The following is a 144179-nucleotide window of genomic DNA, read 5'->3' as shown; positions in this document are numbered from 1 at the left end:
GTGATAAAAAATTGACAAAAATGCGACAAAAAATGACCAAAAAGTTACAAAAATGAGTTGAATCCCCGACATAAAAATGATGGAAAAAAAAATCTGATGACGTGAGGAAAAAGATCCTCTCGGTTCAGGCGGGAGTTAAGAGGTTCAACAGCGCGACTTAAGCTATAATGTGATACAAAAAGAATTGAAAAAAATAAAACTTTACAACACCATCCACAGCCAAGCGATGAATCGATTAATCGTAAAAATGATCGATAGACTAATTACAAAATAATCGTTAGTCGCCGCCCTAGTAGCAACACTGCAAAAGGTCAAGCCACAGTGACCACTCGCGCAGCCTCTCTCTGTGGGAACATTAGGGGTCGTTCTGAGGGGAAACTGTGCTGACGCGGAGCTGGAACCGGGCCTTGCTGTGTGATGATATTCATAGAGGGCGTCCCGTCGGACCACTGTCCCTGTTTTGGCAGATTACCTTCGTCGCAAAGACAAGCCACGAGAGAGTGTCTGACTTACAGGCAAGTACAGGGTCATGTGTTTGGCCCAAGGACACAACAACAACAGCAACAGCAGCAGGCGGTCATCGACACTACAACTCTCAGGGGTGAACTTTGGAGACATTATTTGTGGATACTATTTCTATTATTGTGAAGTAAAGAAGCAGCAAACACTAAAAGGATTGAAACCACAGCCTTTATGTGGCCTCTGCTCAGTCAAAAGTTAATTCACTTTTCTGTGATTTGTAATTTCCAGCAGATCTGGTCTTCATCCGGCAATTAAAGATGAACTCGAGCCACAAAGTGCAGTCTTTTCGGGGCAAATGAAGTGCAACGTAACAAGACGCTCCAAAGTTCACATTCAAACGGTTCAGCGCAGGCCGAGATCAGATTTCTCAAGTCTCAATATCGTTTTTTCCAATCTATATTAGCAATTTACAGGGGCGGACTGGCCATGTGTCCGTTCTGGAAGAGCACAGAGGGGCCACTGGCTCTGGGGCCACCGGTCCCGCCTCAACCGAGCTTTACCCAAATGAAAAAAACAACAAAAATACGACAAAAATATGACAAAAATATGACAAAAATGACGTGACGGAAAGTTTCCATCACTTTTGTAGGTCTTTTCAAATGAGGCGTCACATTGTTGATCTCCAGTCGAGAAGCTTTTAGATTTGCCAGTATAAAAAAACATGAATCTAAAAGGAATTCCGTGGAGGATGGTGCACCACAAGGTTCAATTTTGGGACCATTATTATTTATTATTTATATTAATGATTTTGCTTCTGTTTCTACGACCGCCTTTCCCGTTCTTTTTGCTGATGATGCCGATCAAACAAATAATAATAAAAAGCCGAACTGGGGAAAATGCACTCGTTATTGTTAGGGCGGGGGGTAAGAGGTTAACCTCTTAACTCCCACCTGAACGGATCCCATTTTCTCCAGTTTGGCTTTACCCTAATCTAAAAGATTCTTGGGAAAAAAGCACAAAAAAATGTGACAAAAATTCAACAAAAATGTGACAAAAATTCAACAAAAAGTGACAAAAAGCTCAACCAAAATGTGACAAAAAAGAAAAAAAAGAAAACATACATATTGTTAGGGCGGGGGGTAAGAGGTTAAAATATGTATTTGTGGAAGTCACAATTACGCTAATTTGGGCCAGGCTGGTCAGAGCCCAGGGCTGTTTTTCAGTCCCAGTCCCGCCCCTGGCAATTTATAAATGACTTTGATCATCGAGAGTTTATGTTTGTGCAGCTATGGCTCCGCAAAAGCATTTCAAACATAAACCCTGTGTAGGAAAAAGCCACTGCCATGTCAGACAAACTTTAGGCCTTACCTGTGCTACTCTAAAAGCTAACATGGCTGAACAACAGTGACTCCTGCCAACACCTCGACACTTAATGGCTACTATATATGAACTTTCTATCCCACACCCTACTGCATACTCTGCAAACAGAACACTGTATATAAATGATGCCAGGCAGGTTGTAGCTAAAACTGCAGTCTCAAATATACACCTTACATCAAAAATCCATGATCTCTACCAACGTTTATGAAATCTTTATCAAGTGTTAGCTATGATTTTAAGTGGTCAAGCTTGAAATCACCTGCTAAGAGAGTCAGAGAATCATATGTTGCCCTATTTGTGCACAAATACACTTGTCCCGTGCCAAAGCGAGCAGTTTGTAACATTTCCCCCTCCTCACATCTCAGCGGCGGACACCTCGCCTCCCCGCAGGAGCTCCTAATCCCGCGCACATATGGACAGTAAATAATAAATGACACATTTGTGAAGTACACCTCGTTCTCTCGTGCCCCGGCGCCCATCACCGCATCGCTGCCTCTGCTCCTCGCCCTCACCCCCATCACCTCACTGCACCTACACCGCACTCGCCGTCCCTTACGTAATCAAAGCTGCAGCTCTTGTCCCGCAGCTGAATATCCCCACCCCAGGACCGCTGCACTCACCCCTCTCTCTGCGTCTCCGGGTCTGCTTCGGGCTGGGACGGCGATGGAGCTGAGAGGCGGCAGTCGCTACGGTAACCCTCGTCTGGCTGCTGGGATACAGGCGCCGGGCAACAGCATCAGCAACAGCCAGAGACACGGCCCGCATGACATCACCCGGGAGGCAGCGGATTGGTCGGAAGGGGAGCCGGCATGCGGGGCGGGCGGCCAATCGGAGGGCAGCAGGGAGGTATCGGGGGCGGGACCGGGGGTTCTTTGTGTGATGCAGCAGGGCGGGGGGCTCGTCTGGGGCAGAATGACACTGCTCAGGAGTGGTTAGCGGTGGTTAAGGAGTACAAGGGAAAATGTTTGGGACTTTATTCCTGTTGATTAAAGATCATTTCATTTATTCCATGCTAAAACAATTAAGTTCCTTCTGGTTTACGGGACAGCACAATATGAAGACATAGAAATGCAATACTGCCAATATGATATTATTATGATATTTCGCCAAACCATTTCAACACAGAACACTCCACTATATAAAAAAGTGATCAGTCTTTTCTAAAAATTGTGTCAAAACAATATTGCGTCACCTATTATCAGGGGCGTAGCACCAAATTCTGGGCCCTAGGTACAAGCTATCTTTTTGGACCCCCCTCATATTTCTTGTTTTTTAACCACATAACAGTGGTTTGACAGTGCAGTTGATTTATTTTCTATTATAACTTTATTATAAACAGCAACCTAAAAATCTAGATTAGTCCTGGATACTTCATTGTTTTGTTTTTGTTTGTTGTGCACTTGATGTTTGACTTGAAGTTTCATGTGGATTGGCTTCAGTTACAGAAATTGAATAACCTTCAATCCCGGTAGTGATATAGATATTTAAATTGGGGTTGGAATATTCTACATACATAATGATTATTATCAGACCACATTAAACAGGACCTCTGCACCAGGGACAGAGGATATTTGTGCTGGGAAGAACAAATGTGTGACTTTAAAGTAGGCATTAAAATGCTATTTTTGCAAAAAAGAAATATTATACTATATGTTGTCTCATGAACAAAAAAGCTCAAGGGCTTCAGCCTCATTTAGTCTCGCACCATATTTGAAGCCGCTGAACCATTTGGCACATTTTTAAATTCATCCATCATTATTGTTTGTGCAAAATTCTGTCGAGCAACCGTTGTATTTCAGCCCGGTTGTTCAATTCTTATAGTATCAATTATGAGGAAATTGCTTTTTTTTGTTCGTTTTGTCAGACACTAAGGTTAGGGATGTTAAAGATCTTTTACCTTTACATGTTTCAGCCGCCATCTGCAGCCTCTGCATATAAAAAATTATGAGGAAACTTAGAAAGTACAATACAGAACGCTTTTTGCAGCACTTTTCAGGGCCCCCACCCTGCACTGGGCCCTGGGTACCCTTTACCCCCCCAGTCTGACGCCCCTGCCTATTATTGCAACACTTTGGCAACACATTGGACAACCATTGAGAGAAATGAAAGTCACACCAAGTCCAACCCTTTGACGCGATAATGACTTTCTATTTACAATAATCAATCTGTATCTACGAGGCATGTTGTTTTTAAGTTAGGCTTTAAGATCAAGCATTAATCATTATGTTATCCAGTCCGAGAACCCATTTTACAGTATAAACATTCAGCATTTACAGTGTTAAAGAGAGGGGGAGGTCAGGAGGTAAAACCTGAGAATGGGTGTCACTTCCACAGCCGCACCCGTCAGACTTTAGCATTGCCACGGTGCGATAACGGCCTAAAGTTGACGAATCAGTGCTTTAAAGAACACTTCTGCCTTTTCAATCTACAACAAAACTGATATAGAATAGTTCTGGAAGGGGTTGGCGGTTGACATTTTCCAAAACATTTTGAAACGTGCGCTGCTATAATGCAGGGGCGGACTGGCCATGTGTCCGTTCTGGAAGAGCACAGAGGTGCCACTGGCTCGAGGGCCACCGGTCCCGCCTCAACCGAGCTTTACCCAAATCTAAAAGCTAAAAAGAAAAGCATCAATAATAGCGAGAAAAAGAGGATGGAAACATGAGTAAAAACACGGACGAAAAAACACGACAAAAAATGATAGAAAAAATTATTAAAAATTCAACAAAGATGTGACAAAAATGTGACAAAAATTCAACAAAAATGTGACAAAAATTCAACAAAAATGTCACAAAAATTCAACAAAAATGTGACAACAATTCAACAAAAATGTGACAAAAATGTGACAAAAATTCAACAAAAATGTGACAAAAATTCAACAAAAAAATACAAAATTCAACAAAAAGTGACAAAAAGCTCAACCAAAAAGTGACAAAAATTCAACAAAAATGTGACAAAAATTCAACAAAAATGTGACAAAAATTCAACAAAAAAATACAAAAAATCAACAAAAAGTGACAAAAATGTCACAAAAACTAAAAAAAAAAGTCACAAAAATGTCACAAAAATGTGACAAAAATTCAACAAAAAAAATAAAAATAAAATAAAAAAATTCAACAAAAAGTGACAAAAAGCTCAACCAAAAATTCAACAAAAATGTGACAAAAATTCAACAAAAAAATACTAAAAATCAACAAAAAGTGACAAAAATTCAACAAAAATGTCACAAAAACTCAAAAAAAAATGTCACAAAAATGTGACAAAAATGTGACAAAAATGTGACAAAAATTCAACAAAAAAATAAAAAAATAAAAAAAAAAATTCAACAAAAAGTGACAAAAAGCTCAACCAAAAATTCAACAAAAATGTGACAAAAATTCAACTAAAATTCAACAAAAATGTGACAAAAAATAAAAATAAAAATAAAAACATACAAAAGGTGACACAACACAGCAACAGCGCGAGGAAAAAGGTCAGTTTTGTGGGTCTTAGCTTTCAAATGAGGTGTCACACAGCCAAAAGAGGACAGAATGCATTTGGTTTAGGCGGCTGGTAAGAGCTTAAAATATGTATTTGTGGAAGTGTCACGATTCCGCTAATTTGGGCCAGGCTGGTCAGAGTCCAGGGCAGTTTTTCAGTCCCAGTCCGCCCCTGCTATAATGTGTGTTTTATCAGTTTTATCTGCATAAAGATGACGCAATTCCAGTTCACACCCAGTTTTGTCTTAGCTGGTCTGCATCATACAACAAGCTAATGATATCGATGTAATTCACTTGTAAGATCTAAAAACAAGTCAATGTCTGGGATGCATAAACGGTGACATTGTTAACATGGCACAAAGCCTGACACTGTGGGCAGAGGGGTTTCTGTCTTGACTCTTTGTGGGATGTGCAGTGGCAGAGTGGGTTTTCAGCCTCACCTCTCAGCAGGAGGGACATTAGGTCTGTTCCCTTCTGCACATGAGCAGCACGCGCACGCCTTCCCCCTGTTATAATGTGGGCTCTCTCACACAGCAGGGGGAATCACGGGGACTCTCAATAATTTAAAACCCATGCAGTGACTCTAAAGGAGCGGGGGTCTTTGTGATGAAGAACTCCAAAGAGCGGAACTGTCTGATCGTGCGGTGAACAGAAGAACTGCTGCAGCTTTGAAACCACACACAGAATCACTGTAAAATTTCCTTTTTTCCCCCCAAACCTCAGCACAAATCTGGATAAAAGCTCAGTGTTTAACATTTTATTACTTGCTTTATGTCTTTGATCCACTCACGACTGTATAAATCATTGAGCGCCATGTTGGTTGGCGGACCCGGATCTGCAAAAGGGTGTCACGCAAACTCATTTTAAAATCTTTGCATCCTCAGTTCAGTCGCATCAAAGAGTAGAAGGTACATGAACGTCAAGGATCTGTATTTGCAGCCTTTTGAAACTCTACTACACCCTGCGCCAGTTTGTTTTCAGAGTCAGGAGCTATAAATGACTGACTTTTTTCATTTAAAATGTGTGCAGACCATGTGTTGTGAATATATTGTACTAACTATACAGTACTCACAAGTGGCCAGTGCTGTGATAGGCATGTATCTAATATATTTCATCAAAGCAGTGGGAAGATATTTTAGTAAGGGGATGCTGAGGGACAAAATGTATCCCAAAAACACTTTTTCTGTGCATATTTCCAATTTATTAATATTGCCCACAGTTCGCAAACTTTCCACCAGGAGGAGCTGTAGCACAATCAGCACCCTGGGTTCCCAAAGCCTTTGTATTTCATTATTTTAGCCAAATTTGACCCGTAACTTGAAGCTCCTCTTTGTTTTCAGGTCCAGACGCCTTCACCAAACTTGTTGTGAGTCTAAACTTCGTGTCTACTTGTGTTCTAGTATCACTTTTAGGTTTGTTTGTCAGACACTAAGGTTAGAGATGCTAAAGATCTTTACATGTTTCAGCGCCATCTGCAGGCCGTCATCAGAAGTATCACCGGCGTGCGGCGACGTGTCACTTATCACTTAAAATCATCCAAACTTCTATTGAGCGTCTGAAAGAGCCTCAGCTCATGTAAATTCACTGCCAGAGGATCAGCTCTGAGCTTTGTTCATGTGGAGCAGCTCCATGAATTCGAGGACCTTGATTAAATATGATCATAATGAATATTATTAATGCAAAGTCGACTAAATTAGTCTTAATTTTAGTCGACTAAAACTAGGCTAAAATTGAAACTTTTTTTTTTCTAAAACTAAATTAAAATATGTTGTCAAAATTAACACTGCCTCCAATGATTACGCCCCCTGTCGCCCTGAATCCACCGGGCGGCAGGGGGCGTGGCCAGTCTGTCGGACCTGTTGGGACCGTCAGACTGGTCACGCCTCGGAAGTAAGAACGGCTGATTAGTGACACGTCGCCGCACGCCGGTGATACTTCTGATGACGGCCTGCAGATGGCGCTGAAACATGTAAAGGTAAAAGATCTTCAACATCTCTAACCTTAGTGTCTGACAAAACGAACCTAAAAAGTGAGACTTGTTGTGAGTCTGTTTGTGTCTCTTATTTCATTCCCAAAGAGTTTCAATCAATAGAGCACAAGAGCTAGAAACGTGCCCTCTGTTGGTGTTGTGTATAACTACATTTGCATGGGTGTTTTAGACACACAATATCTAAAGTTATACTACAAGAATAGGTGTTTAAAGCGTAAAGGCCAGAATAAAGCAGGACCTTTTCACATTGTACAGCATTAGCACCAGAAACGGCACTCTCTTTTTTAAAAGCTCCACTGGAATACATTAAAGATATTCTCTTTAACAGATGTGATTTTTTTGTTTTCTTCCCTCATCTTTAATTCATTCGATTCCCCCGCGCTCGCCCTCTCCAGAGCAGCTCCTCTGCGTTTCCCCCAAATTCTTCCATCATTCTCCTCTCACAGTCTGTTTGATGCACCGTCTCTCCCCTGATCGTGCAAAGGTATTCACACGTCTATAATAAAACCTCTCATGCGCCCTACATTATCGCCAAAACCCCAACCAAAAGTCCACGCTTCCCTGGGTCATTCTGCATTTGCTTTCCTGTCAATCACAAAGAGACTTGTTCAAAACTGTGGAATTTACTGTCAAAATGTTGATCCCTTGACCTAGAATATGGGTAATATCTCTGTGGATAAAGATTCTTAATCAATCAATCATCTTCTGGGCAGGGCGGGATTGTTTTAGCGGACACCTCTCGACTCCACAGTCTTCCTCAGCAACTACTTTTGGATGCACCGATCTAGGAGTCGCTTAAAATGATAGGTGTCAGATCAGGCTGCCTTTTGGAATTCCTGGGATCTCCGGCTGAACGTCCCTCCTCCACAGCCCTCTCTCCTCCCCGTGTGCGGTGATCTCATTTCCAGGATGCGTGCTGCGTTCACTGTCGCTACATCGCTTCCCGTCAGTGATGCGGACGGTCTGGATGAGACAAAGGGGTGGGTGGGTTAAAGGGGGGGGGGGGGGGGTAGAGACACACCCCGACGCGACCTCTTGCGGTGACATCATGGGACGTGCGTGGGAGCTCAGAGCAGCAGCGTGGATGGGCGGAATACAAGCACTGACCACTTTCTTGGGAGATTTAAACACAAAAGGAAACCCCGCGGCGTCTCTTCCCAGGCCTACACCGCTCATCATTATCAGTGCTGCACAATAACCTCTGCTCCGACTGCTGCTACTTCAACGACTGCAACTGTTCCTCCCACAGTCTCTTCTCAAATAATTCAAATTTATCGTAGAAATGCCAACAAGAGTGCCGAATAAAGCGGCCAGCGTGCCCTTGAGTCTCCGTCCTGTGTGTGACCTGCTCCGTGGCTGATTGTACAATGATAAATGCCCGTCTCACATCGCTCGTATTGGTTTGTGGGAGGGGTGATTGAAACTGGGGGGGCTCATGCATCATTGGGCGCAGACAGGCACAGAATGAACCGTGCCACGGCCGCTGCATGCGCAATTAACGGACTGTTAAACGAGGCTGTTGTTCGAGGTGGATCGTGCAAAAGTAAAACTGCAGTCTTGAAAAGGAGGCTTGGGATTTGGCCTGAGCGAGTGTTTTCGTTCGATCACGGATTGACGCGGTTAAAGTCGTGTTCTCGTGACATCGGTTCAGCTTTGTTGTCAATTCAACCACATGTAAAGGACACACAGGGACGTTATTTGTATTACACTCTCTTATCGTTGGTGAAAAACACAACAGCAAACAAAACTACTTTGAAAAACATATAGGCCTACACATAGAAGGAGGGAAACGGAGAGTTCATGTCACACCCCCCTCTGTGGCTGAGTTTATACCTCCGAGTGTGTGTGTGTGCATGGGCGGAGTTTTCTGGAAAGCACCTGCAACAGATCTGCAATCAAGCTGATTCAAAGACCATGCTCTCCAACAAGACCCTGCCAGCAATTTGCAATCTTCTTGGAGATGGCAGTAAAACAGTTAAGAGCTTTTGCGTTATTTAGTAGATACTAAGTTGTTTTATAGAATTTAAAAGCATGATCAGTGTCTTCTGATTCAGCATGAGTTTCCCTCTGGCCATACTTAATGACTCGCACTCCAGCCCAGTAAGTGGCGGTAATGCCCCGACGCTGGTGGCCAACTGCCAATAAATCTAACAGAAGAAGAAGAAGACGACCCTGCCAGATTGTTCCGTCCTGTGAGATGGTGATTTTTGATCGGCTACTTTAAGATTATCTGAATACTTACCTGTTTGAGATACTTACCTTCGTTTCTTGTTTTTTTTAGTTCACCACCTGCTCCGCTCCGAAGACTGCAGACAAGCTTTAAATAAATCGGTTGCATTTTTCGTTTTGTTGTGTCTATTTTTTCTCCATTTTGAGCCATAACAGTTCAGCTTCCGGGCAGCTGAGAAGAGTGTGGATGCAGCCGTGATCAGTGGAGCTCCACTTCTCCACAGGATGTGACGTCACCTCCACAGAACAACGCCAGCACAAACTAATCCAAACTAACCCTACTCCGAACCTTAAAGGAGCAGGCCACCATTTTCAGATCGAGACTCCGCAGTCTTTTTCCTGATGGCAGCACTGATGAAGCTGTGAGATGAGTGAGTGGGACAATCTCTCTGAGAAACCATGTCTGCAGCATCTTAAAGTCCCAATTCGTTAAAGGAACAGGCCACTGTTTTTACATACTGAGATATGTTCTTACCTGAGCTTTGACGAGTTCTTTAGGACCTGTCTGATCTTCACCCGTGCCTTCAGTCACGTAAACACAGCACAGACGGCGTTAGCATTTAGCCTCTCCCTCTCTCCTCTATAGCTCCAAAACAGGTCAAGATAGAAGCTACCAAGCTCTTCCACGTTTTCCCTATTTAAATATGGTTACGTGAAGTGTTCCACTACAAAGTATAATTACACAAAATTAAACAATGTGGATTTTCTAAGCGGATAAAAGGGGGACTATGTTGTAAGGCGTAATAATACCAGGAGTAGTTCGAAATCCGCGCAGTAATCTTCACTTTACTGTGCGGGTGCCAAATTCACTTCCCGTAACCATATTTAAATAGGGAAAACGTGGAAGAGCTTGGTAGCTTCTATCTTGACCTGTTTTGGAGCTATAGAGGAGAGAGGGAGAGGCTAAATGCTAACGCCGTCTGCGCTGTGTTTACGTGACTGAAGGGACGGGGGAAGATAAGACAGGTCCTAAAGAACTATGGGCAGAGCTAAAAACGGTGGCCTATTCCTTTAAATGTTGCATGTTGTTACATGGTTTATTGATAATAATTTGGTGGGTGTGGCGGTGAACAAAAACAGCCATGTGGAAGCTCCATAGCGAGGGAGTGGAACTGAAACATTGGTGTGTGTTTTGTTTGTCTGAATGATGAATGAGAGCTTGAGTGTGGGAGTGCGGGACAGCGGATGCAAATGAGCCCATGGTTACACTCCGGTGTGATGTGTTCATTAACATGCTCTGTCCAAAACATTTCTCTGTCTCTCCGAGCTCTGTTACTCTAGCCTCACGAGAACTGCCACCTGCAGTCGCCTATGTGGCAGTTGTCATGAGGTTATGCACAGCTGTCAAGTCTCCCATTTTGGACGGGGATTTCACCTCTCTTTGAGCAGGGGGGATCCACATGCTGTTAGGTCCCTTTTCGCGGCATCAGTGATATCAAAGCATGGATGGCCCTTCACTTTTTATGCCTAAATCAGGACAAACCTGAAGTCATGGTTTTTGACCCGAGTGGCCCTAATTGCACCCCTCCTGACCTTGGCTTTTTGTCGGATTTTATCAAGCCGGTTGTTTCCAATTTGGGTGTAAGAGTCGATCCTGAACTCAAATTTGAGAAACAAATCAACGCAGTCGTTAAGTCCAGTTTTTTCCACTTAAGAAAACTGTCGCAATTGAAGTCCATTTTATCAAGATTATAGATGATTACGCCTTACAATATAGTCCCCCCTTTTATCCGCTTAGAAAATCCACATTGTTTAATTTTGTGTAATTATACTTTGTAGTGGAACACTTCACGTAACCATATTTAAATAGGGAAAACGTGGAAGAGCTTGGTAGCTTCTATCTTGACCTGTTTTGGAGCTATAGAGGAGAGAGGGAGAGGCTAAATGCTAACGCCGTCTGCGCTGTGTTTACGTGACTGAAGGCACGGGGGAAGATCAGACAGGTCCTAAAGAACTCGTCAAAGCTCAGGTAAGAACATATCTCAGTGTGTAAAAACGGTGGCCTATTCCTTTAAAGTGCTTTATAAATAAAGTTGGTATGGTAGGTTGGGATGGTGGACATTTTCCTTACTTTCAAATCCAAACCTTGGATGAGCAGAGCTGACCTTGACTTATCCCGGTTGCCCACACTGCAGTACATTTCTCCACAAACACCGAGCATTTAGCGCTTCCAAGAGGACGCGCCCTCCTCAGCAGCGCCTCGTGGCTTATAAAAACATAAACAGTAGCTGCTCTCTCTCTCTCTTATACAGTCTGACATCACCACCACTGCCCCCCTAGAATGAGATCACTGCTTTTTAAACCAGGCTTGCTCACTCACAAACCAGTGCATCAGAATGCGCGGAGCGGCTGCAGCGCTAAAGTGGATTCGATTAGCAGCGAACGCTCCGGGAGCTGATGGGATCGACTCTGACACTGATATGGACGGAGGGCTGGTGTCAGGAGAGAGCAAAGTAAATGCAGTCAGTGTGAGTGAGATTTACGACGAGGTTGGGGCTATAGCATGGACGCTCGATGGTATAGATGTAGCAGTCGGACAATTGAAGATTGAGGTTGGACTTGCAGCTATGTAGGTCAAAGTATTCCAACACATCATGCAACCTCCAAACAGCAAAGCCCCCGGAGTTCAGGAATCTAACCTGGGATAAGGCCCTATTACTGCAAAAGGAGAGCGCTACCCATCAAGGCCGTGGGAACCCAGGGTGCTGAGGGCGCTGTAGCACCCCCTGGTGGATAGTTTGTGGACTGCAGGCAATATTAACCCCTTAACTCCCACCTGAACCGAGCACATTTTCTCCAGCTTTACCCCAAGTCCAAAAGCCTCTGGAAAAAAGGTGTGAAAATAGCAACAAAACTGAGACGAAAACAAGGATGAAAATGTGACAAAAGTGAGAAAACAATGACGAAAAAGTGACAAAAAATGTACTAAAAAATGACAAAAATTTGACAAAAAAGTGAGAAAAATTTGAAGAAAAATGGAGAAAAAATGGACGAAAAAGTGATAAGAATTTGACAAAAAAATGCGAATAATTTGACGAAAAAGTGACAAAAAAGTCACGAAAATTTGACCAAAATGAGACGACTGCCCAACAAAAAAAGTGATTAAAAAAAATCTGACGTGAGGAAAAAGATCAATTTAGTTTTGTAGGTCTTTCAAATGAGGCGTTACACTGGCCTACAGGATTTGGGTAAAGCTGAACTGGAGAAAATGCTCTCGGTTCAGGCGGGAGTTAAGAGGTTAATAAATAGGATTCATGCACAGAAAAAGTATTTTGGGGGTAAATTTTGTCCCTCAGCGCCCCCTAACTAAAACATCTTCCCACGGCTCAGAGGGAGAAAAATGTATTCTTTAACTATTACACAAAATACATGGAGGCCAGTTTTCTGCAGCTGCAAAGATTCAATTACTTAAATATTTAGACATGTTGGAAAGACTTGCATCCACATTTGCATTAATGGACACAAGGACGAGCAACATTATTAATGCTAAATGAAGCCAGATGAGTCAACAAGATCCAAATGAGCTATTAACCCTCCATTAGCTGCACATTAGTGAGAGTGCTGCCAAAAGCAATTACCTGTGTGTTCAGGAAGCTGGAGATGACACGGACACAAGTTGTCCTGAGCATAAAAAAAAAAAAATGCTCTCATAGTATCAAAGCAGCTTGATATTATTATATTTGTTAGCATCATGTTGCTATAGCTAATTGGTTTTAGCCATTTGCTGGGTGACATGCCCCTGTTGTCAGCAGAGGGCGACAGACAACAAATCCAATGGTTTAAATGGAAAGTGTAATGTTGCATGTCAGTGAAAACTTGTACATTTTAACCTCTTACCACCTGCCTAAACCAAATGCTTTCTGTCCTCTTTGGCCATTATTTAGGCCTGTGTAACAAAGCTAACAAAGCTAAGACCCACAAAACTGATCTTTTTCCTCGCGTTGTTGCTGTGTTGTGTCACCTTTTGTATGTTTTTTTTTTCTTTCTTTTTTTCATTTTAGTCACATTTTGTTGAATTTTTGTCATTTTTTTGTCATTTTTTTGTTGAGTTTTTGTCACATTTTTGTTGATTTTTTGTCACATTTCTGTTGAATTTTTGTTGAATTTTTGTTGAATTTTTGTCACATTTTTGTTGAATATTTGTCACGTTTTTGTCACATTTTTGTTGATTTTTTGTCACTTTTTTGTTGATTTTTTTGTCACTTTTTGTTGAATTTTTGTCATTTTTTTGTCATTTTTTTGTTGAGTTTTTGTCACATTTTTGTTGAGTTTTTGTCACATTTTTGTTGAGCTTTAGTCACATTTTTGTTGAATTTTTTCACATTTTTGTTGATTTTTGTCATTTTTTTGTCATTTTTTTGTCATTTTTTTGTCATTTTTTTGTTGAGTTTTTGTCACATTTTTGTTGAATTTTTGTCACATTTTTGTTGATTTTTTGTTAAATTTTTGTCACGTTTTTGTCACATTTTTGTCACTTTTTTGTTGATTTTTTGTCATTTTTTCGTTGAAATTTTGTCACATTTTTTGTTGCCTTTACATCCTTGTTTTCTTCTCATTTTTTGTGCCTATTTTGGTGCTTTTTTCCCAAGAAGCTTTTTGATTCGGGTAAAGCCAAACTGGAGAAAATGGGATCCGTTCAGGTGGGAGTTAAGAGGTTAAACCCTGCACTCACATTATCAAACGTCTTGCAAGCAAAGGCGTATTGACTGTTTCGTGCATAAACCACCATCTCCCAAACGCTAAATTAGTTTCTTCTTTCTCATTGTTTTGTATGTGTCTCTGTGGCCTTGTCGTCGCATTTGAAATATACTCTTGATTTTGTCATTTTACTTTATTTTTATGCGAACTATGAGCCCCACAGAAAGGCCCCAACAAAGCCAGTCCTGCACATACTCTCTCTTTATGTGTCTGCTTTTCGATTTGACTTTGAACCACAACAATCTGGCGTGTAATTGTTTATGCGTTTACGATCCCTGCGTGGATTTGTTTTTCGTGTCCTGAAGTTTCCCTGTAAAATCCAGGCAGCAGCGTGTGGCACCTCTTGCACTCGTTTTGACGCGAAATTAGCTGAAAGTGAGCAGAATTTCCATCAGCTTTTCTTTATGCCCAGGAGAACCCCCATAAACACTAAACGCTCCTGTGTGCGTCAGTGGCTACAATCAGGTATTATTACACGTAAAACCACCACTAATAAAGCTGGAGTTGTTATGGATTGCTACAATTTTGAAGTAACAATCAACAGCTGTGGGTCCGATTCAGTGGAAAGTCGTGGTTTAGTGCTTGTGCTTAGTCCTTTAATAATGTGGATCCCTGCTTACCTCCAATAAACTATGTGGGAGTCTCAAGAATAAACCTGAACCGTTCACATGTCCTGCATCTCCCTTCGCTGTTCCTGAGGGATAAACCAACCAAACTGTTATACATTTTTTCAGAAAATGCAAATTACACACATATTTTCTATAATTGTAAAACAATACAACCTTACTGGAAAGAAGTATTTCAAATTGTTGAAGCGATACTGAGAAAGAAATTTGACTTTGTCATGGTTCTGTCAATTTGTGTTCTGTCCCCTGTTTTGGTTTGGTTCTGTGTCTAGTCTTTTATTTTGTGCTGTCTATTCTGTCCTTTTGGTTTTGCTTTGCTTCCCTTGTGTTGATCGCCTGCCCCGCCCTAATGTGTGTCACCTGTTCCCTGTTCCTTCTGTATTTAGACCCCTGTGTTTTCCCTTGTCCTTGTCGGTTCATTGTATTTCTGTTGGTGCGTCGTGTGTGTGTCCTGTTCTGTGTTCCTGTGCCTGCTAGTGAGATTTGCATTTTTTGTCAGTTCTTGGACTTGCCATTAAATTTCCTTTCAACTTGTTTTGGCTGTTTTGCATTTGGGTCAAATCCCCACCTCATACTTGACAGACTTAAAATCAAAAATATGATATTAGGAAAAACCCCAATTAATATAAACTCAGATGAAAAATATATCTTTCAAATTCTTAGAATCACAGCTCTAAAGATCATAACAAAGGAGTGAAAAAAAAAAATCCACTGGATAATACAAAATGGATTGTTATACAAGAAGTAAAACTGAATGAGAAGATAACTCACAAAATAAGGAACATGGGCCATGAGTTTGAAAAAAAAATGGTTTATAAAAGAAATGGAAAGTACATAAAGACTGTGGATTGGCATTGATTGTGCAGCGGTTGTTAAGGCCTCGTGGAAGACCCAGGACACGCTGGTGGGACGTTGTCTCTGAGCTGGCCTGTGTCGCCTCGGGGTCCCCCCAGAACAGCTGGAGGAGGTGTGTGTGGATCGGGAAGTTTGGGCATCTCTGCTGAGACTGCTGCCCCCGCGACCCGACCCCGGATAAAGCGGAAGAAAATGGATGGATGGATGGATGTTAAGGCCATTTATATTGTATATATCATGTACATTCTGCAAAAACGGCAACTGTAAACAACGGTACACAAGACAAACTAAACTCTCCCCTAATAGTTATATATTTTATTGCTGTTTTTTGTTATTGTTTTTTGTTGTTGTGTTTTTTCTGTTTTTTTTTTGTCTGTTTGTTTCTGTTACATTTGTGTGTATGTTTTTGTATATTAGTTATGGTATATGGTTTATATTTCTTTTAGGAAAAAAACAAAAAATTGTTATATATTTAATATGACTGATGTATGTATGTGTGATGAGAAACACTGCATCCTCACGTTGCAGCGCCCTCTTGTGCTCAGTCTCCGCCTCTACAGTGCCATCCGCTGTAGACTCCCAAAAAATGATAACAGTTTCCAGATGAACCAGTGTGACCTGGTGTTCATCTTCCTCTGAGCGGGGTCATCACATGGGGGTGAAAGTGGCGGCGGGGACGGGGCAGAGCGACAGTTATGGGTCTCCTGTGTGTCTGATGGGTGTGTGATGTAAGGTCAGTCTCCTAAAAGACAGTGTGGGTTTATGGGGCTGAGTGGAAAAAAATCATAAACATTCGTCAGCTCCACGAGTCACCGCTGCACCGGAACAGATCCAAGCATTTGTGTCGATATGACTCATTTCCTGGTCCGGATGAGGCTGAAAATGCTTTTGTCGCCATGTGTGCAGGACTTGAGTGAGTGCTGTGTCACCATCTGATGTCAGGGAGCTGAATGAGCGACGCCCCCCGCTGGTCGTGTAAGAGAACAGCAGCAGCCCTGTGGAAACATGGGTGTATTCGGATCATTGCCCTTTTAAATCCTCCGCCTGAACCGAGCTCATTGTCTCCGGTTTAGCTCCTTGAAAACGGCAGCGCAACAAAAAACGGACCAAAATCCATTAAAGAGCGAGTGGCAAAAGAGCGGCAAAATGTGACGAGAGCGCCACGATAAAAGTGCGGCAAAAAAGTGACAAAAACAAATCAAAGACAAGGCAAAATGGTGACGAAAACAGCATAAAAAAGCAACAAAAGAGCAACAAGGATCGGGTAAATTAGATGAAAAAGAACATGAAAAAAGTGACGATGACATGGCAACAACGCGAGGGAAAAGATCCGTTATGATCAGTTTGGTAGGTCTTAGCTTTCAAATGAGGCATTGACCTATGCTAAGCTCCAGTCAAAAAGATTTGTGTAGGCGCTGAACTGGAGGAAATGCACTCAGTTAAGGCGGGTGGTAAAAAGGTTGAACTCATGACTTGAGCTTCTTTTACGTAACAAAAATGGCGGGAGTTCATCCTGGAGAGTTTGCCATGATGATATTTTTGATTCCTCTCTACGATTTGATAAAAACACAGAGCAAATTGTCAAACGTGGACAGCAGCGAGTTCACCTGATGAGGAAACTGAACTCTTTTAATGTATCAGCAAATATTTTAAGTAACTTTAATCATTCTTTTATTGAAAGTGTCTTAACCTTTTCTTTTATTTGCTGGTTTGACGCTGGTCTATGAAAAATCAGAACAGTCTGAACCACATTGTCAAAGTGTTTAGTTATGAAGACCTCGCCTCACTCTGTAAGAAAAGAGTCGTCCAAAAGACTCGATCGATTTTGGGTCAACAAAACCATGTCTTTCGGTCGCACTTTACTCTGATGCCTCCGGGGGGCGATATGTCGTCCACCAACAGAAAAGAAACCGCTATTCAAAGTCCTTCATTCCGACTGCTGTCAGAAATTTAAATGACAACATCTAAGAAGGCAGTGTTTATCTTGTTCTTTTTTTCCGGTCCCCTTGTGTCCTGATGCACTTACAGTTCATGACGTCTGCATATGGTCGTATGTGTCTCCATTTACTGTTTTTTATGACCAGAGAGCAGTGAACAGAACTGCCCATTGGGATGAATAAAGTTGTTTTGATTTGATTTGATTGATTTATTTCAACATTATAAACAACAAATGATTAAACTTTTCCTCTTTTTGCATATATTACATACACCGTTCTCTGCCATCTTAAGGTTAGGTGTAGAGTTATTTTACTTCCTTCAATTATGCACATCCATTTTGACAGGAAAGCTTACGCTCCATATGCCAGTGGGATACCTCATTTGAAAGACAAGACCTTCTAGTTTCCAAAATTATTTGTAAGATCTATGTGAGTGAAACACTGCTTACATTATGTTTGCCGTCCCTAATCAAAACCCGAACCCTTGACCCTAACCCTAACCCTAACCCTAGCCCTAACCCTAACCCTAAGCCAAACCCGACTAAAACATCACTCATTTCAACCTCATCTGTAATAATCCTAACCCAACCACTTGCTCTCAACCTAATATTAGTGGCCTATGCCTGAGGACATGTCTGTCTCATTATACTACTGCCACACGTCTTTGTCAGGGGTATGCGCCTTATACAATTGGAACCAATCTCACATAATGCAGTGGAACGGGAGACTGCAGATGACGTACGTGGGCCAGTGCACACCTTTGTCTCTCCTTAACTGTTCAATTCACTAAGGAATGAACAAGGAGGTCATCGGGATATTCCTCAAACCTAACCCTAACCCTAACCCTCAAACCTAACCCTAACCCTAACCCTAACCCTAGTATCAGGTTATGTTCAGAACAAAAACATACTGCATATAAAATGTAGTTCACCAAATGTATTTAAACCTTCAAACAAACTTTCAAAATCTACAGATCGTAAACCAGCATGGATGAAGAAAACGTTCTCACAGGAGGAAACTCTGGCTCAGATTCTTTGGATGATTGTTTGTTATTTGCTGTGTGGACTTCACGTGTTCTCCTCGTGAGTGGATTTCTTCCAGCTGGTCCAGTTTCACAGATCTGGCTGGTCAGGTGCAGCGCTGTGGTCGCCGACTGGAGCTCTCTGATCTTCTCCAAACGATTCCCCTCATGAAACACCTGCACATAAGAGTCAGAATCATGATAACCCCCCCATTGATTAGACCTTGACCTTGCATCCCTGAGGACTAAAGGAATGATTACAAAAGGCCAGAGCACTTTCAGACTGACTTTCCCACAGCCTGTGCGCGCTGGCTCGGCGCTGGCGGACACGCTCGCTGCAGATTGCACCATCAGCATCAGAGCTTCATATGGAGTCCATACAGAGAATCTCCATAAATCACTGCATTCTTTATCCGACCTCGATATAAAACAGACCACATCCTTCAAACACACGGCCTTTCCAAGTCTGAAGAAGCGCATCGAATCAAATGCATTTCCACCATTCAACGACCAGCTTTGGAAAACGCATCGCCGACCACCAGGAAGTGATGCACACATGAACAAGACATGGATACACACAAGCTTTGGCTTTTTACCTTTAGTTTGATTGTCATGGTTCATTAGCAATTATCTGACTAAATGAAGTTCTTAGTCTATTTTTTGAACTGGATAATTGGCCTACACGTTAAAAAGCGTTACACCATGGTCTGGGTGAATACTGGATTCTGATTGGCTGGTGCATTATTTTGGTATAACCGCACACGTAGTCCGGTAGTTAAATCACTGGGATATCACTCCGCTGTGGCGTCGCCATAGCAACGCATGACACAGCTGAGTCAGATAAAGGCGTAATTAGTGACTGACAGGAACGTATGAGATGGATTTTGTGTTAATTTCAAAGTTTTTGGCCAAAACAAAACGTTTGCTAAATGTTTGTAGAGGAGAGTGAGCAGCTAGGTTAGCTACTGTTAATAACATATGAGCTTTACATTTCTATTGGAAACGGTTAAGGCTATTCATCATTTTCAGGCGTACATAAAATGATCCTGCATTGAAGCATCTTTGTCTGGATTAGTAAAGTCAAACATAAAAGTTTGAGTTGGGGGGGCCCAGGTGTGAGCGACTCCACCGCAGCTGTTTCCATAAACAGTTGAGCTGGTTGAGCTAGCTAGCTAGCTTCAGGTTAAACAGCGTAAAAGGTAAATAACTCCTGCCCACGAGTGCCGCATATCGGTGTTTCCTTCCAGGGAAAAGTGTTTCCGGGTTAGTCCTGTTGTGTTGTGATTCTGTGCTGATGTTGTGTCGTTGAGCCTGACTGAGATCCTCGTAATAGCTGCGGAGAATGACTCGCTCTGAGACCAGCCTTCAGTGACCGGCTAATAACCCACACAAAATAGTCCCGTAGTCTGGCAGATTTAGTGACTTTAGTCAATGAAACAAACATTTATTATAAATGTTAGGTTTGTGGGACCCTGGTATAAGCGGATTAAACAACGAGGAGCCGCGTTAGACGTTATAATGCAGGAGGAACAACACTGTGTCGGGCGTTAGAACCGTCTAATGCGGCTCCTCGTTGTTTAATCATTACTGATATTTTCCATTTATGTTTAGTAGAACCACACAGTTTTCCTCCCACAGAGTCAGCGCGGCCTCTTGTTATCGCTGCCTGGGCCGGACGGGGGTCACAGGAGCTCAAGGTCGACCCGGGACAAAGACACACGAGGAGACGAGGAGGACAATGGACCACGCGCCGTTCCCACAGTCCACTTCCTTTAAAGTCGCCGTGGCAACCTGTGTCAGAGTGAACCGGCCCGGACAGATCCCGGTTTGTTCGAGGTCAGGACTAAAGGTATTTACAGTGGTTGTCAGTGTTGGAAGTTTCTTTATATGTTCTTCAATCGACACACTTCAATTCAGTGAAACACAATCAGGACCTGGAGGAACCCGCGGTGCATTCCTGATTAAGAGCAAACATAACCTGTGCTGTTGGTCTTGGCTCAAAATGAAGTGTATATATTTTTCACACAAAGAGTTAATTAATGGAAACTTGATTATATCCAGACCCCGCGCTCACATTGAGGTTTCTGTGAAGGTGGCGCATGCACGGGAGCTCGGAAAAACCTCGGAAGGTGCCCAAATTCCCAGCATTCCCTGTTGGCCCACCGCGGAGCACAGCAACATTTGAGGGAAAGTGAGACGAAAGAAATAGAGGTCTTTGGTTTGCTCCACGACTAATCAAAGCACAAAGAACTTGTTGGTCCAGTAAATTTGGGACATTCTTTGGTGGTTCATTGTCCAACTTTAGAATCGGTTTGGTTAAGGCTGCTACATATACACGGACAGGGGCGGACTGGCCATGTGTCCATTCTGGAAGAGCACAGAGGGGCCACCGGTCCCGTCTCAACCGAGCTTTACCCAAATCTAAAAGCTAAAAAGAAAAGCATCAAAATAGCGAGAAAAAGAGGATGAAAACAAAACTAAAATGTGCTGGAAAAGCAACACAAAATGTGATGAAAAGGCAACAAAAACGTGAGAAAACACAAACAAAAAATGATAGAAACAATAATGAAAAAAATATGACAAAAATGACGTGACAAAAAGTTTCCATCACTTTTGTAGGCCTTAGCTTTCAAATGAGGCATTACATTGATGCTCTCCAGTCGAGAAGCTTTAAGATTTGGGTAAAGCCCAGTATTAAAAAAACACAAATCTAAAAGGAATCCCGTGGAGTATGGTGCACCACAAGTGTAGCAGAACGAGGTTTTTAACCTTAGCTTTAAGACACACTGATAAGTTCCATTGGAAAAAGGGCACAAGTGTTCCATTGGTTAAGTAGGATTTATTTGCTACAAAATGTTTTTCTTTCATTTCATAAGTATGCTGCTTTAAAACCTTTAGCACAGATGTTTAGTCCATGAGATACAGAAGTCACATTTAGGGTAAGAGTCCTCCAACAAGTCCCCGCCGACCGCTGGACAGACCCAACTCACACACGGACATGTAGAGGGAAGACAAGACAGCGATGGGTAGCGCTGGTGCTACTGCCTGCGCCGGTTAGCGCAACCTTTCGTGCGCTGCACCAGGGAACGCGCTCATCAACAGGACCATCGAGGAACCGCACACCCAATCTACTGCCATGCTACAGCGCTGCGCCATGACGCGCTCCCGTGAGGGGACCCACAGCAACACTGTCGGACAGAGCACACCAGCACCAGCACCGGGTAACACAGGCAGCAGGAGATACTGATACAGACTGAACAAGCTGGTCAGGAGGGCCAGCTCCGTCCTGGGCTGCCCCCTGGACTCTGTGGAGGAGGTGAGGGACAGGAGGGTGTTAGCCAAGCTCACCTCCATCATGGACAACACCTCCCACCCACTGCACGGGACTGTAGAAGAGCTGAGCAGCTCTCTCAGTGGCAGACTGAGACACCCTCAGTGCAGGACGGAGCGCTACCGCAAAGCCTTCATCCCCACTGCTGTCAGACTGTACAATAAGACTGTGAAGTAACGCTGACTGTAACAAGTGAATTTCTCCTTTGTGAGATCAATAAAGGTTTATCTTATCTTATCTTATACACAAGGTCAGAGGGCAAGCAACACTAACCCGGGGCCTTTTATAGTGCACCCCTAGTGGCGCGCGCAGGAACACCACTACCACAAATTACTCACATCACCACACACGGTTCAATTTTGGGACCATTATTATTTATTATTTATTATTTATATTAATGATTTTGCTTCTGTTTCTACGACCACCTTTCCCGTTCTTTTTGCTGATGAAAATAAAAAAATAAATAAAAATAAAAAGTCGAACTGGGGAAAATACACTTGGTTAGGGCGGGTGGTTAGAAGTTAAAATATGTATTTGTGGAAGTGCACATTTACGCTAACTTGTGCCAGGCTGGTCAGAGTCCAGGGCTGTTTTTCAGTTCCAGTCCGCCCCTCTATACGGATCACTTACAATCTCAGAGCTGTTCTGTCCAATAAAGCCCACAAGAATGAAGCGTTTCGACTGTTGGTGACTCTGCGAGCTTTCTCATATTTTCCTCACCCTTACATTTCCACAGTGGACAGTAAAAATACCTTTTTAAAATCCCGTTACAGTGATTGATGTGTTGAGGCAGCCCTGATGGCTCACTGCAGACTCTTTAACACCAAGCACCTAAGCGGTGTCTTCGTGGCTCTCTGAAGCCCGCTGTGCGAGTGGAAACTGCACATGCCTTTCCCCTGCTCCGCTCTCGCTGCAGGGGGTTAACAGTAGCTGCAAATGGAGGGTGAATTTTCTCCAACGAGCCTCGACAATCGCCATCATTCAAGAGAGGAGAGACTCGATACGACCTCTGCAGAATGCGCAGCCCCGACCACCGCGGAGGTCAAAGGCCGTGGCGGGACGACCTGGAACCCGTGTTTGTTTATATTTACCGTGTGGATTTGCCTCTGTGGGTTGTGTTCACTTGTTGCTGTCATTAGGATTTCAGGTCACAGCAGGAAAATGATATCACTATTTTGCGATTTCCTTAATGTCCACTGCTGGCCCTACAAAATGCTAAGGTTTTTGAACTGGTACTGCACCAAAAACAAAACAAATATTGATAGTGTTTACAACAGGGAGGCCATTTTCAGTTTACTCCATTTCTTAGTCCAGGTTCAGGTCTTGGTTTAAGCTGGGTTTGACTTGGACCAGGTGTATCCCTGGTTTAGTGTAAGTAGACAGAGCAATGACCCATTCTGTTGTACGAATGTATAATGACTAATGACACACTCACTCATGCACTCACTCACACTCACATTGAGCTAAATCCTCAAGCGTTTTTCCTACATCTGTAACATCAAATCACAGTATTTCCTCAGTGTTTTGTTGGTTCAAGCACTGACAAGTTGGTCGACTATTAAAACGATTTATCAGTAGTCATTTGTGGCAACCCTGCAAGTCCTGGCTGGGACCCACCATTGATAGTCCCCATACATATAAAGGGTGACCAGATGTCCTGCTTTACCCGGGACATTCCCAGTTTTGAGTCCTTTGTCCCACGTCCCAATAGATTTCTCCAAAACCACTGATTTGTCCCAGTTTTACTCCGTCCCAAATGGAGATTTATATTTACCTGAGGTTCGAGAGCCGGACCACACCTCCTATACGCCTCTTCCGGCCGCCGGCCTATTTAAGCCCCCCGTCTACTAACCTCGTCCTCTTGTTCGGAGTTTCCGGCCCCACCTTCCCTCCCTTTTAATAATATTTTTCTGCTTTTCCTACAGGTAGGGGACGAGAGCCCGTGAGCTTCCCTATCTGAAGCCCCAAAACGCCAACGCAACGTTCTAAAATAAACATTTTTTTCATGCATCATACCTGTGGTTGTGGTCCTTGTGAGCGAATTGTCCCTGTCCAATATAGTCCCCAAAATAAGACACATCACTTGTAAATGAATGTTTTCCCCCATGTGAATATGAATAATCAAATACAAACCAATAAAAAAATCTCAATTCTAGCATCTCCTCAATTGGTGCATGTCATGAGATTTTAACAGTTTCACCGTTCAACATGGGGAAAAACAGTCAAGATTTGCATCTCCAGCCCAAATTGTGTCCCAGTTTTTAAGTTGGAAAATCTGGCCACCCTATCAGATCTTTGAAATATATCTAGGACCCTGAATGTGACTGCCACCCACTGAGATCTGCTTTGTTCAACAGCACATGCACCACCTGTGTGGGTCTCTAATTATAGAAGGCCCTGGTTTAAAATACACTTTTGTTGTGTTAGCGGGATGGGGTGGGAGTCATTTATCAAGCAGGTGGGGGGAAAACACCAGGACGAGTCAAAAGCGCTGTCTTTAAAGTCAGGGTTTAGGAGGAAGCGAGTCTGGGAAGTCCCGCTGCGTCGCTAATCTTCTTGGTCTTCTTTGTGAACCTGTTGATGTCATGAGGCGATGGTAAGTTTACAAGGCTGAATAATGCATTTAGCTTACAAAGAAGTGGTGTCCAATAAAGCAAACTGTAAACTTTTAAGGAACTTGTTGTATTACAGCTACTTTCTCATGCTTTTCTGGCATCTTGACCGACCTCGATGCCTTCCATTCTATTCAGTTTGAGCTCATTATCCTTAAGGGCTCCAGATAAAACAAGCCTCTCACTTTATCCATCATCATCGGGCCTCAGCGAAGTAAATGACCCTTGTTTCTGTTTGTGGAGCAGCGCTCGGACTCGGTAGCTCTTTTTTTTTTTTACCAAACGCTGATGGAGCGCGTGAGGAATGCGGCGAATCTTCGAGATCATAGAGCCAACCTTTAAAGCCGTGATGAATGAGGGTGCATTCTGGGAGGTGTGAGGCGATCAAAGGCGTGGCGGGGTCTGGCGCGGGTTTACAAGCGTGCCGGACAGACGACTGGCCCGTGGTCGTGTGCGGCGGAAAGGGAGCTCAGCGGTAGGAACCCATAAGGAGGACTTTTTGGAGAAAACTATGAATGTAAGGACTGAATACAGCAAGAACACTGCATAAAGTATTTAACTAGATCAGTATAAACATCTCAATTTGAGCATAATAATCACATTTTTTGTTGTTTTGACTAGTTAAGAAGTTGTTGGGCATTCGTCCTAGATTATTTCACTTGTTCTGAGATGTTTCTGACTCGTTTCAATACATTTCGTGCTTATTTCAGGTCATTTTCTTTGCCAATGTGGTGAGAAAATAGGTCTTATCTCATTGGCAATTTTACTACTAAGCGAGATTTACCCTAGAACTGGTCTGAAATGTCCTCAAACAAGCAAAGTAAACTTGGTCCGATCAGGAAAAGTGTCTAAATGAGTGAAAACCGCTCAAAACAAAGATACATTTCCTCAATTCAAGTCATTTAAGCCAATGCTTGATATTCACTTTTTGTAGTGAACTAGGACTACACTGCAAAAAGTCATTAACTAGATCAGTATAAACATCTCAATTTGAGCAAAATAATCCAAATTTTAGTTGTTTTGACGAGTTAAGAAGTTCTTGGGCATTTGTCCTGGATTATTTCACTTGTTCTGAGATGTTTCTGACTCGTTTCGATACATTTCGTTCTTATTTCAGGTCATTTTCTTTGCCAATGGGGAAAGAAAATTGGTCTTATCTCATTGGCAGTTTTACTTTCTTATTTCAAGCGAGATTTACCCTAGAACTGGTCTGAAATGTCCTCAAACAAGCAAAGTAAACTTGGTCCGATCAGGAAAAGTGTCTAAACAAGATACATTTCCTCAATTCAAGTCATTTAAGCCAATGCTTGATATTCGCTTTTTGTAGTGAACTAGGACTAAGCCTCTGACCCAAAGGAAACCAAGCCCAAACCAGAACAAAGTCAGGACATAGGATCGAAACAAAGTCTACATATGTTACGAAGAGGACTCCATGAAGTTCAAACCAGGATCACCACTTTTCTACTACACTCACATGTTGCTCACGTGACCAGGCAGAACTAATGCAGAGTGCGCCTCTCCGTCCAAAGCGGACGCCTCCGAAAGGTTTGTGTTACCTTCCTCATGGATCAAGGCTCGCCCCGTCCTCGTAAATTTTACTTGGTGTCGTAAACCTTTTCAAAAACACCGGGAACAGAAATATATGTGAATTATTTAGGGGATTTGTGCTTGGACAGTGCTCGGACCTTTGAACTCGTGGAGATGAAGAGCCTCCTGATTTCTTGGTAACGACACACAGAGCTGGACAGACTTGAAAAGAATCAGAGCGGGACTTGTCTATAATTCTGCGTAAGCCCAGACATGAAGTGATATCATGTATTCAAAGGAAGCCAAGTCTGAAAAATGGTTTGATCTGTATGATGTTTGCTGTATTAATGGAACGCTTATATAAAGGGGCATGGATTTGAAATGTGTCCACCAGATACAGTACTTGGATCACAGTTCTTTACGAGCTTTGACTGAATAATACTGTATCTAAACAATTATGCAAAACCTTTCATATATGTTTATAGCTTGACCATTGTACTGCCGGAAGTAGACAAAGAATAATTAAATGAGCCTAATAAGAGAGGCAAAGAAGCAAAACTATTCTAGTGTTTCTGAGTCAAAATGAATGCTCATGTTTTCATTCACAACTTTGTTCTTCGCTAACAACATATGACAAACCACTATAGGCTTTGTTTGTTTGACCTATTGCCACATGTTGTATTGACACTTCCAGTGTGAATGCACCATTAAAGGGATGTTTCAGGATTTTTGACACAGGGCCTCATTTCCTAGTTAGAGTGTTGCTGGTACCTGGAGATATTTTTTTTTGCAATTCATGCAGTTCTTATGTTTGAAGAGTTTCGTGGTGCTAGGCTAATGCAAGGCTAGTGCATGTCTATGGTATCAGCTAGCCTGCATTAAAAACAGTGTGACCCGCTCCACAGAGCACCTGAGGCAAATCACTTATAACGCCAGACTAACGATATAAATGTCTAAAATCATTTTAACCATTTTGCATTTAAAATACCTTATATCTGAGCAGCATCAGCTTCGTGGTTGTATAAGCTACGCAGCGGCGGAGTGATCTGCTAGAAAATAGTCCCTCAAAATGCGATCATTCATGTGATGCAGGTCAGTTATATTCCAAACATGATTCTATGGACACAGACATTTATATGGTCAGTCTGGTGTTATAAGTGATTTGCCTCAGGTGCTCTGTGGAGCGGGTCACACTGTTTTTAATGCAGGCTAGCTGATACCATAGAAATGCACTAGCCTAGCACTAGCCTAGCACCACGAAACTCTTCAAACATAAGGACTGCATGAATTGCAACAAAAAATATCTCCAGAAATCAGCAACACTCTGGATAACTAGGAAATGAGGCCTTATGACAAAAATCCTGAATTATCCCTTTAACATTAAAACTACTTAAAGGGACTATAAAAGCATAAATGAAGCTCATAAGTCTAAAATTGAAGATTCTTTTACATACCTCGTGAAGAAGCTCAAATGCCACCAGCGCTACTCAGATCACAGTTTGGGAACCACTTATTTATTCAAGGGGGGGGCAGCACATATTGAGTCCTTCAAAGTCCACATGTTAAATTTGCGAGAGAGTTTTCATCATTAGTCCCAGTGTGGGTTGATTGACAGAACCGGCAACAGGTTTGTTTAAAAGACAAAGGGCATTCGCAATAATTCTGAAAAGCATGTGACAGAAATGAACTCAAAGTAACAATTATATCAATACATGTTACGTCTACTCTTTGACTGCAGCTTCGATTGTCCAGGAGCCTGACTTTTACTGATCTGAGGTGCAGGGTTGTAATGTTCGTTGGGTTTGGGCAGTCCTTACTCAAAAGCTCAACTGACCAAACGTTTTTCTGAAAAGAAAGGCATAGTCTCCAAGAAGTCAAACAGTATCTATCTACAAAAAGTGAATATCAAGCATTGGCTTAAATGTCTTGAATTGAGGAAATGTTTCTTGTTTAAAGCAGTTTTATCTCATTTAGACTTTTTTCCTGATCTGACCAAGTTTATTTTGCTCTTTTGAGGACGTTTGTGACGAGTTCTAAGGTAAATCTCACTTGAAATAAGAAAGTAAAACTGCCAATGAGATGAGACCAATGTTCTTACCTCATTGGCAAAGAAAGTTACTTGAAATAAGGACAAAATGAGTTGAAACGAGTGCGAAACGTCTCAAAACAAGTGAAATAATCTGGGTCAGGAGCCCACCTACATCTTTCATTGTCAAAACATCTCAAATTCGGATTATTATGCTCAAATTGAGACTTTTATACTAATCTACTTCATTACTTTTTGCAGTGTAGTGATCTAACACACAGTAAAGTCCAAAATGCTTTTATTCAAACAAAAACTGTACTTTTTAAAATCTCTTTTACTTATTGAAGGTGCTAAGAATCCCTGAAATCTTCGCGATTTTGAAGACAGTCTCCTCCTCTTCTCAACCTGTTTATCTTGTGCAGGTCCCAGCTGGTGTTTCCCTGAGTGCAGGAAGGATGGAGCTGCACACTCTTCCTCCACGCGCCTCTAAATCACACGCTCAGACCTACGGGGGGCAGAGAGGGACATAAAACACACCCGACGTCCGACACGCATGAAAGAGTGAGCATGGGGAGGCTGTCAGCTGGGAGTCCACATACAAAACAGCACAAGCAAGGAGGACAGATGAATGCCCCGAACTAATGCTGAAAGGCTTCGGCTCGGGCACGTGCAGGAGGTGGGTAGAGGTGTGTTAATCCTTTCCAAAAGTTGCATCATTTCCTGTGTTTAAATGTATTCAACGTTTGAAAAGTTGGACCAAAATTAATAGGCTTGTTGCACAATGTGGCTACGCTAGTTCCTCTGAGCTGAAGCTGTGGGCGCTAGTACTTCCTGTTCGTATTCATTTCCATTAAGATTAGCTTAGACCAGTGAGTTCCTGGTAGAAATATTTCCATAGAGGAGACGTTTATGTTTGTAAGGATCAGTGAGTTTGTCTTGAAGATAAAGGCTAATTTAAACTCTTAACTCCCGCCTAAACCGAGAGGATCTTTTTTTCCTCACGTCATCAGATTTTTTTTCTCCATCATTTTTGTCACTTTTTTGTCATTTTTTGGTCACTTTTTTTTTTTTTTTTCGTCAATTTTTTATCACATTTTTGTAATTTTTTTGTCACATTTTTGCCATTTTTTTGTCAAATTTTTATCACATTTTTATCACATTTTTGTCATTTTTCGTCAATTTCTTGTGACATTTTTGTGACATTTTTGTGACATTTTTGCCACTTTTTCATCAATTTTTTGTCCCTTTTTTGTCAATTTTGTATCACATTTTTGTCACATTTTATCACATTTTTGTAATTTTTTGGTCATTATTTTGTCACATTTTTGTAATTTTCTTGTCACATTTTTGCCATTTTTTTGTCACATTTTTATCACATTTTTGTCACATTTTATCACATATTTTTGTAATTTTTTGGTCATTATTTTGTCACATTTTTGTCATTTTTTGGTCATTATTTTGTCACATTTTTGTCATTTTTTGGTCATTATTTTGTCACATTTTTGTCATTTTTCGTCAATTTTTGTCAATTTCTTGTGACATTTTTGTGACATTTTTGCCACTTTCCCATCATTGTTTTCGTCGAGAAAATGTGCTCGGTTCAGGTGGGAGTTAAGCGGTTAATGCATTACACAACTTGAAATAGTGCCTTTATATATATTTTTATAGCATGTTAGCCTTTAGCTTCAAGACAAACTATCAATCCTTCATGATCACAGGCGTCTCTGATCTGAACTTCATGATTTGAACACAGTAAATGATCATCTACCGGGAACTCACCGCCCACAACATAATCTTCAGAAAATATGATTATTATTCCAGGAAAAGAAAACAGACAGGAAGTCCAGGCGCTCACACCTTCAGGTCAGAGGAGCTAGCATAGCCACAACGTGCAACAAGCCAATTGCGCTTTTTCTGCTCTGAAATATTTCACTTTGCTGTTTACGTGGGCTAATTCTTTATCTTTTACCCCGTCCAGACAACTCGGTTTAAAATGTTTGAACTGTAAAACCTCCTCCAGCCCTGACACATCAGCTCTGTTATGATAAACATTCCCATCTGTTTCTATTAAAAGGCCTGGAGTGTTGTTGGCGAGGGCTGGAGGAGGCCGTCTGGTTCGAATCACGTCAGAAAACACACGGCTACCACTTCACTGGACTCCACTGTTCTTATCATGTCTGCCCCGAGCGACTGTTTTCCCTCCTGATCATTCCACATTACCTCCTTTCAACGAGCCGCTAAACACTAAAGAACAGATATGGAGCCAGTAATTAGGCTGGGGAAACTCTCGACAGTGGATGGTCACGGCACTGGTGTAGGTAAATAATCATGAAAAATGTATTTTGTGGGCATATTTTTCACTTAAGTACATTTTTGAGTGATACAGTTGCAACTGAACTTACCGTAAATGCTCTAATATAGGCCCGGGCCTTTATTTACTCAAGGGCATCCAGGACCAGGCCTTTATTGGAACCAGGCCACAATTAGAGACAGGCCTTTATTTCTATTTGAGCAAAACGGACGACCAGGAAAACGAAGAAAAACGAGCTTTGTGTCCATTTGCACCTAAAATATTAGGTTCATTTATTAATTAACATTTCAAACCCTCTCCCAGAGGCTGGAACATTGACGCCTTTTCTTTTGTCGGGACAACAGGAAGTGTTTCGTTGCTGTTAGCGGAGCTTTGACATCAGTGTCACTGCAGGTTTCTGTTTCGTTTTTACCGCGGACCGGATTATTTGTTGTTCTCTTGTGTAAAAGGCGAGTTTAGACGGAGCGTTTGTGTTTGTGATCAATCATGAGACTGACCCGAGAGAAGACGAGACGCTCGCGCTGATGGGAGGAGTTATTTTGAGACCACTCCGCAGCGTCCCCCCTCGGCCCGGGTTCCCGTTTGTTACTTCCTGCACGTGAGTTTTCATTTACACCAGTATGAGACAAATTCCTAACATGGGAAATATTTCTACCGCTATAGTTTCTAATAAAAGCCCCGGCCTGTTTTAGAGACCGGCTTTAATTTGCCTCCGCCAGCCGCAAACCTGGCCGCTAATGGAATACAGGCCAGTATTAGAGAATTTACGGTATATAATCCAATCAGAACATATGCTGCAACTGGGATTGTCGCGAAAATTTAACGAATTGTCCCTAATTCATCTGGCAGTGTCACTGTGTATAACGACTTGTATATGTAAGGATTAAACAACTCGGAGCCGCGCATTCGACGGTTATAATGCACGACGCGGAGTCAAGAACACCACGACGCGCAGCGGAGTGGTGTTACTCCGCGAAGTGCATTATAACCGTCGAATGCACGGCTCCGAGTTGTTTAATCCGCTTATACCATGGTCCCACAAACGTAACATTTATAATAAGTATAAGTTTCATTTACTAAACTCACTAATTATGCCAGACCACCGGGACTATTTTATGTGGATTATTAGCCGGTCACTGAAGGCTCATCTCAGAGCGAGTCATTCTCCGCAGCTTTTAAGAGGATCTCAGTCAGGCGCAACCAAACAACATAAGCACACGCTGCATCGCCAGAATCACAACGCAACAGGACTAACCGGGCACTTTTCCGTGGAAGTAAACACCGATATGCGGCACTCGTGGGCAGGAGTTATTTCACTTTTACGCTGTTTAACCTGAAGCTAGCTAGCTAGCTCAACCAGCTCAACTGTTTATGGAAACAGCTGCGGTGGAGTCGCTCACACCTGGGCCCCCCCAACTGAAACTTTTATGTTTGACTTTACTAATCCAGACAAATATGTTTAAATGCTGGATTATTTTATGTACGCCTGAAAATCATGAATAGTGCCTTAACCGTTTTCAATAGAAATGTAAAGCTCATATTTTATTAACAGTAGCTAACCTAGCTGCTCACTCTCCTCTACTTCACATTTATCAAACATTTTGTTTTGGCCAAAAACGTTGAAAACAAAATCCATCTCACACGTTCCTGTCAGTCACTAATTACGTGTTTATCTGATTCAGCTGTGTCATGCGTTGCTATGGCGATGACCACAGCGGAGTGATATCCCAGTGATTTAACTACCGGACTACGTGTGCGGTTATACCAAAATAATGCACCAGCCAATCAGAATCCAGTATTCACCCAGACCATGGTATAAAACTTCTTAACATAATGCGACAAAGATAAAAGCACACCCTTCTTCATAGCTCCATCCATCCATCCATCCATCCATCCATCCATCCATCCATCCATATATCCATCCATCCATATCCATATATCTATCCATATCCATCCATCCATCCATCCATCCATCCATCCATCCATCCATCCATCCATCCATCCATCCATCCATCCATCCATCCATCCATCCATCCATCCATCCATCCATCCATCCATACATACATACATACATACATACATACATATACTCTGAACCAGGAGAAGCTTGGAGTAGAGTGTCTTCTCTCGAGAAACCTGTAAGACGTATTATGTCAGCATCTCTGCTGAGACCGCTGCCTCAGGATGGATGGATCTTTCCTCCATCAACAATCCAGTATCTCATTGCTGCAACTGAGAGTAACACACAAGTTTCCAGCACATTTCCATTTGTCACTCGTAGACATCCGCATGGAGTATTAATGTGTGGTACATCAAGGGAATGAAATCTTACCAAAAACTTTGCAAATACAGTGAGGCAGAATCTGATTTAGCGCTGTATTAGATGACCTCTGCACGGGATACGGTGCTATAAATTCAAAGGTGCAAACACTACAGAGAAAAGTCACCTCTGAACAATATTTCACTTGGATTTGTTACTTTAGAGCTGCATTGAGCTGGTTCCAGATTGGTTTGCAGCGGCTGTGAAATGGATCGAGCGCTCGGCCCTGGGGGATTACAGACACTGAAGACCAAAGTGTGGGATGAGGCGCACCTTTGTCGAGCGAAGATGAATGGCCTCAGTCAAACAGAGCACATATTGGACTTTGAGCTCCGCTGATGCATTGCTGCTACTGTAAGAGGCCCTCTCGTTCGGGACCACCAGGGCGAGGTTCTGTGAGGAGGAGCGCGGATTTCAAAGGGAAATGACAAAAGACACTGAGGTGGTGTAAGGATTCATCGCAGGTTTACTTTGACGATAAATGCAAAGCTTTTTAGAGATAGTCTTCCAAACTGACTGCTGAGTCTTAGCATGACATCTCTCACTAGAGGCGCAGTTTCAAGTTTGCACACACGCTATGTCCTGTGTTTTCTCAATCACTATACCCCGCCATCTCTGTATCTCATCATGTCGACGATGTGATAAAGACTATCTCCCCAGACGCTGAAAGAGAAAGGCTTTGAAGTCCAGTAAGAGTCCTTTAATATCTTACTGAAGCATCCATCATGACCACGTTGTGCCTCTGAAATCGATCGTTTGTTGTCCACAAGAGACATCGTTTTAATACAGTGGCATTCCTGACATCATGTGGTGTGTCTTATGGCTATGGAAGAACAAATGGTCTCCAAACAGGTTAAGGCGTGCGGTTATCAAATCCATACCGTGGTCGTAGAGGTTAATATCGCCAACACATGTTTAGGGATTTTGTAAAATCACGTTTTTCCATCGGGCACAGATTAAGATCAAGAAGATAATGATGTCTCTTCTACATACAGTATAAGGTCTCCATTGGAGATTACCGTAAATGCTCTAATACTGGCCTGTATTCCATTAGCGGCCGGGTCTCTGACAGAGGCCGGGTTCGCGGCTGGCGGAGGTAAATTAAAGCCGGTCTCTAAAACAGGCCGGGGCTTTTATTAGAAACTATAGCGGTAGAAATATTCCCCATGTTATGAATTTGTCTCATACTAGAGTAAATGAAAACTCACGTGCAGGAAGGAAACAAACGGGAACCCGGGCCGATGGGGACGCTGTGGAGGAGCTGATCCGAGCGTAACTTTGACACAGATTTAGCCACTTTTCAAACCTCCTGTGACTATATTTGCAAACAGGGGGAGAGTTGTGTGACCCTCCAGGGTTTTAATAAAGTCTCCATCCCGTCTTCAAAGCACGTCCAGCTGCTCCGTGTGCAGGTCAGTCTCACGCCTCAAAATAACTCCTCCCATCAGCGCGAGCGTCTCGTCTTCTCTCGGGTCAGTCTCATGATCGATCACAAACACAAACGCTCCGTCTAAACTCGCCTTTTACACAAGAGAACAACAAATAATCCGGTCCACAGTAAAAACGAAACAGAAACCTGCAGTGACATTGATGTCAAAGCTCCGCTAAAAGCAACGAAACACTTCCTGTTGTCCCGACAAAATAAAAGGCGTCAATGTTCCAGCCGCTGGGAGAGGGTTTGAAATGTTAATTAATAAATGAACCTAATATTTTAGGTCCAAATGGACACAAATCTCGTTTTTCTTCATTTTCCTGGTCGTCCGTTTTGCTCAAATAGAAATAAAGGCCTGTCTCTAATTGTGGCCTGGTTTCAATAAAGGCCTGGTCCTTGATGCCCTTGAGTAAATAAAGGCCCCGGCCTCTATTAGAGCATTTACGGTATGTATTTAGTATTTATTTATTTTCAGGATTGAGGTGGGTTCACTTTGTTGGAGGATAGAATAGAATCATTAATACATGCACTTTTTTTTACTCCACAGAGTAAGGAAATCCAAGGAAAAAGGCTAACTCCATCTAAACAAACCAAAATGTTTCCATTGACTAAAAAGCCTTTGTGGAGTTTATGGATCCGTTTTTGAACGCTCTTACCAGTTGTTTTGCTTCTCTCTATAATACTAGAGAAAAAGAAAAAACCTACAATTTGGTTTTCCTGACAATGGTTCAGCCCAGGACAATTCAGAAAAGAGGAGTTCTGGGTGAACCCTACACCCCAGACAGTTTGTTCAAGCAGCATCGACCAATATACCACAACTAAAAGAAGAAAAAACTGTTGAATTTCATCAATTTCCTCACTGTGTGCCTTGAGAAAATCTTTTTGGCCACAACTTATGACCTTTTTTTTATTTTTTATTTCCTCTACATTTTATTTGATCTAAAATTGCTGGTCCCAAAGCTATGAAGTCCATAATGCAGTGTGCTGGAATGGCAAAGAGACACACATGTGGAGATGAGAGGCCTGAGGGAGCTTTTCCTTATGGAGTGTTTAGGCCCAGCACCTGTAACTGATTGTGGACCACATGTGTTAGACGTCTGGACTTCATTTGGGCAGGATTCTTCTGGACCCTTTCGGCTTTTCATGAACTAACGCAACACTCTGGGTCACACGTGAGCAAAAGAAATGATTTTAAAACATGCACAATATGAACAACCTTGTAGACTTGATTTTTTGACATATTTTAGCAACAGTGGTGTACGTTTATGGACGGTGTCGCAACAGCTTCGACATGTTTCCCTGACAGTGACCGTAACTAAAGTGACCAACCAGTAAAATGGCTGTTTTGGTGCCGTTCTTCAAGCTGTCAATGCGGCACGAAGAGGAAGTGTTGAATGATTATATTGCTCTGCGGGGAGTCGGCTCGAGGCTGTGGGGTTTTATTGAGCAGAACTCTGGGGTAAGCCTTGGTCAATGTTTGTTTTAGCTACTTGATATCGCTGCAATCATCCAACGCTTGCAAACATATGAGGACTTTTTAATGTCTCTGGCGGGAAATTGACCCTATCTTTAATGACACAGGAGATAGAGTTGCACTGCATTTCTTCATTTATTGGAGATTTGGAAATAATTTTATGACTGCAGTTGATGCTAAAGGTTGAATCATCCAGATTTACGACCATAGGCGATGGTGTGTTTGGGTCCTGACCCCCCTCTATGCCTTAGCAGAAGGGCCGGATTTACCCCTGGTCTAAGAACCTTTGGCCCTCAGGATGTTTTTCTATGATATTATGACTCAAATGCAACAACTAACGATTATTTTGGTAATCGATTAATCTACCGATCATTTTTACGATTAATCGATTAATCACTTGGCTGTGAAAGGTGCATGGAAATCGTATTTTTACAATTTTTTTATCACATAAAGCTAAAGTGGCGCCGCTTGAGGACATGTTGATGGAGTAAACATAAAGTAAATGTTTGTAGGAGGCTCTTTGTGCTAATTCTGCTTTGTGATTGGACGAGACATAGACAGATGTTTATGAAATGTATAATGTACAAAACACTGCAGACCCTAACTTAAAAAACAAAGTAGGTTTTCATCCAAAATACATAATTGTCATGTCATTTTTGCTCTATTTTAGTCTGTGTTTGCTAGAAAACGATTAATCGATTACTGAAATAGTTGACAACTATTTCAGTAATCGATTAGTTGTCGATTAATCGATTAATTGTTTCAGCCCTACTGTGAATGCTCAGGTTCATGACAGAACCTGAATGATACTTTTTTCGACACCTATACAAAAACATCTGTCGTTTAGAAACAGAAAACGGAACAATTATGTTTTAAATTTACAATATCGGGTTCATCTCCAATGGCAAGAAATGTGTGAAAAATGGGGAATAATTTTGGGAAAGAATGTGGCTCAAAATAAGTAAAAATTGTGTGAAGAAATGGGACAAAAATACATGGGGAATACATTGGGGAAATATAGAAAATATTGCAATTAAAAATGGGGAAAACCACCTTTAATGCTGTCCCTTGACCAACATCAAAACAGTAAGAATAAATTTGCTGAGACTGGCTTGTAGAGTAGCTTGTGCTAAGTAGCGAACGCAGTCAAAAAAAGCAAAATAAAGTCCGAGGCACTCGAGTCATGTAGCAAAAATAAAAGTCCTTTATTGAATATGGACCAGCCTACGCGTTTCGACCACACAGGTCTTCGTCAGGGCATGTAAAATTGATCACAGGTGTGGAGATTTTAAACAGTGATCATGTGACCGATCATCTTTTTTAGTTTATTGCCACCACGGGGGTCCATTTCAACAGTTTCGATGACCATCACTTTAAGGTTGTTTAAGCTCGAGTGGCCAGCTTTGCGATGGGGTAGTCCATATTTTGAGCTCTAACCGCATACTTGTGTTCAGCAAATCTTTTTTTGAGTTTTCTCTTTTTGCGTCCAATGTAAAAACAACCACAATCGCAGTCAATCCTGTATACTACGTAGGTGGAGTTGCAGTTGGCAAAGGAACGACAAAGGAAGGTGTTTTCGTGTTTAAGTTTTAGCTTTGTTGATGTGGGAGCAGTGGGAGCATGCCCCACACCTGAAGGTACCGATCAAGCCAGTCTCAGCAAATGTATTCTTATAAAGCTCAGCCCAGTCTTCGAAGAGCACCGGTCTACCTTCTCACTTTCCCAGACCATTGATGCACTCGCCTTCTTCTATTTTCAACATCAAAACAGTATTTTGTTCCCCCCGGTAACTACATTTAGATACCAGTAGAACCTAAACTTTTTTCCCGATACGGACTATGGCCCCCCTAATCGTGCACATACAACCATAGCATTTGTAGAAAATGGTGCTTTACATCTGTGCTAAAATTGGCAGGTCCGGCCCTTGGTCTTTTTGCAATGATGAAAATCGGCCTCCACCAAGCAAACTTGCCTCCCCCTGCCTTAGACCATGTGCACACGACAGGCGCACAGTGGGGACCTCCTGCAGCGGGTCCCAGAGCAGCAGGACTCCTCTCGTCCTCTCAGCGGGAGCAGCTCTACGGGGCCGGGGATCATGCACGTTCTAATAGCCGGACTGTCCCACACACTTGACTGAATGGAGGTGCTTAGCGTTCACATAAAGTTCCAAAGTTAAAGTTTAGCCAGTGTTGTCTGAGGGTGATCTATGTTTGCTTTTCTTCTCCAAACAGCAGGACCTTCGCGGGACATTTAACAGTGGAGAAGTGATCGGGTTGGGCCCCTCCGTTTTGTTTGCACAGCGACCCGAGGCTGAGGCAGCACCGGAGCCTCATTTTCCCATGGAACACGAAGCTTTTCATTGGCTTTAATGAGTTTTACCGCTCAGTTTAGCTGCACACAAAACATTACGCGGGAACGTAAAAAGAAAATGGGTCCTGTCTGAATCAATACATTTATTTTACACGAATGGCTGACGCTGCATCCAGTTATCTTCTTCAGGGACAAAATTCACAGGATTCTTGCAATTCAGTGCAATATTTTTTAACAAAAGATACAGGAACCCTTGGAGGTGAGTACTTGGACAGAGGGACTTATTTTAGATGACACACCTATTGTTCCAAAAAAAAATCATTTGGGGCAGTAAGGTTTTTATGTTAAATGTATTAAAGTGATAGTCTGTAAAATAGCAAAATGTGGAGAGAGAGAGAAATCTCAAATGTAGACAATCAAAGCCCCCCTCCCCCGCTTCCCCTCCTGATTTGACCTGAAAGCTAATCCTCGTTTGCGAAATGATGAGACAGAGAGACAGAAATTTCAGTAAAACAAACTATGTAGCTCCCTCCCCCTCCTCAGCTGATTGGACCTGACTGGCCGGTTTATGAAAAGCTCGTCTCAGTTTGGCCAACTGAATCCCATCAGTTGGCCAAACTGATGGGATTCAGATGAGTTGCTGAGATCGTTATAAAGGGAGAGATTTTGGAGGGACAAAATAATGCTTTAAAGCAGGGGTGCCCAAAGTGGGGCCCACGGGCCGACACAATTCTGTTGGCCCGCCAGAGAGTGACGGACTTTTGCACTAACTCTCTTCCATTCATTCTCAATGGTAAATATGGGTGCAGTACACTTTTTAACCACTGGCGTCAAATTGGGGGCGCTGTTTCACTCCTTTCGCAAAGTTAAGGAAACACTTTTGTGGTGTCTTGGTATTTATCAATCACAGAGCGTTGTAGCATCAACTTTCACCGTTTTCCAACTTTCATTGCAAAGGTTGTTACGTCAACAACAGAATATGTTAAAAATTGACTTATAAAAGAATTGATGCTGAACTGACACTTTCAAAATAATCTAATGTGGCATTTTCTTTCAGGTAACAAATTAATAAGGCAAAGTTGCTGTAGGTGCTGTAGATACAGGTGTTTTTTTTGCACTAAATTGCTACAATGGTTGATTTTCTTTTACTAAAATTAGGCTTTTGCCATAGTTACCATTTGTTTTAATATAGCATGTTATTTGCAAAGATATAATCAAATGCAAATGTGGGCTATCGAAAACATTAAAAGTAAATAAAATAAAGTAACTTTACAATTTGCAGTTATGTGTGTTTTTCGTGCTTGACATCGCCGTGTTTGGCCCACGAATCACAGGCACTTTTTCATTTTGGCCTCGGAGACAAGTTTGGGCCCCCCTGATTTAAAGAGACTCGATGCAAGTTGGTCATTTTATACTCACTGCTGCCACCTCAGGTCTTAGGCATAACTGCAGCTTCTATATCAAGCTCGTGCATGACGGCACAGATTTTAGAGGCAGTTGTGGTGAATAGGTCGGGGTTCATTCTGCATTAGGACATGGCTGGAACATGTAGGGGGAGGAAAATACTTAATTTTAACATTTTTAAACTCTGCATAGTCCCTTTAATATCACTAAAGCAACATCAAATTTCAGGCCCAGGCGGTCAATTATATAAAATAAATTAACCTCTTAACCCCCACTTTAATCAAGCACATTTGCTTCAATTTGCTTTTACCCAAATCTAAAAAAGCGTTCAGCCTATAGGCCTCATTTGAAAGCTAAGACCTACAAACCTGTGCTCAGATTTTTCATGTTGTTGCCAAGTTTTTTTGTGTACGTTTTTGTTGCTTTTTCATCCTTCAAAAAAATGTCAGATTTGGGTGATGCCGAACTGGAGACAATGTGCGTAAAGGTGGAGAGGTTAAAATGGTCAAACATTTCATCTTACAGTCTATCACTTTATTGAAAAAAATAGTGTTGTATTTTCCACCCAGAACTGAAGAATTGCTGAGGAATTGTGGCAAAATAATCTAAACTAATCCACAGAGGGTGTAGTAAATCTAGAACAAAGTGAAAACAACATCAATCAACATATATTAAAGGCGAGACGCTGCAGGTGAATTGGGAAAAAAATGTATATTTACAGATATCAATTTGAAACTGTTGCTGTGGATCACTGGCATAAATGTGAGGAAAAAAATACATGGCAAGTTTTCTGTCATTTTATCTTTTCATATAAGAACAAGGTGTTTTATACCTAAAAATGCCCCAAATTGCCCATCTTTTCGGCGACGAAATCTGAATAATGGATAGAGCTACATTCAAATGTATGGTTTCATTTTATTGATAAATGAGTTGCCACGACTTTTTCAGAGGGGATTTAGGATTTCTTGTTTAGTTACTTATTTTTTGACATTCAAAACTCAATAAATGGGGCTTAAGGGATTAAATAATAAAAAATCCCTCTGAAAAAAGTCTTTAGGTCCGACTGACGTGGACATAGTGTCGCTACAATGTCAGAAAAATGTGTTTTGAGAAAAAGGCACTTGAAATTGCATTCTCCCATATAAGTCTATGGGGGAACATTGAATCAGCGCAATATTTAAACATGTCATTGTGAAGATTAGGTATATTTTTCATTTCCGGGTGAAAGCTTGTATGTTCAGAGACCAATTTGGCCCAAAACCTGAAAAAATTTAGTTTTGCTTGTAGTGTCTCCCCTTAATGAATCAACAATTCAAGACACCTTTACACACATCTCTCGTCTTAATGAATCTGTTCCTCAATGACATCTTTATGAGGTACTAAACTCCAAGTCTTCCCTCTGACAACAGTATTCCATTCATTAAATCACACATTCTTCCCGAAACGACCATAGCAACCCCGTCCCACCACTCGGGACCTGTCTCTCTGTTATGTCTGGGCCCTGTGTCTTTATAACTGTGTGTGTGATGCTACAGCTGGGCCTGATTTCAACCCAGAGCCCTCCGCCCAAACTCCGAAGGGCCTCACTGACGGAGTGTAGCTGCTCCGATCGGACCGTCTGTCACTGAATCCAAACAGGTCCTGATCCGAGTCTCCTGCTGCTGGGAATAGCGGGACGGGCCCGGTGGGACACGCGGGAGGACAACTGACGAGTGGACAGGAGACATGCAGGAATGCCTGAATAAGATAACCACAGCAGTATTGACCTTGGGAGGCTGATCATCCAGAGACTTTTGTTGGACTTTTGCTTTTGTCTTCTTCCATTTCCTCTAAAGCTGTGTTAGCTGTAATTAGAGCCTTAGAGTTAGAGTCTTGGATGCAGCCCCCGAATCATTTCTAGCTCTCACAATACCTCCAGATTGTTACTGACCTCTTCCCTACCTGAAACAAGCACATTTTCTCGTGTTTGGCATAAAAGCAAGGCGAGACACGGCAGGTGAAAGTATTGATTTTTCACGCAGAGATTTTTTATCTATTTTCCTCCCTTTACATCTTAGTTTTCACGTCAGATATAAAAATGACAAAACTCACCCGCATGATGTTTATTTTATGATGTTTTGTCTGCGAGGTGGGGGCGACCCGGAAGTAGCTGCTGCGCCGCGTAGAAAGGCCGTCTTTCCCGCGGGTTTTCATTCATAAATATTGACAGATTTTACATCCACGTGTCCTGCTAAGGTTTTTTTCAGAGGGATTTTTTAATATCTAATTCCTAGCCTGATTTATTCAGCTTTGAAACCAAAAAAAAAACAGGCGGAATTTGAGTTTTTACAGATTTTTTCACTGATGATTAGTTTATTGAAAAACTAAACAAAATATCCAAAATCCCCTCTGAAAAAATCTTAGTTACTAATATGTCAATAAAATAAAACCATAACATTTAATCTGGATCAATTCATTATTTTGATTTCGTTGATTTTGGCCATTTTAATGCTCAAATTGCCTTATTTTTATGTGAAAACATAAAATGACAGAAAAAATGCAATACATTTTTTTCTCATATTTATATCTGTGATGTTCAGGAAAAGTTTCAAATTGATATCTCTACATTGATTTTTTTCCCTATTCACCTGCAGTGTCTCGCCTTAAAAGCGCCAAAATAGCGATGAAAGTGCAACAAGAAAGGGACTCAAAAAAGCCACAAAAGGGCAACAAAAGAGTAATAAAAGTGACAAAAATGTGATGAAAAAGAAGGCGAAAAAAGTGAGGACAACATGGCAACAAAGCGAGGAAAAAGATCTAAGCAACACTGCAGGTGTCGTAGCACGTTGCGGTTTTTTACTCATTAATTGTCCGTGAGAGTAAATACTACGCTGACAGAAAAGACAAAGGGACAGAGGGATATTGTTCATCCAGTTACACAATGGAGATCATTTTTTTCACTCAAACTTGGCTGTAAATACTGTTTAAGTGGCTCTAGCCCACAGTTAGCTTTCCTGTCAGCTTCTTCTTTGTGATTCCATTAGTCTGTATTGGTGACTCCGACCCGGTGACAGCAAAGTTGCAATTGTGGTTTTCTGGTTAGAGTTATAAAGACGCCCCCAATCATCACATTGACACTTGTATTACCCCCAGAGGGACTACGGAAAGGATTTATTAAGGTAAAACTTAGTACTGCTCGCTGGTGGGACTATGTCTCCGAGCTGGCCTGGTGTCGCCTCCGGGTCCCCCCAGAACAGCTGGAGGAGGTGTGTGTGGATCGGGGAGTCTGGGCATCTCTGCTGAGACTGCTGCCCCCGCGACCCGACCCTGGATAAAGCGGAAGAAAATGGATGGATGGATGATCAAAATCAGTAACTTGTGCAAAAGTGGATGAGCAGAAGAGTCATTTACACATTCCTTCATCATGCAGCTTTCATTTTCATTAGATTTGGGACTTTAAAACTGTAGGCAAATCAGTATAAACATCTCAATTTGAGCATAATAATCCACATTTTAGTTGTTTTGACTAGTTAAGAAGTTCTTGGGCATTTGTCCTAGATTATTTCACTTGTTCTGAGATGTTTCTGACTCGTTTCGATACATTTCGTCCTTATTTCAGGTCATTTTCTTTGCCAATGGGGAAAGAAAATTGGTCTTATCTCATTGGCAATTTTACTTTCTTATTTCAAGCGAGATTTACCCTAGAACTGGTCTGAAATGTCCTCAAACAAGCAAAGTAAACTTGGTCCGATCAGGAAAAGTGTCTAAATGAGTGAAAACCGCTCAAAACAAGATACATTTCCTCAATTCAAGTCATTTAAGCCAATGCTTGATATTCACTTTTTGTAGTGTATGTGCCACATGCTCACACAGGCTATTTTTTGTCGCTATTAATCACTTGTCTTGATAAATGACCCCACGGGTGTACAATATAGGCCTATGTGGACAAAATAAATGTACTCTACTGTTAGAAAATCAAGTGATTATCCAAGTTTCAAGAACATTTTCCAAGGTGCAGTTCACAAACATAAAAAAGCGCGCATGAACAGACAGATAAGCACCAGGACCTGCAACAAAGCAGTCTCTGAGTTGGAGACAAGTGTTTCCGGTCGGTGGCCTCAGTGACTTCTGCAGGTCCCTCTTCAGACTCCTCTTGTGCCCCACTGTACGGTTCGGGATCACAGACAACAGCACGTCTTCGCCTCTGACTCCACTCGGTCTGAAGTGACCGGATTTGACCGCAGTGAATTCATAATGGCCGCTCTCAGATTGGGTTCCTGAACAAACTCCGAGACTGTGCGGTTGTGAGCAACTCATTTACGGAGACTAAGGTCGGATAAACAGGCGAGCTGGATTCTCTTCCTGTCCCAACAGAGGGGCATTGACCACCTGCTGTCATGGGGCATTATGAGCAGAGATGGGCGAGATTCATAATAAACACACTTCACGGCCGGCTTATCGCTAAGTCTTTATTAAACATGCTCAGAACACAATTAACTCAACTGTGAGGTTAATGCCCAAAACCCAACAAATACATTAAGACCCGCCTCCTCCCTCCCACTGATCTGAATTTATCTACCTGATTGTGAATGTCCTGTGTTGCAATAAAGCACATGCACCAAAGACAAACAGGTTCTAACTCCTGGGGCCACAGTAAGCATACACTATAAACTACTCTCCTGTGGCCTTGGCGTGGGTCCAGTCACTCCCGGCCCCAAGAGCTTCTGCTGCTCATGAAAAAAGGGAGTCCCCGTGAAGCAAATGAAGTTATAAAGCAGCCCTAAGGTCACGCTGAAGGAATGTTTTACCATAACAGCGGCTCTGTGCTGGGAGGTGCTGACTCAGAGTGCGTATATCTGCAGACCGGCCATGCATAGAGATGAAATCAGAGAGCTAAAGCTATATTTCAAAAAGGTACACAGCTGACCATGTTCAGAAGCAGTGAGGCGTTCGGTGGTGATGTAATGGCATGGCGTAAGATCGCTGTTTGAAGATAAAAGTGATTGGTCTGACTCAGGTCAAGGCTGGACGTCCCACACACACACATGTCCCGGGATAAGGAGCTGCTGGCAGTTGCAAAAAGAAATTCCAAGAAAGAGAGATTCGCGCTGGGCATTCTGACTCGAGCCCAAGTATGCATTTGTCAAACTCTTGTCTCGGTGTTTATTTGAAAGGGGCTTTCTTATAAGCAGGAGTATGTTGAAGTATAACCTTCGGAGCAGATGGGGCAGTGGAAGTGAGGGCCGTGGACTGAATGAATAATATAAGAGTGCAGAGTGTAAAGATTTACAGACTATACTGACAGTAGTATGAGGGACGTTGAGTATGATACTGCTTGGTTTTCAGCCAAGCATATACTGTATGTTGAACCTGGTTGCATCTATGAAGGCAGTGGTAAAGTGTCATTGTGATGAAAGGTTGGTTAAGGTTGTCATTGAGACGCTTATTTTTCTCATGGGCTCAACATTTGGCAATTCCATGGGAAGCCTGGGGATCCCAGAGCATTGTCTGGGCAGAAGGTCAGGTCAAGTAAGTAAGTTACTTTGTAAGCAAGCAAGCAAGAAGTAAGTATATTTGGAAACAGGGCAAACAACAAATGTTGTGTGACCCTCCAGGGTTTTAATAAAGTCACCATCGCATCTTCAAAGCACGTCCAGCTGCTCCGTGTGCAGGTCAGTCCCACGCCTCAAAATAACTCCTCCCATCAGCGCGAGCGTCTCGTCTTCTCTCGGGTCAGTCTCATGATCGATCACAAACACAAACGCTCCGTCTAAACTCGCCTTTTACACAAGATAAAAACAAATAATCCGGTCAGGGTAAAAACGAAACAGAAACCTGCAGTGACATTGATGTCAAAGCTCCGCTAACAGCAACGAAACACTTCCTGTTGTCCCGACAAAATAAAAGGCGTCAATGTTCCAGCCGCTGGGAGAGGGTTTGAAATGTTAATCAATAAATGAACCTAATATTTTAGGTGCAAATGGACACAAATCTCGTTTTTCTTCATTTTCCTGGTCGTCCGTTTTGCTCAAATTGAAATAAAGGCCTGTCTCCATTGTGGCCTGGTTCCAATAAAGGCCTGGTCCTAGATGCCCTTGAGTAAATAAAGGCCCCGGCCTATATTAGAGCATTTACGGTAAGTAAGTAAGTAAGTAAGTAAGTAAGTAAGTAAGTAAGTAAGTGCTTTATTTGTCATTGTACAATTGCGTTCAGGTGTTGGGTTAGTCCTGAGCTGCTGTGACTGAGCGCGCCGCCTTTGTGGGCCAACCTGACCAGCCTGTTTTTGGAGGTGGGGGAGTCCAGAGTACATGGCGGAAACCTGGCTGGCCGCCTTCAACGCTCCTCTGAAACGGTGGGTTTGCCCCTGTTTCAGAGCGTGGTGTCCTGCACTGGTCAGCTCCTCCACCATCTCCTCTTCCTCGTGCGCAGCTCCCTCCACTCCCTCCACTCCACCACAGTCTTTCACCATCTGTGAGTCTTGCCCGGATACCTCCTCGTTTGTCCATGTTTTGTTTCCTGTAGTGCCTCTTGTGACGCCTCCACTGTACTGAAGGTGTGCGGGGCTCTCGGTGCCTCTTCGGTGTTTCAGAAGAAGAAATGTGTTGGTCTCAAATGTCAACTGTCTTTAACATGAGCAGGGGGGTTTCTAGGAAAAAAAAAGGTTGGATAAAGAGATTTCTAGTAAACCAACCATCCTACCTAATAAGGTCAAGACATATTTTCCATTACCCCTAAGTCACATGTACTGTAACATAAGCAAGTGACTATAAAACCCTGTTGTCCTGGTTGTGGGCACCACTCACTCAGTGCTGTTCATGTTTTCCTTCCCATGAAACCCTGCTCTCTGGCTGCTGTGTGCTGCAGGCCAGTGGGCGTACAGCTGAGCTCCTCTTTATGAATGCCCCGCTTTGTCCTGGGACGTGTGGGCAGCGCACCTCTGCTCTTACCGTTTAGGTGGAGGCGAGAAAGAGGAAAAAATATAAGGTTCTCTTCAGGACTGGAGCACCGAGGCCAAGGCAAAACACCTTTAATGGGAAATTCCAAAGCAGGCTAAAATTGGCACTTTTTAAGCTCCCGGGATGAGCTCATTTTCTCATATAAATTGATATTCGAGGGAGAGAATGGGCCTCTGGTTTGGAGGGTTGGAGGAGAGTTAGCAGGAAGGAAGCGTGGCGAGGAGGAGGGGGGCAAGTGCTTAGAGCGACTTTGTTTGTGGAGAGTTTGGAACTTATTGAAAGTTCCAAAGACTCAGCATCAGATCTCTCCCCACTTCAGGGTGTATGTTTCTATCTCACAAGAGCAACTAAACTGTAGTAAATTGCACAGACCAGCAAGAGCGGACTGGCCATACGTCCATTCAGGAAGAGCACAGAAGGGCCACTGGCTCTAGGGCCACCGGTCCCGCCTTAACCGAGCTTCCAAATCTAAAAGCATCAAAATAGCGACAAAAAAGAGGATGAAAACAAAACAAAAATGTGCCGGAAAAGCCACAAAAAAAGTGACAAAAAATGTGATGAAAAGTCAACAAAAACACGACAACAAAGCAACGAAAAGGCCACAAAAACGTGACAAAACCATAACAAAAAAATGTGACAAAAAATGTGACAAAAAAGTGACAAAAACACAACAAAAGGTAATGAAGAAACAACAAAACTATGACAAAAAATGTGGCGACTTGACAAACTTTGTAGGTCTTAGCTTTCAAATGAGGTGTTACATTGTTGCTCTCCAGCCGAGAAGCTTTTAGATTTGGGTAAAGCCGAACTGGAGAAAATGCGCTTCAGAAGACCAGGGATGTCGAACTCATTTGTGTCCGGGGGGCCGAAATCCAGCTTCCTTTGCGGGTTGTGGGCCACATATAACGTGATAAATATGCGCCCACATGTTTATAATGTAAACAAGAGAGAAATATTTTCCAGTACATTAATTATATGAGCTGTGATTTTAAAATAGTGCTGAAAATAGAAGTGTAATGATAATGGTTCACACTTGTATTGCACTTTACAAGCCACTTACCACTTGGCTATAATGTGTTGTTTATATCCTGATTTCTTATTATGTCAGTGCCCTCTGCTGGACATGTGTGGAATTATTTCTTTTTTTCTCTCCATTTAAACCGCCCCCTAGTGGCTGGAATGAGCAGTCTGGTTATTTCCTTCAAAATTCATAACTCCGCACAGGACTCATGCTCAAGAGTTTATGCTCTACAAGTCGGGGGCCTGATTAAATCACCTCGCAGGCCGGATTTGGTCCGCAGGCCGCCTGCAGAAGACTGAGAAACAGCGCCATCTTCTGCCGAATCAAAAGGCAAAGCACGACTAATTCCAGGTGAGAGAAGTTACAAAGAGCGATACGGGATTTGAGAGTCTTCCATATTTGACAAATTTGCATCGGTCATTCAATCAGTAACAAACCTTTTGCACAATAATTAGCTGACTTGAAAGGATAGGCCACCATTTTTACATACTGAGATATGTTCTTACCTGAGCTGTGACGAGTTCTTTAGGACCTGTCTGATCTTCACCCGAGCCTTCAGTCACGTTAACACAGCGCAGACGGCGTTAGCATTTAGCCTCTCCCTCTCTCCTCTATAGCTCCAAAACAGGTCACGATAGAAGCTACCAAGCTCTTCCACGTTGTCCCTATTTAAATAGAATAATTACACAAAATTAAACAATGTTGATTTTCTAAGGGGATAAAAGGGGGAACTATATTGTAAGGCGTAATAATACCAGGAGTAGTTTGGCGCCCGCACAGTAAAGTGAAGATTACTGCGCGGATTTCAAACTACTCCTGGTATTATTACGCCTTACAATATAGTCCCCCCTTTTATCCGCTTAGAAAATCCACATTGTGTAATTTTGTGTAATTATACTTTGTAGTGGAACACTTCACGTAACCATATATAAATAGGGAAAACGTGGAAGAGCTTGGTAGCTTCTATCTTGACCTGTTTTGGAGCTATAGAGGAGAGAGGGAGAGGCTAAATGCTAACGCCGTCTGCGCTGTGTTTACGTGACTGAAGGCACGGGGGAAGATCAGACAGGTCCTAAAGAACTCGTCAAAGCTCAGGTAAGAACATATCTCAGTATGGAAAAATGGTGGCCTATTCCTTTAAGGCCATCAGAGTAAAGATACAAGCTGTTTATTTCTACCAATAAACATGTGGCTATTAATTGCAGCTTACACTTGTACAGTTTTCAACTCTGTGCTACCAATTTCTCAAAGCATCACCACTACATTAAAACATACGGCACAGCATTGTTTAAAATGTCCCTCCTCATTGGAGACGTGATAAAGCATGTTGGTGCGGCCAAATTCAGAATCCCCAAGAGCTTCCAGAGCCGTGTTCTGTCAATCACCACACTGACCACAAACCCGCACTGTTAGACTTGTCGAATCAGAAGTGGGATCAGACCTCTGTCTTCACCTCCTCTCCGCGTACATTTCAATCACCCACGTCTGTATTTAAACTGCAGTATCTCTTTCAGCTAAACCTTCCATCAGGGCCAACTTTTTACGTCTCACTTCTGACCTGATCACTCCACGTCAGTCGGGACAATGAGCTTCTTTAAGGAAAATCCAAGTCGAGGAGAAATAGAGGCACAGATTGTGGTGTTTGCTTTGGGTGAAATTTCCCACTTCTGTAGCTTTAGCCTTTACCTGCAGACTTTCGGGTGGTGCCGTGGTGGACCGTGGTCGACTCCACTGAGAAACACACACGTTTTCTCCACACGCCACAAAGAAGGGCTTTCTGCGACCGGTCCTTTTGCTTTCTTTAACTAAACTCTCATTAAGCGTGGCTTCGGGGGAGAACAGAGCAGTGCTGAGGGCCGGCTCTGAATGCACACAAGCGACAGATTCAGAATATTCAGGATAATATTTGTGTTAGCAATAATGGGGATTGGAAAGACTCCGGCCTGAGCACATGCCGTCATTGTGTCCCTGGACAAGACACTTAATCCTCTCTGCCCACTCCAGTCACAGCGATAATGGCGAGCTGCGCTAAACACAAGCTTGACAAGCCTCTCAAAGAGTGGCACTTTTAAATTTCAAGCCCAAAAAGACCCTCACGTTCTGTGTGCATGTGCAGCTGGACGGGGCCTTGTATGGAGGGTGAAGGCGGTGAGGGTGGTTCAAGAGCCGTTCACCCATATATTTGGATTAAACATATTTGGACTGTGTAATAAGAGGAGATTAATTGTCTGAGAATGTGGACAGGAGAGAGTCTGCGGAGCCAAAACTTAAGGGGGTTTAGTCTGAGTGATGGCTCTATTTAAAAACCCGTGTGTCCGATGCTTGTGTGACTGAAATGTTGCTCTTAACTCCCACCTGAACCGAGAACGCTTTCTTCAGTTTGGCAAAACTCAAACAAAAGCTTCTGGAAAAAAGCGACAAAATAGCGACGAAAACAAGGATGAAAACGCAACAAAAAAGCCATAAAAGAGCGACAAAAAAGTGACAAATGTTTTATGAACTGTTTGTTTGAAATTCATTTGTGAACCTTGGACAAAGTGACCGGGATTGAACTGGAAGTTTACTTTGCATGAATGTGACTGAGGAGCCTTTTAAACGCCAAACTAAACCCAAAGCAATCTTAAAGGGGGGGTATTATGCTAAATGGACTTTTTCAAGCTTTCCATCACGTTATTATGTCATTCCCTCATTAAAAACATGCCTGAAGTGTTGCCTTGGCACATTCACGTGTTTTTGAGTAATCTAAAAAAACTCTGATGGCGGCCATTTTAGGGATAGGTTTGCCTGAGTCCTCCTAGGAACGCCCCCACCTCCTGGAGACGCCTCCGAGCTTTCGTCACCAGCCGAGTAACCGACCACTGCTCCTCAGCAGAACCCCCTCCCCACTGATGCCACAGACAGCGTGTGGAGGGGGCGTGTCTAAAGGCTCAGAGGTTCTTAAAGAGACAGAGGCCTATTTCAAGACATTCACTACAGCCATTTTGAGAGAGACATTTTATACAAGGCAGTTATTCTAATTTACTGCATTTACAGACCAACATAATGGAAATATAATGGAAAAATAATGGAACTTATTTGTCTTCTTGTTCCATTGAATGTACCTGTGTGACCTTAAAAATTGTGAATGTGGACGGTCAGAGGCGTAGCCAGCAGGGCCCCCCAAAGGGTGAACAGATTTGACAGAAACGAACAAGAGAATGAAGACACTGCAGAAACAGTGACAAGATGCAACGACAATTGGCCGTCGCATATATTCCCTGAAAGGGCCCCATGAGCCAAACTCCCCCCTCCCCCACCTGCTTCTCAGAGGAGAAAGAAAGAGAGAGACAGTGCAAACGTAGACATATGCATCTCCTCCAACAAGATGAAGAGAAGTTATGCCTTGGCAGCAAAAAACGAAAGGAAATTAGGAGAAAGAAGAGGAAGAAGAGCGAGACAACAGTTACGTTGCTGTAGTATGTCTCTTTTAGTAGCCAGAGGGCCCCCTACGGACCTGCATGGGGCCCCCTTGCTACGCCACTGTGGACGGTTTGATTCTATGCCTATCCAGCTAAAGTGAAAACCCTCCCCCTTCCACTTATAGAAGCATTTTCTCTTCACAATCAGAACATACTTTAGTTCAAGGCCCATTGTTACACAGGCATCCTCAAACATGCCAAGCTCTCGACAGTTTTTATCTGGTAAAAGCAGCAAAGTAAGGTTGGCGGCCCCTGCACTATTTGTTTGGTGCATCGTGAAAGCACATTAACCTATATTTGCTGATACTGTCTGTTTCTTATTAGCGCACATGTATTCACTTTATTGACATTGGTGCAGTGATAACTCCAGGACCCTTAAATCCGCCCGTCTTCAGTTTCTACATTCCGCTTATTTGTCTTTGCTTTTTACTGCTCCTGTTCAGCAGCAGCTCCCTGTTTCCCTCCATATTCTTCTGATTATCCACTTCAGCCCCGTGTTTTTGCTGCAGGGAACCTCAAAACATATGACTTTCATTGGGATTAGGGCTCAGCTACCTGACCCTGGAGCTACTGTTTTCAGGAGAATATCATACACGAGGATTTGAGCGTTTTATTACTTTTTATATAAGAGCTGTAATAATGTTTATATTGTATGTGTTAAGTTCATGGTAGAGAAAGTGGAATAAGAGGAGGAAGATATGATGATTCAAGTGGACACATAAGTGCTATATACAGGATGAGTAAAGACAGCTCTTGTAAGGGATCTTGTATGTTGCTTGGAGCGCTTTCTACTGGCAGCAGGAGGAATGACAACTGATAAAAACAAGATACAAGATGCTAACGGTGTGCTAACAAATCACTGGTGGAGGGAAAAGGATAGTTTGACTGCAGAACAAAATAAACAGGATGACTTAAACCTGTGTGAATGAATCAGAACACTACACCAGGTATGTTTTTGATTAAGAACAACACCTTAACCTCAGCGTTACCCAAATCTAAAAGGTTACAGCCTACAGGCCAATGTAGCGCCTCATTTGAAAGCTAAGACCTAGGAAAAATGATTTGAACTGATCTTTTTTCCTGCGTTGTTGCTGCATTGTCACAACCTATTTTGAAATTTCTTTTCACTGCTTTTTTGTTGCTCTTTTGTGGAGTTTTTGTCACTTTTTTATCACATTTTTGTCACTTTTCTGTTGCTCTTTTGAGATGTTTTCTTCCTCCCTTTAGTCTCACTTTTTTGTCTCTCTCTTCTCCATTTTCATCCTCGTTCTCGGCTCATTTTTCAATATTTCAATATTTTGCCTTTTTTTATCAAGAAGTTTTTAGATTTGGGTAAAGCCAAACTGGAGAAAATGTGTTTGGTTCAGGTGAGCTTTAAGGGGAGACACTACTCACTACTAAAACTCATTTTTTTTTCAGTTTTCAGGTTTTGGGCCAAATTGGTCTCTGAACATATGAGCTTTCACCCGGAAACAGAAAATATACCTAATCTTCACAATAACATGTTTAAATATTGCGCTGATTCAATGTTCCCCCATAGACTTATATGGGAGAATGCAATTTCAAGGGCCTTTTTCTCCAAACACATTTCTCTGTCATTGTGGCGACACTATGTCCACGTCAGTCGGACCTAAAGACTTCACATTTTACAGCCTTGGACTGAACAATATTTAGAAGATTTTTTCAGAGGAATTTTTTATTATCTAATCCCTTAAGCCCCATTTATTGAGTTTTGAATGTCAAAAAATAAGGCGAAAATTACATTTTTACAATTTTTTTCCACTAAAAAACTGCTTATTTTAAAACTAAACAAGAAATCCAAAATCCCCTGTGAAAAAGTCTTGGTAAATCATTTATCAATAAAATGAAACCATACATTTGAATGTAGCTCTATCCATTATTCAGAAATTTGGGGCATTTTTAGGCATAAAACACCTTGTTCTTATATGAAAAGATAAAATGACAGAAAACTTGCAATGTATTTTTTTCTCACATTTATGTCAGTGATCGACAGCAAATCGACATCTGTAAATATACATTTTTTCCCTATTCACCTGCAGTGTCTCGCCTTAAGAAAATATTTTCCCTTAATAGTTTGTGCCTCTACTACATTAATACTACTACTAGTACTACTACAATAATACTACTACATTAAAGATAAAGATCATTACAAAAGAGATAATATTATATTTTAACTTCTCGTCCATCTCGTCCTAACTGGTGGTCCTGACCTTTTGAACTGTGAACCCGGCTTCACGCAGGGGTCACGCTGAGGTCATCGGTCGCTTCTGCTGAACAGATGTAAAGTCACGGACGTAAAGTTGATCGCGCGCTCGTTCGAAGTGCGTGGAGTCGGGAGGGAAGCCGGGATCAGGATAACAGCTCAAAGGCGCTTCCTCATTCTGAGCCTATCACTTCCCATCAGCGCAGACTGATCGATGCAGATAGGAACCGTCTCACGCTCTTCCTTTTGATTAGGGACTGGGACAATAACAGGAAGCAGCAACTTTGTTTCTCCTGCGAGGTCTCATTGTTACTATATGCCAATAAAACTCAGGCCATAAACTGAGAGAGGAAGTAATAATAAAATGTGTGAAGATAATGTGTAGATATGGGTTGAAATGTCCTTGATTTCACACAACATCTTGCTGTGGTTTGTCCAGTTGTGATGTGTTTTTCGACGACTTTGGTGTGCCCAGTCATTGTTGGGAAATGTGTCTTGGATTCACCCGTGCTGCTCGGATCCACAAGAAACAGCGGCTTGGAAGATTAATGAGGCAATATTACTGGAGCGATGTCACACTGTGCTGAAGTCTGGGTAGTTCGTTCTATTGGTGGAGCCAGATCAGATTACAGTCTTCAAGTTCAAGTAGTAAGTTCATGACAAAGCTACTAATGACTGGGGAAGAAATTGTAGTGTTTCTTTATGGGAGATGGCCTGAACTGAAGAGGGCCTTTCCTACCCAAAACAGCAGCTCTCCGACTTTCCTTTGGTCCATTTGTGTTCGCACTGCTGTAGACGTTTGTGGAAGTATGTGTGACTGTAAAGGAGCCAATAGTAAAGCTGATGTAAAGCTGTCAGGCTGAATCAAGAAAGGTCCTGGGTTCCGTTCCTGGATCATATGGGGCCTTTGCTGCGTGGGGAATGCACGATCGCACCCGCATTTGGGTAGTTTACCGCCAAAACATGCACACTGTGGATCAGGATTAGGGTTAGTGTTTGGGAAGGGTCGTTAGGATTAGGGTTGGTGTTTGGGAAGGGTCGTTAGGATTAGGGTTGGTGTTTGGGAAGGGTTGTTAGGATTAGGGTTGGTGTTTGGGAAGGGATGTTTGGATTAGGGTTAGTGTTTGGGAAGGGTTGTTAGGATTAGGGTTAGTGTTTGGGAAGGGTCGTTAGGATTAGGGTTAGTGTTTGTGAAGGGTTGTTAGGATTAGGGTTAATGTTTGGGAAGGGTTGTTAGGATTAGGGTTAATGTTTGGGAAGGGTTGTTAGGATTAGGGTTAGTGTTTGTGAAGGGTTGTTAGGATTAGGGTTAGTGTTTGTGAAGGGTTGTTAGGATTAGGGTTAGTGTTTGTGAAGGGTTGTTAGGATTAGGGTTAGTGTTTGTGAAGGGTTGTTAGGATTAGGGTTAATGTTTGGGAAGGGTTATTAGGATTAGGGTTAATGTTTGGGAAGGGTTGTTAGGATTAGGGTTAATGTTTGGGAAGGGTTGTTAGGATTAGGGTTAATGTTTGGGAAGGGTCGTCAGGATTAGGGTTAATGTTTGGGAAGGGTTGTTTGGATCAGGGTTAGTGTTTGGGAAGGGATGTTAGGATTAGGGTTAATGTTTGGGAATGGTCGTCAGGATTAGGGTTAATGTTTGGGAAGGGTCGTCAGGATTAGGGTTAATGTTTGGGAAGGGTCGTCAGGATTAGGGTTAGTGTTTGGGAAGGGTCGTCAGGATTAGGGTTAGTGTTTGGGAAGGGATGTTAGGATTAGGGTTAATGTTTGGGAATGGTCGTCAGGATTAGGGTTAATGTTTGGGAAGGGTCGTCAAGATTAGGGTTAGTGTTTGGGAAGGGTTGGTAGGATTAGGGTTAGTGTTTAGAAAGGGTTGCTTTGGATTAGGGTTAGTGTTTGGGAAGGGCCTCTAGTATTAAAGATAGTGTTTTGCTAGAATCATTAGGATAAGGGTTAGGTTAGGGTCATTAGAAAACACTAACCCTAATCCTGACGACCCTTCCCAAACACTAACCCTAATCCTAACAACCCTTCCCAAACACTAACCCCAATCCTAACATCCCTTCCCAAACATTAACCCTAATCCTAACAACCCTTCCCAAACACAAACCCTGATCCAAACAACCCTTCCCAAACACTAACCCTAATCCTAACATCCCTTCTCAAACACTAACCCTAATCCTAACATCTCTTCCCAAACACTAACCCTAATCCTAGCGACCCTTCTCAAACACTAACCCTAATCCTAACAACCCTTCCCAAACACTAACCCTAATCCTAACATCCCTTCCCAAACACTAACCCTAATCCAAGGACAGGTTTGTGTCATATTAAAAATGATTGTCAGAATCTCTTTCCAAAGGAGCATCTAAAGCACAATGAATTATATACTGTATGTACCAGTTCATTGTCAGTTTATTGTTTTAACACCATGATTACATTCACCCAGGCAGACTCTTCCTTTGTACAAAGTTGCAGATGCTTCTTTAAAGCCGCACAAGCCTCTTTCTTCACGTCTGACGATGCTGCATGGTGTGAATATTGTCCTCTCTTTTTGCCGTCGTCATGCCCCGCTCAGCTGGGACCTCCTGTGTGGCCCGTTTGAAGGCGCGCCGCCCGTAAACAAAAGAGCGAGGGAGCAGCAGCAGGATGTTTATGCGCTGCTCCAATGAATTACAGACCGCACACACATACGAAAGCGTGCAACAGTAGACCTGACCGAGATCCTGTAAATCCAGCACCGACGCTCAGAGTCCAATGAACGTGCCAAGTCGAATTTCATCAACAGCGCTTTTATTACGTGAAGAGGGCTTAACAAGTTGGGGTTTAATTTTAGAGCGCAGTCTTACAGAGCAGTAAAGTCTGATTTTCACACACTACCTGCCACGGAGAGAGGCCAGATGGGCACAGAAGTACTGTATGAAGACAGAAAGAGATCATCTGTAGCATCTTAGACCTGGAAATCAATGACGTAATGAAGTGAAATCATAAGTAAATGAGTAGATTCCCTTCCAGACAAGAGGAGAAAATTTTTTGCTATATTTGGGCTCGCAAGAAAAATGCTTATAAAGATTGTGAGGGTTTGTCCCATTATGTATTTTGGTTACTTTGCTCTGTTTGCTCATTTGCAATATACACCAGCCAACAATAACCCTCAGATTCATGTATAAGTTAATAATTATATCACATTGTCCATTTAAAACTTTGTTTATTCATTTACTCAGACGTTTACCTGTACCACCTGGTGAGAAAGGAAGGGGCGTGGTCTTTGTCGGCCATTTTAAAATCTTAGGCTGGACCATGTGACAGGGGGAAACCGGTTTAACTTTGCTTTGTGTATGATTTTTGATTTGTATTTTGTCTTTGCTTTTGTTTTATGTTAATTTACCTGCTGAACTTGCATGTGGAACTTACGCATTGAGCTAATGGTCCTTTCCCATTAGGGGGAAGTATAAAACCTGACTGCTTCTAGTCGCTGGGGGCCATTTTGTGTGTGACATCTGTGTGTCAGAGAAGTTCCTTTTGTCTTGCAAAATAAATGCTTGGTAAGATCTACTTGTTGTCAGTCTGCCTGCCCATTTCGACCCCTCGTGGCCAGCTTCCTCACAAAGATGCATATAATGTTTTTAGGATGTGCTCTTGTTTAAATACGATACTATAGCAACCAAACCTGCAGAAAACAAGCACATATTTAACTGTGAGGGAAACTCTAATTTGAAAAGCTAAGAATCTTCAGAGTTCAGTCTCTGAGCTGTTGACTATTGGAGACTGCACAAGCAATATAGGATGACTGAGGACAGGTGTTGGGATTGTCCAGGGGCGGACTGGGACTGAAAAACAGCCCTGGCCCAAATTAGCGTAAATGTGACACTTACCACCCGCCTTAACGGAGCACATTTTCTCCAGTTTGGCTTTACCCAAATCTAAAAGCTTCTTGACTGGAGAGCAACAGTGTAGCACCTCATTTGAAAGCTGAGACCTACAAAAGTGATTGTAGCTTTTTGTCAAGTCGCCGCATTTTTTGGGATATTTTTGTTGTTTTTTCATTACTTTTTTGTGGCTTTTTGTTGTGTTTTTGTTCCATTTTTTCTATAATTTTTTGTTGTGTTTTTGTCATGCTTTTGTGGCCTTTCTGTTGCTTTTTTTCGTTGCTTTGTTGTCGTGTTTTTGTTGACTTTTCATCACATTTTTTGTTGCTTTTCCGGCACATTTTTGTTCACATTTTTCATCACATTTTTTTCTCGCTATTTTGATGCTTTTCTTTTTAGCTTTTAGATTTGGGTAAAGCTCGGTTATGGCCAGTCCGCCCCCGGGACTGTCCACGTTGGAGAGACTCTCTTTACCAAAGTGTGGTGATAATTCTGCATTCGGATTTAATATAATCATCTTAAAACAAACAAAAAAAGCTGACAGTTTCAATGGAGAATGTTTTTTTTTTTGTATTTGTGAATTGAATGCATCCTTCGTTTTCGTTTTCATCAACCTCTTAACCCCCTCTTTAACCAGGCACATTATCTCCGACTCAGATTTACCCAAATGTAAAAGCTTCTCGACTGGAGCTACAAAACTGATCGCACATTTACTGTCACATTGTCGCCGCATTTTTGTCAAATTTTTGTCATGTTTTTGTCAAGTTTTTGTTTCTTTTTAATTGTGTTACTGTTGCTTTTCCGGCTCGTTTTTGTAGATTTTTTGTTGCGGTTTTGTCTCTTCTTTGTCGTGTTTTCGTTGTATTATCATCGTTTGTTTTCGTCACTGTTTGTTCAAGAAGCTTTTAGATTTGGGTGAAGCTGAACTGGAGAAAATGTGCTGGGTTCAGGTGGGGGCAGGGGTGGACTGGCCATATGTCCATTCTGGAAGAAGGGCCACTGGCTCTAGGGCCACCGGTCTGGCACCTTACCCTTACCCTTACCTCCGGGCGTGACCGAGCTTTACCCAAATCTAAAAGCTTAAAAGAAAAGCATCCAAAAAATGCGCTGGAAAAGCAACAAAAAAGAGACAAAAAGACAACAAAATGTGACGAAAACGTGACGACAAAGCAATGACAAAAGCAATGAAAAAATAATAACATGAAAAAAAAAAAGAAAAAAAAACAAGAGACGAAAACACAACGAAAAAGACACAAAAAAGCAGCAAAAAGCAACAAAATCATGACAAAAATGCAGCGACAACGTGACCAAAAGTTACCATCACTTGTCTAGATCTGAGCTTTCAAATGAGGCGTTACAGTGTTGCTCTCCAGTTGATTTGGGTAAAGCCGAACTGAAGAAAATGCTCTCGGTTAAGGCGGGGGGTCAGAGGTTCACATATGTATTTGTGGAAGTGTCGCATCTACGCTGATTTGGGCCAGGCTGACCAGAGTCCAGGGCTGTTTTTCAGTCCCAGTCCAGCCCCTGGGTGGGGGTCAAGAGATGAATCTACCAGATCCAGAAGATGCACTCGTTTTTTAAAATACATTTTTGCCTAAAGCCCTCGCTGTTCCCGTTTCCCATCATTACAATTGTGATCAATAAAACAACACGTTTACCTCATACCTGGGAACACACATATTTGCAAATAAAATGCACATAATCTCTTCTCTTTTTGAGGTGAAGATAGTGAAAGTATTTGCTGTTTGAAAGCTATAAGTTGATGAGATTGGTAAACTGTGTGGGTTCACACTGGTCACAGCCGTGTGCGCTTTAAGAAGCTGGATCTTTCAGCGTGAATGAAAACAACACATTACACATTTATGAGCCTGCTGCTAATCTCTGCCATGTGTTGGATGAAATTGCTGCATCCTGCGGTGGCTGCCCCGGTGCTGCTCTCCCATGGGAAAGCAAGCGCCTCGCAACTGTGTAGCTTTTTTATCAACAAGGTGCATTTTGGGAACCGCAGCGGCCGGTTTGAACGCCCCTGAAAGCACTCGGGGAAAACATTGGTCCTGACTTGGAACAACAACTGGATTTGGCATAACTTCATCTGACATTTTTACAGTCAACTTTGTGTGGAAAACCCAGCGATTATTGTGAACAATGGGCCTTTATTGGATCCTGCTGACGCGGGTCAAATATTTGTACTGCAGATCTGGGTCAAAAAAGTGTAAAAGATTTGAAATGACATTATTATGATTTGAGGATAATATAAAACCGATGTGAGGATTTGAAGAAGTTGAGAGAGCCATCAAAGTCACTCATGTCCTTCTTATGGTTCTATTACGTACTTAAAGGGATATTTCAGGATTTTTGACATAAGGCCTCATCTCCTAGTTATCCAGAGTGTTGTTGATTTCTGGAAATTTTAAATTTTTTAATTCATGCAGTCCTTAAATTTCAAGAGTTTAGTGATGCTAGGCTAGTGTTGGCTAGCACATGTCTATGGTAACTAGTAGCCTGCATTAAAAACCTCTTCAAAATCATCGGATAGTCCTCCAAACGTTGCCATGTCTGATTTGTAGAAAGCTCCTTTGTGAATTCTATGTGCAGTAATGTCAGCTGCAGGTAAACAAACTATAGATCCGGTAACCGAGCAGATCACTCCGCCGCTGCGTAACTTGCAACCAGGAAGCTGATGCTGCTCAAATATAAGTTCTTTTAAATGCAAAATGGTTTGTATTTAAAAAAAAAAAAAAGCAGTCAACACAGACATTTATATGGGTAGTTTGGTGTTATAAGTGATTTGCCTCAGGTGCACTGTGCTTGGAACAGACTGGAAAACATGAAAAATGATGATAGTAACAAATAATAGTAAAGAAACAATAATAATAGAGGTGAAGGTAAACTGAATGGGGTAATGAACATGAGGAAGGGTAAACATTCAAGATTGAAATCATGTAAACCATTTAGATTTGGAGGAAGAAAGGGAAGAAAACAAACAGGAAACTACAATATTAAGTTCTGACCACCCCCACCTGCATCTCTGCCCTTGTGTGGTGCATTAAAAACTTTGTGATATGTGGTGCAGTTAAAAACCCACAGGGTAGTACATGATGCAAGTGAGGGAGCCTTATCCCAAAGCTCCTTAATGTTTTTTAAGGAGCTTTGGGATAAGCTCCTTATTATTACTTTTATTATTATTATATTATTATTATATTGAACAGACTGTTTTTAATGCAGGCTACTAACTACCATAGACATGCACTAGCCTAGCACTAGCCTAGCACCACTAAACTCTTCAAATATAAGGACTGCATGAATAAAACATAAAAAAAATCTCCAGAAATCAGCAACACTCTGGATTACTAGGAAATGAGACCCTATGTCAATAATCCTGAAGTATCCCTTTAAAGTGCATATGACACATTTGACACAAGTTTTGCTAAAACATAGTAAACACAATTATATTGAAGATTTTGCTTCATATTCTACCCAGTTTTCTTTAATTTAACATTTTTGTGATGTTTATAGTTTCACTGGGTCATGGCAGGAAGTGCTCTGGAACTTTACCTTCATCTATGTCACTTCCTGTCAGGAGCTTTAAAAAAAAAACCTTTCTGCCCAACATTTCTTCTGATGTTATTCATCTAAATAAGTCATATTTTCAAAAGCATTAAAACCTGTCATATGCACTTTGAGCCTTTAGCTTTTTGGAGTAAATTCTAAATAACATGTGCATCTACAAATGACGTTTTTAAATAAAATACATGTTTCCAGTCGTCACGTGTTCAGCTAAATTGAACAGTTTTCAGCCTGGAATTGAACTTTTTCTCCTTTTTCGAATCTTCAGGAAAAATGATATCACATTTATATGACTTTCCTTCCTGCATCAGCTACACAAAACACTTTACATCAAGGAACCGCGCACCCATTCACTCTCTCAAACAAAAGTGTCTGACACCAAGGACACAACGGCTCCGCACCACTGTCCCCGAATCGCTTTCTCATGAAATGTTCTGTTTCCCACAGTCAGAGCCGCAAACCGTCAGACTACAGTTACATAAAACAACCATAAAACACAGGTCAATAGTCCATGACCTTTTGTAGATGCTCCTCCTCACAGTGACCTCACTTTACAGCAAAAAGTTTCTCATCGCTATCAAACTCAACATTACATTTTCCATAGCATGCTTTTAGGATTATTAATAGGCTTTTAGGTGAAGGTTACAACATATTAAGCCTATAATTCATTCCACAAACCGCAGCACGATGCCAAAGAGGGATTTGTTCGAGCTCCTCTAATCTCTGTGTTGTGTCGTCCATAGGTAAGTGAATAGCGCCTTCTAATGTAAACAGCCTCTGACAATGATCTAGCGTTGGACAGCGTGCACAGCCTCCACAGGGAGCGGGGAGTATGTGTGTAGTGACGGCTACTGCGTTCATACGAGCATCAGAGCCAACCTAAACAAGCTCAGCCAGACAGCCTGATTTGTCTTTGAATCACAGCGGCAGATCATAATCTTTAAAGAGAGCGGGGCTAACATTAAGGAAACCCACGGGACATATAGTGAAGAAGCAAGTGATGGGATTCGTGGACCAGAGGAGTTAGGATCTGTTCCTTTCAGAGACTTGTTGTTGTTGGTCGCAAAGCCTGTCTGCTACTTCATGTCAGAACTTGTCATAATAATCCAAAGTGCAGAAGCTTTTTCAATTCTTTTCATATTTTCAGAGAAGCAAAACAAAGGGTTGTTTGCGTCAGTTGTGTCAGATCTTGCTTCTGATCAGACTTACAGCAATAAACCTTCTGACAAGAGAACTTAAAGAGGGGGTATTCTGCTTTTTTCAACCACATAGCACCAGTCTATATCACACTACAATGATGACAAACCTTCTGTTGGTCTGTAAATGCAGTAAATTAGAATAACTGCCTTGTACAAAATGTCTCTCTCAAAATGGCTGTAGTGAATGTCTTGAAATTGGCCTCTGTCTCTTTAAGAACCTCTGAGCCTTTCCGACACGCCCCCTCCACACGCTGTCTGTGGCATCAGTGGGGAGGGGGTTCTGCTGAGGAGCAGTGGTTGGTTACTCGGCTGGTGACGAAAGCTCGGAGGCGTCTCCAGGAGGTGGGGGCGTTCCTAGGAGGACTCAGGCAAACCTATCCCTAAAATGGCAGAGTTTTTACAGATTACTCAAAAATACGTGAATGTGCCAAGGCAGCACTTCAGGCATGTTTTTAATGAGGGAATGACAGAATAACATGATGGAAAGCTTGAAAAAGTCCATTTTGCATAATACCCCCCCTTTAAAGCAAGCATCTTTCGGATTTACGCTGATTGAAAACTGAATTTCCTTTTACTTCAATGGGAGATCTGTCAAATTGCACAAATGAGATAAAGTAACAGATCTTGTTCATGTTGTCATTGCTATTGCTGCTCAATATAAATAGAGGAAAACTAAGGTAGACGAGATGTGGATCAGCTCGTCTGAGAGGTCCCCCCTCCCAGCCCGACAGACTCAAAACCTCAGGCAGCTCACAGCATAGGATGCAAACCAGGGGCGGACTGGCCATATGTCCATTCTGGAAGAGACCACTGGCCACTGGTCTGGCCTCTCAATTTTCTCCTTAATCTCTAATTTTACGCCTTAACCGAGCTTTGCCCAAATCTAAAAGCTCAAAAGGAAAGCGCCAAAACAGAAAAACGAAAACGAGGATGAACACGGGACAACAATATGCCGTAAAAGCAACAAAAAATGTGACAAAAATGTGACAAAAACGTGACAAAAACATGACCAAAAAACAACAACAACAAAAAAAGACAAAAACACAGCAACAAAGCAATGAAAAAAGCAACAAAAAAGTGATGAAACACAACGACAAAGCCACAGAAGCAATCAAAAAACAACAAAATCATGACAATAAGTTGCAATCACTCTTGTAGGTCTCAGCTTTCAAATGAGGCGTTACACTGTTGCTCTTCAGTTCAGGAGCTTTTAGATTTGGGTAAAGTCGATATGTATTTGTGCTGTGCGCATTTACGCTAATTTGGGCCACACTGGTCAGAGTCCAGGGCCGTTTTTAAGTCCCAGTCCGCCCCTGATGCAAACAAACAAAGTCAACCAGTAAGGCAGCTGGTGGGGGCTTGTTGTTGGGGCTACTGCCCTCTCTGAACTGGCCCACTCCACACCCTGGCTTTTTAACGCACCGCACTATAGAGGGCATAAAAATCAAGTGATATGTTCTTACCTGAGCTTAGACGAGCTGATGACGTACCTGTCTGGTCTTTGTGCGTGCGCTCAGTCACGCAAAACAACCAAAGATGTTGTGAGCATTTGGCCTCTCCCAGCATGTTCCTATAGCTCCAAACGGGGGTGAAGTTAGAAGCGACCGAGCTCTTCCACGGGCACAAAGACCAGACAGGTACGGATCAACTCGTCTAAGCTCAGGTAGGAACATATCTCGGCAAACTATTCCTTTAACCTCTTCATGAGTAGACCACAATTTCTCCAATTTGGCATCACCTAAATCTAAAAGCAGACAAAAAAATGTGATGAAAAAGTGACGAAAAAGCTACAACTATGCCACAAAAAAGTGACAAATAAGCGATGAAAAAGTGACAAAAAAGCATAAAACCAACAAAAAAAGTGGCTAAAACGCAACATTAGCAACAAAAAAGAAACACAAATTCATAAATAAAGTGAGCAACAAGCAACAGAAGAGCTACGAAAAAGCCACAAATGCAAAAAAAAACCTTTTTGCGGGGAGAAAAACTTGACCTCTGTGTGACCCAATGGCTGTTATGAGTGGTTTGCATTGAAATGGCGCCTTTATTTTTGATCCCAGTGGCCTCTACGAAGCTCAAGGATAAATTTTTTTTGCATGTTTTCTGGTAGTAGGGTCCGTCAGCAGAGAAAACCTTCCAAACAGTTGATCCTGGAGCGTCCTAGAGGCCACTCTGAGCGCCATGGTAACCACCCACACAGCCGCCGGATCACTGAAAGGTCAAATCAACTTCTCTTTTTACATACAAAGTTGCAAAATGCACCTTTAATCTGAAAACAAATTGGGGAAAGCTTTGAGTCACAATCACAGAAAACCGGCCAAATGATTTAGTGTTCTTGTGTTCATTACTGTTTTATTCCTGTTTCCTTGTTTGTGAAATCAAAACAATATCAGGGGGGAAAAAAAGTGTTGGTCTTTACGGATTCGATCAATTTGGACTATTCAGATCAGATTCAGCCACTTGCAGATCTCCTAAGTGGGAGGCCAGCTTTATGAGGCCTCACGTGGACATACAGTGAAGGAGCGACTCTTCCTGCACTCGATAAGGGGTGAGATTGACGGGGCGGTATCTCTCCTCCAGGACACCGCTTCGTTCCACATGGGATTTACAGTGCCTCTTCATCTGCCTCCTTCCCGTCATTATCTGCTTCCAATTTTAGCATTCAGGCCCCGATGATAAAAATAGAACTTGGCGAGTTACTGCTGCTATAAAACAATTGTGTTTGGGAGAGCTACTTTAGGACTGCCTGGTAGGAGTTGTTGTTATTGGACTGGATTTACGTCTTGATAGATGTTCCAGCTTTGGAGAAATTGACGACATCAGCAACAGGATTACTGAAATATGCATGAATGAAAGAACTCCTTTTAAAGGAATAGGCCACCGTTTTTACACACTGAGATATGTTCTTACCTGAGCTTTTAGGACCTGTCTGATCTTCCCCCGTGCCTTCAGTCACGTAAACACAGCGCAGACGGCGTTAGCATTTAGCCTCTCCCTCTCTCCTCTATAGCTCCAAAACAGGTCAAGATAGAAGCTACCAAGCTCTTCCACGTTTTCCCTATTTAAATATGGTTACGTGAAGTGTTCCACTACAAAGTATAATTACACAAAATTAAACAATGTGGATTTTCTAAGCGGATAAAAGGGGGGACTATATTGTAAGGCGTAATAATACCAGGAGTAGTTTGGCATCCGCACAGTAAAGTGAAGATTACTGCGCGGATTTCGAACTACTCCTGGTATTATGTCTGTCAAATATGAAATTACAAAACAGTTAAAATAGAATATATGAATGTGACACATTTCATATAATCATGCAACCTTATAGGACACATATAACACACGGTGACTATGCTCACATGTACTGAGCTCATTGACCTTTTACTTTCAGTGTGGTTTACTCTTAGTATTTCTAATATTAAAAGGAAACGCGTTCCAATCGTTTGCTGATCTGTACAGAACAGTTCTTTTCATTGAGTTACTTTTGGGTCTGGGAACAACCAGAGAGTTTGTCGTCACTTGGCGAGTTACATATCTGTGACCAAACCCGCTGAATAAGAGTTTGTTGAACAAAAAACTGGGCAACTTTGTGCATGAACATGAGGAGACTGGCCTGCAGTTTGGTCTCCTGTGCATCTCACGGACATTAGTGTGGAAAGGACAGTGAAGCACAACTCGAGCTGCTCTGTTCTGAAGATCCTAGCATTGGACCAGACTATAGGGCAGTAATGTAGGTGAGGCAATGCTTTGGACAACAGTTTTCAGAACAGGAGTTGGGCAGTAAGCAGAACATTTCTAAACTACATTGTAAGGCGTAATAACACCTTAAAGGAGCACTTCCAATAGTAACATCTTCACTTTATCTTCACTTTAAATAGGGAGAAAGTGGATTCTTCTAACTTCACCCCTGTTTGGCCCCATAGCGGAGAGAAGAGGCTAAATGCAAAACAACATCTCTGGTCTTTTTGCGTGACTGAGCACACACACAAAGACCAAACAGGTACGCATCAACTCGTCTAAGCTCAGGTAAGAACATATCTCTGTGTGGAATAACGGTGGCCTGTTCCTCAAGGGCGTGATACTGTTACTCTGGATGAACAAAGGAACATTCAAAGTCTTTGCAGCGGTGCGAACTCTTTAAGGGAGTACGTCCTCCAAAGTGTCCTTCTCTCTGGTGCGTGTCCTCCCGCCGTGCCACTGTGGAATGACCAGCTCAGCAACCCTCCCTCGGTGCTACATTTAATGAGAAGAGCTCCGTCACAGACTCTCTACCTCCCGACAGTGAGTTTTACCAGGCCCCAAATCACACACACAGTGAGCTCATCCCTATTCTGTATTCACACGCCTATTTATGTTATGTTTAGCTGCTTTACCTTTCAGTAACTCAAAACTTTCTATTTTTGTATGTATTGTAACAAAAGGCCATTATGCACACACACAAACAGGATGAGCCTGGACACTTACTGCATGATGTTAAACAGACACTAACCCAGCGCCTCTAATGGGACAGCGGAGCACATAAATCAGCGTCCCCTCTGTGCCAGCAGCAGTTATTAGAGGTCACATTATGGGGTGTTTGCTCGGGACTGGCATGTTTGTCTTGCCTTTATGCGCCTTGGCTTATACAGTAACTAGGCCTCAATGGGAACAAGCAGACAGCTGAAAGAGCCGAACAATCCGCCAGGCTATTATTGTTAGTTAATGACTTCTTCACCGTGTCTATAGGCAAAACCCTTTACCTATAAATACCGTAAATTCTCTAATACTGGCCTGTATTCCATTAGCGCCCGGGTCTCTAACAGAGGCCAGGTCTCTAACAGTGGCCGGGTTCGAGGCTGGAGGAGGCAAATTAAAGCCGGTCTCTAAAACAGGCCGGGGCTTTTATTAGAATCGATAGTGGTAGAAATATTCCCCATGTTAGGAATTTGTCTCATACTGGTGTAAATGAAAACTCACGTGCAGGAAGTAACAAACGGGAACCCGGGCCGAGGGGGACGCTGCGGAGGAGCTGATCCGAGCGTAACTTTGACACTGATTTAGCCACTTCTCAAACCTCCTGTGACGATATTTGGAAACAGGGGGAGAGTTGTGTAAAGCTCCAGGGTTTTAATAAAGTCTCCATCGCGTCTTCAAAGCACGTCCAGCTGCTCCGTGTGCAGGTCAGTCCCACGCCTCAAAATAACTCCTCCCATCAGCGCGAGCGTCTCGTCTTCTCTCGGGTCAGTCTCATGATCGATCACAAACACAAACGCTCCGTCTAAACTCGCCTTTTACACAAGATAACAACAAATAATCCGGTCCGCGGTAAAAACGAAACAGAAACCTGCAGTGACATTGATGTCAAAGCTCCGCTAACAGCAACGAAACACTTCCTGTTGTCCCGACAAAATAAAAGGCGTCAATGTTCCAGCCGCTGGGAGAGGGTTTGAAATGTTCATTAATAAATGAACCTAATGTTTTAGGTGCAAATGGACACAAGTCTAGTTTTTCTTCATTTTCCTGGTCGTCTGTTTTGCTCAAATAGAAATAAAGGCCTGTCTCTAATTGTGGCCTGGTTCCAATAAAGGCCTGGTCCTGATGGCCTTGAGTAAATAAAGGCCCCGGCCTCTATTAGAGCATTTACGGTATGTTACGCGTCTTGTATATGTGTGTATATGTGTATCAATACAAAATGACGAGAAATGTAGAAACGAAGCCATCATTACTGTGTTTTTGAGCACAGTTTTCTGTTTGTTTCCGTTGCCTTTTAACACTGGTTTGGCAACGTTCTATTTACTATTTATAAATGTGACCTTACGCATGAAGCAAAGGGTGGGACACAGGGCATTTCATTCACTGCGCAGCTTCGTCAATACATATTTTGGAAAACTTTTGCTCCACTGCCTTTGGTTATGACCGTGGGAAACACAGCACTCGCTCCCTTAAACAGCGTAAAAGCGCTTAATGCATAGAAAATGAAGGCCTATTTTCCACATCTGAAAGTGTAAGTGCATCCATTTTGGCAAGCCTTATTGGGTTTTTTTTTCGAAAAAGGAAGCAATTTCGTGAAAGAATTTGGCCCGAAAAGAAGCAGGGTGTGACTCTGTCTATGTGAAACCGTCCAGATGAATTGCTTCCTCGACAGCATGTGTGCCAAAGCTAGAAAAGTCCCATCCTTTCTCACCACCCTTTAGCAATCCTTTACAATAACCTTAAGTCATATTCTGGTGATAATCTGGTTTCTGTCCATGTCTCACGGATTACCAGGATGTCCATTCATTGTTAGGCCAGTCTTTCTGACGCAAAAGTCTGTCCCCGTATCTTTAAAAAGTCCAAGGTTAAAGCTCCATCCGTCCAAGCGTTTAGCAAAACTGTCAACCTTTACAAAGCGCAGTGGGCCCCATATCTTTAGACAGGGGTCACTACTCCCAGAAGAATGTGCTACTATGTTCTGTTGAGTCCAGCCAATACAGTTCAGTTTTGGTATGCTGAAAGGTATTGCTCAAGAAAGAAGGAAAGTGACGTTATTCCCCTAAACACATACACAAATATATAGTCTTTCTTCCTTCTGATGAAAACAGAACAATCTATTTAGAGAATTCCCCGGACGGTGTTGCAGTGAATAGACCCTTGTTGCGTTCTCATCATCTAAACTATTAATTATTCTGTCAGGACTGGCTTAACCTTACCCTCAAGACCCGGGCCACGATAGCATTCAAGTTGGAGATACCGGCGAGAAGGAGATATGACAGGATACTTCGATGTGTTTACATGACGTCAGGGGAAAAAAACGGAAAAGGTTCACCACCCGGCGCTCGACCCGGACGTCCGACAGTAACTGAAGACGCGACGAGGAAATAACCGAGGAGAGAAACAGGGGGTTATTGTGAGAGCGCGGCACGTTTAGGGCTGACTGGTTTGCTACTAGAAGGAGACATTTTAACACCAATAGGTTTACGTTTATGATCTTAAAAAGGTCATAGATAAACATTGGTGTGGGCGACATTCTCCACAGCTACTAGTCTATCCAAATGTTGGTCCGGGACAGTTTTCTCATAATAGTGTGAAAGAATGGCACCATTAATCTCCAGTTCAGTTTCACCCAAATCTAAAAGCTTCTGAACTGGAGCTTAAATAGCAATATATGTTCTCTGCACTGCAAAAAGTGGATTCTAAGCACGTAAAAAATGTCTTACTTTAAGAAATAAGTTCTTATTTTTTCCTAAAAAAAACCATGATATTTTTTCTTGTAACAAGAAAGAAAAACTTTTTGAATCTTCTTCAGCTTTAGACAAAGAATAATTCTTAAAATAATTCTTATTTTAAGAATTATTTTTTCTTATTTTAAGAAAAAATGTGATCACAACAAGTCTTGCCTCTGTCTTAACTCCTGCCTGAACCGAGAGGATCTTTTTCCTCACGTCATCAGATTTTTTTTCCATCATTTTTTTGTTAGGTATTCAACTAATTTTTTGTAATTTTTTCCAACTTTTTATCACATTTTTTTCTTTTTTTTCATTTTTTCATCAATTTTTAGTCATTTTTTAAAATCTTTTTTGTCACATTTTGTCATTGTTTTCGTCTCAGTTTTGTTGCTATTTTCACAGCTCTTTTCAAGAAGCTTTTGGACTGGGGTAAAGCCAAACTGGAGAAAATGTGCTCGGTTCAGGTGGGAGTTTAGGGGTTAAGAACTGATTCTCACAGAGAGAAAATACATTCCAGTCTTTAAAGTGGGCGGCTCGGTGGCACAGTGGTTAGAGCCTCGGCTTCACAGCTCGAAGGTCCTGGGTTCGATTCCCACCAGGACGGGGCCTTTCTGTGTGGAGCATGTTCTCCCCGTGTCTGTGTACGTTTCCCCTACCACTAAAAACATGTACAATAGGTGAATCCTCCAGCAGGTGATTCTGACCATCAGCCTGGCTCCACATCATGGAGACGGGTCCCCGGGCGCGGGCAATATTGTCCTTAAATATTAGTATTTATTAAGAAAATTTTGCTCAAAAATGTGTGTAATTTAGAACATTTTACTTTAATCAAGCAACATTTATGTGAAATATCCCACAATGTTTCACTAAATAAGAATGTTTTCCTTAAATTATTCCATTTTCTGAGGACATTTTGCCTAATTCTAACTATTTATTTGCTTAAATTTAGTGTTTCTTTCTTGTTTTATGATCAGAAAAATATTCTAGAAATAAGAATTCTTAGCAAGAAAAAAATGCTGACCCCATTGGCAGAATTTTTTCCTTAAAACAAGACAAAATGTCTAATTCAAGATTGTTTTCCTTGTTTTTAGTCGGGCACTTTTTGCAGTGTTGGACCAAAGATGGAGAGGTTGAGGTGGCTGATGATTCTGCTGCGACAGGAGGAATGTTGCCGGACACACCTAAGGATGAAGGAGGGGAGCGAGAGTTTGTTTTCATGAGTAACTTAAGAGGCAAAAGTGGCAGAACGCTGTTGGCCGAGGAGGCGACCGGAGGCGGGAAAGTCCTCTGCGATGATTTATGCTTGTGTTTCATTTGCTCACGGGGGTTCCGACGGTCAGTTTGTTTTGCTGACCCCGGTTGTTGGTGGGTGAGCGGCTTTGCGCTTCTCTGGATGTGTCCTTGGGGAGGCGTTCTGGACAGGTCCCGCTGGGTGCTGACCTACCGGACAGGACGGAGGGGTTTGTTTAGACTGGTCGGCGCGTGGCCTTACACACAAGTGAGGCTTTCTGGGTCATCTTTTCTTAACTGTTCAAGTAAAGTGTTTGCCAGATTGTGGGTGCCATGAACTTATTAAAGACTCATTGAATGTTACTGTTTGTCAGTGTTGGGATGTTGGTTTAGGAACACCAGATCCATGGATGGTAAACACATCAAGTCCTTGAATGGGGCACTAAAACTGTCGATCGTTAATTATAGGTAAATGGCCTTCCCTGAAAAGTCAAAAGTCATGGAAAATGAGTGCTTGCAAGAACCGTAAACAAGTTGTTTATTTAAAGGTCCACAGGAAGAAGGTGCACAGATGGTTTATTTGTCAGAACAACAGTGGCACGAACATGCTCGTCTCGCAAAGCCTTAATGAGCTCCACTAACGGCACTAAAAGCTTTATGCTAATACTCTACTCTTGGGTACTTCTATTGATGCTGGGTCAAACATTAAAACTCCCCTCTCCGCTCTCTCCTCCCAGTGCGCTTCATTTCGCAGGAATCTCTGGCTCTTTCATCGGCCTGTGCGGTTGCTCTATGAGGTCGCCTAGAAAAAATGCAAGTGGACAGCGTTTTCTCTCCGCTTTTCCCCCTGCGGTTTCGGGATTAATTGCGCCTTCCTTAAAAAAAGAGCCAAGGTTCGGAGCGGCTTCGGGGGTCAATCTCCCCTTTCTTGTGCGGAGCGTTTCACTGGACTCTTGACCAAAGCCCTTTCGGGAAGATTAACATTCCTCCGGGCCGTATCTCTGCCATTATAAATAGCCGGGATTAGCTCGTACACAACTAAACAAACAAGGCTTTCTGTTGCAGCGACATGTGCGGAACTGGACACCATTTCTCTAAAACTGTTTGTCTTTGTCCAAAAGCTGAAATTTATCCTTCCCATTGTCCCCGATTGTACCCCCAGCTCCTCCCTCCGCTTCCTCCGCGGGCTTTATCTCCACTCGGGGGGGCCACGCTCACGTCTTGTCCCGCCTTTGACCGGTTTCCGATGCTTTTCCGGCAGCAATGTTGACATTCTCGGAGGCTCGGCCCTCGTTTCACACTTGTGCGGGTCAGAGTGTGCTGTTTGCTTTGACTATTATGGGAGACCCCAGTTGTTGTTTGGCACTTTTGGAGGGACTGTCAAAGTGCCCCTCGGCGCGGCATGCTCCACTGAAGCTCAAAGGCCGGTCCCGGGGGAGGGGGCGCCAAGTGGGATTCTGTCAGTTTCAGTCAAGCCTCACACTGGGCAGAAGTGGTATGAAATAAAAGAATAGAAACTGCAGTGAGTGATGTTGGAGGGGGAGATTGGTTGCAGCAGGTCAGCTTTAATTGCCACATATTATTATATGTTATACACAGTCTCTGGAGACTTTTAGAAGAGGACTTTTCTGTTCCCTTATTAACATTTAAACTTCAACTTTTGTGTGCTTTTATTATTGTCAGTTTTTACTTGTAGCACTTTGAGATTTCCATGTAAAGTGCTTTACAAATTAAAGGTATTATTATTATTATATATATATATATTATAACACATACATTGCCGTATATGCAGGGGCTGGACTGGGACTGAAAAACAGCCCTGGACTCAGGTCAGCCTGGCCCAAATTAGCGTAAATGTGACACTTCCACAAATACATACGTTCTCTGACCCCCCGCCTTAACCAAGAGCATTTTCTCCAGTCTGGCTTTACTCAAATCTAAAAGCTTCTTGACTGGAGAGCAACACTGTAACGCCTCATTTGAAAGCTCGAATCTAGAAAAGTGATGGTAACTTTTTGTCACGTTGTCGCTGCATTTTTGTCATGTTTTTGTTGCTTTTTCATTACTTTTTTGTCACTTTTTCGTTGTGTTTTTGTTGTGTTTTTGTCACTTTTTTGTTGTGTTTTTGTCTCTTGTTTTTCGTTTTTTTTTTTAATGTAATTGTTTCTTTTTCATCGCTTTCTTCATTGCTTTTTTGTTGTGTTTTTGTCACTTTTTTGTCGCTTTTTTGTTGCTTTTCCAGCACATTTTTGTTTTTGGATGCTTTTCTTTTAAGCTTTTAGATTTGGGTAAGGCTCGGTCACGCCCGGGGGTAAAGTGAGAGGCCAGACCGGTGGCCCTTCTGTGCTCTTCCAGAATACAGGACATATGGCCAGTCCGCCCCTGCGTAAATGGGCACAAAGTATTTACTCTGCATAAACTGGACAGGTGGATCGCTTGCCTTGTGGATAGAATATGGAATTTATAAAATATGTTTACAAACTTGTTATTACTGTATGTTTAACATCTTAGCCCCACCGTGGCTTTACCCGAATCTAAAAGCAAATAGCGATGATAACAAGGATGTTCATTGACAAAAAAAGCAATAAAAAAACGACCAAAACGCTTAAAAAATGTGACAAAAATGTGTGGAAAAAAGTGACGAAAATGCAACTGAAAAATCACCCAAAAAAAGACACAAAACACAAAAACATCACAAAAAAGAGACAAAAACACGACAAAAACGCTTCGAAAATTTTGACAAAAAAAGTGACCGAAATAATGATTGAAAAACCAACACAAAATGTACAATTTTTTTTTACAAAAACATGACAAAAAGTGCTGAAAATGTGGCAAAATAGAGATGTATAGAAAAAGCAATGACATTTTTTTGTTGTTGACAAAAACACAACAAAAAAGTGACAATTTTTTTTACAAACATGCATCAAAAAGTAATGAAAAGTGACAAATGAATAATCAACAAACACCGACAAAAAATGACAACAAAGAGACAAAAATACTTAAAAAATGTGATTAAAAAAGTTATGTTCACTTTTGTAGGCCTTAGCTTTCAAATGAGGCATTGCACTGTTGCTTTTAGATTTGAGTAAAGCCGAACTGTAGCAAATATGCTCGGTTCAGGCGGGGGAATGAGGTTAAGTATAGTGTTTGGGTTTATTAGTCTAATGCTTTTCTTGGACATTTTTTATAATCTTGATTCTTATGTCCTCTCTTGTTGTTGCAGTATCCTGACTGTTGTTTTTTTGGATCCAGCAGTGAAAATAAAGCTTTAAACTGTCTGAGTCATAATGTTAAACACTGCTCCTATTGTGGAACACTTCATATTCACAATACTGACTAGACTTATTCATGTCACCACTTCCATGCACAGCAAACACTGCTCAGTCAAAAGCCGACTCCAGTCTCTTACACTTTAAGGAGCGGATGAATTTCCAGACTTTGCAAACACAGCAGGAGCCAGGGCTTCTGAAACATATCTCCCGCTTTTACAGCCGCTCAGGCCTAATCTGTCTGCAGTCTGTTTGGTGCTGCTGCCACTAGTCACTAGTCGAGGCTAAAATGGAAGTCCATTAATGACGGAAACCAGAACTTTTGCACATTTAGTTTTTGTTTTAGGCTGACCTCAGAGATTTTGTTCAATATAGTGGCTTCTTCTATAGAAATTGCAGATATCGATATTGTGCAGCCCTATTCAAAAATGATATTCTTTTATTAGGAGTTGATTTAAAACTATGCTTGGAGCGGGTTTATTGGAAGGAAATTCAAGCAATAAGGGAATGACTGTAGAGACATTCCTGGTGGTGAATAGTTTACTCACATGGCATCAGTTGTCTTTGGCATCCCAAAAAAGGAGGAATAATTTTGTCAGTCATCCCGGAAATTCCAAAAAACAACAAGGCCCTGCTCAGAGGAGCAGCAGGTGCCAGTGGAAGCCCCAGGAAATACCAGATCTGTCTTTAATACAGCTAAATGTGACTCTCATATTCCTCTGAACGCGGGATCGATTCATTGGCATTTCCTCTCTGAAAGTTAAAACAGACAACATTAAGTATTTACAACAAGAGATTAATTGTTTTAAAGTGTGGATGTTAGACTGATTGTGTGGTTGAGGCACATGAATGGCTGGATACAACATGGAAATGACCCTTCTTTTGCTATAACCTAGCACAGGATCACAATATCTTTAGAGCATTGTCCCTGAGCAAAGAAATTAGCAATGTAAATGGTAAATGGTCTCAACTTATAAAGCGCTTTTCCACCTACATTAGGCACTCAAAGCGCTTTACAGCAAGGATCCACTCACCCATTCATACTCTCATTCATACACCAATGTACGCAGACACTGGGGGCAATGTGGGTGAAGTGTCTTGCCCAAGGACACAACGACAATGTGCACTTTCAGGAGGTGGGATTCGAACCCCTGACCTTCCGATCATGAGACGACCCACTCTGCCATCTGTGCCACTGTCGCCCCAATGTCCTAATAAGTATGAGCTCAGACCTATTTATCACAACTGCCTCTAAAATCCTGCACTGTCACTGAAAAAGTTCGGGTCCGAAGTGCCGTCATGCACGAGCTTCATATAGAACCTGCAGTCAGGGGTATTATGCAAAATGGACGTTTTCAAGCTTTACATCATGTTGTTATGTCATTCCCTCATCAAAAACATGCCTGAAGTGTTGCCTTGGCACATTCACGTATTTTTGAGTAATCTGTATAAACTGTGATGGCGGCCATTATAGGGATAGGTTTGCCTGAGTCCTCCTAGGAACGCCCCCACCTCCTGGAGACGCCTCCGAGCTTTCGTCACCAGCCGAGTAACCAACCACTGCTCCTCAGCAGAACCCCCTCCCCACTGATGCCACAGACAGCGTGTGGAGGGGGCGTGTCGGAAAGGCTCAGAGGTTCTTAAAGAGACAGAGGCCTATTTCAAGACATTCACTACAGCCATTTTGAGAGAGACATTTTATACAAGGCAGTTATTTTAATTTACTACATTTACAGACCAACAGAAGGTTTGGTCATCATTGTAGTGTGATTGAAAAAAGCATAATACCCCCTCTTTAAAATAAGATAATGAAACAAAATGTAAACTAAGGAAGAAGCCTCACAATTCTTCACTTTAGACGACCGACTGGATGTGCTCAGATTACACTGTTTTACTCACTTGAATTGTGAACACTATACAGATTGTTGCCTCTGCATAAAACAAGTTTCTTTGAACCTAAAATCACCTCCCCTCACATTTCATCAATCAATCAAAAAATACTGTTTTTTGTCCCCCAGGGGCAGTTTAAAAGGCACACAGAGTAATAGTACACACCAAAGGACAAGGAAAATAAATAAACATGTAAATGACCCTGCTGTGGTCACTGAAGGTCACTCACTGGTGCTAATACATTTCATCAAATATAAAAACTCTAATAAAGTGTAATGTTGTGCATCTTCAATAATACAATTGTAATCTAAGTCTTTGTGGATTGGTGGATGTGAATTTATGGGACACAGAAGCCAGTAGTGAATCCATTAGTGGGTGCTTTGCTTTAGCCAGAATGTACCAATTGTTTACTGCCTGTGCTAGCTGTAAAGGGTTCGGGTTTCGAAAGTCAACATTTTTAAAAGCTTTACTTTTGTACTCGCAGTTCACACACGCCAACATGTTTATAACCAAAATATATAGTTGGCAAATAGCTATATAAGCTTGAGTTAATAAAAATAGGCTATAAAAACAAAAATAATGAGGTAGAACGCCATCAAATTCTTCTTAAATTTCAGGGGGACCCAGAATGAGCGTTGTTAATTCTTTGGAAGTGTGTCACAAACCAAGAAACCTAATAAAGAGCCATTACTCCACTTCCATTTTACCCCCGTAATGTGAACCCTCAAACACCAAGCACTGGCACGCTCGTGTTTATTTCACCGAGATAATGTCCCGTTTGCTATCACATGTGCAAATAAATACCACCAGCTCCGGTTTGTCCCAGAGAATCCAGGCGGGACTCTAGAGACCCCATTTCTAAACCATTATGGTCATTAAGCTGAGTTCTTATCATGGCGGATGTTTGCGTAAGTCGTGGGGCAGAGGAAGACGATGGCACCGTCACGGATTCAAACAGGCTTCAATGAATGAAAGGAGAAAATTGCGATGGACCAAACGAGCAAAGCACAAAAGTAGCACTTATTATGTAACAATGTAATTCAAAATGCCCATGTAATGCTGTGTTATGGACGCCATTATGATCAAAAAAAGATCAGCCATCCATCCATCCATCCATCCATCATCCATCCATCATCCATCTATCCATCATCCATCATCCATCCATCCATCCATCATCCATCAATCCATCCATCCATCAATATATCCATCCATCCATCATCCATCATCCATCCATCCATCCATCCATCATCCATCCATCCATCCAACCATCAATATATTCATCCATCTATCCATCATCCATCCATCCATCATCCATCCATCCATCCATCCATCCATCCATCCATCCATCCATCCATCCATCCATCCATCCATCCATCCATCCATCCATCCATCCATCCATCATCCATCCATCTATCAATATATCCATCCATCCATCCATCAATATATTCATCCATCTATCCATCATCCATCATCCATCCATCCATCATCCATCCATCCATTCATCCATCCATCCATCCATCCATCCATCCATCCATCCATCCATCCATCCATCCATCCATCCATCCATCCATCCATCCATTCATCCATATATCCATCCATCCATCCATCCATTTTCTTCCACTTTATCCAGGGCCGGGTCGTGGAGGCAGCAGTCTGAGCAGAGATGCCCAGGCTTCCCGATCTACGCAGACCTCCTCCAAGTGACACCAGGCCACAGAGACGTAGTCACTCCACCGTGTCCTGGGTCTTCCACGAGGCCTCCTCCCAATAGGACATGCCTGGAACACTTCCCAAGGGAGGAGACCAGGAGGCATCCGGAACTGAGCTCCTCACCTGATCTCGAAGGGTGCGCCCAGCCACCCTGCGAAAGAAGCTCATTTCGGCCGCTTGTATCCGCGATCTTGTCCTTTCGGTCATTACCCAGATCTCATGACCATAGGTGAGGGCGGGAACGTAGATCGATCGGTAAATCGAGAGCTTTGCCCCGACTCAGCTCCCTCTTCACCACGACAGACCGATACAGCGATACAGTCCGTCTATCGATCTCACCCTCCATCCGTCCCTCACTCGTGAACAAGACCCCGAGATACTAGAACTCCTCCACTTGTGGCAAGGAAAAATAGAACGCTGATGTATTTAATTTTTATGGTTACTAATTATTCCTCTCTGTGTCCTTTTTAGAAATACAATATATCACAAATCTTATTAAGAAATTGCAATGACAATCACTATTAACGATTTTCAGTCATTCGGAATCTCCTTAAACAGGAAGAGAAACGTTGAGTTCTTATGTTTTGTTTCAAGAAGCGAAACTGTAGAATCCACCTCCTGGGAGTGAAACATTGGCTTCTTGTTTAAAGGTAATAACGTAAATTCCAGTTGCTCCAGAACATAAATTGCAAACATATTATTTTCCAGAATATTTTTGGGGGTGAACTTGGTCGAGGTGAGATGGAGATTTCAGCACATGGGACCGTTTAAAAATGACCTGATGGAGTTGTAGCTGACGTTGTGCCATAATGTTCCCACATGAGAGAGGCTAGACGGGCATTATATGGGAATCCATGCTGAGAAAATGGAGAGGAGACACTTGGTGCAGTGAAAGCAACATGAGTAAGAAGGTCTTGTAAAAAGACTTCACATTTGACAAACCCCTTAACATTACGTATCCTCAGTATTGTCAATGTCTGATTTCCTTGGTAGATAAAACTTTTTCAGAACTTCAGAACATCTTCCACGTTGTCAATCTGACTAATACAGTCAAATGTAACAGAAGGTGTACTTACTGTGCAGGGTGTCCCAGACCTTTCATGAAATGGTCTATACAGAAGTAATCCTCTCTGAGTTGTTAACCGCTGTTTTCTGCTGCCAGTTCCACCCCGAGTAGATTTTCCAGGCAACGCTTTTAATGCAGATAAACACCTGGTTTACAGATGGCCTGGCACTCACACTTCTAAAACAGTCCACTTTCCACAGCCTAAAGTCCCGATCTCACCGGCCTGGAGACTTGTTGGAGACTAGTTGGAGACTGGAGCCACCGCTGATCACGGAGAAGTCTCTGAGACGTCCCCTGGAGACCGGCATTAGTCTCGGTGAAAACAGGTTCGATTCCAGCTGCCTTGAAAAGGTCTTCATGTGGTCTTCGCATGGTCCCCGAGAGGTCTAGCAGTTGTGTCGCCAATACTATTCATGATCCTCAACCTGTCAGATGTTTCTGTAACATCTCCACAATGTCTCTGGGATCTGTCGGTTACCAAGGAGAGCTCAGAGACTCCACATGGCTCTCTGAGATCTCTTCACATGGTTGGGGACAACAAATTGTGTTCGCAATGTTGCCACAGCAGCTTGAGACCATGTAGACTTCTCGTAGGGCTTTTCCACCAAGGTGCTGGTTCTGGGCTGGTTCAGAGCTGGTTCTGGTGCCGGGTTGGTTCCATACTGACTTGGTTTTCCACCAAAATGAGAGCTGTGCCTATTGTCATGGCAACGCTTTGGGAAGTCAACATCAAAAATGGGTAGTAGCATCTTCCTGCAGCCACTTCTGGTTATACAATACAGAAAAATAAGTGTAGGTTTCAGTCACAGCAGCCGTGAACATTTTGATTTCTTCTTTCTAACTCTTGTTTTAGCTAAAGGGCATAAAGCAAAGCAACAGTTTCCTCCACAGAGACTGTTTTGGCTTCTCCAGGAAGTTCTAAGCACAAACGAACTAATATTGATTGTTTGTTGGAGGAGAGAGCCACGCCCCCAGCCGCTGACATCACTGGTGCTCGTTTCTTGGTCAAGCTTTTAATTGGTTCCCAACCGGCACCAGATTTTGGAACCAAGAGCCAGCGTTTTTTTCAGTGGAAAACGAAAGAACCGGTTCTGAAACTGGAACTGGCCCAGAACCGGCACCGGCACCAGCCTGGTGGAAAAGGGCTATCGGAGACCATGCAGAGACCATGTGGAGACTCCACTGAGATCGAACCTCTTCGTTTTCACCAAGACTACCTGGAGACTCGCCTCACTGCCAGTCTCTAACTAGTCTCCAGGCCGGTGAGATAAGCCCTTTGAATGCAATCAGCCCGAGTTGCAGAGATGGCCTTTTACAGAGCCCATCATGCAGCGACTTTAGGCCTTAGGCGAGGTTCACTTGCACAATGCCAGATACATTTCTATCAAGCTGCATCAACATTGCAGTCCAGCAGCTCAGGTACGTTACTTGGCTCTGCGCTCACTTTGCATTCCTACTCTTTATCTCTTGTGGTTTATTTTTCCTGTATCCTCTTTCCCCCTGAATAGAATCCACACTTTTGGCAGAGCGAGTATTTTGATATGGCCTCCACAAACATCCTCTATGTCAAAATCCAGGCAGCGAACTTGCATTTTGTGCATAGTTTTTTTTTTTTGCTTCATTATGAAAACCAGGGGCTGGACTGGGACTGAAAAAGGGCCCTGGACTCGGACCGGCCTGGCCCAAATGAGCGTAAATGCAGCACTTCCACAAAGACATATGTGAAGCTCTTACCTCCCGTCTGAACCGAGTGCATTTCCTCCAGTTCGGTTTTACCCAAATCTATAAGCTTCTGCCTCATTTGAAAGCTAAGACCACCAAAAGTGATTGTACCCTTTTGTTACATTGTTGCAGCATGTTTTCGTTGTGTTTTCGTCAGTTTTTCGTCAGTTTTTTCATTGCTTATTTTGTTGCTTTGTTGTCATGTTTCGTCATGTCTTTGTCACTTTTTTGTCACTTTTTTGTTGCTTTTCTGGCTCACTCGTTGCTATTTTGATGCTTTGCTTTTAAACTCTTAGATTTGGGTAAAGCTCGGTTAAGGCGGGGGTTGAAGAGGTTAAGGAGAAAATTTAGACTGGTGGCCCAAGAGCCAGTGGCCCTTCTGTGATCTTCCAGAATCAGGGGCCAGAATGTCCATTCTGGAAGAGCACAGAAGGGCCACTGGCTCTAGGGCCACCGGTCTGGCCCCTCACTTTACCTTACCCAAGCTTTACCCAAATCTAAAAGCTTAAAAGAAAAGCATCCAAAAACAAAAATGTGCTGGAAAAGCGACAAAAAAAGTGACAAAAACACAACAAAACGTGACAAAAACGTGACGACAAAGCGATGAAAAAAACGATGAAAAAACAACAATAACATGAAAGAAAAACCCCCGAAAAACAAGAGACGAAAACACAACAAAAAAGTGACGAAAAAGCAAAAAAACATGACAAAAATGCACCGACAACGTGACAAAAAGTTACCATCACTTTTCTAGATTTGAGCTTTCAAATGAGGGGTTACAGTGTCGCTCTCCAGTCAAGAAGCTTTTAGATTTGGGTAAAGCCGAACTGGAGAAAATGCTCTCGGTTAAGGCGGGGGGTAAGAGGTTAACATATGTATTTGTGGAAGTGTCACATTTACGCTGATTTGGGCCAGGCTGACCAGAGTCCAGGGCTGGTTTTCAGTCCCAGTCCAGCCCCTGATGAAAACTGTCACATTTCATCTTTTCCACTCTCCTTGTTTCACATATTTCTCACACGGAACTCCCCGCTTTTACTGCCCCTTCACTTTTATCCACTCTGGACTCTGCCATTCCCAAAAATGACTCTGGCAGTTCAACAATAGCGTACAGTGCCAACCATCTTTCATTTGAATGGGGCTGAAATTAGCTGTGACGCACACACACACACACACTCTCTCACGCACACTTTACGCACAGAGAAGAGGAGGGGAGGGGGCGCGCGCGGGGGCCCCGTTTTGGGCACGGGCTTCTCCTCACTCTGTCAGAAAACTTTCCTGCTCGCGCTCCACTCCAGCAGCAACCCTCGCGGCGCGCACACCAGCCTGCCATCGCTTCCTCCGCACTTTTACGCGTGACATGCTCTGGACTGGAAGCAACCGGGAGCTCGTGCCATGGTCTACATCAAGTCTGTAGCTTCTCTGGAGTAAACTTGCTTTGGGAGCGCGGTTGTTTTTTGGACCGAGTGATGTGTTAATTTAACAAGGGGGAGCTTTTTTACGCGAGGATGGAGGCGCTGCGTTACCTGCTGGCTCTCACGCTCGCGCGGCACTGCTGCGCTCTGGGCTACGCGGACACCGGGGTTCAGAGCTATCAGACGGGACAGCGCGCGTCGAGCCGCCACAGGTAACCACTCACTCACTCACCCACGCATATACGCACGAGGACTGCGCGCACGATCCCATAGAGCGCACGTGCGGCTTGTTTACGCAGCGGTGTTTGAAGTTTGAACTGTTATATGGCGTGGTAAAAGTACACGAAACGGGGGTGAACGCGGCTTTAACTCAGCTGACCCCTGCTTGTCAAAAGAGGGTCCGCTGGTGCATCTGCGGGTCATTGCTGAGAAATGTCAAGCAGCGAATGGTTCCACACATCAGCAGACCAGCATAAATTGTCAGAGTCGTCATGTAAATGTCCCACAAGTCATTGCATGGTGTTCAATTATGAGTGACACCTGTGCTTTTCAAGATGTGGTGCAGGTCTGTGCTCTACCTCTGCACTTTTAGTCTAGTCTAGTCAAAGTTAGAGTCAGTTCTTCATGTCCAGGGGCTGGACTGGGACTGAAAAACAGCCCCGGACTCTGACCAGCCTGGCCCAAATTAGCGTAATTGTGACACTTCCACAAATACATATTTTAACCTCTTACCACCCGCCTACACCAAATGCATTCTGTCCTCATTTGAAAGCTAAGACCCACAAAACTGACCCTTTTCCTCGCTTTGTTGCTGTGTTGTGTCACCTTTTGTATTTTTTTCTTTTTTTTTTCTCCCATTTTTCTCCCATTTTGGTTGAGCTTTTTGTCACTTTTTTGTTGAATTTTTGTCACTTTTGTTGAGTTTTTGTCACATTTTGTTGAATTTTTGTCACTTTTTGGTTGAATTTTTGTCACTTTTTGGTGCTTTTTTCCCAAGAATCTTTTTGCCCGCCTTAACAATACCGAGTGCATTTTCCCCAGTTCGACTTTTTATTTATTTTATTTTTTGGATTGGAATTATCAGCAAAAAGAACTGGAAAGGTGGTCATAGAAACAGAAGCAAAATCATTCATATAAATAATAAATAATAATGGTCCCAAAAGTGAACCTTGTGGCGCACCATACTCCATGGAATTCCCTTTAGATTCACGTTTTTCATACTGGGCTTTACCCAAATCGAAAAGCTTCTCGACTGGAGAGCAAAGGAAAGCCAAGACCTACAAAGTGATGGTAACTTTTTGTCACGTCATTTTTGTCTTTTTTTTTTTTTTTTCATAATTTTTTCTAGCATTTGTTTGTGTTTTTTTTCACGTTTTGGTAGTTTTTTCATCACATTTTTCGTCACTTTTTGTTGTTTTTCCAGCACATTTTTGTTTTGTTTTCATCCTCTTTTTCTCGCTATTTTTTATGCTTTTCTTTTCAGCTTTTAGATTTGGGTAAAGCTCAGCTGAGGCGGGACCGGTGGCCCTAGAGCCGGTGGCCCTTCTGTGCTCTTCCAGAACGGACACGTGGCCAGTCCGCCCCTGGTTCTTCACATCAGTTCATTCATGTTTTCATCATGATTTAACCTCGACCTGTTTCAGATCTGATTGTCGTTCACCGGATCATCTTAAAACTTCCCGCCTTCAACCGAGCCCATTCTCTCCAGTTCAGCTTTACCCAAATGTAAACGTTTCTGGAGTTTACAGCCTTTAGAACTGATCGCAACTTTTTTAATGTGCTTTTTTTGTAGTTTTTATCATGTTTTGATCACTTTTTCATCACATTTTGTCGCACTTTCGTGGCTTTCTTCATAACTCTTTAGTCGCACTTTTTCGCTGTTTAGATTTGGGTATTGCCAATTAAGTCAGGCCACTTTGTTCTTCATTCTAGAGGCGGTTAAGACTCTTTTGTGGCTTGTTTTGTCCTTTAACTATAATTCACTTTGTGGGAAAACGACTAAGAGACAGACGTTGGTGTGAATGTACAGCCTCTCACTCTGGCCTCTGGGTCTCTGCTGCTCACTGACTGATCTCCATGGAGAAGGATGTGGTGTTTACGTTCACTCCTGCGCCTCGCTGTTGTTCTACAGGGGATAATGTGCAATAGCCGATGTCAGTTCATAAATGGCCTCGGCATTTTCAGCAACAAACTTTCACCAAACACAAAAATCCTGCCTGTTCAATGACATATCGGTGTTTCCCGAACTCAGATGACACGCTTGTCTCAATCTATTTTGTAAAGTTCTGCTTCAAACCTGGCCTGCTGAGTACTGATTGTGTTTAACCTCTTAACTCCCGCCTGAACCGAGAGCGTTTTCTCCAGTTCAGCTTTAGCCAAATATTGTAGGCCAGTGTAACGCCTCATTTGAAAGCTAAGATCTACAAAACTCATCTAACTGGTTCTTTTTCCTCACGGTATTCAACTCATTTTGTAACTTTTTTTTTTTTTTTTTTTTATCAATTTTTTGTCTTTTTTTGGGTCATTTTTGGTCACATTTTTTGTAATTTTTGTCACATTTTTTGTCATTTTTTTGACATTTTTTTGTAATTTTTGGGAGGTTTTTTTTGTAATTTTTTGTCACATTTTTGTCACATTTTTTGTCATTTTTTGTCACATTTTTTGTCATTTTTTGTCACATTTTTGTCACATTTTTTGTCATTTTTTGTCACATTTTTTGTCATTTTTTGTCACATTTTTTGTCATTTTTTTGTAAGTTTTGTTTTTGTTGTTATTTTTTGTCACATTTTTGTCATTTTTCCGTCACTTTTTTGTCAAAGTTTTCTCACTTTTTTGTCACATCTTCATCATTGTTTTCGTCTCAGTTCTGTCGCTATTTTCAAAGCTTTTTTTCATCCTTGATGTTGTTCCCAGATGAAAAGCGCACCTGAACGTGAGAAATACGGTATCTTGCCCAAAGGGTTTGTTGGTGATCACTCTCCAAGGTCACCCCGCTCTAGGTCTAGCCCCCTGACTGGTCTAGGGATCCAGGAAGCACATGTTGGACTCTCTTTTCTCGAAGACCTCAAAACACTTTGCTGCACCTGCTGATATCAAGAGGAGGTGCTTTGAACCTCTTCACCCCGCCTTAAATCGAGCCCATTTTCTCCAGTTCAGCTTCACCCAAATCTAAAAGCTTCTTGACTGGAGCTTACAGCCTGTATGCCTCGTTTGAAAGCAAAGACCTACAGAACTGACCTACGATTTTTCATTGCGCTATTGCCACTTTTTGTCATTTTTTGTAATGCTTTTTTTGTCCGTTTTTTGTTGCTTTTTCATCACTTTTTTGGTGGCCGTTTTGTTGCTTTTTCCTAACTTTTTATCTTCTGTTTTGCTGTGATTCTGCCACTTTTTTGTTGCTTTTTTGTCGCCTGTTTTGCTGCATTTTTGTCCCTTTTTTACCTTTTGTTGTTGCCTGTTTTGTAGCCTTTTTGTCGCCCGTTTAAGAGCATTTTCATCCCTTTTTTCCACCTGTTTTCCTGCATATTATGTTTCTTTTTTCATCACTTTTTGTTGCCTTTTCTGCCTCATTTTCGTCTTGTTTTTGTCGCTGTATTGACACTTTTTTCAAGAAGCTTTTAGATTTTGGGTAAAGTTGAACTGGAGAAAATGTACTTGGTTTAAGGCGGGGGGGGGGGGGGGGGGGGGGGGGGGGGGGGGTGCTCAAACTGCCTCCACTACAGATCAACTCTTAAAGGGAGACACTACAGGCAAAAGTCATTTTTTTTCAGTTTTCAGGTTTTGGGCCATTTGGTCTCTGAACATATAAGCTTTCACCCGGAAACAGAAAATATACCGAATCTTCACAAAAACATGTTTAAATATTGCGCTGATTCAATGTTCCCCCATAGACTTATATGGGAGAATGTATTTTCAAGGGCCTTTTTCTCAAAACACATTTTTCTGTCATTGTGGCGACACTATGTCCACGTCAGTCGGACCTAAAGACTTCAAATTTTCCAGCCTTGGACTGAACAATATTTGGAAGATTTTTTCAGAGGGATTTTTTATTATTTAATCCCTTAAGCCTCATTTATTGAGTTTTGAATGTCAAAAAATAATACATTTTTACACTAAAAAACAGCTTATTTTAAAACTAAACAAGAAATCCAAAACCCCCTGTAAAAAAGTCTTGGCAGCTCATTCATCAATAAAATGAAACCATACATTTGAATGTAGCTCTATCCATTATTCAGATTTTGTCGCCGAAAAGACTAGAAATTTGGGGCATTTTTAGGCACAAAACACCTTGTTCTTATATGAAAAGATAAAATGACAGAAAACTTGCCATGTATTTTTTTCTCACATTTATGCCAGTGATCGACAGCAACAGTTTCAAATTGATATCTGTAAATATACATTTTTTTCCCTATTCACCTGCAGTGTCTCGCCTTAAAAGTAGTTCACACTCTTTGGCGGTGGAAGATGACTCCAGGAATTGTATGTTTTATTCTAAGCCATGCTATCTGTCCAAAAAAAAATCTCCAATGTCCAATTGTTTTGAAATAGTCTGAGTACAGTAAAAATAGAAGCCGTTTAAATATATGAAACAGATGCTGCTCGGCGTGAATCACTGACTTATCATTTTGTGTGTAGCGGTAATAGATGCTAACAGCGGCTAATGTTCTGTAGAAGTCGACAGAGTGCAGGAAATGATGCGTTCTTGTGAATAACCGGTGAGTGTGGGATGACTCAGGGGCCCCGGTTCTAGAGAGAAGGCTTTTGGGGGATTACACATATTTACTGTTTTAGGGCCCCGACTGAAGAGCGCTGTGGCGGCTATAGCGGCTCCCCCATCTGCTTTTAAGTAACCTACAAACCCATCACTGGAAAACACGCCATGTGCAATAAGTTTGTTCAATATCACGAGACCCGAAAGACCTGGGATATTTCACGGTAGGAGTTCAGTTTGGCACTTGAAACAATACAAAAAAAGCAACTCTCCGACCATACGATTCAATACGGGGAGAATGCGATGTTTCCTGGTGAGGATTAATTGAAGGAAAATATATTATGACCATTGTGCAGCATAGTCCCTTTCAACTTCGTGACTAAGCCAGGAAGTCGTTCAGATCAGAGAAGCCGCTCGTGAACCGAAAGCACAACGGCTAATATTGAGTTTGAACCGCCACATGTATGTTTTCATTGTGGTTCTGTTGCCCCTCACTGTGTTATTAGCGTGTAATTGAGTTGCAGCCTCGGGGCCCACTTTAGAAGAACCCCCAACCACCGCGCACACAGGCTCTCAACGCAAATCCACCACACAACAGTGAACAGAAAGTACTCGCGGTTCAAACTATATCGCACAGAGCTGTATGTTTTTGAAATAGGCTTTAGTTATCGAAAACTTACAGACAAAGTAGGAACATGTTTTTAGTTAGCAGTTTCAAAGCTCCTTTCTCTAACTGTTCTTCCTGTAGAGTAGTGGTAAATTAATTAAAGCAGAACTGTAACTTATACCCCTAGAGGCCATAAGCGTCACTGCAGGTGTCGTAGCATGTTGCTAATCAAATACTATGCTGACAGAAAAGACAAAGGGAGAGAGGGATGTTGCCAAAACTCATTGACACAATAGAGATTTTTTTTTTTTACTCCAACTTGGCTGTAAACATTTATATCATTTATATTGTTTATATCAGGGGTGTCCAAACTTTTTTCATGGGGGGCCACATATTGGAGCGTACACGGGGTAAAGGGCCATGGGTCGGTGGTTATTTCTGCAAAACCTTTGAGTAGCAGAGGTTTAAATTGTGCCTCATGCCTTTATTTATGCTTAAAACCTAAACGCCAGCTCTGTCTCACAATAAAATGCTAGTTGTTAGGTTAGAATTGTGTAGAATTATTACATATTAAATAAAAAGGACCATCTCTAATAATGTGAACCGATTCAGCAAGCAGCCCGAGGGTCACCAAAAATTGGTCTGAGGGCCACATTTGGCCCGCGGGCCGCACTTTGGACACCCCTGGTTTATATCATGCACATTCTGCAAAAACGGCAAATGTAAACAACTGTATATAAGACAAACTAAACTCTCCCCTCCTCGTTATATATTTTATTATAGTTTTTTTTGTTTTCTCATTTTAGTACGTTTGTCTGTTTGTCTCTTTTACATTTGTGTGTATGTTTTTGTATATTTACGGTATATGGTTTATATTTCTTTTGAAAAAAAATTAAACATAAGGTAATAAATAAATAAAAACTTGGCCGTAAACAATGCTAAAGTTAGCTTTGTCCATTAGCCTGTTAGCTTCTTCTGCATGAGTCAATTAGTGTGTATTGACCCTCCGACCCAGAGGCAGGGAAGTTGCAATTGTGGTTTTCTGGCCAGACACACCAGGGGGAGATGAAAGACCCCCCAATCATCTCATCAACACTTGTATTACCCCCAGAGGGACGACGAAAGGGATTTATTAAGGTAAACAAGTTACTTTGTTACCTCAATGCAACAAAAACAAAGACCAAATATAAAGCTGTGGTCACAGTATGCACTTATTGTCATCTTTATAGAGATGTGGGGCCAGGGACGGGAGAGAGTTCAGCTACCTGACAGCTTGGTGAGTTAAACTGCCCTGTGGTCGGGTGGACTTGACCTATAGACTCTCTTCCTGAAGGCAGTGCACTGAAGCGACTGACGAGTGTGTCGGGAAAGTTCTTTGCATTTACTCCCTGATTATGAAACACTTTTTTTTCCAATCTGAAAGATGTAAAAGACATACATTTCAAGCAATTCATGAAAGATCGGAATATGTGCTGAAGGTTTTGGGTGAGCAAGAAAGAAATACTGTAACTTCCTTTGCCGCTGTCTGATAACGCAGCTCGAGAAAATTGCTACAAGAGCTTTCAGTTTTCAGGCCATTGGAAACATTAAAAGCTCCAAAACAGTGAATCTTAATCATTGCATGTTTATACCTAACCTTTGTAGTTGTGTGGAATGGAACAGGTGCAAACTAATGATAATTGAAGCTAAAGTTGCAAACAAACATTTGATCCTCGACCTTTAAATGCTTACTAATGAAAAGCTGCCATTGCCCCAGACGCAGCTTATCTCCTGGTATGTATGAACGTGCGCGGCTGCATGTGTTTAGCCTCTTTTGCAAGTGGAAGTCATAGGCACATGTACATTGGGAAAAGCTGGCGGAGAGCGGACCTGAAGCCACTGCAACATGCTCTTCCATCATCGTTCCTCCCACATCACAGCCCTGTCTGCTGCTGCCGGGCGGGACAGGGCCGAGATATATGAATGGATCAGTCCGCGAGGCAGACAGTTGGCTACTGTGAGGAGAAACGTGTGGGAGTCGGTGTGTGGAGGGGAGGATGAGGGATGGACCGGAGGAAATTTGAAAGTGCAAACAGCAGAAGTCAGGGAGAGCTGGAAGTGTTTGAGTAAGATTAGATTGAGCACGGCCGATGCTCAGGTTGTGACCGAGGCATTTCACACAATCATCGGGGTTGGAGCTTTTCCAGTCGGTCACATTTGTTTTATGATTTGTATGGAGTATTCACACTCTTCAGTAATTCATTTTCTCGTAGGAGAGGTGTGGTTTACGATTGTCCATAGTCGTCTATTGGGCGCTACCAGGGGCGGACTGGGACTGAAAAACGGCCCTGGACTCTGACCAGCCTGGCCCAAATTAGCGTAAATGTGACACTTACCACCCGCCCAAACCAAATGCATTCTGTCCTCTTTGGCCATTATATAGGCCTGTGTAACACCTCATTTGAAAGCTAAGACCCACAAAACTGATCTTTTCCCTCCGCATTGTTGCTGTGTTGTGTCATCTTTTGTATGTTTTTTTTTTCCACATTTTTGTTGAGTTTTTGTGACATTTTTGTTGAGTTTTTGTCACATTTTTTTGTTTTGTTTTTGTCACATTTTTGTTGAATTTTTGTCACATTCTTGTTGCGTTTACATTCTTGTTTTGTGGCTGTTTTGGTGCTTTTTTCCCCAAGAAGCTTTTTGATTAGGGTAAAGCCAAATTGGAGAAAATGGGATCCGTTCAGGTGGGAGTTGAGAGGTTAACCGAGAGCATTTTCTCCAGTTCGGCTTTACCCAAATCTAAAAGCTTCTCGACTGGAGAGCAACAATGTAACGTCTCATTTGAAAGCTAAGACCTAAGAGTGATTGTAACTTTTTGTCAAGTCGCCACAATTTTTAGCCTCTTTTTTTTTTTTTTTTCATTACTTTTTTGTGGCTTTTTGTTGTGTTTTTGTCACGTTTTTTCTATCATTTTTTGTTACGTTTTTGTGGCCTTTTCGTTGCTTTGTTGTCGTGTTTTTGTCGACTTTTCATCACATTTTTCATCGCTTTTTGTGTTGCTTTTCCGGCATATTTTTGTTTTCTTTTCATCCTCTTTTTGTCGCTAATTTGATGCTTTTCTTTTTAGCTTTTAGATTTGGGTAAAGCTCGGTTAAGGCGGGACTGGTGGCCCTAGAGCCAGTGGCCCCTCTGTGCTCTTCCAGAATGGACATATGGCCAGTCCGCCCCTGGGCGCTACAAATGTCTATCATATGTGTCTGCATGGAGCCACAGCCAATCAGATCACGTATGACGAACCCGCCGTAAACCTTCGAGCTAAACTGCTTAGAACACGGTCTAAAGCTTGATCGAAAGATGGCGTCGCGTCTGCTGCTGTCATGTTGGATCCGTAAATAATCTTTTTCTGTTATTATTCATAAACAAACTACAAGCTTCTGTATGTCGAATAGTGCGTCATTGTCTTGCCGTCCCTCCTCGTTCTGTGATTGGTTCCCAAATCAATGCAAAGATTTCAGCCACGGTCCCCAGGCTGCTGTGCAGTTCCAAATGACTCGAGCGCACACATGGGTATTCCCGGGTGTATCTTTTACACCAGGGGTCCTCAGACTTTTTTCTCTGGGGGCCACATTATTGTTCCTGACTGTGATGGGGGGCCAGACCGGGTTGGCTATAACATAGAATTGTATGACTCAGACCAAAATGCCTCAGTGTGAAGTAGAGACGACTCGCCTGCACAGTCACGACTACATCCACAAGATCAACACTTGATTCAGGCTCATATTTGTTTCAATGTAGTGGTTTGCAAAAATAAAACATCTTATGTAATGTGACCAAAGTAGTAACTTCTTACACTTGTATTGTGCTTTACAAGCCTGTGTCACAAGTTTCTCAAAGTACTGTCGTCATTATTCATTCTCTCCACACTCTGTGGTTAAGCTTCATTTACCACGTGGCTATAATGTGTTTATATTCTGATCTCTTATGTAAGTGCCCTCTGCTGGACACCTGTGGAATTATTTTTTATTTATTATTTATTTATTAATTGCCCCCTAGTGGCTGGAATGAGTAAACTGGTTATTTAGTTAAAATATCCTAACTCCGCACAGGAATGGGCTGAGACTTACTTTTTTTTTTGACATGCTCTACAAGTCGGGGGCCGGATTAAATCACCCAGCGGGCCGGTTTTGGCCCGCGGGCCATAGTTTGAGGACCCCTGATTTACACCATTCAAACATAGGTATAAGGGGAAAGTGTCTTGCTCAAGGATACAACGGGGGCCTGGATCAAACCACTAACCTTAGGGTCTTTCCTGCTTTAGTTCAAACCAATGTGTTCTAAACTCTAGCCTGCATCATGCACTTCCTCTTAATCTCTCTTCTTACTTCACTTAAAGGGACCATACAGAGTTTAAAAATGTTAAAATTATGTATGTTCCTCCCCCTGTTCACCACAACTGCCTCTAAAACCCTGCACTGTCACTCAAAAAGGTGTTGATTCGGGTCTGAAGTGCCGTCATGCACGAGCTTCATATAGAAGCTGCAGTTACACATAAGACCTGAGGTGGCAGTAGTGAGTATAAAATCACCAACTTGCATCTAGCCCCTTTAAGTTTGTGCTGTATCTTCTTTAAAGCGGTGTAAATATGATGCTACAGGCTTGGCATGGCAGATGAGATATTCGGTTCACCTCCCAAGGGAGACACGAATCACCCATCCTCATGTTTGCTCCCGTCACAAGCTGCTCAGCGCATGTATTTATTTTACGTGTGTGTTTCCAAGATTTTGAACGATAACCCAAAGCGTACATCAGAGAGGAGAGCATGCAAAACCAAAAAGCTGCCAACTTATACAGAAATTGTTCATTATTTACTCCATAAATGTTCACTTATCCCAGAGAAGATTATGATTAGACAACACTACAGCGATGAAATGCCTGACGCCTCTGTGGGCTCGGAAAGGAAGCACCGCCCTCTATCTAAACCAAGCTATTTTTAAATCCTCAGAAACATTTTGGCTCCTTTATGGCCCATTTTACAATCGTGCATAGCTCTGTCTCCAGGCCTCAGCTCCCGTCTGCCTCCCCTGAGCGTGTCCACTATCTCTTTAACACAGCAGCCTGCCCTAAAGCCAATATTTTGGACACTTAATCTAAAGGTCTTTACGTTATGTTGTTGAAACAGATAGCAGCTGGCTCTAATCCCCCTTCACGACAACAAACAAAGGCGACATGTGGATCTCTCGGATGCCCTGGCGGGTTTAGGGCAGTAAGCTGTGACTGACTCCACATGGCCGGACCCTCGCCTCCCAACACATACTTTTGGGGAAGAATGCGTCGGCCCGTAGCGGCGCAGTGCCCCCGTGACACCAGTTTGAACCCCATTGATCTGTTTTGACAGATGTGTGAAGTATTCCATAAGTGGTAAGGGCCGATCATCGTTGCTCGGGGCTTTTGGACGAGCTCCTTGACACGTCTCCTCCTGCTCCTCCAGCTGTGGACGGACAGAGGGAGAATCAGAAAGGAAGTGTTTGGAAACTGAAGCATCTGGGGTTGTCTCCGCACGGACAGTGAAGGGGAACGCCGGACCCGAAGATATTTGTATGCTTATCGGCTTTTTTTTAATGAGGTAAAAAGGGACTGCTCTTTTTATCAGGAGCGTGTCAGTTTGGGAGATTAGGGAGTAGTCGGGGATTTGCTTTATGTTTTCTTGTGTGGCAGAAGCATGTGGATTTTCCCATGGTTCGGTTACGCAAGTTTAAAACAGGGGAAGCATTTTATTGGGTGCATAAAAGTCACAACTGCTTCTGAATTCAAACATAATATTTCATCGTTATTCGTAGAGTCTCGAGAGTGAGCCATTTCTTCTGGAAGTTCAAGTCGCTTTGACAATGTAATATCTTATTGCCAAATGTCAAGCCGTTCAGTGAAAGATAAAAATCCAGCTAAAGGAAAATGTGTCATTTTTATAATGGATTCCTGTTGTAAACTTGGGAGCGGTCTCACAGTTTCATGAATCACGAGTGTCTCGGGTGATAGAGCAGTCTCCTCTGTTATAAATGCAGTGCAAGAACCTTCATTCGTGTGAATAAAGTGAGTTATTGGTGGTGGTCGAAGGGGTCCTGGCGGAGATTGTCTACCCCAAATCAACTACTCAAAACCATGACTGAGTTTAAAATGTTAGCTGAAATCGAAACAGAATTGTACTCATTTGTAAATGTGTAAATAGCACTGAGTTTGTGTAAATGATTTATATAGTGTACATAGGTAAGTTTTTAAAGAGGGGGTATTCTGCTTTTTTCAGTCACATAGCACCCGTCTATATCACACTACAATGATGACCAAACCTTCTGTTGGTCTGTAAATGCAGTAAATTAGAATAACCGCCTTGTATAAAATGTCTCTCTCAAAATGGCTGTAGTGAATGTCTTGAAATAGGCCTCTGTCTCTTTAAGAACCTCTTTCCGACACGCCCCCTCCACACGCTGTCTGTGGCATCAGTGGGGAGGGGGTTCTGCTGAGGAGCAGTGGTTGGTTACTCGGCTGGTGACGAAAGCTCGGAGGCGTCTCCAGGAGGTGGGGGCGTTCCTAGGAGGACTCAGGCAAACCTATCCCTAAAATGGCCGCCATCAGAGTTTTTACAGATTACTCAGAAATACGTGAATGTGCCAAGGCAACACTTCAGGCATGTTTTTAATGAGGGAATGACAGAATAACATGATGGAAAGCTTGAAAAAGTCCATTTTGCATAATAACATAACATGTGCGTTTGTTTTGGTCATGATTATGGCCGAGCGAGCGCCGATCCACGCCACAGCAGGACAGGCATAGGCTCTTTTCCTCGAGACATTGATTTGATCACGATAGGGTTACTGCAGTTTTTAGTTTGACCTGTGAGGACGATGCTCTCAGTGCTGCTTGTAATAAACCACGCCTCAGTCGAACTCCTCTCTTTTTATAAGCGAGGCCAACAGCAGCGCCATCGAGTTAGAGTTCGCTCTGTCCTTGCGCCAGCCACAAAATCTGGCCCATGGTCTTTTTACTGGTAACACATAGTCATCTGGATTTATAGCCTGACTTACACACTCTATGACCCACCGTATATTGTCCCGGTGTCATTGTTGCTTCGGCGCCTCCAGTCTCTGCTCTGTCTTTAAACACTTTTACACACTCCCTGACGTCTGCCCCAGGCCCGTCCCGCTCTGAACACTGTGTAAACCGCTGCCGATTGTTTTAGGCAGCCCGCAAAGATAAACACACGATTCTCGCATTTGCTTTGGCCGCACATCCCTCATACCTGCTGATTCAAAGAGGGGATGTGAGGAAGCTGGCCACGAGGGGTTGAAATGGGCAGGCAGACTTAACGAAGTTAGAGTTCTCACCAGACATTTATTGCTCACGCAAACAGAACTTCTGACACACAGATACAAAATGGCCCCCTAGTGACTACAGCAGTCAGCTTTTATACCTCCCCTTATGGGAAAGGACCTCCCACCGGTAGGTACCATTCCTAGTTTCTCCCCTTCCACATGGTTCAGCCTGAGGTTTTTAAAATGGCCGACAAAAAACACACCCCTTCCTTTCTCACCAGGTGGTACAGGTAAATGATATGATTATTAACATATACATGAATCAGAGGGTTATTGCTGGCTGGTGTATATTGCAAACGAAACAAAAAACAAAAAATAACAAACACACACAATGGGACAAACCCACTTTGTCACAGGGGACGTGTTCCTTCATAGTTAGTGAATACGAAATGAGCAGGTTTAGGACGCTTTGATACAGAATGTCGTTTAAATGAATGATTATTTGTACTTTCAATGTAGAAGGCAAAATGTTCGACTTAGTCAGCTTTGAAACAGAAAAACAATCCAGTTAAACCAGTGAGAAGCATCTAAAACAGAACTACAAAGGCGCACAACAAAACATATAGGACACTTCTTATTTTTGTTCGACTCATTTAAACAAATATAGGATTTACTTAATAGTTTTACAGATGAGGAAACACATCCACTTGTTCTAAGTACTCAAGGCCTTTGTCAGGGGCGGACTGGGACTGAAAAACGGCCCTGGACTCTGGACCAGCCCGACCCAGACTAGCGTAAATGCAACACTTCCACAAATACATATTTAACCCTTAAGTGCATTTTCTCCAGTTCGGCTTTACCCAAATCTAAAAGCTTCTTGACTGAAGAGCAACAGTGTAATGCCTGATTCGAAAGCTAAGACTTACAAAAGTGATTGAAACTTTTTGTCCCGTTGTCGCCACATTTTTGTAATGTTTTTGTTGCTTTTTTTTGTCGTGTATTCGTCACTTTTTTGTCGTGTATTCGTCACTTTTTTGTCGTGTATTCGTCACTTTTTTGTTGTGTATTCGTCACTTTTTTGTCATGTATTCGTCACGTTTTTGTCGTGTATTCGTCACTTTTTTGTCATGTATTCGTCACTTTTTTGTCATGTATTCGTCACTTTATTGTCGTGTATTTGTCACTTTTTTGTCGTGTATTCGTCACTTTTTTGCTGTGTATTTGTCACTTTTTTGTTGTGTATTCGTCACTTTTTTGTCCTGTATTCGTAACTTTTTTGTCCTGTATTCGTCACTATTTGTTTTGTATTCGTTACTTTTTTGTCATGTATTCGTCACTTTTTTGTCCTGTATTCGTCACTTTTTTGTCCTGTATTCGTCACTTTTTTGTAGTGTATTTGTCACTTTTTTGTCGTGTATTCGTCACTTTTTTGTCGTGTATTCGTCACTTTTTTGTCCTGTATTCGTCACTTTTTGTCGCGTATTCGTCACTTTTTTGTTGCTTTTTCGTCACTTTTTTGTCGTGTATTCGTCACTTTTTTGCTGTGTATTTGTTGTGTTTTCATCTCTTTTGTGTCACTTTCGTTTTGCGTTTTTGTGGCTTTTTTGTTGCTTTATTTCATTGCTTTCTTCCATTGCTTTGTTGTATTTTCGTCTCTTTTTTTTGTCATGTTTTTGTGGGTTTTTGTTGCTTTCCTGGCACATTTTTGTTCCGTTTTCACCCTCATTTTCGTCGCTATTTTGATTCTTTTCTTTTAAGCTTTTAGATTTAGGTAAAGCTCGGTTAAGGTGGGGGATAAGAGGAGAAAATGGAAAGGCCCAAGAGCCAGTGGCACCTTCTGTGCTGTTCCAGTCCGCCCCTGGCCTTTCTTGAGTGCTTGAGGCGAAACTATTTTGGTTCTTTTCATACGGATCGTTCTATTTTTGTCCTAAAATCCCACAGAATCGTTTTTCCTCTTGAACCCACTGATGTTCTCCCATATCTCGGTTTGCATTTGGGGACAGGGAACTTAAAACCCAAGACGTCTGGTCATGCATACCTGAAACTGTTGGCTTTTGTAGTTTTAACCTTTTATGGAAGTCGGTGTCCGGGTCGTAACAGTGCGGATTTATCGTTAAACTTTAATAGCGAGTCCAAAACAATACGACCTTCCCCTGTTTCTTCTTGAGAGTCGCCGTGCCAGTGTGGCGCTATTTTGAGCGGAGAGCCGATATTCTGTGAAATCATCCAAACAATTTATCTAAAGGAGGGTTTTTACGGTGCGGAGCTCTCTGGGAAGTGAGGCAATTAGTGCACAAAGGCTGGGGAGTGGAGTGGCTCTTCTTTCCCACATTAGCATTAGCATATTCAAGGGGATTTTGTTTACTACCCTAATTAGTAAGAAAACGCAAAAACCAGAGTAATGGAGTGGATCTGGGAGACGGTCCAAAGGCTCTCGGTCAACAAAAGGGTAAACCCGCAGCAGGTTTACCCGTCTGCATGAGAAAGTGGGCTTGTGTAGTGACTGCACAGTGTGTTTAGGAGTAAATTAAGTCCATGGAAACACAAGGCTCTGGAATAGCATCTGTTTGAAGATCACTGGTGGTTAAACAAAGACGACTCCAGTGTGACGTCATCTCAGTTTTCAAAGCTTCCACTACTTCGGATATACTTCTGGAGCAGCTTCTTTGAGCACGACCGGACTCGCACTCACACAAACATCCACACAGAGACGAATGTGGGTGAAGTGTCTCGCCAAAAGAACACGACAACAACAACAACAACAACATGCCTAAAGGTCAGCACACACTGCACCACTTTTATGCCCGATTTCGCTCTAATTCTCAGTCGTGCCGAGTCTAATTAAGTCGCGTCTAGTCGAAGGCAGTCACACAGAGTCGGGTCGTGTAGTGTGGGGGGGGTCACGACTGGACTGACGTTGGAATCGTGTAGTGTGGGTGGTAGAAAGACGCGACTAGATTCCAGTCGTAGGAAATCAAACATGTTTGATTTTTAAGCCCGATTTTGGACGCACGGGAGAAACGTGGGTGATTTTACCGACACAAATGTGAATGACTGAGTGATATAAAGACAGAAAAACACCGCCGCGCCTCCTTATTTCACTTCTGTGTTAAACCAGCGGCACAAACAACTCATTTCATGGCCACAGCCCCACACACGAAACAGCACAACTTTGTATCACCAAAAGTTCACGACAAACACCTTTTCCAGCTACATTTCAACCACGAGCAGAGTTTAGCGGCACTTACTGTGTTTGGAGACAAACTCTTTAGCTTCACCTCGCTGCTAATGGTGGCTAGCCTCTCTCCGCTGTCTCCTCCGTCTCCTCCGCTGTCTCCTCCATCCTGAGGTTGACGCCCGTCTCCTTTTCTTATTGAAATACGTCCCGCTTCTTCCTGTCGCCGACTTTTACCTCCATTTGACAGAACTATAGCCCAGTTGAAGCTTCGTAGTAGCAGTAAGCTAGCGCTGCGGTGTTGTGACATTGTTGACACCGTTGACCAATCGGGACACGCACGTTTTCCCGCGCTCACAAACACAGGCCTGTCTTTGCGGATTTGGGGTCAGTTTTGGAAGCTGTAGATGACAGACGCGCTGTGTTATACGATTTTCTTACGATTCTCAGTCGTTAAGTGTGAACCCCCAGACGTTCGAAAATCGCACTGAATCCAGTCGTGTAGTGTGGACCCCCAATTCTATATAAAATCGTTTACGACTAGAAAAGTTGTGTAGTGTGTGCTGCCCTTAAGCAGTTCCTCTAACACTGACTCCTGACTTTATTGCCCTAGAACCTTTCTCAGCTAATATAACTTTTTCCAGTTCTTGACAGATTATGACACACTTTTACATGGAGGAAAGCGGGAACTGGGTCAGACCGTGATAGCTCCTGGTTTGAGGCATGTACTCACTCACGTAATGGCGGTATATTCAATTTTAAGTCAACACTTGATTGCCATGACAACTCATTAGGGATTTGTGTGGCACAGTGCGATACATTATATAATCATCACACGTCCAAGAGCCGGTTCTGAGGCGTTTCAGAGGCGAACAACACTAGCGGACGTGCTTTGGTTTGGAACCTGGATGTTCTGGTTTTAAATCTCCTGAGCCGTTTGCCTCAAGGTAGGAGACAAAAAAAAGGTTGGTCATTTAAAATCAGTCCTCAAAGATTTCAGACCTTACGTCCCATGATTCTGAACCCTGAACGTGAAATCCTCCACCTCAACATCCCTTTTCCAGGGACACCCCACTTTTTCAGTTTCAGCCTTCGATGGGCTTTCTTTTGGATTGCAAAAGTTCCTCCATCTCAAGCCCGCTGCGATGTTAAAGCCGACAGACTTGCAAGTGTCCCAGCACTTATGAATTATTGAGCATCACCTCAATGGTTTGTTGAAACTTTCCCACTTGCATCACGACACAGAGACACTGGTGAGCTGTTCTGCTGCTGCTGTGGAGTCAGGGCGACAGGCAGGTGAGGAGGAGTGAGGAAATACAGTACTTCGGTTTCGTCGTATGACATTTTGTTTTCGAAGGCTTAATCTCATCAACAATGTTACAATAATACACAACAGTCTAAAGGTGTAAGCTTGCCAGTGAGAATCATGTAACCCAGATGCATAGGGCCCCCGCGGCTGCAAGGGCCCCGCATCTCAGTCAAACTACGGTGTTTTTTTCACTGATTAATCAACGCGTTGTTACGGGGACAGGCTCTCTGACAGCGCGCACTCACCCTCCGACTACTTTGCCACATATAACACCAAAACGGAGCAGTCTGCTGAAGTGAATGAGCAGGAGAAACTGACCGCCTTCCCCCTGTCACTCCCAACACGCGAGTGCTTCTCCGCTCGTGTCCCCGCTCGGCCGTTTGTCTCCTGGTGCTTCGCCTTATGCGGCTCCTCCGCGGCTGCATCATGTCACCCGTGTCCCGGGCGCTGCTCTCATGTTTTCTCTGCGCAGACTCGGGGCATCGGCCACACACTCATTTAAACTCTCTTCTTGTTGTGTCTTGCGGAGAATCAGGACAGTAGTTGATGGATAGACAAGAGTAAAGCCGTGGTCCGTGGCCTTTTTGTCTCAAAGAGGTTCAATCCACACGGTCCTCACGAGCACAGTAACTTACAGTAACTCTGGTTCTCTGAATGTGCACAGTCTATAACGAGTTGGGCGACTCACAGGCTAATTCTCAGTGGTCAGACTGAAATAACCGTCAGGTGCAGGTTTCAGTTAGTTTTAAATCAGCGGTTCCCAAACTGTGGGTCAGGGCCAGAGGTGAGAGAATGGGACCATTTGCCATTTTCCATTTTAAAAAGTGGGGGAAATAGACTATAGTCGTCCTAAATCCCAGTTGGACAATGGCTTTGTGATTAGTGGTTCTCACACGGAGGTGCAGGGCCTGAATTGAGGTAATTATTTTCCATTTCTGCCGTGAACTACTGCACCGTGGAACTGTTTTTGTCCTTAAATGGATTGATCTTCGTTGAATAACCATGGGACGCGTACTGTAGGGCCCCCATGTGGATTTTTGCTTAGGGCCCCAGAAGGGCCAGCACCGGCTCTGATGTAACCCCCTGGGCCATGTGACAGTTCTCCCATCAGTATTTATCATTCGAGGGCCCATGGTGGAAGGGAACGCCCGGGTGTTTCCGCTGTGAAGCTGTTGATGTTCAGCTCAGAGGCGTAGCAGCTGCCGGGCGGACCTTTTATTTGTTGTTTTATTACAGTCGGGAAGATCGTGCGATGGTGACTGTACAGAATAAAACTGGAGAGGAAGAGGAAGTAATGACACAAGTTTCCTGTTTGAGATACTGGTTGCATCTAGTTTTGCAACGTCAAATGCTATAATTACTGTGGCAAGAAACACTTCACTTTTAGGATTGTCACGCACTGAGGTTAGGAAATAAGAACTAAAGCCGTGGGAACCCAGGGTGCTGAGGGCGCTGCAGCACCCCCCTGGTGGATTGTTTGTGAACTGCAGGCGATATTAACCCCTTAACTCCCACCTGAACCGAGCACATTTTCTCCAGCTTTTACCCCCAGTCCGAAAGCTTCTGGGAAAAAGGTGGGAAAATGGCAACAAAACTGAGACGAAAACAAGGATGGAAATGTGAAAAAAGTGAGAAAACATTGACGAAAAAGTGACAAAAATGTACAAAAAAATGAGAAAAATTTGACGGAAAATTGAGAAAAAGTGACAAAAAATGTACAAAAAATGAGAAAAATGGACAAAAATTTGATAAAAAAGTGAGAAAAATTGGACGAAAAAGTGATAAGAATTTGACAAAAAAACTTGAATAATTTGACGAAAAAGTGACAAAAAAATTACAAAAAATTACAAAAATGGATAAAGATTTGACTAAAAAGTGAGAAAAAATGGACGAAAAAGTGATATGAATTTGACAATAAAATTTGAATAATTTGACGAAAAAGGGACAAAAAGTCACGAAAATTTGACAAAAAATTTACGAAAAAGTGACAAAAAATTCACGAAAATTTGACAAAAATGAGTCGACTGCCCAACAAAAAAAGTGATGAAAAAAAATCTGGCGTGAGGAAAAAGATCCATTTAGTTTTGTAGGTCTTTCAAATGAGGCGTTACACTGGCCTACAGGATATAAAGCTGAGCTGGAGAAAATGCTCTCGGTTCAGGCGGGAGTTAAGAGGTTAATAAATAGGATTTATGCACAGAAAAAGTATTTTGGGGGTAAATTTTGTCCCTCAGCGCCCCCTAACTAAAATATCTTCCCACGGCTCTGGTAAGAACATTTGTAAAATCTTTTGTTCAATTGTCTAAATTGTGCTCTGACATCCATCACTCTACAACGTGGGAACAATCTCTCACAGCATCCAAAACTAGAAAGAGAGGGAACTGTACATTTTAGTCTACTCAGTCCTTTGCCTTTTAAGTTTGGGCGCTATCTATGTTTGTCTGAGGACTGATAAGCTTTATCCGAGCGCTGCGCAGCTGCATGGATGCCGACACAGTGAATAAACAGTGTGAGGCTTCAGTGAGAGGTCAGGACTGAAAAAGCAGATCAAAAAAAAATCAGAGTTTGGTGCAGATCTCCTCACAGAGTTGGCTGGTGCTGGAGAAAGTCTGTATTGGCGCAGGCAACCGCGAGGGCTGCCATGTTGGAACAGGAACGAGACTTTTGTAAAACCACAGCAGTGTTGTCTGTCTACAGATAAATGGTTTTGGATGGTTCAGTCAAGTATATAAGGTTTCAGACTGCCTTTGCTGATGTGTTTGGACACTACGCAAGTGCCAGTCATGTATTCGTCAAAGCACTTAGCTTGACTATTAAAGCATATTAAATTTAATAAAATGCATGTAAAGTGGAGCAGTGGACAGAAAAAAGTTTAAAGTGCTTAGTCAGAATAGAGCAAAAGTAAGAGCCCATCTTCAGCTCATATAACCCCAGTTCTTCACCAACTTCACTGGCTTAAAGAATCCACTTTAAAGTCCGTCTGCTCACTTACAAAGCCCTCAATAACCTTGCCCCATCATATCTCTGTGACCTGCTTGGGCCCTACACCCCGTCTCGAACACTCGGCTCATCCTCCCAGAACCTCCCCGTGCTCCGTCTGCTCATCTGTCGACCATGGGCCACAGAACCTTCAGCTACTCTGCACCGCGACTCTGGAACTCCCAACACATACGAACCTCACAGACCATAACTCAGTTCAAAACCCTTCTTAAACTTACCTGTTCAGACAGACCTGTGGCCCCTCATGACTCTTAAGTGTCTTGAAAGGCGCCTCAAATAAAATGTATTATTATTATTGTTGGTCATTGGGAGTTTATTTTAAGCCAAGAGATGTAGATGTAGATCTAACAAATTTCCCTGACTTTGTTTAAAGGGGGGGAATTATGCAAAATGGACTTTTTCAAGCTTTACATCATGTTATTCTGTCATTCCCTCATTAAAAACATGCCTGAAGTGTTGTCTTGGCACATTCACGTATTTCTGAGTAATCTGTAAAAACTCTGATGGCGGCCATTTTAGGGATAGGTTTGCCTGAGTCCTCCTAGGAACGCCCCCACCTCCTGGAGACGCCTCCGAGCCGAGTAACCAACCACTGCTCCTCAGCAGAACCCCCTCCCCACTGATGCCACAGACAGCGTGTGGAGGGGGCGTGTCGGAAAGGCTCAGAGGTTCTTAAAGAGACAGAGGCCTATTTCAAGACATTCACTACAGCCATTTTGAGAGAGACATTTTATACAAGGCAGTTATTCTAATTTACTGCATTTACAGACCAACAGAAGGTTTGCTCATCATTGTAGTGTGATATAGACTGGTGCTATGTGATTGAAAAAAAGCAGAATACCCCCCCTTTAAGGAAAGGACGCAATGCAGATGTGCTGAGGGCGTCAGTGGCGCAAATAGTAGAGTCTTGTGACCAGAGGGTCGGTGGTTTGAATCCCACTGTTGTGTCCTTGGGAAAGACACTTCAGCCACCTTGCCTCCAGTGTATGACTCTGGTGTATGAATGGAGTGGTTCCTTCATGTAAAGTAATTTGTCTAAAAGCAGGATAGAAAGGCAGAAAATACAAATGTGACCATTTATTTGCTGCTTCCGCCTCTGCTGAGACACAAAATAACGCCTCGTCATGACGTACAGAGGCCAACACCATGGCCACAACTCCCATTAACCTGTTAACTGCCATCTTAGGGTTAGGTTTAGGGTTAGAGTTATCTACCAAAACCATGGTAGTATCTTGATATAATGCGATTAGGTTCTGTTGAAAACATCAGAAATTTAGGCTTCGGTAAGATACATTAGTTACAACTTGTTTCACAGAAGTTAAATCTGCTGAGTTTGCATCCCTCTCACACTAAATTGGCCAATGTTGCTTCCTTGATACTTGCACAAGAGTCTTGAGCCGACATGTCAAGCAGCTCCTGGGCTTGTGTCTGAATTTCCGTTCCTGAGTGGGAGGAAGGACGGCCGCGGAGAGAGAGAAAGGGGAGGTATGCACAAAGAAATGACTTAGCGGCACCTATTGTCCAGGGATCTGTCGTTTAGCTCTGAGAGGAGTCTCTGACAGCGTCTTGAATGGGCTTCATGAAGTGGGCGGGCCTCAATGTTTGAACTAAGGCCCAGAGGTCGAGCCCCCCCGTCCCATGTCGTTGTAAAGGGACACCGCAGGACAAAACCCACAGAGACACAGGACGGGCTCCACGCTGTATGCGGGGCGGCAGCGGGGAGACAGATGCTTATCATGAAAGAGCCCGGATCAATTAAGATCGTCACAAAGTGTAGCGTTACAATTATTGTGAGGAGAAGAAGAAATAGAAGTCTGTGACATTAGGGGGACCTAGAAGAAGAAGTTTGCCCGTCTAGCTCCGTCGGTCCTCAACACTGGGAGGCCTATACGAAGGTGAAAGTTTATGGAGGGATAAAAATGTGTCAGACAGGTGTAAGGATCCCGCTCACGCTGATTTACGGCGTTATAAAAACAAACAAGGCGCCCTCACAAACAAAAGCCGAGTTAGTCATGTGCGTGCCTGTGAAGAGGGCGGCGTGACAGGGGGGAAAACAATGCGCAGGCCGTTACCCAGGCTGTTGAGTGTTATGGGCTGGACGTGTCGGACGGCGTTGTTCAGAAGTGTGAAGTTAACGGAGCGGGAAGACGAGGAGCCCCAGCGAGGAGTGGAGGAGTAGCTGGTGCTTTAGGTGGAAGTGAGGGCGGTAATACGAGGCATGTCATGGTTTGTTGCGTGTGTACCATAAAAAGGAAATGGAGTTGTCTGTTGTGTTGAATAGAGCAGGGTTTGTCAGCCTTTTTGGAGTTGGGACACGGTTCTTTGGTTGGAAAGAGATTACGGTTTTACTCATGTCTGTGCTGCTCTGGAAGTGTCATTCAATAGAACAGTGTTTTCTCTGGTTCAAGAACCGACTTACGACATACACTTGGTAAACATACAAAATTAATGAATTGCAGACTTTTTTAACCTCTTAACACCCGCCTAAACTGAATGCATGCTGTCCTCTTTGGCTTTAGGCCTCATTTGAGTTTTTGTCTCATTTTTGTTGAGTTTTTATCACTTTTTTCTTTTTTTGTCACATTTTTGTTGCGTTTTTGTCACATTTTTGTTGAAATTTTGTCACATTTTTGTTGAATTTTTGTTGAATTTTTGTTGAATTTTTGTTGAATATTTGTCACATTTTTGTCACATTTTTGTCACATTTTTGTTGAATTTTTGTTGAATTTTTGTTGAATTTTTGTTGAATTTTTGTTGCATTTTTGTTGAATTTTTGTTGAATTTTTGTTGAATATTTGTCACATTTTTGTCACATTTTTGTCACATTTTTGTCACATTTTTGTCGAATTTTTGTCGAATTTTTGTTGCATTTTTGTTGCATTTTTGTTGAATTTTTGTCACATTTTTGTCGCATTTTTGTCAAAATTTTGTCACTTTTTTGTTGCGTTTTGTCACATTTTTGTTAAAATTTTGTCACTTTTTTGTTGCATTTTTGTCACAATTTTGTTGAATTTTTGTTGCATTTTTGTTGCATTTTTGTTGCATTTTTGTTTATCTCAGTATGTAAAAACGGTGGCCTATTCCTTTAAGAGACTGTCAAACAACATTCTTGCTCAAATTGACTCTGACTGTGCCTAACTTCAAATCAATACAAAACCGCCCAAGAAGTGACTTCCTGTTTCAATTCAGCGCACCAGAGCAAAAGCATCATCTCATTCATTAGTTCAACTTTCTTTCTGCCAAACTATTCACAGACACTTGAAATGTGTGTATTTAATTATGTTCTTGTAATGTTGCAAGCACATGCTGAATCAATGAGACGAGCTGTGTGCTTTTATTTTGGCGTGCTGGATCGAAAAAGGAAGTCACTTCTTGGGCGGCGTTGTTGTGATTTGATGTTGTGCACAGAGTAAATTTGTCCCACATTAGAACAACACACAATAATCTACTTTCAAAAATATTTGGTTTTATCTGGAGGCGTTCGGCTGCCATCTTTCCCCAACATTCAGAGTACCGCCGGAGGACAGCCACGTGACTAAAATAAGTCCGGGGATGGCATCACGTCAGCATCAATCTAAAGCCTTTAGAAATTGCTTTATGGAAACACAGACCTTTTATCTGCAGCTGAACCTGAGATCTCAAGGCTCAACAATTCTGATCGGTGAACATCTGTCACTCAAACGCCAGAGACGGATGGAAAGAAAAGTCGGCAAAACCTGGATGTGTGAGGTCGAAATCAAAGACTCAAGAATCAAGACTCTGGTTGGCCAATTGTTTGTGGTTTTATGACTTTGAGACTGAACAAAACCAAGTGAAGTGACTCTTTGATGACCCTGGATGCAGGTGATGTCCAGCCTAAACAGGACCATAAAAGGCGCGTTCTATTGTTTTTTTTTCTGCTCTGAAATGTTGACATTGCGGTGATTTGTGCTCTTGTTAAACATCCCCATTTGCAAGGCCGGGCCGCGGAGACCGAATAAAGCAGGGGAGGGATACGCACTTTCCTCGGATTCCACCTAACACATCTCGCCTATTACTCAGACTTTCCACTCCACTCGCTCCGTGCCTGCGTTTGTCTCTTCAGATTAGCGTGTGTTTTAGCTTTAGCCCCTAGGCCTCGGTTTACCGCCCCCCCCCCACTGCCCCGGCTTACTCTTCGCACCTTCGCCTCCGGAGCCTGGACACCTGTTTCCAACTAAAAAACGCCAAATTCATTCTAACCGGGTGATTTGCAACGAAAACAATCAGACGGTAGCGGCTACTTATTGACACATTCCGAGTCAAAGCTATTGCTAAAGCTAATTTTCCTGCCAGTTTGAAAAGTGTCAGGCTCGTGGATCGCAAAAGCGGTCAGTTTGCACAAGCGAGAAAGGAAAGTGCCCAAGAGAAGCAGAGGGAACTTTGGAGTGGCTTGAGTTGGAACAATATAAATGGAATAAATATGCGATTGTTTAGTCAGGAAGGAAACTCATACATAAGAGTTGGGCGCTGCTTTCTCGGATTTGTCGCCAATTCTGATGGCCACACATGGTTCAATGCAGAGCCGTGGGAAGATGTTTTAGTTAGGGGGCGCTGAGGGACAAAATGTACCCCCAAAATACTTTTTCTGTGCATAAATCCTGTTTATTAAGCTCTTAACTCCCGCCTGAACCGAGAGCATTTTCTCCAGTTCAGCTTTACCCAAATCCTGTAGGCCAGTGTAACGCCTCATTTGAAAGACCTACAAAACTAAATGGATCTTTTTCCCACATCAGATCTTTTTTCATCACTTTTTTTGTTGGGCAGTCGTCTCATTTTTGTCAAATTTTCGTGAATTTTTTGTAACTTTTTCGTCATTTTCTTCTCCATTTTTTGTCAAATTTTTCTCACTTTGTCAAATTTTTGTCATTTTTTCTAACGTTTTTGTCAATTTTTGTCAAATTTTCGTGAATTTTTTGTCACTTTTTCGTCAAAATTATTCTCATTTTTTTGTCAAATTAAAATCACTTTTTCGTCCATTTTTTCCTCAAATTTTCGTCAAATTTTCCTCACTTTTTTTGTCAAATTTGTGTCCATTTTTGTCATTTTTTGTACATTTTTTGTCACTTTCTCGTCAAAATTATCGCATTTTTTTGTCAAATTCTTATCACTTTTTCGTCTTTTTTTTTTCTTGCAATTTTTCGTAAATTTTTTGTCCATTTTTGTCATTTTTTGTAAATTTTTCGTTACTTTTTCGTCAATGTTTTCTCACTTTTTTCACATTTTCATCCTTTATTTCGCCTCAGCTTTGTTGCTATTTTCCAGAAGCTTTTGGATTGGGGGTAAAGCTGGAGAAAATGTGCTCGGTTCAGGTGGGAGTTAAGGGGTTAATATTGCCTGCAGTTCACAAACTATCCACCAGGGGGTGCTGCAGCGCCCTCAGCACCCTGGGTTCCCACGGCCTTGGTTCAATGTGACTCTCAACAAACATTCAAATAAAGCCTATTTTGTCAGTTGCCTTTTCCAATAACACACTCCACTTTTTATTCACAAGTACAAGTACAAGTACAAGCTAAAGCACTGTTCCTCTAATCGTCCATGTGATACAGTCCATAGTGTGACCAGAGAAGCCTTTTAAACACCATGGCACTAATATTGTTTAAGACGTGAGCATATGGAACTAATATGAGTAACCAGGGCCACCGGTCTGGCCTCTCACTTTACCTTACCCTTACCCCCGGGCGAAAACGAGCTTTACCCAAATCTAAAAGCTTAACCTCTTAACTCCCGCCTGAACCGAGAGGATCTTTTTCCTCACGTTGGATATTCAACTCATTTTTGTAACTTTTTAACTTTTTTGTCACATTTTTGTCATTTTTTCATCCATTTTTTTTTTTCTTCAGATTTTTGGTCACATTTTTATAATTATTTTTGTCATTTTTTCGTCAATTTCTTGTGAAATTTTTGCCACTTTTGCATCAATTTTTCATCACTTTTTTGTAAATGTTTTGTCACACTTTTGTCATCATTTTTTGTCATTTTTTGTTTCATTTTTGTGTCAAAATTTATCACATTTATGTCCATTTTTGTCAATTTTTTGTGACATTTTTTGTATATTTTTCGTGACATTTTTGTCATTTTTCGTCTCTTTTTTGTCACATTTCCATCATTGTTTTCGTCTCAGTTTTGTTGCTATTTTCACAGCATTTTTCCAGAAGCTTTTGGACTGGGGTAAAGCCAAACTGGAGAAAATGTGCTCGGACAACGTGACAAAAAGTTACCATCACTTTTCTAGATTTGAGCTTTCAAATGAGGCGTTACAGTGTTGCTCTCCAGTCAAGAAGCTTTTAGATCTGTTCAAAGCCGAACTGGAGAAAATGCTCTCGGTTAAGGCGGGGGGGTCAGAGGTTGACATATGTATTTGTGGAAGTGTCGCATTTCCTCTAATTTGGGCCAGGCTGACCAGAGTCCAGGGCTGGTTTTCAGTCCCAGTCCAGCCCCTGTGAGTAACTGTAATTTTTATACTGACAATGTGTATAAAGCTTCGAGATAACTTGTTGTGCAGTATTTCCTCCACAAGTTCCTGCACAATCAAGTCCGTGAATTCAAAGCTTGGTGTTTCAAATCCAGGATCAGGCCGCCACGTACTGTCACTGCATCTTTGGGCAAGACCCTACGTTCATGTGTGGACGATGTGTGAGTGTTTGGTGGTGTTCAGAGGAGCCGGTAACGTCTACAACATTCAATAAGTACATTTTAGGCGTCCTCACATCCCGTTCTGTTCACCAAAGTTTGACATAACTGAGAATGAGTCGAGCTGAGATTGAGTTGCTGAGTGAAAAGGCCATAACAAACAAATCACATCCTTATCAAACTTATCACCCTGAGCCATTTGGTTTTCATTTTAATTTCCTCCACACGGTGTACATTCGAACTGTCACCAATTTGTACAAGTTATTTGAACGAAAGCCTGAATGACAGATTGCAATATAAACTCCACTTTTAATAACATCTTTGGAAGTTTTAACAAATCCGGCTTCCCGCTTTGGGGTTTACAATATTGAGTCCTGAGCTTGTTCCAGCTTACAGTAAATGATGTTTACACTTAGCGACATTTAAAACCTGGCGCTGTGTTATTTTTAAATGAAAGCACTCGTCCATCAAGCCAACATAGTCCAGATGTGCTGAGGAGAAAGACTTTTAGTGTGAGTGTCAGAGCAAACTTACAAAGCCATTGATAATTTGATTTATTGCGACATGCTTCAGGAGGTCAGAGGGGTCAAACAGACTGGAAACAAGCTAAAGGGGCTATTGTTTACTGGCTATGTCAGTGTTGAAATATTGTTTTTGTTCAGGGGCGGTTAACAATTTGGGCTTTAACAACATCTAATCATAGGAGCAAGAGTGAATAATTACACGCAAAAAGTCACTGCGATCTTATCGGATCAGAAAACCATGGACGGCAATAGTTTATTTGGAGTTTATTTAGGATGGAATGGTTTTGGAAATATTTGTTTTTCATTTTTAAGTATCAATCTGGATTCACTTTGCTAATTGTAGACACATGTACAGAGCCGTAAGTGCATTCTGGACTAATAATAGAATAATAGATTAGACTGCACAGGTACAGGGTTTAGTTTTGATGGAAAAGAGAAGATATTTTGTTTATTGCAAAGGATTGTGATAAATCTTACAGAGAATAAGCAACTATTGAAGGAAGGCCCAGGGTGGGACTATGTCTCCAAGCTGGCCTGGTGTGGCCTCGGGGTCCCCCCAGAACAGCTGGAGGAGGTGTGTGTGGACCGGGAAGTCTGGGCATCTCTGCTGAGACTGCTGCCCCCACGACCCGGCCCCGGATAAAGCGGAAGAAAATGGATGGATGGTAAACTATTGAAATTGAGACACAGAGAGAGATACTGTAAATTCTCTAATACTGGCCTGTATTCCAACAGAGGCCGGGTCTCTGACAGAGGCCGGGTTCGCGGCTGGCGGAGGCAAATTAAAGCCGGTCTCTAAAACAGGCCGGGGCTTTTATTAGAAACTATAGTGGTAGAAATATTCCTCATGTTAGGAATTTGTCTCATACTGGTGTAAATGAAAACTCACGTGCAGGAAGTAACAAACGGGAACCCGGGCCGATGGGGACGCTGCGGAGGAGCTGATCCGAGCGTAACTTTGACACAGATTTAGCCACTTTTCAAACCTCCTGTGACGATATTTGGAAACAGGGAAAGCAACAAATGTGTGACCCTCCAGGGTTTTAATAAAGTCTCCATCGCGTCTTCAAAGCACGTCCAGCTGCTCCGTGTGCAGGTCAGTCCCACGCCTCAAAATAACTCCTCCCATCAGCGCGAGCGTCTCGTCTTCTCTCGGGTCAGTCTCATGATCGATCACAAACACAAACGCTCCGTCTAAACTCGCCTTTACACAAGATAACAACAAATAATCCGGTCTGCGGTAAAGACGAAACAGAAACCTGCAGTGACATTGATGTCAAAGCTCCGCTAACAGCAACGAAACACTTCCTGTTGTCCCGACAAAATAAAAGGCGTCAATGTTCCAGCCGCTGGGAGAGGGTTTGAAACGTTAATTAATAAATGAACCTAATATTTTAGGTGCAAATGGACACAAATCTCGTTTTTCTTCGTTTTCCTGGTCGTCCGTTTTGCTCAAATACAAATAAAGGCCTGTCTCTAATTGTGGCCTGGTTCCAATAAAGGCCTGGTCCCAGATGCCCTTGAGTAAATAAAGGCCCCGGCCTCTATTAGAGCATTTACGGTACATTTGTTTTTATTTTCTTCAAAATTAATCAAACATGGGGTTCAACAGGTTATTGTGTAAGTCGGGTTATCACTCAAAAGTGGGAGACAGTTTGGTGTGAGAAATCCTGAAGAAACAAATCAAGTTTTCAACTGTACTCGTTTAATGAAGAATCTAACACTTCTTTGGCTTTGATTTAGATGCAGCAGGTGATCTTTTAATCTTTATAATTGAACATTTGTCCCGTTTGAATCACATTTTGAATCATATTGACGTGCCAGTAAGCCTTCCCAGCTTCTTGTGACGCGGCTCTATTGTGAGTGGGCCAGTGTAGTGCAGGTTTTAGTATTTAACGCCAGTGGAGCAGATGCCAAGTCTTGTTAGCGGACTTTCCCTCTGACCGTGTCTCCTTGGCTCGTTGGATTAATGGACTTTATTGGATTAGCTTGGGGAATGTTTAACTTCTCGCCGCTCGCTCGGATCAGGAGAGCGACGAAAGCCTCGTGTGTGTTCAGATGTTGCTTCGTACGGGTCACTGGAGAAAGTCAACCTGCCTTTATTGCCCGTGTGTAATTTACTGAGCGATGGGATGCAAGCCAATTAACACACACACACAAAGTTCACAACAAGATGCAGGCTCTGTACTATAGCCTGATGTCTTCTATTAAGCAGATTGGGCGATTTAACTTGAGAAAGATAAGGAATAGAGGGTGAAGTCATCATACTCACAGATACATTAGTCTATCTCTATAGCAATCCACCAGTCTTGGGCAGAGATGTTCAAACTTCCCCGGCCAGCTGAGAGACATGTCCTTCCAGCATGTCCAAGGTCTTTTCCCGGGGTCCTCCCTGCACAGAGAGAGTGTCTGTGGCACGTCCTGGAAATGCCAGAGGGCCGCGCTGGCGTCAGAATTGCCGTCAGCGGAGGAGAAAGTTGGGCAGGTCACCAAACGCCGCTACACTCACACACACAGACACACACACAAACCCGGCGCTTGATGATGCCGGGAACCGGTGAACCGAGTAAATTGACTGCAGTTTCCTGTCGAACGCGAGGCCCCCGCCCTGTCGCAAACACAAACTCATTCAGCGTACAGTCATAAAGGCGGCTCTCATGCGCTCAGTGAGGGACATGTGCGGAAAATGTAACAGTGTGGAGGGGATGCCCTGAGACTGAGAAGTGATGACAAAAAATCTCTCATTGAACATACTGTACAGACTAGGGATGCGACGATACCACTTTTTCTAAAACCGATACGAGTACTTGGATTTAAGTACTCGCCGATACCGAATACCGATACGAGTACAAGGCATTTTCTTCAACATTCTTACTTTTTTCACAGCAGATTGGTTTGTAATTAGTCAATTTACTCAAGTACATTTCCTTAAGTAAAGTAGGCGACACTTTTAAGAGCAGTTATATTAGAATTGTGCTGATGCCATTTATGTATTTTATTTTCATTCAATATATTTTTTAATTTTTATTGCTCTGTCCATCATAGACAGAAAAGTCCATGTCCTAAAGCTCCCAATGCCTGAGCTTTATTCATGTATGTGTTTTTATTTAACAATAGTATTGAGATGTTACTTAAATGGTCTCTTTTCGTCTTTACTTCAGCTCCTGTAGATTTTCTCGTGTGTTTGTAGTAACTTAGCGAGAAGCTACAGCGTTTTCATTGTTCTGCTGCAGCTCATTTCCCCTCAATATAAACATGCTGTATGTCTTTAATTTTCTGAGGACTTTTTAGTCGCTGGGTTAGTTTTTCAGATGAATAAACCCCTGGGCTTAAAACGGCGTCAGAATGGCCAAAACTGCTAGCCGCGAGTTAGCATCGTTAGCCTGTGTGTTGTAAACACTGCAGACGCTGCAGCACTAACAACATTAAGCTCTGGTTAAATCCAGCTCAGACTCTGGTTTAGAGAGCGCAGTCTGTAATAAAGTCAGCTCTATGTGGATTATTGTATTTACACTAAACAATTCTCCAGTTTGTTGCTTCTTCGCGCTGGACACACGTCAAATGGTATCGGTTTCTGGTATCGGGACCTCATGAATGAGTACGAGTACGAGCACAAGCACGTGGTATCGGCCCGATACCCGATACTGGTAACGGTGTCGGTGCATCCGTAGTACAGACCGTACCAGAAACATCGCCATGGATATTTTAGCCTATTGTGAACACACTATCAGGTCTGCGCTGTCATAAGTCTGAGTCTGTTGTGCGTCAGCTTGGCGTGAACTCGGCCAACTTTGCATTGTGCAGGATTAAAGACCTCACCGCATCACTATCCGCACAATAACTGCAGCCGTCTACGGGCCGGGAGGCTGCAGTGCTTCAGCTGTCAGCCCTTCACACGTTTTCTATCCTCCGCTGATCCAACCCCCCGATCAGCGCAGTATGTTTTTGATTCTCCCAAAACCTCTTTACGACACACAGGACTAACCACAGAGCGAGACTTACGCCAGCGAATATTCCCATGGCATGATGCGCAATGTCAGAGTTAATTTCATAAAGAGCCGCGCTGGTAAACAACAGAGAGCATGTTTGAGCGCTATAGTTTCATGTTGCTTAGAGCCATAAAACTGTTGTGTCATGTTGAGATGCGGAGCGAGCGTTGGCTTTTGCATTTACATGTGGGGGTCTGTGGCTCTAACTGAGGATAAACCCATCTTTATTTCCTTGACATTGCTCGTTCATGTGTTGTTTACGTGACAATTCTCCAATGGCGGCCAGTTGCCCCTTTTTCAGTCGATTGATTGATTGAATGAATGAGCACATCTGCACAACATCTACCGTTCTTATAATGCTTCCAATTTGATACTTCTTCTATAGAGCCTTTATAGCAGGGGTAGGCAACGTCAGGCCCAGGGGCCAAATCCGGCCCTCCAGCACAGAACCTCTGGCCCTCAAGATGATTTTGAGAAACATTATTATGCAAATAAGAGATCAAATTCCTTTTACAGTACTCTAGACATGCAAGAAATAGTGTCAGTATTTTAACAGTCCTCCAGTAAAACAGGAAATCTCAACTGGTGGGTCCCGGAACCTTTTTCAGTGGGTCGCGAGTCTATGGGAAACTTTTTTTCAACATGTTCCATCTGAAACTGCATGGAATTTCAGATTTAAAGGCATATCTACGGCTTGTTCAATAAAAACCTGTGTGGGAAAACATAATATTTTGAACGATATATGACAAATTAAGGTTTTATTTGGGTTATTTGGGCCCGTCATCCAAGGGTAACGTTGGGGCCCGACTTGGGAACCACTGATGTAAAACTTTGGCATTTGCACATAAAAGTTCTTTACTTTAGGCCACAATGTTGAGGTTCGGCCCTTGGTGTTTTGGCGATGATTAAAATCGGCCCAACTCAACGCAAACTTGCCGACCCCTGCTTTATAGAAATGTACTGGAGCAAGTATATCTTTCAAATGTAGTGGAGTAAAAGTAATACAGTATGTTCTCAACAAAAATACTACTGAAGTCCCTCAAAACTGCAGTCAATTTACTTTGCCACTTTGCCACCTTTGATGATGTATTTTACAGCTTGTAGCCTAACACTAACACTTTGTGCACACATTTAGTTATTCTAAGTCTCCGTCTGCCTCCCAAAAGTGAGCTTCTTCTTGCAGATGTTTGTTTTGTCACGCGCCTTGGGCTCACTTTGAATTGGCATCAAAACTCATGACTTAGTGCACTTCAAGCCATTAAACCACAAGTCCCTGGCAATGTCCTCATAGGCTGCTGCCTCTGTTTTTGGAGGCTCTGACTAAGTATCATATTCAGAGGGATTTTACAGACCCTTTGAAGTATTTCGTGGTTATAACTTGCAGTAATTGATATGAAAAATGTGTTATTTTGAGGTACTTGCCTAGTGACTGCACTTAGGATGCTTAGATTAGGTGTCGGTCCATCCATCCATATATATATCCATATCCATCCATATCCATCCATATCCATCCATCCATCCATCCATCCATCCATCCATCCATCCATCCATCCACGTATCCATCATCCATCCATCCATCCATATATCCATATCCATCCATCCATCCATATCCATCCATCCATCCATCCATGTATCCATCATCCATCCATCCATCCATATATCCATATCCATCCATATCCATCCATCCATCCATATCCATCCATCCATCCATCCATGTATCCATCATCCATCCATCCATCCATATATCCATATCCATCCATATCCATCCATCCATCCATATCCATCCATCCATCCATCCATCCATCCATGTATCCATCATCCATCCATCCATATATCCATCCATCCATCCATCCATCCATCCATATATCCATCCATCCATCCATCCATCCATATCCATCCATCCATCCATATCCATCCATCCATCCATCCATCTATATCCATCCGTCCATCCATCCATCCGTCCATCCATCCATCCATCCATCCATCCATTCATCCATCCATCCATATCCATCCATATCCATCCATCCATCATCCATATCCATCCATCCATCCATCCATCCATATCCATATCCATATCCATATCCATCCATCCATCCATCCATCCATCCATCCATATCCATCCATCCATATCCATCCATATCCATCCATCCATCCATCCATCCATCCATCCATCCATATCCATCCATCCATATCCATCCATATCCATCCATATCCATCCATCCATCCATCCATCCATCCATCCATCCATCCATCCATCCATCCATCTCCATATCCATCCATATATCCATCCATCCATCCATCCATCCATCCATCCATCCATCCATCCATCCATCCATCCATCCATCCATCCATATCCATATCCATATCCATATCCATCCATCCATCCATCCATCCATCCATCCATATCCATCCATCCATATCCATCCATATCCATCCATCCATCCATCCATCCATCCATCCATCCATATCCATCCATCCATATCCATCCATATCCATCCATATCCATCCATCCATCCATCCATCCATCCATCCATCCATCCATCCATCCATCCATCCATACATACATACATTCCTTAACCAGTCTGATGGCAATGTACATGTATGTACTTTCAAAAGTGTGAAAGAAACAAAATGCAACTTCAGAGTTTTGAGGTACAATCATCACCATATCACCACCACCGAAACACACTTTTAACAGATTTACAAGCTCCCATGTATCTGAATGAGGCTCCTATGGCTTCTCTAATGATCCCAGTCTGTGCGGAAACGAACACTCGCCTTCCAGCCAAACTACACGCGCTTGTGTCCAATCCGTTAATGACTGGAGGCTTATAACGGCTTCGAATTATTCACGTTTTTTTGATATACTTGATACTCTGTTAACGCTCCACAATCAGGAGTGCATGATGAAAAGAGTCTGGCCAAGGTCTACTGTACATCTGCCATCCGAATTAGAGCCACTGACTGCACACAAGAATGCATTACGTCTCATTTGGCAACAACAATCAACAATCACGCATAATAAGGTCTAGCTGTGCTGATTTGAATGGAAATAGCCCACAGAGCTCGCGGACTAATCTTGAATTCCTAATAGTTTTCGCTGAATTTGCAGAGATTGGTATCAAAGATAATTACTGACGATGAATGAAATGATCCCCATGCTAAATCAGGCTCATATGGTTTGTTTCTTCGTCGTTATTAACGTCTGAGTCTGATCATGTGGTGTCTGGCGTTGATCCAAGAGCACTTCAAAGCTAAAGCTGGAGAAGGAGACTTGGATTGGATTGCCGAAAATGTAATAAAACTGTATTCAGTATCTAATGGCATTGTTGATTGTCTGGCATTCAACTATGAAGAAGGAAGAAACGAGTAAATGAAATTAATACAAGTTTGTGATGTGACCAAAGTAGCACAAAACAAGAAAAAGATATTTAATAAAACTACAAGACATGGCCATAATAATACGTGGCAATTCTGGCGGCCATCTTGTGACTGGCCAATCAAATGGGACACACCACTTATTTCCTCAATGCTGTTTTTTTTTTTTTGTATCTATCTTTAGTTATTTCATGACTATTTGATAGTTGTGATTGTCCTTATGTCACATCTGAAAGGAAAATGCAGTTTTTCAAATGTTATTTCAGTTGCATAGTTTAGCCACATTTGTTCATGATTTTCCTCTGTCAAACACTTCAAATAATTCAGTTCTATTTTTATCAAATGACATGTGCTTCCTACTTTAAAACAGTATTTTTGTACTTTTTAACACTACATGACCAATAATGATTGAACATGGGACAGTATTGCAATAAATGCTAACCACTGGAATTCTAGCAAATGAACCACTGGGAATGAATGGAGAAACAATGCTAATACGGCTAATACGGCAAAACAACACAACTAAAAAAACAAGACATTTCAAAGATATTATATCATGACTGAGATACTTTTGAAGTAATAGAGTTCGGGAATGTCCACAGTTACCATGGAGATCCGCCATCTTTGCAGCTGTTAGCATACATTTCCATAGACTAACATTAGCTTAAAACAGTTTAAAAAGTGGAGAAAAAACCAGTGGAACGACTCCGTTAGCTGCTGAGTTACTGCTGGTAAATACATCTAACACACTGTGGTCTCCAAGTGTTTTAATGTGAACAATAACTCCAGTATTTTAACTTTTAAAATCTCCATTAGTTTACAATGGCTGCTAATCCCATAATGCTTAGCGATATGACGTCACATTCCCGAACTCTATACGACCGATCACAAACAATGGGCCCGATCTTGTGCATCAAAACGGAGACGATAGCGTGACATTTTGCCTCAGTAGGAGCACTTTGTGATCTTGCCACTCCAGACTTAGCGCATTTAAGTGGGTGGAGACACAGACATTTTCCTCCAACCAGATCGACTCCGCGTCCAGGAGAGTGGTTGTGTGGGAGTGTGGGGTGAACATGTACTTTTGTTTTGCTTCGCGTTCACGCCGAGCGCGGCCGATCCGCGCCACAGCGGACGCTGTAGCTCTTTTTCTCTGGAGACGTGAACATGGTTTAGCTCACGATGGGGTAAATAAAGTTTTTAGTTTGACCTGTGAGAGCCTAAGGCTTAAGAAAGAACGCAAGACAGCGCAATGTAAACGAGGAAGTGAATGTCAGCCGTGTTTCCATTAGTGCAGTCGCCTCCTCTTGTGACGCCCCCTCACAGGTGGCGGAGGCGAATGGCACATATAGCGCCGCCACTCGGAAAATAATTCGCCAAGAGCCTGCGCCGCCCCGTGCGCCGCCACAAGATCTGGCCCATTGAGTGTATCTCACATTCTGCCGTTGAATCAATGAAAATGTTGCTGCTGGTTTTGCATTGGCTGCTATAAGGGTTAGCCTCGCCGACCAGTCACAAGATGGCCACCATGTTTGCGAAGTCAACAAGTCTCGTGTCCTATCTGGAGTTTTATTAAATAACTAGCTTTGGTATATTTGATGACACGCTTCACTAAGTGTCAATATTATGTTTACTGACCTCTAGTGACTGGAGTTGGAACTTCTGCAATGGTATGAGTTTTGACTTCTCTGTTTCAGTGAAAGTGTCATGCAAGTCAATACGGTTGTAACGTTAGCCTTTCTCCTTCATTCTGTTCACTGCTCGCAGATATTTATGGAAATGTTTGTAAAAAACGCGCACAGACTAATGACACTGTAGGTGGGCTCCATCGGTTCCTAATGGAGAACACCTGTGCAATGTTCTACACAAACTCTGGACTCAACTTTAAAGGATTCTAGTCGTGGAAAACTGTTTGGTTTAGACTGTTGTCTTTAAGGTGTCAATTTATAAACTCTTTCTTTCTTTCTTTTGTTTATTATCTGTATCCTGCCTATTGTTCATCCATCTTCCTGTCCTGCCGTGTGTGTTTGGATAGGTTTAGTTTGGCTTTGAACAGTGGCGAGTCTGAGATAGTGCACAAATGCAAAGGCACGATCAGCCCACCTGGACCGTGCAACCGCCAGTATGTGTTACCCAGAATTCCACAGGGCTCTGCTGGGCTGGTGAGGGGTCAAGATGGCACACTGGTATAGAAGAGCAAAGCAGTGCGCTGAGTTTGAAATGAGAAGAGAGGACAGTACAGGCGTGATTTGGTTCGGCAGTCGCATTTATCTGGGAGATTTTGGGGAGAAGATTCAGCTGCGCCCACCACAAGTTTTATGTTCATCTCAGCTCCTTTTGGTGTAGTCAGGGAGCTGAGTGTTTTCATAGCTGAGGCCCTGGGAGACTGCGCTGAGCAGTGGGATGTAATCCAAGTGAGGGAGGAATTTGTGTTCACACATGCAGCTTATCAAGATCAAGCCCTCACCGCACCACATGATTTATATAACACTGAATGTACAAGCTCACCCGTAGCCTGTCATGTTATACCCCACTTTAACCCTGCTAAATGTGCCTCACAACTCTGACTCTCCCTGTAGTGTTTTGGTTTCGATTCCACTGCATTTTGCGCTGTCATCAGGAGTGGTTGGTCTGGCATATTTTGGATGCAGTCTGTGTATTACTAATGGACAACTGCCTTTTAGATTCATATGAAATGAATGTCAACAGCTACACTGCAAAAAGTACCCTACTAAAAACAAGGAATAACATTTTAAAATGTTAACAATCTTAATTGTTTTAAGGATGGGGATCAGCATTTTGTCTTGCTAAGAATTCTTATTTCTAGAATATTTTTTTCTTCATAAAACAAGAAAGAAACACTAAATTTAAGCAAATAAAGCTAGAATTAAGCAATATGTCCTCAGAAAACATTCTTATTTAGTGAAAAATGTATTTTACTTAAATGTTGCTTGATTTAAGCAAAATGTTCTTAATAAATACTAATATTGCCCTCACCTGGAGACCCGTCTCCATGATGTGGAGCCAGGCTGATGGTCAGAATCACCTGGCTGATGGATTCACCTATTGTACATGTTTTTAGTGGTAGGGGAAACGTACGCAGACACGGGGAGAACATGCTCCACACAGAAAGGCCCCGTCCTGGTGGGAATTGAACCCAGGACCTTCGAGCTGTGAAGCTGAGGCTCTAACCGCTGTGCCACCGAGCCGCCCACTTTATTAAGAGTTGTTGTGATCTTAGTTTTTCTTTGCCTAAAGCTGAAGAAGATTCAAAAAGTTTTTCTTTCTTGTTACAAGAAAAATTATCATGTTTTTAGCAAATTAATCTGAACAAGAAATGGCTAGATTTTATTTCCTAAAATAAGAATTTTTTTCTCAAGAAAACTTTGCTCGGGAAGACATTATTACATTTTAGGGAAAAAATAAGAACCTATTTCTTAAAGTAAGACATTTTTTACTTGCATAGAATCCACTTTTTGCAGTGTATGGTTTTGGCAATGTAAGAGGGGATGGGCATTTCAAAGTTATCTTCCACCTACTCCCTTTGAGAATAAGTTGTTACGCTGTTACGAAGACAATTAATCTATCTGTGACTTCGCAGCCCAAATAAACCTTATCATAAACCCCCCCTCTGCTACAGCGCGGTGCAGGGATATGCCTGTAAGTGAACTAAAATAATATACTCAATCATCAATCATATTCACTGTTCTTCACCACAGTAGTCGCTCAGTAGCTCAGGAGGCTCTGACTGAAACGTGATGAACTGTCCCGTTCGGTCTGTCCCGCTCTGGAATGAATCACCACAGTAGAAAACCAAGGGAAGTGTGTCAGAGAGGGGGACAGAAGGGGGGCAGCGGCAGCACAGGAGGGGACACACATTTCATCCATTTACTTCTGAATATCCCGTTCTCATTTCTCACCATGTTGGTATTAGAACCTCACGATATGTGTCTTGCATTTTTGGGAGGGGAGGATCCGACCTAAGGCATTTGAGAGCAGGGTTATGAGATCGTTTGCAGTTTCAGTTTGAAGGGTTCAGGAGGTGCTGAAGAGAGTAAGATTCTTGGTTTTATCTGATCACAATGTTTACTTTGGCAAGGCGAGTTTATTTGTAGAGCACAATTCATACACACGGCAATTCAAAGTGCTTCACAGTTGCATAAATATAAGAAAACAAATACAATCAATAAAACATCAACATAGAATTAATCAATTACAGTAAGAGGCAAGAGTGTAGATAAAATACTTTCAGTTATATGCATTTTTAAGTCTTGTTTGGACTCGCTCTCTGTCTTGACACTATTTTTAAGTCTTGTTTGGACTCGCTCTGTCTTGAGCACTGTTTCGATTTGTCTTGAGCACTATTTTTCTTGCTCGTTCACACAAAGTTGCCTAACCTCTGTTTTGTCGCTCCTTCTCCTCTTCTCCATAAAATTAATCAATTACAGTGAAAGGCAAGAGTGTAGATAAAATACTTTCAGTCATATTCACGGGTAAAAATAACTGTTTTCAGCCTGGATTTGAACATTGTCAGAGTTGAGGCCTGTCTCACATCCTCGTGAAGACTGTTCCAGATTTTAGCTGCATGAAACTGAAACGCAGCCTCACCGTGTTTAGTCCTGACTCTGGGAACCACCAGGAGGCCCCTCCCTGAAGTTCTCAGGGCCCGAGATGGTTCATACGGCTCTAACATGTCAGAGATGGACTTTGGTGCTAAACCATGAAAAGACTTGTAACAAGCAGAGCTGTTTTAAAGTCTATTCTCTGAGTTGACAGGAAGCCAGTGCAGAGACCGGAGCACTGGACTAATATGCTCGTATTTCCTGGTTCTTGTCAGGACTCGAGCAGAAAAATCACAGTTGATCTCCAAAGTCGATTAGCCCAATAAGAGAACCAATACGTTCCTGTTCAGCTCGTCATACAAAGCAAGACAGAGTGAAAACATTGTGATGATGATATGCAGAAACGCTCGACACTGTGACGTTGGCAGTCGTTTCTCATTCCTCTTTGACCAGCTCAGTATCTGCCCATAAACAGTCTCTGCTCTTATGGATGTTGCGGTGACAGTTCCTGACCATAATAGGCACGAGGAAATCGCGGCCCGGGACAGTAATATGAAAATGATGACGGACAAAGTCTAAGCGTCTTAAATGTTTCCTTTGTTCTGAAAAGGAGACAGATATGCAGAGGTCACGGGGAGGTCGCGGAGACGAGGACAGACGGAGGAGCTGACGGAGGGGGAGAGGGAGGGCGGACATTTTGAGGACACGAAGGACACTCAGATCAAGAATGCTGTTTTTTTTTAAGATTACTTGGAGCAATAATAAAAGCTTTACAGAGGCTTAATTTGACATTTGGATGTTTCAAAGTCGCATAGCTGAAGTTCTTTGGCTAACCTCCCGGTCCCATTAGCAAGTCTTTCTCTTCCGCTTGTGTTTTGGGTTGCGGCCCAAAGAAAATATCGCTGTATTATAATTATTATTTGACTGTCTGATCTGGTCTGATCTCAGAATGAATGGGAGGCCGTGAGGGAATACCAGGTAGCTTGTGTGAGTGGGGTATGAGAGAGTGGTTGGTGGAGGAATTAGTTATATAAACATGCAATCGTTAATAAATGTTAAACTTTTTTGCTTCCAATACCGAAACTGGGGGTTTGAGTATATCCGATATTAACCGATAGAGACTTTCTTAAAGGGGGGGTATTCTGCTTTTTTCAGTCCCATAGCACCAGTCTATATCACACTACAATGATGACCAAACCTTCTGCTGGTCTGTAAATGCAGTAAATTAGAATAACTGCCTTGTATGAAATGTCTCTCTCAAAATGGCTGTAGTGAATGTCTTGAAATAGGCCTCTGTCTCTTTAAGAACCTCTGAGCCTTTCCGACACGCCCCCTCCACACGCTGTCTGTGGCTTCAGTGGGGAGGGGGTTCTGCTGAGGAGCAGTGGTCGGTTACTCGGCTGGTGACGAAAGCTCGGAGGCGTCTCCAGGAGGTGGGGGCGTTCCTAGGAGGACTCAGGCAAACCTATCCCTAAAATGGCCGCCATCAGAGTTTTTACAGATTACTCAGAAATACGTGAATGTGCCAAGGCAACACTTCAGGCATGTTTTTTAATGAGGGAGTGACAGAATAACATGATGTAAAGCTTGAAAAAGTCCATTTTGCACAATACCCCCCCTTTAAAAGTACTTAGCAGAAGAAAAAAAAACCCCTCTTTTCTCCAGTGTGAGCTCAATAAAGTCTCATTTTCTCTCACAAACTGTAATGGAAAAACGTTAACCAAGAATAACTGGACTTTTCTACATAAAGATATGACCGGCTATTTAGGTTACATTAATATGAACAACTCACATAAATGTATCTGATCTTTACAACTTGTGCATAACACATTTATTTGATCTGATATTCCTTCACAGCATTTCATAAACTAAAATACAAACACTGATTTTGATTTATTTGAGGTGAGGTTGCTAGCCGCAGCATTTTGCACGCACTACAAAAAGTAAATATCAAGCATTGGCTTAAATGACTTGAATTGAGGAAATGTATCTTGTTTTGAGCGGTTTTCACTCATTTAGACACTTTTCCTGATCGGACCAAGTTTACTTTGCTTGTTTGAGGACATTTCAGACCAGTTCTAGGGTAAATCTCGCTTGAAATAAGAAAGTAAAATTGCCAATGAGCTAAGACCGTTTTTCTTACCCCAGTGGCAAAGAAAATGACCTGAAATAAGGACGAAATGTATCAAAACGAGTCAGAAACATCTCAGAACAAGTGAAATAATATAGAACAAATGCCCAACTAGTCAAAACAACAAAAATTTGGATTATTATGCTCAAATTGAGATGTTTATACTGATCTAGTTAATTACTTTTTGCAGTGCGGTGATCAAAAATGGGTTTGCAGAGAATAAAACTAACTCAGCCATTGAGTTCTTCAAAATGGCATACAGCCTATATTCACTTAGATTTAGTCGGCAGGTATCGGTTCAGTATCGGATATTTGGAGCCAAAACTCGACATCGTATTTTCGATATCCGATACCAGAATCTGACACTATTGCCTGCCCTCGTCTAATCTGCATTATGAGTAAAGGTGACATTGATAGGAGATGTCACTGTGAAACCTTTTCTAGATTATTCATAAACACTGGATAAACCTGCTTATGAATCTACTGAGAAACATTGAATCTGTGCAGTAATAAAACACCTTCCTGTGTGGATTTGACAAGTTCTTTGTTTACAAGTTTTCATGGCACAGAACCACAATGTTAGGGGAGGGAAGAAAAATAGTTTAGACCTGCAATATGTCCCTCTCCAATACACTATATACTTTAATACACTGTTATCTATTTTAATGTCATAAAGAAAAACACGTAACATTCTCTTCCCTTGCTCTCTTCAGGAACTGGTGCGCCTACGTGGTGACGCGCACCGTGAGCTGTGTGATGGAGGACGGCGTGGAGACGTACATCAAACCGGATTACCAGCGGTGCACGTGGGGCCAGTGTCCCAGAGTGGCGTGAGTCCTGTCGTTTACCGTGTCCTTTGATTCCCACGTTGTAATCTCGGCTAATCTGCTCTGACTTCCTGTCCCACACACACACAAAAAAGAGAGAGACTCCTCTGCTCCTCCTCTCGCTTCTCCTCTTTCTTCTTCTCCGCCCAGGCCTTTCATGTGTCTGGGATCTCACAAACCTCCGCTCAGGAAGGTGTCTGGAACACAAGGGAGCGCCAGGGCGAGCGCCAGAGCGGACCAGAGCTAATGGTTTCGAGAGTTCCCAAAAGGATCTGAGCAAGAAGGAAAATGGCTTAACTCTCACTTTGCACGAAATGTATTACGGAGTGAGTCTGTTTTCCCATTTAGTCAGCAATAAACTTCACCGAGTCACTGACGCGGGAACTGGAGTCTAATTTTCTTAAAGCAGGGAAATACAATAAAATGAATCATGTTTACAACAATTTCCTGCAATAAAACAAATCATATTCCTGGATGACTGAGAGCCTACTCAAACAGACCGCAAACATAGCTGTCTGTGTGCCTTCCAGAGCAGTCAGATTTAGTGAAGAATAGCATTGCAGATTACTGTTTATAAAAGAATGACCTCTGTTCTTAAAGGAACAGGACACCGTTTTTACATGCTGAGATATGTTCTTACCTGACGAGTTACACGATCCAAGTATAGTTACCGTAAATTCTCTAATTCTGGCCTGTATTCTATTAGCGGCCGGGTCTCTGACAAAGGCTGGGTCTCTGACAGAGGCCGGGTTCGCGGCTGGCGGAGGCAAATTAAAGCCGGTCTCTAAAACAGGCCGGGGCTTTTATTAGAAACTATAGCGGTAGAAATATTCCCCATGTTAGGAATTTGTCTCATACTGGTGTAAATGAAAACTCACATGCAGGAAGTAACAAACGGGAACCCGGGCCGAGGGGGACGCTGCGGAGGAGCTGATCCGAGCGTAACTTTGACACAGATTTAGCCACTTTTCAAACCTCCTGTGACTATTTGTAGAAACAGGGAAAGCAACAAATGTTGTGTGACCCTCCAGGGTTTTAATAAAGTCTCCATCGCGTCTTCAAAGCACGTCCAGCTGCTCCGTGTGCAGGTCAGTCCCACGCCTCAAAATAACTCCTCCCATCAGCGCGAGCGTCTCGTCTTCTCTCGGGTCAGTCTCATGATCGATCACAAACACAAACGCTCCGTCTAAACTCGCCTTTTACACAAGATAACAACAAATAATCCGGTCCAGTAAAAACGAAACAGAAACCTGCAGTGACATTGATGTCAAAGCTCCGCTAACAGCAACAAAACACTTCCTGTTGTCCCGACAAAATAAAAGGCGTCGATGTTCCAGCCGCTGGGAGAGGGTTTGAAATGTTAATAAATGAACCTAATATTTTAGGAGCAATTGGACAAAAATCTTGTTTTCTTCATTTTCCTGGTCGTCCGTTTTGCTCAAATAGAAATAAAGGCCTGTCTCTAATTGTGGCCTGGTTCCAATAAAGGCCTGGTCCTAGATGCCCTTGAGTAAATAAAGGCCCCGGCCTATATTAGAGCATTTACGGTACTCAAAATGTTCTTTTCTAAGTGGATGAAAAGGGGTACTATAATGTGTAATAACACTTCGACACTATAGCACTTCGAGCAGTAAAGTGAAGATATTACTGCTCCTAAGGTGTTACTACTACAGACAGGTACGCATCAACTCGTCTAAACTCAGGAAAGAACATATCTCAGTATGGAATAAAGGGTGGCCTGTTCCTTTAAACACAGCCTTCATGTTCTGTGTCTGTAAAACATGGCATGTGTTATACTTCAAAGATGCGCCGCTTCAAAATACAAAAACACGGTGGATGTTTGCTCCTGACTCGGCCTTGATCTGTGAAGCTTCACTCTAAACCCGGGCTATTCCAGGAATGAGGTTCATGGAGCCTCCAGCCGGCACCGTCTCCCACTCTCAGAGATGTCGAATAATGCATTTATTCACTTAAGTCAGGATATATCACTTTCCCACTTTGCACTCCTTCTGAACAAGCTGCAGGGCAAAACAACAGTCACACAATAGCTGAAGTATCGGCAGACATGCTAAACAGTGTGAGGAGGAGAGTTTGGCCACGGGCTTGATCAGAAAAAAGTTTGGTGAAGATGACTAGACTTTAACCCCTTGACTCCCACCTGAACCGAGCACATTTTCACCAGTTTGGCTTTACCCCAGTCCAAAAGCTTCTGGACGAAAGGTGAGAAAATAGCAACAAAACTGTGACGAAAACAATGATGGAAATGTGATAAAGAAGTGAGAAAACATTGACAAAAAAAGACAAAGAAATGACAAAAACGTGACAAAAATGTGATAAAAAAAAAAGACAAAATAATAATGAAAAAGTGGCAAAAATGTTACAAAAAAAATACAAAAATATGATAAAAAATGGACCAAAAAAAGACAAAGAAATGACTAAAATGTGACAAAAATGTGATAAAAAAATGACGAAATAATAATGAAAAAGTGGCAAAAATGTGACAAAAAATGACAGAAATTAGATACAAATTTGAAATAACAAAAAAATGACAAAAAAATGACAATGTGACAAAATGTTACAAAAAATACAAAAATATGATAAAAAAAATGGACCAAAAAAAGTGACAAAAAATGACAGAAATTTGATTAAAATTTGACGAAAAAATGACAGAAATTTGATTAAAATTGGACGAAAAAATGACAAAAAATGACAAAAAAATGACAAAAAAATGACAAAAAAATGTGATTAAAAAATGAAGAAAAAATGATAAAAATGTTGAAAAAATGTGACAAAAAAATTACATAAATTTGATAAAAAAATGACGAAAAAATGACAAAAATGTGACAAAAAAATAACAAAAAAGTTACAAAAATGAGTTGAATACCCAACAAAAAAATGATGGAAAAAAAATCTGATGACGTGAGGAAAAAGATCCTTTCGGTTCAGGCGGGAGTTAAGAGGTTAAACATAGAGGAACACTTAAGTGATGGACTCAATATATCGGTTGTTTTTGAGGACCATAGGAACTATAGGAAAGCTTATACTATACATTATGGATTAAGTATCAACCAAAGCTTTATAAAGGCTTAAATGTATGTTGTTATTGTAAAGTATAACCATCTTATTCCTGCCTTCCTCTGCCTTTCTCTCCTCCCGCCTGCACAGCTTCAGCTCACGTTTGCGTTTTCCGTCTGTGACCATGTCAGACCCTCTCACTCTCACGCTCTCAGACCCAAAACCTGGAAGATGCCGTCTTTTCTATGGCACTGAAACACAGGCGCCTGTACCTGTGTAAATACTTGTGGGCTGGCAAACAGAAGGCCCACTTTAATTCAGCGCTACTTCGATTTCTGCCATAAATGTAGCTATTTTCTTTGCAGTGAATGAGAATCTCCTCAGAGGGGGACATTCATGACGCAGTTACAAATAGCGTCTCCAGATCAAATATTGGACTTTGGGACTGTACATAGATTTAGTGCAGGTCAAAGGCTGCTGGAAGGGGGAACATGAATAACATTTTAAGTTTACAGCGCGCTCTTAATCCAATCCATCAGCAGCGCGTGATTTGGAGGAATTTTCCGACATCTTGTGAGTCATTGCACATTAAAATATAGTGTAGGCAGCTCACTGTGGGATTTCTGCTGTTATGCTTTGCTGCTGCGCTGCTGTCCAATGGCAGAATGGTTTGCACCGTTGGCACATGGGGGAAGAAGGATCGAGTAAGCAAGACTTCGGGTGGTGTTTCTTTTGCAAAACGTCTGACCTTCTCTTCCATAAACAACATCCTGTCAATGAATCGGAGCGCCTGCGTTTTCTGGTGACAGCCATGAAATCAAAACATCAAATCCCAAAACAAAATGAGGACTTGTTGATGTAAAAATGTTGTCCCGTCATCTGTAAACGTGTGATTTTCTGTGCAGATACCGGACGTACAGGAGGCCCCGGTATAAGGTGGCCTACAAGATGGTGACGGAGATGGAGTGGAAGTGTTGCCACGGTTACTCCGGCGAGGACTGCCACGAGGGGCCCAGGGTCCCCACGACGACCCACACGGGACGTCCCAGAGTGACCCAGACGGGGTACAATCCTGGAGGAGGAGGAGGAGGAGGAGGGCAGAGAGGAGGGGCAGGTACAGGAAGTGTGTTATATGTAGGTCATTGTTTAGACATTCCTTAAAGTGTGTGTGTATTTATTGAAGAGACAGGTTTATTCTTATTTAGAAGGATAACATCAGTTGCATAATTATGATTTTGTTTCAGTGAAGCATTTTTTTTCATTTTTTGTGATTTTTTTGTCCATTTTTTTAGTCATTTTTTGACTTTTTTTGACAATTTTTTGTCATTTTTTTGTCATTTTTTTGTCATTTTTTTGTCATTTTTTTGTCATTTTTGTTGTCATTTTTTTGTCATTTATTTGTCATTTTTAGTCTTTTTTGTGTCAATTTTTGTCATTTTTTTGTCCATTTTTTTGTCATTTTTTTGTCATTTTTGTCATTTTTTGTCATTTTTTTGTCAATTTTTTGGGTCATTTTTGTCATTTTTTGTCAATTTTTTGTCATTTTTTGGTCAATTTCTTTTTTTTTTTTTTTTTTTTTTGTCTTTTTTTGGTCACATTTCCATCATTGTTTTTGTCTCAGTTCTGTCGCTATTTTCATAGCTTTTTTCCAGAAGCTTTTGGATTGGGGTAAAGCCAAACTGGAGAAAATTTGCTCGGTTCAGATGGGAGTTAAGGGAATTAAATAAATTAAATTAAATAGGAAATAAGCAAAGAAATAGCGTTTTGGGGGGCAATCTTGTCTCTCAGCACCCCCTAGCCAAAATATCTTCCCACGGCCCTGCTTGTACTGCAATCAAATTATTTACACAATTTTACATAGAATACGTGACAATAACATCAAGATTGTGCCTCCCCGTGTGGTCTTTGTGTCCACATCGTAAAGGCCATTTATTGGGGTCCCTCTAAACTTTAACTACCGTATCTGGATAAACAAACATGTCTATAGTTTGACTGTGTATACATGGCATTTGTTAGAAGCCTGTAAAGTTTCCCTCCACACTGTTACATAACTCTCATTCTCCGTTTTGTTCATTAGTGGCCGAGCGCAGTCACAAGCCAGTGACTTTGAGGCTGCTCCATGAAGTCAACATTGTTTCATTATTAAACAGGAATCTCACATAAAGTTGGCCCAATTCCGCTCACCATAGACGGAGTGAATTCTACTTTGCCCCCTTGCAGTTTGGAGACACTTTGTGATCAAATTAAAGGGGAGGTTATTATGCAAAGTGGACTTTTTCAAGCTTTACATCATGTTATTCTGTCACTCCCTCATTAAAAACATGCCTGAAGTGTTGCCTTGGCACATTCACATATTTTTGAGTAATCTGTAAAAACTCTGATGGCGGCCATTTTAGGGATAGGTTTGCCTGAGTCCTCCTAGGAACGCCCCCCACCTCCTGGAGACGCCTCCGAGCTTTCATCACCAGCCGAGTAACCAACCACTGCTCCTCAGCAGAACCCCCTCCCCACTGATGCCACGGACAGCCAATGGGCGCCGGCTGCTCTGCTTTATGATCACGACCCTGGGGGCCGCCATTGCTGTAGTACCTCCATATCGCCGCTAGGCCCCCATTGAAAAGCATTGGAGTTTAGACACCTTAAAAACAACTTAACACCTGGTTTCAATTGTTTCAACACTAGACTAGGCTAGATCTCCCTCCTGAGATAACGCTGGGTTAGTCACAATATATGAAACCAGGCTGGTTTTCGTAAAAAGAATGTTTGAAATCTCGTACTTAACGAGGGTCGGACTGTTCGCATTGGAGCAGCGCGAGCTACACGTCACGCAAGGGCCGAGTCTACGGTCAAAATCCCGCCCTTATGCCCTTTTTAGGAACATGCTTCGTCAGAGCTGGGGAGGGGGAGTCTGTAAATCCTCCATGAATTCCCCCTCGACCGTGGTCATTATGGTAAAACAGGGAGGAGTGAGCATAAGACGTCCATTATTTTTACAGCCTATACAGACAGCGTGTGGAGGGGGCGTGTCGGAAAGGCTCAGAGGTTCTTAAAGAGGCAGAGGCCTATTTCAAGACATTCACTACAGCCATTTTGAGAGAGACATTTTATACAAGGCAGTTATTCTAATTTACTGCATTTACAGACCAACAGAAGGTTTGTCATCATTGTAGTGTGATATAGACTGGTGCTATGTGATTGAAAAAAGCAGAACACCCCCTCTTTAAAGTCAGCTGCTTGGTGCCTGCAGCCTTGAGTACATTTTCAGGAGATATATGGGGGTTGAAGAATAAATAACCTGCATTCTGGGTCGTTTTTGTTGTTGTTTCGCTTTCTGATCTTGGCTGCACTCTTTTGCAGATCAGAGCGAGAAGATCCGGCAGCTGGAGGAGACCATCCGCGGCCTGACCAAAGACTTCCACAACATGCAGTCCACTGTCAACGGCATCAACCAAAAACTGTACGTACAATTTACAACTTACACACCAGCCAAACCATATAAAAATGCCTCTACTTGTTCTTATAGTTAAGTGATCTGTGAGTCATTGTGGATGTGCTGTCGTTTGCAAGATCAAATGTCAAAGATATAGCGATGCAGGCAGAATCCGACATGTTTGTTGACACGCTATTACATTTCAAAATCCGCATTGTGGTTTGTAGAATGTGCGACTAATCCCAGAATTCTTTGCGGTTTTGGCCACACAATCCCGAGCTGCACAGACAGAGCTTTGCATTGTGTATTTATCGTGGCCCTAATGAGAACTCCACATGTAAACACGGGGGCTAATGGAGCGTTTCCATCCATATTTATGTTTCTACCAGATGCACCGTGGGGTTGTTTGTAAATATGATATACAGTCCGCCGCGCTGTGCCATGTTGGACGCCGCTTGTGTGTTCCAGAGTGGATATCGCTGACAGAATCTGTGCATGTGTTTGTGTATGAAGACAGAAATAGGGAAAACAATCCATCCATCAATTCATTCATTCATAGGGAAATCTCTGCATTTAGTGGTTCCTTTAAAAAGTGTATAAAGCAAGATGTGGTTTGCAAATGAAAGTCGACTTGTAATTCACAGATTAAAGCACCTCAGTAGCCTGTAAGGGGAAACAAATAGTAAGGAGTGAAAATGTGAGTTTGAGTTTTGTTCTCATCTTGATGCAACATAATCCTGGAGATGCAGACAAAGCAAATGAAGAGGGTTTCACAAAACTGAAATAAGTGAAATAGCCTATTAAAGGTCTTATTAAAGGGACTATAGGGAGTTTAAAAATGTTAAAACTAATGTCCTAATGTGTAGAATGAGCCCAGACCTGTTCACCACAACTGCCTCTAAAATCCACTAAAAAAGTGCTGTCATGCACGAGCTTAAAGGGATATTTCAGGATTTTTGACACAGGGCCTCATTTCCTAGTTATCCAGAGTGTTGCTGATTTCTGGAGATATTTTTTTTTGTAATTCATGCAGTTCTTATGTTTGAAGAGTTTCGTGGCGCTAGGCTAATGCAAGGCTAGCACATTTCTATGGTATCAGCTAGCCTGCATTATAAACAGTCTGACCCGCTCCACAGAGCACCTGAGGCAAATCACTTATAACACCAGACTAACCATATAAATGTCTGTGTCAATAGAGTAATTTTAACCATTTTGCATTTAAAATACCTTATATTTGAGCAGCATCATCTTTGTGGTTGTATAAGCTACGCAGCGGCGGAGTGATCTGCTAGAAAATAGTCCCTCAAATGCGATAATTCATGTGATGCAAGGTCAGTTTTATTCCAAAAATTATTCAATCGACACAGACTTTTATATCGGTAGTCTGGTGTGGTGGTCAGCTAGCTGTTACCATAGAAATGCGCTAGCCTTGCACTATAGCCTTGCGCCACTCGACTCTTCAAATGTAAGAACTGCATGAATTACATAAAACAATATCTCCAGAAATCAACAACACTCTGGATAACTAGGAAATGAGTTCCTATGTCAAAAGTCCTGAAATATCCCTTTAATATAAAAGGTGCAGTTACACATATGGCCTGAGGTGGCAGTACTGAGTACAAAATGGCCAACTTGCATCCAGCCCCTTTAACGAAGGGCCAACATTATAACGATACGTCTCCTTTAAGGGGCAAAAAAAGGAAAGAATTTGTACCTGTTTAAAATGAATAAAACACTCTAATCTCTGGGTGTCAATCTGAAACGTGTACAGCCTGAAATAGTTTTCAATACAGTGGAATTATGATACAGTATAGAGACACTTACCATCATGTTGGTTACTGTAGGTGTCGAATAAGAACTCGGTCGTCAAAGTGAGTATTATTTTTACTTGATTGATATTCTTGTATGTTATTGTCAGCACTCTTAGGCACTAGTTTAGATTCCTCACTTATCGGCTACTCATGCAAGAGCCACCATTCTAATGAGAGACTTCAGTTCTGCTCAAGAATGTTGGCTGTAGCGTTGTTTATTCTGTAGATTCTCATTAGCCAGAACGCTAATGAGCTTTAGTTTTGCAAAGCTTGGCCAATCGTCCTAATTCTTTAAAGCAATTAGTTCAATCTCTGTGAAGTTGATTGAAAAAAAAAAACTTACTTTCACTGCCCATTGTCCGATGTAATTTAAAAATCGCTTTGCTTCACTTTGTTAAGAAATGGAACGGATCTGGCTGGCCAAGCTTGCCTTTACAAAAGAAGGGTCGAACAATCCCCTCTAAACCACGTGTTTGTCTGAGCTCATGTAGTGCGTGTAGTATGTTGGATGTAGTATTTGTTCTTCACCCACACAGTAGAAGCTCTGAGGCACTTTGTAGAATCTCATATTTATGGACTGGACATTTGTAATTTCATTCTGTTCATTAGTCATTGCAGCTGTGCTAACGCGAGACTAAAAAAACTGTTCTGTCCATTCCTCACAGTCCCGACTTGACGGGTGCCATAATCCCGTCCGACTCAGCGCAGCCCCACATGAAGGAAACCATCAACAACATTCAGAACAAGCTGGACCAACTCTACAACAGGACAGAGGTACGCACTCACAGCTGGACAATCTGTTTGAGAATGGGTGGCTTTCCATTGATACAAAACTAGTCCCTCAAAATTTACAATCCATTATGGTGCCAATTCCAAATTCCAAATAAGTTTCCCATTTGAAAAGAAGCCTCGCTGTAGAATCATTTGGCCAGTGTCCTCCGCTGAGTTGCTGAACATGAACACATCCAGTGGAATATGTTGTTTGTGTGTCTCTTTCTGCAGGTGCACGACAAGACGCTGCTGAACATTAACAACCACCTGGTGAACGGAGGGAACGAGCTGGAGGGCGGAGGCCGAGGGGGCGGAGTCAGCGGGACTCAGATCAACTCTCTGAAGGAGCAGATCCTCACCGAGCTGGAGAGGAGGGTCACTTTGTCCTGCTCCGCCTGCCAGGTGAACGTAGATACTGTTTTTTCTGTGTATTTTATGGAATATTACTAGCCATTGTTGAGGAGATCGAGTTAAACAGTGTATCTTAATCTTAATCTTAATCTTACTCATTTATGTGATTGTTGTAATGGTTTTATCACATTGTCATTTGGAAGTGGGTTGTTTAGAGTTGTGGGAATTTCACAACTGTATAATTCAACCTTTTCATACCAAGTGTTCAAGCAAACTTTTATTCTGTGTACCACCAGATCCAAACCAATGATTATAAAGGACTATAACCTACATCTAAAGCAGTGGTTCTCAACCTTTTGGAGCTGCGACCCCCATTATGACAGTTAATTAGGATTGTGACCCCTGCCCGGGTCAGACCGTGGGAAAAACAGGGACATTAACCTGTATAATTCTTAAAAAGAAGAAGAAAAAACAATGGCTTAAATAAAATGAATCAAATTTAGAAACAAATAATTGCACCCTAAAATAGGATGCATGCTACAATACCATAATAATAATAACAATATTAAAATATATGTTTTTATCTATATGCTCTGGAGACCCCCCAAATTTGTCTCGCAACCCCCTTGGGGGTCCCGGCCCCAGGTTGAGAACCCCTGATCTAGAGTATACCAAGTCTAAAACAGGACTGCTACAACTGTCTACACCAGTGTTTTTCAACCACTGCGCCGTGAGATATTGTCTGGTGTGCCTTGGGAAATTATCCAATCTCACCTATTTTTTTTTTTTAAACAAATGCATTATTATCCACAAATAATGTACCGTTTTCGAGTGTCTGTGCTGTCTAGTGATCGGCAGAGTAACCATATTATACTCTTCCATATCAGGTAGTTATTTTCTTTGAGACAAGAGAATTAGTGATGTATTGAGGCATTGTGGCTAGTGAGACTATACGGTGTTCCTCGCCAAGACACTTTGATTAGAACATTTTCTGCTGGTGGTGCCTCGTGATTATTTCAATGAAAAAAATGTGCCTTGGCTCAACAAAGGTTGAAAAACACTGGTCTACACTACACCTGCAAAGACGCCTTAGCATCACCAGTGAAAGATTGAGAAAATTAGATGTAATGTGTAAACTCTCTCTGTCCAGGCCGGAGTGGAGGACCTGAGGCGGCAGCAGCAGGAGGACCGCGATCGTATCCGGGCGCTGGAGAAGCTGGTCGGCTCTCTGGACCAACACGTGCGCACGAGCCTCGACATCACCCGCACCCAATCCGAGCGTTCGCAAACCTGCTGCGACGCCCTCACCGAGCTGGAGAAGAGGATCACGGACACGGAGGGGCGGGTCACGTCAACGTCCAACAAATGTGACGTCATCAAAGGACGCCTGGACAAGGAGCTGGCTGGTTCAGGCGGCGGCGGGAAGGTGCGAGTTTCAGAAGACAGGCTGAACAGCAGATTGAGGGAGTTGGAGAAGAAGCTTAACAACACCATGAGGAAAACGGAGCAAAGATGCACAAACACCGGCAACAACTTGAAGGACACCGTGCAAAGAGATGTCACCCAGCTACGCAATTTAGTGCTTGGGCGTTTGGACGATAACAGCTTCAAAATTGGAAAAGTTGAGCTCGATGTCGCGGTTCTCGGAGATACAGTCAGGGACCACAGCCGGCGCTTGAACCAGCTCGAAAACGTCACGTCGTTCTTGGATAAAAGGCTCAGAGAGACGTCGAAACTGTGCAACGAGACCTGCGCTAAGAAGTCGAAGGACCACAGGACCGAAGACACCGTCAAGACCATCGAGTGGAAAGTGATCGCCAACCAGGACGAAATCAAGAAGTTCAACACGAGGCTAAACGATTTGTCCATTTCTGGAGATTCGCTTGTCGACAAAGTGATCATCTTATCCAATGACGTGAAGAAAATCAAAGGAATTACAGGGGATAACGGAGAACGCTTCAATCGGATCGTGACAGAAGTTGAGACTCTAGGACGCGATCTTGAAGACTGCTCGGTTTGCGGCAGGGTGGAAGACAATTTAAGGAAATTTAGCAACACAACACTGACGAGCCTTAACAAATGTCAAACAGAACTGACGGATTTGAGACGGAAAGTGGACAACGGGGAGTCCACGTGCTCCCAGGTGTGCTCGAATCTGCAGGAGGAAGTGGGGCGCCTCAGGGAGGAGGTCGAGGAGTGCACGGGACAGTGCAGAATCAACATCAACGATCTGAACAAGCGCTTGGACGGGCATAACGTGCACAACGGGCGACTGGGGGGGGATTTGAAGTCCATCCAGGGAGAGATGGACAAGTTCAAGAACACCTTCGGCTCCTTCAATGACACGCTCAAGGGGCTGGGCAGGACGGTGAAGGGACATGGGAACACACTCACCGATCTGAGCAACACCAACCAGGACATCCGAGCAGAGGTAAGTGGCGTGATGCATCTATGAACAAGTTTTCTCTCTTTTGGGAATTCTCCAATGACTAAAGGTCAGCACACACTAGACGACTTTTATGCCCGATTTCGCTGTAATTCTCAGTTGTGCCGAGTCTAATCGAGTTGCGTCTCGTCGAAGGCAGTCACAGAGTCGGGTCGTGTAGTGTGTGGGGGTCACGACTGGACTGACGTTGGAATTGTGTAGTGTGGGCGGTAGAAAGACGCGACTAGACTCCAGTCGTAGGAAATCAAACATGTTTGATTGTTTAAGCCCGATTTTGGACGCACGGCAGAAACGTGGGTGATTTCACCGTCCCAAATGTGAATGACAGAGTGATATAAAGACAGAAAAACACCGCCGCGCCTCCTTTTTTCACTTCTCTGTTAAACCAGCGGCACAAACGACTCATTTCATGGCCACAGCCCCACACACCAAACAGCACAACTTTATATCACCAAAAGTTCACGACGACCACCTTTTCCAGCTACATTTCAACCACGAACAGAGTTTAGCGGCACTTACTGTGTTTGGAGACAAACTATTTAGCTTCACCTTGCCGCTAACGGCGGCTAGCCTCCCCGCTTTCTCCGCTGTCTCCTCCATCCTGAGGTTGACTTCCGTCTCCTTTTCTTATTAAATCCACTGAAATACGTCCCGCTTCTTCCTGTCGCCAACTTTTATCTCCATTTGACAGAACTATAGCCAAGTTGAAGCTTCGTAGTAGCAGTAAGCTAGCGCTGCGGTGTTGTGACACTGTTGACACCGTTGACCAATCGGGACACACACGTTATCCCACGCTCACAAACACAGGCCTGTCTTTGCAGATTTGGGGTCAGTTTTTGAAGCCGTAGAGACGACAGACGCGCTGTGTTATAAAACATCAGCTGTTTGTCAGAATCGTGTCGTGTGTCGCTCTGACGATTCTCAGTCGTTAAGTGTGAACCCCCAGACGTTCGAAAATCGCACTGAATCCAGTCGTGTAGTGTGGACCCCCCATTCTATATAAAATCGTTTACGACTAGAAAAGTTGTGTAGTGTGTGCTGACCTTAAAGAGATTAAAGGTAGACACATATATTATATCATATTTGATGACTTGAAACCACATGTCATGTCAAAAGCTATTGTGAACGCGATTTGGAAACCAATTAAACTGATTAAACCTAGCATGCATTATCCGCCGTTTGCCGAATCGAGACATCAACCCTATGCTGCTGAACACAGAGCTGTTATCATAGGCATAATAACTGTTAATTGCTGCAATCATTTATATGTATCGCCCACAGAAACATAAATTCCCTTCTGGTCTGTGAAAACACAATGTCAATCAAACAAAGTCATGATTATATTGGCTACAGCTTTTTCACACAATATTTGGACAGTTATGAAAATATACTGCAAACTTTTGACCGGCAAGGCTTTGATAATTTTCCCACATATTTGTGTGTGTGTAAAAGATGTTGTACAAAAATAAACCAAGTGCTCCGGGGGAAAGTGTGTATTTATTGGAGGATTTTGTTGAAAGACCAAGACCCTGAGGTGGGTAGAGCAGCCAAACACTGTTTCCAAGACAAGGAAGAGAGAGACAAGGGGAAAGTTAGTACATGAGCCACAAAGGACACAAATGTATTTTTAACCCCTTAACTCCCACCTGAACCGAGCACATTTTCTCCAGTTTGGCTTTACCCCAGTGCAAAAGCTTCTGGGAAAAAGCTGTGAAAATAGCAACAAAACTCAGACGAAAATAATGATGGAAATGTGACAAAAAAGTGAGAAAACATTGGCAAAAAATTGAGGAAAAAGTGGCAAAAATGTCACAAGAAATTGACAAAAAATGTACGAAAAAATGACAAAAATGTGACAAAATGTGACAAAAAAATGATAAAAATTGGATTAAAAATTGACGAAAAGATGACAAAAATATGACAAAAAATGACCCAAAAAAAATGACCAAAAAAATGACAAATGTGACAAAATGTGACAAAAAAATTACCAAAAATGTGATAAAAATTTGACCAAAAAAAATGACAAAAATTTCATGAAAAATGTATGAAAAAATGACAAAAAATTGATTAAAAATTGATGAAAAAATGACCCAAAAAAATGACAAATGTGACAAAATGTGACAAAAAAATGACAAAAAATGTGATAAAAATTTGACAAAAAAATGACAAAAAATTGATGAAAAATTGATGAAAAAAATATGACAAAAAATGACAAATGTGACAAAATGTGACAAAAAAATGACCAAAAATGTGATAAAAATTTGACCAAAAAATTATAAAAATTTGACCAAAAAATTACAAAAAATGTGATAAAAAAAATGACAAAAAAGTTACAAAAATGAGTTGAATACCTAGCAAAAAAATTATGAAAAAAAAAATCTCGGTTCAGGCGGGAGTCAAGAGGTTCAAACATAATACCATGTCAGTGTATGGTTATAATGCTTACATCAGTTTGCCGTTTTTTCATTCACAAGGTGGACCAGTTGGAGAAAGACCTGACAGATCACCTTGACAATTCCAAGATACGATTTGGAAACTTGGGCAGGGAGATCGAAATCCTGAACCGGAATTACGTGACGGAGGTGGGCGAGTGCCGCCGCTCCAGCGACGGCCTGGACCGCAGGCTGTCCAAACTGGAGGGCGTCTGCGGCCGCTTCGACTCCTTCTCCGACACCCTGGTCAAGATCAAGGAGGGTCTGGACCGGCACGTGACCGGGCTCTGGAGCTGCGTGAACGGACTCAACGCCACGGTGACGGCGCAGGGAGACGTGATCCACGACATCAGGGACGTCCAGCTGGAGAAGGTCCGATCCAACATTCACAAGCTCAACAACTCGCTGCTGGACCTGGCGAAGGAGTTCCACGACTTCTTTGAGCAAGACTTTACCGGTGAGTAAATAAGGAAAAACTCAATAAAAACCCAGTGGGAGACAAAAACTCTTGATGAGAACTATATTGAAAGAGAGATCGTCTCCCATGGACGAACAGGAGATAGATGTGCCCCGGGAGTCATGAGTGAGTAGGAGGAAGATGATGAACTGGATAATAGATCATTGATAGTAACCACAGAGAGGCTTGATTCACAGTTTGTTTGTAGGGAGTTACATTTGCTAACGTTTCTGGCCGTATTCGCTGTTTGTACTGTAATGTTCAGCACTTTGTTTTCCTGGAACCACCTGTAAACAGTAAAACACATTTCTCATTGACTTAAAGGAACAGGCCACCGTTTTTACACACTGAGATATGTTCTTACCTGAGCTTTGACGAGTTCTTTAGGACCTGTCTGATCTTCACCCGTGCCTTCAGTCACGTAAACACAGCGCAGACGGCGTTAGCATTTAGCCTCTCCCTCTCTCCTCTATAGCTCCAAACGAGGCGAAGATAGAAGCTACCAAGCTCTTCCACGTTTTCCCTATTTAAATATGTTTACGTGAAGTGTTCCACTACAAAGTACAATTACACAATTAACCAATGTGGATTTTCTAAGCGGATAAAAGGGGGAACTATATTGTAAGGCGTAGTAATACCAGGAGTAGTTTGAAATCCGTGCAGTAATCTTCACTTTACTGTGCGGATGCCAAACTACTCCTGGTATTATTACGCCTTACAATATAGTCCCCCTTTTATCCGCTTAGAAAATCCACATTGTTTAATTTTGTGTATTATACTTTGTAGTGGAACACTTCACGTAACCATATTTAAATAGGGAAAACGTGGAAGAGCTTGGTAGCTTCTATCTTGACCTGTTTTGGAGCCATAGAGGAGAGAGGGAGAGGCTAAATGCTAACGCCGTCTGCGCTGTGTTTACGTGACTGAAGGCACGGGGGAAGATCAGACAGGTCCTAAAGAACTCGTCAAAGCTAAGGTAAGAACATATCTCAGTATGTAAAAACAGTGGCCTGTTCCTTTAAAAACATCATCCAAAGTAATCAATTTGGAAAGACGGTGGGGCTGAGCTAGCGTTCGTTATGGTTTACGTCAATCGCCTGCTGCTCCGGTCAAAGCAACGTCGCTAGTAGCATCAGGAAGGACATTCAGCAAAGATTTGTACCTTCCTGACGTGATCCATTTTCAGGAAATGACAGGAAATGCTGTGTGTTTCATCCGCAGGCCCTCCTGGTTTGCCCGGCATCAGAGGAGAGAAGGGCGACCGAGGCTCTCAGGGTGTTGCTGGACCCCCTGGTAGAATCGGACCCCAAGGTCGAGAGGGCAAACTGGGGCCAATGGGACCTCCAGGTATTGTTGCAGAAAGAAATATTTGACTTGAATTTGTGCTCAGTGTTTGAGTCTCACAGTGATTAATGGCATTTTCTCTGTTGTCGTTGCCAGGACTCAGAGGGGAACGAGGTATGTGTCAGAGTGATAAATTAAGTTAAAAGGTGAGAGGCAGAGCTACAGCATCATTCTATCATACTAAATTGTGTATCTGTCGTTGTGAAGGTCTTCCAGGCTCCGATGCCCACGTGCCCCGCCTCTCGTTCTCCGCCGCTTTGACTCAGCCAATGAGAGGAGTCGGAACAATCGCCTTCAACAATGTCTTTGTGAACGAGGATAACGTCTATAACCCCAGAACAGGTGAGACAAAGATCACATGTTGTCTTTAAAGGGACTATAAGGAGTTTAAAAATGTTAAAATTAAGTATTTTCCTCCCCCTACATGTTCCAGCCATGTCCTAATGTGTAGAATGAGCTCAGACCTGTTCACCACAACTGCCTCTAAAATCCTGTACGGTCACTCAAAAATGTGTCACTTCGGCCCGAATTGCCGTCATGCACGAGCTTAATATAGAAGGTGCAGTTACACATATGGCCTGAGGTGGCAGTAGTGAGTATAAAATGGCGAACTTGCTTCCAGCCCCTTTAAGCCGAGACACGGCAGGTGAAAGTATTGATTTTTCACGCAGTGGTCGAAGTGGAGATTTGTATCTATTTTCCTCCCTTTACATCTTAGATTTCATTTCAGATATAAACATGACAAAACTCGCCCGCATGATGTTTATTTTATGATGTTTTGTCTGCGAGGTGGAGCTAACCAGGAAGTAGCTGCTGCGCCGCGTAGAAAGTCCGTCTTTCCCGCGGGTTTTCATTCATAAATATTGACAGATTTGACATCCACGTGTCCTGCTAAGGGGCCCCGTGATGACGCTTTCACCCAAATATGGTATTTTTCCTCCTACGAGACGCTGGAGCGGAAGAGTCGGAGAACGGGCGGAGCATGCGCACTCGCTACAAAACTTCAGGGCTGGTTTTCTCTGAATGAGAGAAGCCGCACTCGGGCAGAGCCTGAGCCCTTATAGAAGCTCCCACAGACTCCAAACTTTACAGTCTGAGACCTAACAAGATTTTGAAGGTTTTTCAGATGGATTTTTTAATACCTAATTCCTAGCCTGATTTATTCAGCTTTGAAACCAAAAAAAAAACAGGCGGAATTTGAGTTTTTACAGATTCTTTCACTGATGATTAGTTTATTGAAAAACTAAACAAAATATCCAAAAAATCTTAGTCACTAATATGTCAATAAAATAAAACCATAACATTTAATCTGGCTCAATTCATTATTTTGATTTCGTTGCCCAAAATATAGGCAATTTTGGCCATTTTAATGCTCAAAATGCCTTATTTTTATGTGAAAACATAAAATGACAGAAAAAATGCAATACATTTTTTTCTCATATTTTTATCTGTTCAGCAAAAGTTTCAAATTGACATCTCGCCTTAAACAGCCTCGTCTTGGACTAACTACTGGCCGTGTATGCTGTGTAAGCTCTTAGTTGTCCAGGAGTTTCCCATTGTAATGAAAGGCTTCAAAAGTAGTCCTGGTAAGAGAGGTTTACCCGACAGGCCATGATCAAAACAAGCTGCCTCAAACGGCTTTTCGGGCATAATTATAACCACACAGAACAATGCAAAACTTGCAGGATCAAAAATGTGCTCTGTGTTTGATCAATCCAATTATATACCAAAAAGATAACATTATTTATTTCATTCCTTTTTTTTCTTTTTTTGGTTTTGAACAGGGAAAAGAAAACACCCTATAAACCTCAACTCAGAAATAATGTGTCTCCGGACAGATTAGAGAAGGCTGAGCAGTGGGAAATAGAGCAACTAATGACCCTTGTCTTATTTCATGGCTTTAACCTCAACAGTCATTGACCACCTGCAGCTTGAGTCATGACGGCCAATAACACAGTCTGGAATCTGGATATCAATCTGATACAAGGTTATTGTTGGCTCTAAAGGCCTGCTGTAAATAAAGGACTTTAAGTATAGGTTTTCCTCACATTTCGCTGAGTGATGGCAGACGTCTTTTGGCAAACTGCTTGAAGCGAAGTGAAAAATTCCCACAGCAGCTGTACTTGCTGGATGTAAAGTATGATAGTCATTTTTACGAACTGAAAAGATGCTTTGGATAAATGAATGAGAAGAGACTGGGGGCCAGATCTTGTGACTGGCGCAGTCCGTGCGCTACTCTAAACGCAACGTGGTACACGCGCGATCTTGCATGTTGCGCTAAAGGCTGCGCCACTAGGGAGAGGGCGTTATTTAAGAAAAAGAGGCCGACTGAGGCGTGGTTCATTACAAGCAGCACTTGGAGCCGTTCTTCTGTGGCAACCTTCACATTATGTTCCTCTTTACATCGCGCTCTTCGGTCTTCTTCCTTAGAATCGACGTCAAATTGAAATCAAAAGCGAAATTGCCTTGAAAAGTCTGTTTTCGGGCTTACTTTGATACAGTAGATCAACGCGCTCACCCCTAACACCAAAACAGTTTTCCATAAACAAACCACACGTGCCTCAAGTGCCACAACACCAGGTCTGATCTGAGTTTTAAGGAGACATTTCCATCGTGTGTCAGTCTTTACCTCCTTGTGCAGCCACAGCTCAGGGCGCAGAGCAACTTTTTTTTTTTTCCAATTCAGCCCAAGAATCCTGCAGCTGTAGCTCAAATGTTCCAACACGCTACAGTTTTCTTGCAACTGCTGCATAACTCTGTAACTCCTCCACAGCCGATATGACAGTTTCTGATCAATTAAATCCTGTACATTTCGTAACTTTGCGCATTGGAACGGTGTCCAACACGAGGCTGCCTCTCTGTCCCGCCCGCTCAGCTTGGATCTGCAGTGAGTGGCTGCAGCAGCGGAGGGACACTTTTATTTCTTTTATCTTTATTAAACATTGCCCTGCATCGTGCATGTTACGCATTTACAGGAGAACCCCCCCCCTCGCAACCCACCGCCTTCCGCAGGTCTGGGAAAAGCATGGGGAGGGGGCGGCACCACAACATCGCCATGCGAGTCTGTCCACCCCCCTGTCCTGCCCACTTTTTGCGCCAGGTATGACACTGAAGATTGCAAGCAGCGCCCCCCGTCTGCGCAGTCGTCTGCTCTACAGCCTGCGCTGTGAACCACAAGATCTGGCCCTGGATGTTGAAGTCTTGTTGATTAAAGAAACTGGCTCTAGTCTGAAACAGCATTACCTTGATTGAAAATATAATCTAACTCTTTCCTTGTCCTTCAGGTTCCTTCACGGCTCCGGTTCGTGGAAAGTACTTCTTCAGTGGCATCCTGACAGGGCACAAGAACATGAAAATCGAGGCGGTCCTGTCCAAATCCAACACCGGGGTGGCGCGGGTGGACTCGGCCGGGTACCAGCCCGAGGGTCTGGAGAAGCCCATGGCCGAGGCCAAGCACATCCCCGGGGCTGTGGCCGTGTTCAACATCATCCTGCCACTGGAGGCCGGAGACACGGTGTGCATCGACCTGGTGACGGGCCGACTGGGCTACTCCTCCGAGCCCTTAACGGTCTTCAGCGGCATGTTACTGTACGAGACGCTGTGAGGACGGGCTCAAACTCTATCGAGGGAGAACGGACGCCAACAAACACAGCCACTGAGAGTAAATGAAGATTGACTGAAGACTGAATGGAACAAGAGACTTATATCGTACTTTGTTGTATCCATGCGCTCATTTGCAGCACCATGGGGCAGTTCCGTCCAAAAGGTTCAAAGTCTTTCAAAGTCTCTTCTGTTTGGACATAAGCTTTTGCTCGGTTTTGCTGCTCACAGTGTATCTTCATTCATTTACAAAAGGGCAATAAGTACTGTATAGAAAAGAGAAGGCAATAGCTTGAGCGCTGTAAATCAGTACACAACTAGCTCTATGTTTCCGTGCTGAACGACTGAACGACTGACCAAGCTACAGGACTGTTTTGTTAAGAGAAACCAATGATGGAGGACTTACATGGAAGAGGGCTCTGGGACCTTTATCACTGCCTGCTCCACCGAGAATCACATAATGGGAATTAACTGATCCATGCGTGACCGAGTTGGCGAGTCTTTGGTAACTTGCTCATTGCATTGTACTTGCACACTCACATTTATAACATGCAACGCAATTACAATGCTGTATTTGTTGGCACATGGGTTTGAAATGTTTGTGTCTCACCGTTCCCTTTCTCTGGTATTAGAAGGGGCTTTTTAAGAGTTCATTTAATGTGTGCCAGGATGCATACTCCATTCACATCACCGCGAGACAACTCTTCAACAAAGTTTTTCTTTTTGTTGTTCACTGATCTGAAGACATTGTTACTGAAAGCTGTTTTATTCCTTTAAGTGTTTTCTGAAAAATGCCACTCCAGTGTTATATGAAAGTCACATTTTTGGATTGTATAGACTGAAGCTCTTCCAGATCTCTCGGAGCGTGTGAAGATGAAAGGCTTGTCGGGGGTTATAAAGCTGTGGATTGTTTCGTGCCTTTTGTGCTGAATCCTCCCACAGTCTGTCTCCATTCACAGACTTTCTTTTCCTGAGTTCATTTCGCTTTTTTTTTTTTTTCTTTCTTCTTCTTGTTACTCAACAGTTTCACTTTGACCACAAGTCAATTCCCAGAAACACAAAGCTCAATGCCAATTGTCTTGGAAAAAAAAAAAATGTAGCTCGATTCAACAGTCCGGGGGAGGGACGCGGGGCCAAACCGCCATTCTTATGTGCACAAATGAAGTCACTCCCAGCTCCATCGCAAACCACAACATTT

General features: G+C 42.5%; 2 protein-coding genes and 1 long non-coding RNA gene across 4 annotated transcripts in view; 1 reads left to right on the top strand and 2 right to left on the bottom strand.

Annotated features, from left to right (window-relative positions):
• Positions 1-2608, bottom strand: part of stmn4 (stathmin-like 4) — a 19500-nt gene extending 16892 nt beyond the window's left edge. Inside the window, exon 1 of the mRNA XM_079571894.1 lies at positions 2463-2608. The gene's annotated coding sequence lies outside the window, so the exon portion shown is untranslated. The remainder of the gene's footprint in view (positions 1-2462) is intronic.
• A 24517-nt stretch (positions 2609-27125) lies between these two features.
• On the bottom strand, positions 27126-27435 carry LOC306974772. The gene is made up of 2 exons (XR_013793659.1): positions 27272-27435; positions 27126-27210 (listed from the first exon to the last, which is right to left on the bottom strand). It is a non-coding gene; the product is annotated as an uncharacterized lncRNA (long non-coding RNA).
• Positions 27436-81070: 53635 nt separating this feature from the next.
• Positions 81071-143286, top strand: emilin1a (elastin microfibril interfacer 1a). Of its 2 annotated transcripts, XM_079571800.1 has the most exons (13): positions 81071-81389; positions 123211-123327; positions 127245-127453; positions 129697-129796; positions 131614-131640; positions 132246-132354; positions 132583-132753; positions 133853-135133; positions 137623-138037; positions 139259-139384; positions 139478-139495; positions 139589-139723; positions 142666-143286. In XM_079571800.1, exons 1-13 carry the CDS (start codon positions 81271-81273, stop codon positions 142983-142985), a joined length of 3147 nt encoding a protein of 1048 aa, XP_079427926.1. In that variant the 5' UTR covers positions 81071-81270; the 3' UTR covers positions 142986-143286. The 2 variants fall into 2 exon arrangements, with proteins under 2 accessions (XP_079427926.1, XP_079427927.1); XM_079571801.1 differs by lacking the exon at positions 131614-131640.
• Positions 143287-144179: the final 893 nt, after the last annotated feature.

The sequence above is a fragment of the Gobius niger genome (assembly GCF_951799975.1).
Source record: "Gobius niger genome assembly, chromosome: 15".
Classification (NCBI taxonomy): Eukaryota; Metazoa; Chordata; class Actinopteri; order Gobiiformes; family Gobiidae; genus Gobius; species Gobius niger.
Note: the sequence above shows the minus strand (reverse complement) of the source record. Positions and strands in the feature narration are given on the sequence as shown.

What these genes read in the sequence shown, in the direction of transcription:
- emilin1a (XM_079571800.1), top strand. Translation starts at nt 81,271, where the DNA reads ATGGAGGCGCTGCGTTACCTGCTGGCTCTCACGCTCGCGCGGCACTGC. An exon ending in CTTTGAGCAAGACTTTACCG is followed by an intron (nt 138,038 to 139,258) that starts GTGAGTAAATAA and finishes TTTCATCCGCAG; the next exon opens with GCCCTCCTGGTTTGCCCGGC. An exon ending in CGTCTATAACCCCAGAACAG is followed by an intron (nt 139,724 to 142,665) that starts GTGAGACAAAGA and finishes CTTGTCCTTCAG; the next exon opens with GTTCCTTCACGGCTCCGGTT.